The sequence below is a fragment of the Suncus etruscus genome, chromosome 15, assembly GCF_024139225.1.
Source record: "Suncus etruscus isolate mSunEtr1 chromosome 15, mSunEtr1.pri.cur, whole genome shotgun sequence".
In the NCBI taxonomy this organism is placed as follows: Eukaryota; Metazoa; Chordata; class Mammalia; order Eulipotyphla; family Soricidae; genus Suncus; species Suncus etruscus.
Genome location: NC_064862.1, coordinates 66,201,986 through 66,346,164, shown reverse-complemented (window position 1 = coordinate 66,346,164; position 144,179 = coordinate 66,201,986). Strand labels below are relative to the sequence as shown.

The window sequence follows — 144,179 nt, the reverse complement described above, 5'->3', positions numbered from 1 at the left end:
TTGATTTTTTTTTAACCCCTGTAGTGCTCCAACTGCCAGAGCCCATGTTTTGCATTTAGTGATTACGTCTCTGTGGTTTCTTCTGTCATATGAGTATTTCTTGCTTCCATAATCTCATCCCTTTGGGTGGGCACCACATCTCACTTCATCTGGTCTTGTCTAAGGTTTCTTCCCCACTGGACATGTGTAGGGCCAGAAGTCAGCAAGAAGGGAAATTGTGTTCATAATTACTTTCTAACTGGAGGTTTATGATGCTACCAAGTACTAGAGTAACTTTTGTGTGTATTTGTTTTTGAGTCATATTCACTATTGCTTACTCTTGCTCCAAGGTCACTCCTGATAGTGCTCAGGGAGACTCTCTGTGGGTGGTGGGAAGTCAAACTGGAGTTAGCTGTGTACAAGGCAAGTTCTTGCCCACCATGTTTGGGCCCTTCAAATAGCTTCTTTGATAACTCAGTTGAGTATTATGAAGATAAAACCACTTGCTTGATTCCCTCCAGCAGAATAAGGTAGAGCAAGCAGGGCTGCAAGTATCAGAAATGCAGGAATGAAATGTAGGCAAGAGACCAAGGCAGCCCTGCGATTTAGATTGTCACTTGCTTGTAGATGTGAACCGACCTGAAAATTCCACTCCTGCTAGGCACTCAGGGGAAAGTACAGGGCTTTAAGGGTCATCGGTTCAGGAGCATGAGCAACATCCAGAAGCCAATGGGGTTCCCTGCTTCCTGCAGGGGCAGCTCTCTGTGTCCACAGAGGGACTAGGCCCAGTGAGCCAAGGGTCTACATTGCTTAGATCACATACGTGCCCAAGAAGTAGTATTCCCATATATATGTTTTTGCCCTCTGTGGCTATATGAAAACATAAGTGATGTTGAATGCATAAGTTTAAGCTGTCTATCATGTGTTGATGCATTTGCATCAATGTATCAATGATTTGATGCAAAATGTTATGATTTGATACATTGCAAATGGTTAGTCCATGGATCTATCATCTCTGGGACATTGCAATGTTGGTGGGCGATGAGAACATTTATGATCTTTGAGCAATTTGCTGCCACATGGATGGAACTGGACCATGTTGGGCTGAGTGAAGGGAGCCTGAAGGAGGACAGGCATGTTCTCTCTTATATGCTCATTTAAGAGACAGAACAGGAAGGAGATTCACTTATGCCCATTAGAAGTTGTTTATAGAACCGAGCTTGGTGGAACAGAGGGGCAGGGTCATGGGTAGTAGGATGGGCAAAGAGGAAAAGAGAACTGGGGTCATTTCTGGAGAGGCAAGTAGGCACTCTGGGGGGATAGTGTAATAATACTGTAAATCACAGCTCTTGAAAAAACAATAAAGCTCTATCACAGAGACTTGAAAGTATTATTGGAGTTTCTTTGTTCGACACTTTCCTACTTCTACCACTTTTTTGTCTGGCAACTTCCGTTCTATCATTTGGATGAGTTCAGTTTTTCTTTTTAAGATTTTGCATATATATGAGATTTAAAAATATTTGATTTTTTGGAGGGGGGGTTCTGGCTTATTTCCCTTAGTAGAATGCCCTCAAAGTTCATCTAGGTGGTCCCAAAAGGCAGGTTTTCTTTCTCTTTATGGCTGAATTTTATTCTATTGTACCAATAGAGCATATTCTCTTTAGCCATTCATTTGTCTGTGGCCATTTCAGTTATTACCATGAGTTGGCAGCTGTGAATAACCCTGTAAAGAACATGGGCATGCAAATATTTCTTTGAAATAGTGGTTTCATTTCCTTTGGCTACATGCCTAGAAAAAGGATTGCTGGATCAAATGGGAGTTCTATTTTAAATCTTTGGAGGAACCTCCCTCCCATTTCCCATAGCGACTGTATCAATTTGCATTCCCACCAGTAGGGCCCAGGGCTGTTCATTCCTTCCTCCATAACTTTAACTAGGTACTCTCTCCCTCTCCCTCTGCTTTCCTCCTGTTCCCTCCCTCCCTCCCTCCTTCCCTCTCTCTTTCTCTCTCATCCTCTCTTCTTGATATGGTCATTCTCATGGGTCCTAGGAGATGGCTGGTATTAAGTGGTTTTGATTTGCATTTTTCTGATCATTAACATGTGGAGAATCTTTTTGTTTGTTGGTTGGTTGGTTTTATTGGGGCCCACCCTATGGAGCTCAGGGATTACTCTTAGGGAACATATGGGATGCTGGGGATTGAATTTATGTCGGCCACTTGTAAGGCAAGTAAGTACCCTACCTGCTATACTATTGCTCTGACCCCTGGAGAACTTTTTTGAGTATCTTTTGGCCATTTGCATGTCTTTGGGGGGAAAATGATAATAATGATTCGCAATTGTGTTGTTTATATCAATTCTTTCTAGATTTTAGATATTAGCCCCCTTTAGGTAGGTGACTCACAAATATCTTGTCTCATTCTGTAGGTTATCTCTTCATTGTATGTTTCTTCTGCTGCACAGTTTTTGTTGGGTATATATTCTGAAGATAAATAATACTAAAGCAATGAAGGCAATTCAATATAGGTCAACCAAAACACATCTTTCAGCTGAGAGAGACCCACCTCTCATCTCAGTTTTAGAAGACCAGAAAGATGAGAATAATCCTTGAAATGAAGGAAAAAGGAAGAAGTTGACTTCAAGGTTCAGAAGTCTTGGCCAACTGGTTAATAGTGCAGATGGTCACCATTAAAGTCTGTCAAAGAAGAAAAGGGATGATGGCCGATGCTGCAGAAAGGTAAAGAACAGTGTGACAGTACCGCCAGAGGCCTACTCCTTCTCTGAGCAGCAAAATGCTAATATTTAACAGGGCTTTAGAATAAAGACTAGCTCCCATTCTGTCTGGTCGGCAAGTATGTTAGTGTTGTGAAATTATGGTCAATGTAAAAGTATATGTGTATCAAGTATGTATGTTAAGAAGTTTTCTTAAAAGGTAAGGGGCACATCCTTCTCCCCAATTTTCTTCCTCTTGTTGCCTAGAATGTGGATGTAATGACTGAGCACAAGCAGCCATTTGGGATTATGAGGTGGTGGTAGGCTAACAGTCGTGGAAGATAAATATAGGAGATTGGGATCCTGAAAATCATGGAGTTAATAGAATTGGCCTGGACTTCCTATCTGTCAATATTGCTTTTGTTATTATTATTACTTTTTGCAATTTTAAGACTTAACACATGCAAGGTACTTACTGTGCTGTTGAGCTAACTAACATAAACCTCTACCCCTCAAAAGTTTTCCATATATGTATCTATATCTATATGTTAATGTTTGCAGCTAGGTTTCAAGTCTAGGGCTGACTTCCTATATCAAGATGTCTTTGTACTGTGAAAAAAATGTCTGGAGTTCAATTTCTTTGTTATTTTGATGAGTTTTGGATTTGTGCATCTTGAGTAAGGAATGAGGAAAGCGTCGGATGTAGGAAGGACCCAGAGTCCTTTGAGTATTAACCACCTTTAGGTAGATGTATTGCAAATATTTTGTCTCTGTAGATTATCTATTCACTGGATGTTTCTTCTGCTGCACAGAAACTTAGATTCTGGAACTAGTATCATCTGAGCTTAAACCAGTGTTCGTTCATTCATTTGTTCCTCCCTCCTTTCTTTTTCTTTTCTTTCTTTCTTTCTTTCTTTCTTTCTTTCTTTCTTTCTTTCTTTCTTTCTTTCTTTCTTTCTTTCTTTCTTTCTTTCTTTCTTTCTTTCTTTCTTTCTTTCTTTCTTTCTTTCTTTCTTTCTTTCTTTCTTATTTCCTTCCTTCCTTTCTTTCTTTTTTCTTCTTTCTTCTTTCCTTCCTCTTTCTTTTTTCTTCTTTCTTCTTTCCTTCCTTTCTTTTCTTTCTGTCTTTTTCTTTCTTTCTTTCTTTTTCCTTTCTTTCTTTCTTCTTTCTTCCTTCTTCCTCCCTTTCTCCCTCCCTCCCTCCCTCCCTCCTCCCTCCCTCCCTCCCTCCCTCCCTCCCTTCCTTCCTTCCTTCCTTCCTTCCTTCCTTCCTTCCTTCCTTCCTTCCTTCCTTCCTTCCTTTCTTCCTTCCTTCCTTCCTTCCTTCCTTCCTTCCTTCCCTTTTCTTTCTGATTTTGGGCGACACTTGATGGTGCTCAGGGATTACTTCTGTTTCTACACTCAGAAATTACCCCTAGCAGGCTCGGGGACCATATGGGATGCCAGGAATTGAACCAGCTGCAAGATTGCTGCATGCAAGGCAAATGTCCTACCTGTTGTGTTGTCGCTATAGCCCCAAACCAGTTTCTCTTAAAATGCTTCTCCTTGTAGCATGTATCAGAGAAAGCAATGATGACCATGTGGACAAGGGTCAGGAAGGGGCCTGGATACAGCCAATCTCTCAGTCAGTACTACAGAGGAGGAAGTACCCCCAACTATTTGCATTTTTCCTGCTCCGCAGAGGTTTAACACATTAAAGTTTGTGACCTGTGGAAAGGAAGGTGTGTGTGGGGAGGAAGAGAGTCTTAATTACTCACAAGAATCCCATTTGCTGAATCTTCATTTTCTAGAACTGTAGGTAAGTTCCCCCGAGAGTGCTCTCTTTAGGAGTAGTGTACACCCCTGCCTGCAGAGCTCAGAGAAAGCAATGAGTTTGCTCTGGTTCAGCAACGTGAGCAAAAGTGACATGGGACATTCACAGTGCTTGGCTATGGTCTTCCATATTTCAGTAGTAGTCCACTGTAGGCTCTGTCTGGGTCCTGAAATAAAGATGAGACAGATCCGTGCCTCATTCAGCCCACACTGCAAGTATGGAGGGAGCAAGACGTCACTTTTGCCATGTTAAAGCTACTGAAATGTGAGGCTTGTTATGCAGCAAAGCTGAACCCATTTTGGACCAGTAACGCCATCCTGTTGCCTCTTTATATATAGATATAAGAATCTTCCCTTCAATTTCTTGAAGGGAATTTTTGACTTAATTTTTTTTTTATTTCTTTGAAACATTTAACAGAGCACACTTGTAGTTGTCTTTCAGGTCTTGTGTCTGTGGAATACTCTTTCTTTAATGTGTACGTTTCTCCCAATAAATATTTTAAGACCTGCAGCATTTTTGTGCAGGATTTACCTAACTCATTCCTTTTGATTATTTCTGTCTCCTGGATTTTTGGTTTTGTTTTGTTTTGTACCGTGCATGCTTGAGTGTGCTTCCTAAGCTCCACCAAATTAATATGTAGCCAGCGTTCTCTCTGGTTTCACTGGCATTTTGACAGCAAGAATGAAGACACGGGATAGATGGGTACAGAATTGTATTGAATTTCACTCCATTTTATTTTTCAAGATATTTAATTCATAAAGGAATTCTGGGATCATGAGATCCAGTGATACATATAACATTACTAGCAGATGTATTTATTACCAGATTAGACCACTCTCTAGGAAAGGTCTCCTGAGAAGCTAGGAAAGATTTAAAACATTCTTTCCTCTCTCCCTTCTTCCCTCCATCTCTCCCTCCTCTCTCCCTCCTCCCTCCCTCCCTCCCTCCCTTTTTCCCACCCTCCCTCCCTCCTTTCCTTCCTTCCTTCCTTCCTTCCTTCCTTCCTTCCTTCCTTCCTTCCTTCCTTCCTTCCTTCCTTCCTTCCTTCCTTCCTTCCTTCCTTCCTTCCTTCCTTCCTTCCTTCTGTCACTCAGATCTAAGACCACTGACTACATGCCTTGCATGCAACAGACCTCTTTTTTTTTTTTTTTTTGGTTTTTGGGCCACACCCGGCAGTGCTCAGGGGTTACTTCTGGCTGTCTGCACAGAAATAGCTCCTGGCAGGCACAGGGGACCATATGGGACACCGGGATTCGAACCAACCACCTTTGGTCCTGGATCGGCTGCTTGCAAGGCAAACGCTGCTGTGCTATGTCTCCGGGCCCAGACCTCTTTTCAATCTCCTGCACCACATGGTCACCCAAGTACCTCTGTGTTTAGCCATGGAGGCCTCAGAGTAATGCTCATGGGTAGAGCAGGGATTGGGCCCTCATAATGAAACACAGGAAGGATCTTCCTGAACACTGCTCTGGAGAGCATAAGAAAAGAGAGACCGAAGGGGTAGTATATTGAATAAAGCTCAGGCTTTCATGCAGCGGACCCAGGTTTAATCTTCAGCACCCAGGAGTGAACCCTGAGTGCAGAACTAGGAATAAGCCCAAACAATGCAGCTTGTGCCCCCCAACAAACAAACAAGCAAACAAAAAACAAAGAGAAGAAGAAAAGCCTAGATGGCTAGAGGCAGAATTTAGGGCTCATAGAATGACTGGACCATTGACTTCTCTTCCTCAGCCCCCTGCCCCACAGTAAAATAAAATGACTCTAATTTGCAAGGTTATAGGAGAAACGGATGAGCTCACATGAAAAACTAACTCATCAACTGGCAGACAGCAAACGCTCAACAGAGAGAAACTGTGTGGAGAATTAAGTAGGTGCTAGGCTCAGAGGTCACTTTGTTTGGGGGTCACATTCAATGGTGCTCAGGGCTTCCTCCTAGCACTATGCTCAGGGATCAGTCCAAGAAAAGTGTGGGGGCTGATGAAGTGCAGGGGATAGAATGTTGCTCAGACATAGGTAAGGTAAAGTACCTACCCACTGCACTATCTATCTCTTTGACTCCCAAAGAGAAAAAGTCTGAGTGGAGGAAGAAAATGGGCAGCAGGGCCGAGGGGCAGGAACTGCTGTTCAGTTCAGGACACTTGGCTGAGCTTCCAGGCTGAGGGGAAATAGGAGAGAGCAAATAATGGCAGATCTCAGAGCTGAAAAACCCAAGTGTAGAGTCTGGGGCCTAATAGCAATGTTTCACCCAAACAACAGGGATGCTTCTCTTTTTCTCTTCCATGGAGGCAGATTTGAAGAAGGAAATGAGGGTACTCTAGGTCCTGTCTCAGGGCAATCAGCAGCAGATATTCCCACTAGTCCTGCGCTGGGCCTGAGAGCCAGGCACAGAGCAAGAACAGAAGTGGGAAGATTCAGCCTCTCCCTTTTCCACTGTTTCAGCAACTGCTGCCATCCACACATTCCCTAAGACAGGCCCTAATCTGGGAGAAGACCTTGTTTTGACTTCAGGCTATCATTCCGTCCTCAGAAGGGCTGCATGGGCAGCTTGTCCATGTGCTTGTGGAAGAAACATTGGCTTGGGGGAAAATTGAACGAATTAAGAATGAATTTTTTAAAATATATTTTTTATTTAAGTAACATGATCATAGTTGGGTTACAGTCATAAACAGAACACTCCTCTTCACCAGTGTAACATTACCTCTTACCCCTTCCCATGCCCTGCCAGTATTCGAGACAGGCTTTCTACTACAATTATTTGTTTTTAAGTTCAGTAAATTGTATTTTTTCTTAAAGAATAAGAGTAAAAATATATAGTAAAGGTGTGATAATGGCAATCTCTGTTGTTTGCATAGGTCCAGAAAAATGGGGGAAATGGAAAAAAATCCTTGACCTGATTACAAAAAGGCCTCACCCCAGAAGTTTATTGGCATAAGACCGACTCTGGGTTCCAGTCTGTCCAACCCGAGTCATCCTCCGTGGTCCCGGTGAAACTTTTTCACACTTTAGCTATTGTTGGTATCAGATTCTTATACTTAAAGACTCTGGATTCTGTGCATTTCTTTCATCGATGTCAGGCTGATGTGGAGCATCCTCTATTTTCAGCATACTATTAAATGCGGAGCGATCTGCCCTGCATGCAGACTGTTGCTGAGTCGTCTGGGTGTTGGGAGAAGAATGAACTTAATTAAGAATGTCAGCTTGTCCCCTCTCAGCATAAATCCTACAAATTCTTCCTAAATTGAGAGAAGAGAGTAACAGTCAGTAAAAGGAAGAAACTAGGAGTGGAGGGGAAGTGGGCCAGAGGGGTCACTTAAAGTTTGGTGGTGGATGGATTGGAGACTTTGGGTGGAAATTGTGATGTCCAGATAGGTGGGATAGACCTAGAGTAGTGTGACTCATTCAGATCCTTTTACTTGCCTTGTCCACACAGTGAGGCTTGGACACCTGTGTACATTCTAGACCTCAAATCTTTCCCAGACCGTTCAATTTAGTTTAGTTTTTGGTCCATACCTAGTGGTGCTCTTTCTATTCTTGACTCTATGCTCTGGAGTGACTCCTGGCGGTGCTCTGGGACCATATATAGTGCTAGGGATTCCAGAGTTGCTGCAGCCACGTGCAGGTTAAGCCAGTGCCTTAACCTCTGTACCATCTTTCTGGCCCCTTCAATTATTGTTTTTGAAAAAACATTTTCTTTGGTTTCTAAGGTTCCTGAAATTTAGACTCTGCTGCTCACCTGGCCTCAGATCCCTTCCCAGCCACTCCCCAGATGTGCCAGACTTTCTTGCCTGGGACCAGGCACTTATCACAGCAATGTGCTGGTAGGGAACTGGCCTCAGAGCTGTGAGAAACTCAGTTGTCCCATTCACACAGTGGAAACTCAGAGTCCACACAGAGGAGCTTCTCTTGCTTTGTGCCTGCCAGACACACAGTCCTGCTGGCTGCTTTCCTCATTGGGGTCCCATTGTCTGTTTCTGTCCAGCTCACTCCAATCCAGGTTTTTCCTCTCTTGGACTCTGTGTGTGTGTGTGTGTGTGTGTGTGTGTGTGTGTGTGTGTGTGTGTGTGTGTGTGTGTGTGTGTTGGTTCACATCCAGTGGTGCTTAGGGGTTACTCCTGGTTCTGCACTCAGAAATTGCTCCTGGCTCAGGGGACCATTTGGGATGCCATGGATCGAACCCGCATCTGTGCTGGGTCAGATGCATGTAAGACAAAAGCTCTACCACTGTGCTATCACTCAGGCCCAAGCTGGACTCATTTATTGCGTCCAAAGCACTTTGCACTCACCTTTTACAGGATCAGGTAAATGTTCCATCCCTTGGAGTCTCCTCCCTCTGCCTCTTCCCTGTATTCCTTTCGCCTCTTCAAATGTCTCCTCCGATCGATGGTGGCAGCTTGGTGGCCCTCTGCTGCCAACCCAGCTCTGTGCTCAGGGCATAATGTCTGTGGAAATATGCCGGGAATGAACTCATAAACTGAGGAATCAAAGACACCCCCTCCCCAAGAAAGTGAACAGCTTTACCTGTAGGTGGCGGCAGCTGAACGGGCAGACACCAGAGGGAAGGTCATGTGGGAACCAGCAACCTGGAGAGGAAGCCTAGGAGGCGTGTGAATGCGTGTGTGAGAGCTTGTGTGTCCTCATGTGTGTCGAATAAATGTGTATATGTGCGCTTGCCTGCAGGTGTGTGCATTTGCATGTATGCAAGTCTGTGTGCTCACATGTGTATGTCTGCATGGGTGCGTGAGAGCATGTGTATCTCCAACGGGCTGCCTTTAGTCAGTCGTGGTTTTTGTATGCAGTGGACATCTGGGGCTACCAGGGATGCACTTCCAGAATTGTCAGTTCCTGGGGTGCATAGTAAGACCCTTGGCCTTGGAGCGTGCCTCCGGGCTTGGAAAGGCCCCGGCTGTGAAATCCCCAGGTAGTCAATGCATGCCTCGAGTCTTGGGGTTCCCCTCCTGACAAGCGGGGAACATCCCAGGTAGCACGGCGGAGGGTAGTGGGGGCGCCTAGAAATCAGGGTGCGTTTAGGGTGGATCTTAGCAGATTTATTTATCTCCAGGGGTCCTGGGGTCTGTCCCCTCGCTGGCGCTCCATAAAGGAGCTGCTGGATGCCAGGGTGGGGTTGTGGGGAGGGGACAGAGAGGGGGGTGCAGGTAAGAAGCTCCGGGGGTTTGTGGGCTTAGGTTTCCGCTGCTCCCTGGTGAGAGGCTAGCTGTGGCTCACAAAGTGGCCCTTTAAAAGGTTTTTATAGCCGCGTAAAAGCGCCGGCGGGCGCGCTGGGGCCGGCTGTGACCTAGAGCTGGTGGTAAATTGCTTCTTGCGGAGGCGGCTGCGGGGAGCGCTGGGATCAATAGCTCAGCGCGGGGCTGTGAGCTAAGGCTGCTGGGCACTGCCCTGGGCTTGGCTGGAGCATCAGAGCCAGCCAAGATGCACTCTTCTGTTTTGGGGATCACACCCAACAGCCCCCCTGATTGCACTCAGAGATCATTCCTGGCTGGGCTGAGGACTGGAGGGACAGACCATATGGGGCGCCTCTAGGGGCCGGAGAGATAGCAGGAGGTCAGGCGTTTGCCTTGCATGCAAAAGGACGGTGGTTCGAATCCCAGCATCCCATATGGTCCCCCGAGCCTGCCAGGAGCGATTTCTTATCGTAGAGCCAGGAGGAACCTCTGAGCGCTGCTGGGTGTGACCCCAAAACCAAAAAATCCCAAACAAAAAAACATATGGGGTGCCTCTAAATCAAACCTGGGCTTGCCAGGTGCAAGACTCTCCCTGCTTTACTATTGCTCTGGTTCCCCAAAACACTGCGGCAGAGTCTTTTTCCCAGGTAGGCTGGGACCTGAGTAAATAGGAACTCCTGGGACAGAGGCAGTGAAGGATGTTGAGGTGAAAGTGTTACAGAGATCAAACTTTAGTCATGTGTCTGGAAGGAAGTTGCAGAGGTGCCTGAATCTGCTCTGGATTAATCCCTTCTAGTGGGGGACCATTCAGGAAGTGGCATTGGGTTGGACGTGGTCATAGTTATGGGCTAGCCTGGACTCCCCTGGCTGACTCAGCTTTAAGCTTTCCTTCTTCTCCAACCTGCTTCCTCCTCTGTGCAATGGAATGATTCTTGGTGCCTCTTCTGATAAGTGCATCCACACTTTCCCTTCTCTGTTGTGTGCTTCCCCCCAATCTTCTAGTTTATGCTGAGGGATCACTCCTGGCTGGAGTCTGGGGACCCTATGTAGTGCTGGGGATCACCACTTGCAAGATTCTGCCAGCCTTTCTATCTATCTGCATCAGCACTACCTGTGCCCCCCCCCCCCCAGTTCTTGTCTGAATGCATGTGTACTCTCCAAATCCATGTGCTGAGAATTCATGTCCAAGGGGAAGGTATTGGAAGGAGCCTTTTGGGTGGGGATTAGATCCTGAGGGTGGAGTTCTCATGAGTGGGCTCATAAAAGACCAGTTCTCTCTCCCCAGTTTACCCTCCTTCTACCATCTGAGGGTACTGAAAGAGAGTGACTGAATCAGAAAACTGACCCTCCTCAGACATCAAATCCTGGACCACCCACTGCTAATATTGTGAAAAATAATGTTGTTTTTTGTTTGGTTTTTTTTGGGAATCACTTCTATTGGGCTCAGAGGACCCTATGGGATGCTAGAATTTGAACCCAGGTTGGCTGTGTGCAAGGTAAATGTCCCACCCACTTTACTTTTGCTCTGGCCCTGAGAATTAAAGTTTTAAAGTTTAGAAGCCATCATGCTTTAACATATTTTGTATATGGCCAAAAGGACCAAGACCATGCTACAACACTGCAGGCAAAGCTATTCAATCTCACAGGTGTCTTTGTGCAGCCTAAAGAGCCTCCCCATTCTGTCAAGGACTGGTTAATCAATCTAGCCAATCAGGGATGGTGCTCAGGAATATCCTTTCTCATCACCATTGGCCTTAGGCCTTGCCAGTCAGCCATCTTAAAGCTCTTTTGTAAGATAATTGGGGGGGGGTGTTCCCTCTTATGTATGACTAACCTGCAGCTATTATTTTGACTTCCCAAGCAGTGCTCAGGAGACCTGAGATCCCTTTCGGTAGTTATTGGCCAGCACAACTCCTGGAGGATCCAGTACTTCTGGGATCTTGTGGTTGAGGAGATCCAAGTCACATTGGTAGTACTGGAGTCTCCAGAGCTGCTTGAGGGACTAGATGGTGCTGAAAACCAGACTTAGGCCAGGCATCATTACCTCTGTACTATCTCCTCATCCTGCTCTGCAATGTTGTGTATCAGGGTAGCCCCACTTCCATCACAAGAGAAGTTTGCATCAGCCAATATATTTACACCACTGGAGGAACGTGGCAGAACTGGGAGTGTCTCATGGGCAGAGGCTACTACACAGAACTTTCTCAGGTGCTTATTTAGAACAAAGACTCTGTGGTGTGTCACCTACCTGTTGTAAGGGTCTGAGTAAGTGCGGAGTCAGTGACCACCTCTGATAATGCAAGATGCAAAAGGGAGTTTATTCAGCTAGCCAAGGTCCAAGTCTCATCCAACAGTGGAGTTGAGGGCCTCAAGTCAAATATTCAAGCAGTTATATAGGGCTTTATAAGCTTCTACAACTCAAGCATTTCACTCAAGCTGTTCATTCTTCACCATTTACATAATTGGCCCATTTCCATTTGTGCACAAATCACATCATGTCTTAGGATTGATCTCCCAAGCCATTGCTGACTCAACTTTGTGTCAAGGGGTCCTTATCTGGTAGAACATTCAGACCCTCCTAGCTCCTCTATTTCAGCAGAACTGGGGGCAGGGGTTCTTGCCCTTTACAGGGCATATTTTGCGGTTTTATCTTTGAGCTAACACCCTCTGTCTATGGGGAAAGTTATAGAGTGGAAAAATACTTTACAGTGGCTTTACAGGGGACTTGGGACCACTTTGGTCTTAGGGACAGGGAGCTTTGGATCTTACATTTAAAGACTAATCACAATGAGGCAAGAGATACTCAGGTTTTGAGAATGAAGAGAGATCATATATGTCTGGGTCTCTGCACAGGGCTGCTCTGATGCATGCTTTGTACATTGAGGGACAATTGTTTGACACACTGACTGTGACTCACACCAAGATATTGGTATTAATGGTCCAGAGGGCTATGAGCATGTGCCACTGAGTCCAAGGAATAAGGTCATTTTTAGCTCAAGGTCACTTCTGTGCCTTACTTGCCCTTTCCCACCCTGACTTTTCCTGAGTCCTTTGAGGGCTTGTTTTAAGGTCTGCTCCCTGGAAACTCAATCTAGGGCTGGCTAGCTGATGTTCAAACCAGATTCCAGGCCTGCCCAGCTGAGCTCAGAAGTGTTCATCCTCCTCCCTGATGCTCCTGTTTATATCAAATAGTAGCTAATTCTCTCACCAGACACTCCTCCCAATTGCCCAATGTACATGAACAGATCCAAGACTCAAAGTAAGTTTGGGATAGCAGCTTTCATTCGATGTGTTTCTAGATGAAGAAGAGGGGCCAGATGTGACAAATATTTTGCTCTGAATCCCTCAGCTAGCAAGTGGCAGAGACTTGCATTCAGACTTGAGTGCAAAATTCCTACAAAGCACCTTGGAAACCTCAGGAAATGAGGGAGCAGAGCCATGGTTGGAAATAAGATCTGATTCAAAATATAACCGGGAGTGTCAGAGCAAGTAGGTCATTTGCCTTGCATGCGGCCAACCTGGGTTCCAACCCCAGCATACCATATGGTCCCCAAGCCTGCCAGGAGTAATTTCTGAGTGTAGAGCCAGGAAGTAACCACTGAGCACTACTGGATGTGGCCCAAAAACCGAAACCTAAAACAAAACAAAAAATAACTTGGCTGGAAAAATAACCAAAAATTTTATGAGAAGCCATTTTAAATAAGATGAGGCCCAAATAAATCAATTTATTAAAAAGAAAGCCCAATATGAATGCAATTTTTCTAGGATTTTGCCAGTTCTCGACTGGGGTTAGTTGACCACTAGACAACTTGGCTCAGGGATCCTTTAACTCAAACCTGAAATAATTTCTGTGAGGGTTTTCTGTATAAGAAGCTAAGTGGCAGGGACGTAGGCAAGATAGTGCCCATGTTAAACACACACACACACACACACACACACACACACACACACACACATTGAGAAAGTATCATTAGGAAACAGAAGCCTAAGTTGTTCCCATGAGGCCTCTGCAATCTGACTTCCTCCTCCAGGGACAATAGGGACAGTGCGGGTTGCTCTAAGCTTGAGCATCCGTGAGGGAGACAGCCCAGAACATCTGTTAAGATCATTCAAAATGGCTTCTTCACAGTCACGTTGCTGCCGGGCTATGAGCTGGGCTGGTGGACACAGCTGGATAATAAACAGCATCACCCCTCTCCTGCACATCTTCTCCCCATTATGTAACACCTATAAGTGTGGGCTTCCTCACATCACGGACATTTCAGGATGATCTGAACTAGTATGGCCTCACAATTTCTGCTAGTCAAGGCAGGAAAAAGTTTTAAGACAAATTCTAGAGAAGAGGGAGAAAGACCCCACCTTTCCCCCATGGGAGATGCAGTCCACAATGGAAGCAAGACAGAAAATACGACTGGAAACTGAGGAGTGCTGGGCTTTCTGTGGGCCAATGAGGCAGAACTAGTCTGTTTAAACACATGTGAAGGGACTATTGGCTATATCTCTCAAAAGGAAGACCCTTCTGCAAAAGCTATCTAATAAATGAAGCAGACAGAGGAAAGGAAGATGTTACAGCAGTAATATTTGTTTCTTAGAAAGATCTCTGTGGTCTGTGCTTCCACCTCCTATTTTTTTTTTCATGCAGGAAGGGTCTCAGAACTTACTTCTGTGCTCAGAGATCTCTCCTGGAAGTACCCAAGAGACCATATGAGGTACTGGGGATCAAAAGGGATTGACCATGTGCTAAGCAAGTGCCTTAACCTTTGTACTATCTTCCTGGCCCTCAACTCTTTTTGTGGGGGCTGCTAGTTTCAGAGCTTTTGCTTGGCTCTTCACTCAGGAATCACTCCTGGTGGGCTCTGGGATCAAACCCAGTTTAATATGTGTCTTACCCACTATACTATCCCTGATCCTCCCCTCCCAACTCTTAAAAGGAAGAGAAGCTTTATTCACAAGATATATGAACTCTTATATTTGGTTCTTCTAAAATAAGATAAAAAAAAAAACAACAGGAGCCAAAGCAGTGGTGCAAGGGGTTAAGGCATTTACCTTGCCCATGCTAACCTAGGATAGACCACGGTTCGATTCCCCTGCATCCCATATAGTCCCCCAAGCCAGGAGAGATTTCTGAGCACATAGTCAGGAGTAACTACTGAGCATCACTGGGTGTGGCCCCAAAACAAAAACAAAAAACAAACAAAAAATTAAACAACATGGAAATCTCCAAGCAAACAACTTCATTTAAGTCACAATCACAATGTAATCTATCTGGTTTCACGAACATAGCAAACTCAGGTGACTTCCTGTAAATGCATCTAATAGTCATAAAAATCTTAACTCATCCTCCCAAAATGGTACAAAATTAATCCCTGTTTTCTAGTACAGCCAGTGGACATTACCAATCACTGCAAAGGTCCAAAGCCCTTCTCACATCTCCTCTCTCCAACTCCTGCCACATCTTACTTTGCACACAGCTGGAAAGATTCTCAGTTCCTGAGCTGTTCTTCTGTGCACTAGAGACTCTCACTAAATACTGCTTTATGGCTCTGATTTTAGTTTTTACTATTTCTGGATTTCTGTCAGTGGCAAGAAAAGCTTTTATTAGGGAAACCCAGCTAGCAGTCAAAATGATCTATCACCAGACTGGATTGTCTCAGAAGTAACAAGTTTCCTTCCCCTAAGAAGTGATTGAGCTGAGAAACTGGGATGCTGAGGAAGAAGTCAATGAGTATAACCCCCACCCCGAGGGTAGTTAGTTAGTTAGTAGAAAATTCTTTAGCCTCCCAGCACTACTGGGACCACCAGAGTTCCAACCAATGGTGCTAAAGAGACCTTGAGGTCCTGGGGCTTGAATTCAGGGGCTTGAACACAGCTCCCATCACTGAAACTAGTTTTAACTTAAATCTAGTGAAAAGCTCATCTGGTGGGAATCTTTACCCTCTTTGGATCCTCCCTGTTTGGAAATATAACCTCTAGCTCACTCTAAGGTGACAACTAGAGGGTATGTGTGCTGACCTAGTCAGCCAGTGAGAATCGACTTCTATCCTCCCAGTGCGTTCGGGACTAAGTCTGTTCTCCGCCTAGAGATGAGCAGGAAAGAACAAATTCCAGGCTGATAACCAGAGACACTTTATTCCATTCTAACAATGTTTATATAGGACAAGAGTAACTAGGATACATGCAGGGTAGAAGGATCAGGGGCATGACAGAAGCATAGACAGGAGGAGGAGGGAGGGAGGCTCCAGGGAGAAGATAAGCATAATCATTGGGGCTTAAAATGTCTCTGGAGTAACACAGTATGCAATAAAAGTGGTTGATAACTAATCTCTCCTTTAACCAGACTTCTCTGTGAGGGAGGAGGGATGGCCCAGAGTCAAGCCTGAGAGTAACTACTAATTATGGGAAGACAGTGTCCTCTTTTTGCTGTCTTTCCCCATCTCTGGAGGGGTGTCTGAATCTTTTGCCTCAAGAAGATTCCATGAAGAAGTTGCTCTACAGGGCACTGTTGTCACAAACCATCAGCACTCTAACTCAAAAGATGGTGCCTGAGACAGGTGGCATTCAAGGTTGGTATAATACTCCAAAGTCTTAAGTTCTAGTATTTAGATGAGATTATAAGATGACAAACGGTCCAAAATTTTCTATTTTTCTTTCCCTCATGAAGGCATGTGACAGGTTTCGTATTTAGTTGTGTTGAGGAAACAACATGACAGAATGGAAGAATCCCCCCCCCCACTACAGTGCATCTTAATCCCCACCAAAAATTTCTGTCATGGTTGAAAAACTCAAGTATATTGAAGATAGGTTTGGATAAGAGAAAGAATGACTTGAAAGAGTCAGGAATGAGAGAGAGGAACTTCCTCCTTGAATAAAAGAAAGAGATACCCGTGAGCTTAGGGTGGAAGGGAGGCAATGGGTCTCCCTGGAGCACTGAAAAGGCAAGAGGAGTTCAGGAAGCGGTGGAAATTGGGACATCCATAGGCATTAGATCAGAGCAACCAGTGTCTTATGTTTTGGTCCATGCTTATTGGTATGTTATTATTCTTTAGGTGACCTAGTGAAAAATTGCAGGATGGGATCAACTCATGAAGGAATGCCATCTCTGTGTTCCATATTGGACTAGAAGCAGCAGAAGAACCAGACATGATACCACATTCACATGACAGAAAACTGGGGGGTCTGTGTCTGCAATGCCAACCTCTTGATTAGGTAGAGTTGGAGGAAGTTTGGGGTGACCAAGCCTTTCAAATGGAGAAGTTAGTTTGTTTATTAAACCTAGAGAGATGTGACTATCCTCACACCCCTGACTTTTGAAAGTGGGCTAGGGGTGGACAAAGTGAGAAAGTGATTGTCCAGAGTTTTCGGTTCACTAAGGGATGAATCTGTGCTTGGTTTCCAGGGTGCCCTTGAGGAGTTAGAGAAGAGTTGCTTCCCTTGGGCTTCTGTAGTCACAGCTAAGAAATAATCCATGTCTAATGATGCCATAAGCACCATCACTCCTTCTTTTGTGTAAATAATGTCTGATAAAATGAGGTGCGAGCCTGCTGTTGCAAAGAACACTTAGCTGCTAAATGCCTTCCTTTCCAGTCCATTGACTCTCCCTATTTATAGCTCTTCCAACAGAACATTTGTGTCATATTCCTTTACTGCCGGCCGCTGGTTTCCTCATCTTCTTTTCAAAGGGGAATGCCCCTAAGACTCCCCACTGCCCATGATGCTGGGCTTTTCTGAGTGAGAGGGCAATGGAGGAAGAGTAGAGAATGCTTCTTTCCCTCTGTTCCTTGGATTTGGCCAATTAAAACCACAACATAGCAGTTCTCTGGTCTAGGTTTCCCTTCTGGTGTAAAAGAATACCTGCAGAAGTGAGGGGATATCCTGAGAGGATAACATTCCAGAACCTGGGGTAGGAAGAAATCTTGAAAAGGGGTCAAAAGTTAAAAGTCTCTAGTGACACCTTAGGAAGATTTTGACAGATTAATACAAACACTTAGATTCATTCTTATTGTGACACTGTGGGGGGCTGCTTTTATTGAGTTTTTTTTTGTCATGTTCTGAACAAATGATAAGCTTAAGTAGGTATTGGTTGGAGGGGAATCTGTTTATAAAAAGGATAAGCTATGGTGGTTGTTACATAGAAATAAGATGAATTATGTGAGTACATGCAGGAGGAACTTGAGAAGTCAATAAAGTCTTATCTGGAAAAGTAAAATATAAAGCAATGGGGATACAAGGACTCAGGGATGCTTCTGTTCTTGGATGCTAAGAGTGTTTTGACCAAACAGACTATATATAGGCTTTAGTTGGTATTGAATCTACATAGGTGCACCATCTGTAGGCCTGGTAATAGGACTCTCACTTTCAGATGCCAACAACAAAATGCATTTGACAATAAAATGCAAATCAACTAACAGAAATGAATGGACAGAGCTGTGCATGCCCCAGCAAGTGAAGATGGAGTAGAAAGTAGGTGAGAGCAGGGGAAAGTCCTTTGTGTTTATGGGAAAGTTGCCTCAGGAAAGCAAGACCGGGATGTTACCTTTACAGATTTGGGTAAAAATAAAATGAATTTGGTTGTGGTGTATTGTTGGGTTACACCTTATTTTACTCAAAAACAAAGATCATCCCTGGTTTCTTTGTATTTGTTTGTTTACAACTTGGTTTTACCCAAAACAAAGATGTCTTATATGTAAACCTGGGGGGACTCAGGATAGCTACCCCACCTTGGAGTGGTCTCAATAAAAAGGTAGTTCTGGCAAGCAGCAGGGGCTCCATAAGAGGAAGAAGAATGCCAGATTATATGAGTTTCACCCTCAGCCTGGTTTGGATTGTTTCATGCGTGAACCTGATTCAAACTTATTCACTTGGGGTTATCTATATGGTGCCTGGGGTGAATTTACAGTGTATGATGACATAATCCCACCTCTGAAATGTAAACCTTTTCACTCTTGTAAAAAAGTCCATTGATTTTGTATCAATGCATACAATTTAATGCATATACTTCATCCCATCAAATCTATAAGAAATGCCAGAATCCTTCAACCCAATATCCACAGGCTCTTGGAAAGAACTGCCTTAGCATCTTGCAATTAAGATTTGTCCTTAAAGTTCTGCTCCAGATTTTAGGGCCTAAATTAACATAGGATTCACAACAGTGATTGTCAGAAAAATAGTATAGTTTTGGGGAAAGTGGCAAATGGATTAAACACACTTTTTTAGATCTACTTGTGACTAAAGAAAAATGTATGACCCTTCTAATGAGAGTGAGAAAGTCCTCTCAGGAGAGGGATGTCAGGGATTGGTTGAGCGAGAAAAGGGAAGGACAAGTGAGGGAGGATGTTACTCCCTGCTGGTGGCTCTGAAACCAACTGCCTTTTCAACCTCAAATTCTGCATCAGACTAGATCAATGACTAAGCCTAACAAACAACACAACTTCATTAGCCAAGATCAAAACTTAGAAGGACCTATCCAGCAGTTCTGTTTCCACTGTTCCTTTGGGGGCATGCCAAACCCTTTGGTAGTAAAGTTAGGAAGAACCTTCTAAGCAGAAAGTTGTCAAAAAATCATGGCTCTTGGCCAGAGAGATAGTATAGCTTGCCTTGCATGTGGCCAATCCAGGAGACAGTGGTTCGATTCTTGGCATCCCATATATTCCCTTGAGCCTGCCAGGGGCTATTTCTGAGTGCAGAGCCAGGAGTAACCCCTGAGCACAGCTGGGTGTGACCCCAAAACAAACAAACAAAAAATCATGGCTCTTACCTGCCCCATGGAGACAAGAACTCAGCCATCTTAGCCCAACCCCAGTGTACAAAGGTGGGGACTACATCAGGATAGTATTTCACCCTTTCTCAGGAAAATACTTTGACAGACAACTCTGTTAATATTTGATAGCAAAATTAGGCAAATCTGGGAATTTAGGAGACATGTCTGGATGTTTATTGGGGAGAGGAAGAGGGTGCTATCGATCAGAAATGTTAGTAGTTGGCCTTATTTCTGTAGCATCTAAGCCAATGTCCTCATGCTCAGTAACAAGACAGAAAGCAGGAAAAAGATGTGAAAAAGTGAAGGTAGAGATTCTGGACTGGTGAAGATAGCATTGACAGGAACAGGGCCACAGCAGGAGACCACACTGAGACAAGATACAGGAGCAAGGAGAAGGGAAATTTAGTAATCACATTAAAAAATTAAACACCAGGCCCCAGTGGTTGTCGCTTTCCATCCGCTGAGATTCACAACACTTGACATCCAATTATAATTGTGGGTTCCTATAAAACAGCCCATTAACTGCAACTATAAATTATTATTGCTTATGTGGAGTTGGCTGCTGGCTTAGTAGCTGATACTGAGGATTATGAAAATTATTAACAAACAACAATGTCTTTTTGAGTCCTCTTTCTCTGAAAAGATATATGTGCCAGAAGGAATGACGACCACAGAGTTTGGAACTATAGTTTTGTCCCTAACTATAGCAGCCTTTGTATTGGTGGAGGGAGGACTTTTTTCCTCCTGCATCTCCAATTTCCCAGCTGGTCACCTTCCAGAGAAAGAAATTATGGACTATACCCAAGGACCCTGAATATAAATAATGCATGCACATGCCCTTCTACACACCCAACACACAGGTGCACATACAGACATATGCACACACACTCATACATAGTATGTAACTTCTGACCTAATAGTTGTACCACAGAAGGAAAACCCAGCAAATCTGTAGATCCAAGAAAACATTTCAAGCATTCAAGTGCTTATTCTACTCTTGATCAATCTTCCAATCAGCAACTTCCACCTGGCCATTCCTCCTCTTCCTGGAGGAGAGAACCACTATCCAAGGCACCTTGAGCAGTTCAGTTTGACTGAGCTCCGGGCTCTTCCTGTTTTTGCAGATTGAGGACTGCTCAGCCTCTCCAGAATGTTCTGTCAGTCTGCTTATGCTAACGCCCTCTAGAAACTCCCAGAGCTTCTGCCTATTGGTGGTAGCTTTCTTAGTTTTCTGGGGTTGATAGAGATTCTTTTCTTCATTTTAATCATTTCAGAGGAATTTTAGGAAGAAAGAGAGGTAAATATGTAGGTTAAATCCTCTCTCTCTCTCTCTCTCTCTCTCTCTCTCTCTTTCTCTTTCAAAAAATTCCAAATCCAGAAGTTGTACATTATAAACTTTAGTAAGGTGTTTTTTTTCTTTTTCTTTTTTTTAATTTTGGGTCACACCTGGCAGTGCTCAGGAGTTAGTCACTCCTGGCTCTGTGCTCAGAAATCGCTCCTTGCAGGCACGAGGGACCATATGGGTTGCCGGGATTCGAACCACCATCCATCCTGGATTAGCTGCGTGCAAGGCAAATGCCCTACTGCTGTGCTATCTCTCTGGCCTCAAGTAAGTTTGTTTTAAGAGTCAAAAGAGTAGATGATAGGAATGACTGCTTTCAGCTACCTTTGCTGTACAGCATGACTGCCTTCATTTGTATATAATTTTTTAATTGAATCATCATGAGATAGTCACAAAATTGTTCATGATTGACAGTCATATTCCACACACATCTCTTCATCACAATGTCCAGCCACCAATATCCCCAGTTTCTTGTTTCTCCCCATCCCCACCCTGCCTCGATAGCAGCCATTTTCTTCTCTCTCTCTCTCTCTCTCTCTCTCTCTCTCTCTCTCTCTCTCTCTCTCTCTCTCTCTCTCTCTCTCCCCCATTATTCCCTTTATGCACTGTGGTTTGCAATATTGTTACTGAAAGGGTATATCAAGTCTATCACTTGACCTCCTTTTAGCACCCGGTTCTTGTTTAGAATGATCATTTACAATTTACAACTATCACTGTCCTAGTGGTCCCTTTTCTGCCCTGACTGTACTCCCCCAATATTTGTGTTAAACTTCCTACCATCTCATAGTACTATCTCAGAGGACTTCTCAAGACTTCTATGAGATATGACCCTGGCCAGCACTCTTTTCTTTTTAGCCAATGGATAAACTACGACACAGACATCACCCTTAGTATTTAATAGATAGTAGAGGCAAAATTTGAGCTCTGGGTTGTTTAAATCTAAAACCTTTAAACTTCTCTCATGTCTTCTCTTGGCTAGAACTGCGTTTCTTAACAACAATCTTTTTATAAACTGTAATGTCTCTTCATCTCACAAGAAAACATGAAAAAAGGAATAATTACCCCAAAAGTTCTCATTTTTCTTGGCGTACACTAAGGCACAATCTTTATTTAAACTCCCAAATCTTCTCCTTGTCTCCCCCTTCCCCACCCCCACCGCCAAGGAACTTCTCCCACCCCACCTGCACCCCCTGCAATTTCTCTCTTCTTTCCACAGGGTTGGCATCTTGGAATTTGAAAACCCAAGCAGTCTCCAGGGGTTTACAGGTCCTCCCTGGATCCTTTTTGGTCTCAGACCATGGGGAGCTGGGGGGAGTTTGCATTTTAGTGGTTTTCTTGTGTAGTGCAGGAACGAGGCTGTGGTTGTCTGTGATGAGTAGGAAGTGAGTTCCGGAGGAGTCAGCATTACACAGAGAAGTTTCCTGCTGGGCAAAGCAGTTTCCTTTCTGAGTTTATTTTGGCAGTGGGAGTTAGTAGGCCACTGCCCTCACCGATAAGTGCCTTCATTAGAAGCTCATGGCAGAAGTGCCTTTCCATGGCTTGATAAGTGGACCAACTCTATGGACTCCCTGTCCTGGGCTTTGTCCTGCCCCATTGACCTGAGCTGAAGTGGTGATGTCTCTGGCCAGCTGTTGACTTGGCTAGCTTCCCTGTTTGATATATTTTTTTAAATTAAATTAATTTTATGTTTATTGCATTTTGGAATGCATTCATGGTGATTTACACAGTTGTTTACAATAGTATTTCAGATATTCCATGTTCTCATCATCAATCCCACAACCACCTGTGATCCCATTCCCTGCACCTGTGATCCCAACTTCCTTCGTACATTCCAAACTGGCTCTTTGACAGCTAGCTATAAGTATAGTTGTCAGTTTTCATTGGTCTAGTTTGATGCAAAATTTGAGGTTGAAAAGGCAGTTGGTTTCAGGGCCACCAAAGTAGTTACTGTAGTTTGGGGCCCAGGCTAACAGGAGTGCTGGATCTAAGAGATAGATACAGAAATTTAGCCTCTGTACAACAGAAGGACTCAAGAATTTGCCTTTGGTCCTTCTGATACTTCCGAACTACCTTTTTTCTCTCCCCATCCAATGATTACCTTTCTCAGCATTTTATTTCTATAATTTCAAGTCAGCATTTTGTTCACCTTTGATAGATTCCATCCCCTAGATATGTTATTCTATAAACTACAGAGTAGTGAGGACATCTAGGATTTGTCCTTGTCCTTATGATTTACTGCATTTAACATAAGATCCTCCAGTTTTCTCCAGTTATAGCAAATTACAAGGTTCCATCTTTCCATGAGGCTGCAGTGTATTTCATGTGTAGATACACCTCATTATCCGCTCATCTGCTGTTGAATACCAAGGTGTTTTCCATGTCTTGTCTACTGCACCAAGAGCATAGGAATAATATACCTTTTTGAGTGAATGACCTTGTGGGTGTGGATCCCAAACAGTGGAATCCTTGGGTTATATAAAAACTCTAGCTTTAGTGTTTTTTTTTTTTTAAAGGAACCACCATCTTGTTTTCCAGAGGTGCTTAACTAGACAACAGCTCTACATGAGAATTCCTTTTCCACCACATCTCCACCAACAGTCTTTTTATTTATTTATTATTATTACTTTAAGTTTAATTAATTGGTTTTTTTTGGCCACACCCAGTGGTGCTCAGAGATTACTCTTGACTTTGCACTCAGAAATCACTCCTGTAGGCTTGGGGGACCTTATAGGATACTAGGGATAGAACCCAGCTTGGAAGCATGCAAGGCAAATGACCTATCCACTTTGCTATTGTTCTGACCCTGTGGTTCAGTCTTTTTGATATGTGCCATTCTCACTGGTGTGAAATGATATCTGATTGTCATCTTATTTAGAATTTCTGTGATCATAATTGAGGAGGGATAATTTTTCATATGCCTACTGGCCATCGGTCTGTCTTAATCAAAGAAGAAACTATTCATTAATAAATCCAATAGCATTTTTAAAAATAAAATAAAATCACAGAGCATCTGGCTTTGTCATAAGAGTCACCAAATCTTCTGTGTCCCCTCCTCTATATATTGAAGCCCAAGGTCCTAACCCAGCCCTTAGTTTGGACTACACATACAGACACACACAGACACATAAACATCACTAATTTTAAAAATCTACACCCATGTAGATTTTCAATACATAAAAAATGAACTTTGTTCTTTTATTCTCTACTAACCCATCTAATATTAATTTAATTGTCTGATGAACCCAAGCAGGACCCAGAGGGGTTTACTTTCCATGCTTACAAAATGATAAATAACTAAATGTATATCTGGAAAGTAGAATTAGGGTTGATTTTAATTCTTTTCTGTGCAACTTTTCAGATCTCACTTAGGCATCTGTTATTTTTCTTTCTTTCATTTGTTTTTGTTTTTGTTTTTGTTTTTGGGTCACACCCAGTGGTGCTCAGGGATTACTCCTGGCTCTGCACTCAGAAATCGCTCCTGGCAGGCATGGGGGACCATGCAGGATGCTGGAATTTGAACCGCCATCCACCCTGGATCGGTGGCATGCAAGGCAAATGCCCTATCACTGTGCTATCTCTCTGCTCCCTCATCTGGTTTTTTTTAAATCATTTTCTTTAGGGGGCAGAAGTACTCCCAAACAGTGCTCTGGTGGTGGTGGGGGCTACTCATAGCAATACTTCTCCAATAGTGCCAGGCAGATCAATGCTCAGGATCAAGAAAGACATGCTGCTTAGGACTGGTAGAGTTGCGGGCACACCAAAGCCATCCCAGTAATTCTTGGAGATCTTCAGGGTTATAACCGGCAGTGCTCAGAGAACCATACATTGTTGGGGTTTGAACTAGGGCCCACATGTGCCATGCCTGCAGTCCTGGCTTCTGTACTATTTCCTTGGCACCTCCTAATAGTTTTTTATCTTTTAATTTGAGACTCTCAAGCCTATTGAAATTATTCTAACAGACATTCCAACATCCATCACTTACAGAGAAGTTTAACAAAAAGCAGCATCTGCCTCATTTGTGGCAGATAGATTTTAGCAAATCTTTTCTTTCTAGTCAAAGGCTTCAGTACTCAGAGGAAGTTCACTCCCACAGCCTCCTAAAGATCTGCTGGAAAGAACTAATTTATGTCTTGACAGTGGAACTCGCAGCTAACACTGTCCAGAGACCCTAATCAGATTTGGGGATTCAGCTGCAATTACAACAACCCTTGGGAGAGCAGTGGGGGCGCCTTACACACTGATGCCTGAACACTGGCTCCAATTCTAGCATCTAATGGTATCAAGTTACTGCCTTGCAGGACTCTCAGCCTTAGCTCCTGAGAGTGAATGTATGTCAGATGAGCATCCTCAGGCAGCTTTTAAAATAATTTGGTCACTGACCTTCCACAATTGCATTAGGGGACACCAATCTGTCCACACTTCAGGTATCCAGTTTTGGCTCTGATATCACAGGGCTTTCTGGAGTGATTCTGGGCACACCCCCCCCAATATCTTCTTTCTTTCAGGAGGCCTGGCAGCTGAGTGAGTACACGCCCCTAAAAGTCAGAGTATCAGTAATAGTGTTTTGAATCTCTGGACAACTTTATTTGTTTGATGCTGTCATTTCTATAGTTACACACGAATTTAACAGAATGAACAGCTAACAACAAGAGCTTACTAAACCTTCTGCCATTGTATTAATGACTTCACTGGAGATACAATAGTTTTTGCAAATGTGCTTACTACTGTACTTTTAATTTTTTTAACTTTCTTTTCTTCCTTTTTATTTTTTTTAATTTTTCTTTATTTTTTCAATAACTTTGCATTCTTTTATCTGGAAACAAATTTATTATGATCAACTATGTCAACTATATGATGTATTTTCTTTAAATAAATTAAAATAATAAAAAATTATTTGGGCATGGGGTATTCCTTGAGAAATGTAAATTATAAAAGAGCTTCATTGAAATATAATTGTGTGTATATATACCCATATATATGCATACAGGGATCATGATCACACATTTTTACAGGGATCTCTGTTGGCAGCTTGGGGGACTAGATGTGGTACTGGGGCTTGAACCCAGGTTGGCCATGTGCTTTCTGGTTACTAAACCCACACATTTTACATTCAATCTCAAGAGTTTGGGCACACATGCCAAAGGATCAACTTTCTCCAATTTGTCTTATAGGCATATAGATGTCCGGAACAGGCTTTCTCTAACATTTGTCACCTGGACATGTGGCAAGCACTAAGGTTAAGTGAGGATCCAAGGTCTTTAGGGAACTCGTTATCATTGCTTCGAAGAATAAAGAGGTTTCAGATTTAGAGCTCCACATCCAGCTGTGCTAAGGAACTATTCTTGGCTTGTGATTTTGGTGGGGGATTTTAGGGATTCAAACTAGGTTCAACAACATGAGGGCAAGTACTTTATCTAATCTATACTCTCCAGCCCCCAGAAAGAACCTTTTTATTGGAGAATTCTCTCTCAGGGCAGGCAAATATCTCCAGCATGTGGCCTATCACAGGCATCATTCTCTCCATGTCACATGATGCATCAATAGATTTTTATTTCTTTTCTTTTTTTTTTTCTTTCTTTTTGGCCACACTTGATGATACTCAAGGCTTGCTCCTGGTACTGCACTCGGGGAACAATATGAGGTTCCAAGGATTGAACCAGGTCAGCAGCATACAAGGCAAATGCCCTACCTGTTATACTATCACTCTGGATTCTCAATCCCTTCCTTTAGTTCATGAGTAAAAACCCTCAGTGAATTTCATTTTCTTAGAATTTACAGCCACATAAAATTTCCACATATATTCTACTTATATATTTCCTCTAGCTAATCTGATGTTCCTTTCTTATTCAACCAGACCAAGAAGACCCCAGAGGGATATAAGGAAATCTCACCCATTAAGCCTGAATTGCCTGTTTCCAAGAATGCTCTCACCATAATAAAGGGTGTAAATGTGTCCAAGATGCCTACTTTCAGCTTTACAAGTCCTTTTGTGTGCCCTCATATTATTGTTGAAGGAACATTAAATGTCTTCTTAACAAAACTTTTGGGGGCTGGAGAGATTGTACAGTAGGTAAGGCACTTGCTTTGCATGTACCCAATCCTGGATTTATCTCCAGTATCTATGATGGTCTTCCAAGCTCAACCAGGAGTGATTCTTGAGCACAGAGCCATAAGTGAACTCTGAGCACTGCTAGGTGTGGCTCTCAACACACACACACACACACACACACACACACACACACACACACACACACACACACACACTTCACTCTAGCCTGTGCTGTGTGGCAGATCCCCAGAAATGATTTATTTCCCATAACTGAGACTTGACTTTATTTCTCATAACTGATACTTGCCACTTATGGAGCAAAACCTTGATCACTTCCTGTCTTCCAGAAACTTTATAGAAATGCAGGAAAGCACTGTGCTCTTCCTTCCTTTTTTTTTTTTTTTTTTGGTTTTTGGGCCACACCTGGCATTGCTCAGGGGTTACTCCTGGCTGTCTGCTCAGAAATAGCTCCTGGCAGGCACGGGGATCATATGGGACACCAGGATTCGAACCAACTACCTTTGGTCCTGGATTGGCTGCTTGCAAGGCAAACGCCGCTGTGTTATCTCTCCGGGCCCCTGCTCTTCTTTTGTTTGTGGACACAGACATCACCTGGGATCTTGTTCATATGCAATTCTGATAGAGGAAGTATGGGTGGTCCACATTTCTAAGAAGGGTCTTGAGAGAACAGATCTGCAGTAGAGGCAGGTGTGTGTGTGTGTGTGTGTGTGTGTGTGTGTAATGATCTGAGAGGAGTTTGTAAGGATGTGTGTTAAAAGACTCTATCCATCTTCAACCCTACAAAGTCTTCTGAGATCAATGTACATCTTCAGGCTCAATACCAAAGTTATACAGAACTTTAAATCTTTTTATTTATTTATTTTGGCTACATACGGCAGTGCTCAGTGCTCTGAGCTCAGAAATCACTCCTGGCAGACTCAAGTAGCCATATGGAATGTTGGGGATCGAACTCATGTCAGCCACATGCCAGGCAAATGCCTTATCTGCTGTGCTATCACTGCATCCCTGCGAATGCCACAGCTGCAGGGCTGCATGGCTGCAATTAGCTGCAAAGCTGCTTAGCTGCAAGGGCCTATAAACTTTAAATCTTTTGATTATCAACCTGCTCTTAGAGAAAACGTTTAGGTCCAAGAATACTTTAGATCTTTTTTTTTTTTTTTTTGGTTTTTGGGCCACACCCAGCGGTGCTCAGGGGTTACTCCTGGCTGTCTGCTCAGAAATAGCTCCTGGCAGGCACGGGGGACCATATGGGACACCGGGATTCGAACCAACCACCTTTGGAACTGGATCGGCTGCTTGCAAGGCAAACGCTGCTGTGCTATCTCTCCGGGCCCCTACTTTAGATCTTATTCTCAGAATTATTATTTTTTTTTTCAGATCACATCCAGCAGTGCTCAGGAGTAAGCACTGGAGATACTTGGGGGAACAATGTTGTCTGGGGAATTTGAATTGGGGTCTGCCATATACAGGGCAAGTTTCCTTAAGCACTGTCCTATCTTTCCTGTCCTAGGCTCTGTTTGGGTGCTCCAATATTTACAAAAAATTATCACTAATTTTTTGAATAGGGTCCACCAAGATCAATGCAAAGGAGAGTTTATGCTTGTCTGAAAATAAATGAGATAGGCAGGCAGGCAAGTAGTGGGTTTCTGGCAATGAGCTTTGAGAATTAATAAAATAAGAAGCTGCTCCTTGCCCAGCCCTTTTGCCAGTGTCAACATGTGAAGGCCCTTCTCAAGAGAAGCTTCAGTCAGAATTAAAGGCCTAAAAAGGTTGAAGACCACCCAAAGTTTAGAGTTGTCTTTGCTTGACAAAACAAGAGCGGCAGATTCTTACCTACACAGAATTTTCCAGGACAGAAGAACTGGAGGGGGATTAAGGCACTTACTTTGCATATAGCTGAACTCAGTTTGACGCCTGACATTGCATTTGGTCCCAATAATATGATTAGGAATGATTCTTGAGCTCAGAGCTAGGAGTAAACCTTGAGCACAACTGCTGGGTATGGCCCTAAAAATATTCTACCAACACCAATAAAACACATGCACAAAAATTTATGCACACACATACATGTGTGAAACTGTGCAAAAAAAAAAAAAGCCAAACTACCTCCAAATCCAAACAATAATAAAACAAAATGTCTCTAAGCTGAGGTAGTTTGGGGGAAGAATCTAGAAAAACAACTTTGCAAAAGCAAGTAGCTTCCATTCCATTTTGGGACCACACACTCATTAATAAATGTAATTTTATTCCCTTAACATTAGGAGGTTCCCTCCTCTCTCTGGAGAAGTTCTTCTCTCTTGACCACATTTCCTTCTTCCACAGTTTCACTGAATTTTAGTGTTTCATACCATCTCTTTTACAGAGGTTCTTTTGCCATGAGAATAGATTACAGCTCTGAGATACCTTGTTGGAGATTCAGGTGGATTGGCTGTCTTTTTCCTGGAGCAAAAGCCGTGGCTCCCTGAAAACTTGGGTTTGGGTAGAGACAAGTGTGGAAAACATAACTTCTATTAACAGTCCCTGAAACCTAGTGCCATTGTCACATCTTATAGACCATGCTCTCAGATGGCCAAGGGGAGAGACCAACAGCTTTAGTTCAGTTATTTGACATTGTTCATGGTTTCCTTCAGTGTCATTCCACAGAGTGGTGAGAACGAATGAACTAAGACCCTAGGTGTATTTTTGGCTCTGATTTCATATTTATAAATCATTTATGGGTTAAGTCATATGATCTGAAAAATATCGATCTGAAGCTTTTAATTCTCTCTCTCTCTCATTATTTGAAACAGATTGTGAGAATTAAAGTGGGTTGGACAGCAAATTCCGTTTCTTTTAACGAAAAGTGGCATACAATGAGTCTGTGTCCTTGAACAATTTGTTGTCCCAAGGTGACTTGGAGGTCTGTCCTACTGCCATAGCAAAGAGAGAAGCTGGTTTCCTTTCTCTACAGATCTCAAGGTTAGACTCTCAGGTTGCAGGAGACAACATGAGACAGCTAAACCCATTGGATAAATGGTGCCAGGTAGAATTAGTTACAAGAGAATCATGCCAAAAAGAATGAGTGCTTCTTACAAAAATAAATATCTTGGCATTCAAGTGGAAAACATCCCATTTTCCTACTCAAAATTTTATTTGCTTGGTTACCTGGGGGCCATTTGGCTGCCAAATTTTCCCGAAAGGTTAATAGCAATTACGTGTACTCAAGTTGAAGAGTCTCCAAATGTATTTAGATGAAGTATATACACACTGAATATTTTTCTTAGAAACTATGTTATCATTCAATATTTGAGCTTATCATGTCTATTAAGAGACAGTATCTAAATTATTTTGAGCCATGACAGACTGTTTATACACACTGATGTGTGGCTGATTCCAGACTAATTTGAGGTGACTCTAGAGGTCAACGTGGACTCGATCACAGAGGTGGCTACCAAGAGATGGTAGCAGAAATGTTTAGAGATGTAGTCCTTACTCTTTGCTTTGGATGTGTACTCACAGAGCCCAGATAGATGTGAACAAGCCTTTGGAAGTTCACCCTAACAATCAAGAGGCCAAGAGATATTAAGAGGTATTAGTGGGAGTCCAACCCCAACAGACAGGCCAACTGACCTAAAGTCCTGAAAATGGACAGGAAATCAGGGAATGCCACCATATAGGCATTTGAATGAGAGTGGGGGTGTTCCCAGTCACATTAGGAACTTTGCACATTTCCAGTGTTGCACATTTCCAGAGATTAATAAACGTAATATCTTTCTTGAAATAGAAGGTGAAAAACATTATTTCAAGTATATGTATTCAGCCAGATAATGTGAATTTTTGTATATCTGAGTAAAATAAATTGAACATTAAAAGTGTTGTGGGTCCCTTAGTTTCCACAAGTTCACATTAGGTTGAACCATACAAAATCGCTGATTTGCAGGTTAAAACAATGGAATATTGGCTACTTCACATGGTCCACCTTCATAAAACTGGAAGGAAAAAGATCTTGGGGGAAATGATGGATATATCCTAATTATTGTGTGGCCATCATATAGGCAGGCACAGAAACCTTCAAGTGAAAATAGGGCCTTGAAATAGTCTGTCAATATCCTCAAAGTGATAGAATTCACAGAATTTGGAGAAGCAATGGGTGGCATTTGTTGAATCTTTTTATTAACCCAGGACCAGATGGGGATACAGGCTTTCAGTCCATCAGCAATTATTCTTGCAATGCTCATTCTGTTGGGAATAGTCAAGCTTTTCATGGGTTCCGTTATACATGATCCTCCTGTTGATTATCTTCTCTTTTCTCTATTAGCAGGTTTTCTCCCACACAAAGTCATTGATTACTCATATTTCATGTATGTTTACCAGGGTTAACAATGGGGCATTATTTGCTTAGAGCAGAGGACAAAGTCAGAGGTCCATTGTTTTAGGAAGAGAATCATAATTATTCTCTCCTAGATTCTCCAGGTTTTATCCCTCGATCTGCTTGGACCAATACCCCTCATTTACAATTCAGTAGATGTCACTGGGTTCCTTCCTGAAATCTCCACAATAGACCCATTATTCCATATTCTTACTTTTTCATGTTTATCATTATTTCCAGCGAGAAAGACTAGTCTGTGGATTATCCCTGGATTTCCTGTGAAAGTAATTATTGGGGCTCCATGGTGGAGACCATACAAAACCATTCATATAAAACTCCCTCCAGAAATTTCATTTTCTCTCCTCTGAGCTTACATCATTAGATCATTGAAGCCACATTGCCCATTGATTTTTCTCCTTGCCTTGATTCTTAGGAAATGCACAGTGATGTGTGAGCTCAAATAACATGGAGCATTTATCATCGTACATCTCTTGTTATGATTCTGTCTTCCTCTTGATGATTACTTAAAAAAAAATAAGTTCTTACAGCAAAGCTTGGCTGAATCTGACACTGGTGCTGAGAGGGGTCCAGGGTACACTGGTGTCTTGTCCAGCTGTTTTCTAAGACTACTGTGACCACACTTAGTAGTGTTTAGGGACCCTGCTGGTGCCAGAGAATGAGCATAGCACCTTGCACATTTTAGGCCTGAACTTTGCCCCTTGAGCTATCTTCCAGGGCATATGCAATGGCACCTTGGACTAAGTTCATGGCCTCAAGCTTGCCCTGGTGACTTTTTAAAGCCATTGAACTGTCATTTGATCTTTGATCATTTAACTTTATCTGGGATCTTTTTTATTTTGACCTGTGAAGCCCCTTGGCTTTCTGTGTAATTTCAGAAGTCAGACTCGAGTGAAATCACATCCATTGTCCTTGGTTGGTACAAATAAAACACCAGGATTTATGCTCAGTTTTTTATTGTTATCCCCATTTCTTAGACATTGATGTCCTGGACTTTAAAACTTCAAGTTTAGAGCCCTTACGTGGCTGTTTCTCATTCCCTGGGCTCACGACCTCTGCTAAGGTCAGTCTTCCCAAAAGACATGTTAAATTTTAGTGCTATAGCACCAGACTCTGGCCCATCAAGACAAAGAACATGAAGTTAAAAATGAGACATTTAGGGCTGGAGAGATAGCACAGCGGTAGGGCATTTGCCTTGCATGTGGCTGACCTGGGAGGGACCTGGTTCAATTCCCAGCATCCAATACGGTCCCCCAGCCTGCCAGGGGTGATTTCTGAATACAAAGCCACGGGTGACCCTTGAGCACCACTGGGTGTGGCCCAAAAACCAATCAATCAATTAATCAATCAATAAAGTTTAAAAAAGAAATGAGACATTTAACTCTTGATTGTGGTATCCCCTGGGCAACTTGCTTTAGGGGAGAAAAAGTCACTGGGCCTCAATTTCTTCCCTTATAAAATGGGAAGAAAAATCTTTGTTGTTACAAAGAAAAAATGATCTAAAAGTGGTGCAAGCACTTCATCTCCTTGAAGTAATCTCAAAGTCAGGTGACTGGGATATATTATTGCCATTCACCCCACTCCCTGCACCTTGCCTCTGTGGCTTTATTTTAGTATCTCCCAGAGTCTCCAGTTTCTGCCACTTGAGCTCCACTATCCAGAAGTTCCATATGACTGCGACCTCTGGAGAGATGTCCCAGGACTCTAAGATGTCTTTAGAGAATCCTTGAGATGCTGAGCTTGAGCTGCATCTGGATAGGTGGGCAGGTTCAGGGGCGATGGGGCAGCCTCAGTAACAGCTACATATACTTCTCTTTACTCCAACTATACAAGAACTCTGATCCTTGTTTCAGAAGTTTGAGGCTCAGGATAACCAGCCCACTGCAGGTCACAAGAGGCCACCCCAACCCCACCCTCTCCACTACCCCAACGGCAGAGCTGAGTCTGCACTCAGTAGATTTGTTTCCACTGTGGGGTCCCTGGAAAAGCTCCAGGCAGGTTGATGTCCACAAAATACATATCCGTCTTCCATGTATCTGTGAGCCAGAAGGAGTGGATAATAATCTAGTTAGATATGGATCAGGTTGACCCATGTCTGTGATGAAAGCCTCATGTTCCAAGACCAGGACAGTGGAGAGACCTGAGTTTGGAAGCAAATGTCAAAGCAGTGAAAATAATTCACACACAGGTCACTTTGTCCTGGGAACAAAATACCTGTTACTACATACAGGCCATCTGGGTGCATTTCCACTACACAATCTGCTGAACGAGAAGGGCACGAACCGTCAACTTCAGGGGCTCAGGGAAGAGTGAAGCAGTAATGAAGCAGTTGCTGGAAGCCCTTCTGCCCTTGAGAGGAGAAGCCACAATTCTGTGGCAAGAAAGTACTTTCCACGAATCTTCTCCACACAAACTCTAGTCACAGGTCTATTTTATCCACCAATGGACCAACACTAAAATTTACTCAAAGAAGTTAGATAATGGAACCATATCATACAGCTAGGAAAGAACAGGGAAGGATCCTGTATTTGATGCTATATCCTGACTCTTTCCTTTACCTTCCAAAATTCCTTGTCCACAGTCAGAGTGGAAGAAAAAGGGAAAGGCAGGCAGAGCTACCCAGGTCCACACCCCAGAGACATGGAGAAGGATACCCCTACCCCAAAGGACAGTTAGTTATCCCAGATTCCTAACCTCCCCTTTTTGAACTAAGTTTTGTTTCATCTAAATAAAGGGGCACATTTTGCAGATTCCCTAGCACCCAGGACTCAGTAACCATGTTATTTCTGAGGTCATGTGAGCAGATAGGGCCCCACAATTCACAAGGAATGTGGCCCCTCAACTAAGGAGCCTGCTGTACCATGTGAGTCCATGCACTTCCCTCAGAGACCGTATTTGAGCTGATAATGATCAGACTTCACAGAACTCTGACTCTCAATCTTTGCACTAATAGAACCAGAAGAGGCAGAACTTAAGCAATGGCTGCCAGCTTTGCTATGTTTGGGTCCCATTTCCAACTCAGAACCAGAGAAAGTCAGAGATAGTGTCCATTTCTGATTCTGCTGTCCTTATGAAGTGTCAAACTAGAGTCCCCAGAACTGCTTGGACAGCATATATAGTTTTGGTTTTCCAGAAAAAAAAATTGAAATTATTTCCCACCTAGATCACCTGCATGCAGTGATTATTCCACAATGCATGTATACCTGAGCCTTCTCAGAGCAAATTTCCGTGCTGGAGTAACTCTCAGTTAACAGGCTCTGTTTGTTTTCTCTGCACAATCTTCATTTCTCAACTCCCTGGTGAGTGGAATACAGAAAAGGGATAATCCCTCTAGAAAGGTGATTCATGGGAAGAGGAGATGCTCAAGACACCCAATTCTCTAATATTGGGAAATGGCCCACCACTGCCACATGAGAAGCCTTACTAGCCTCAGATGAACAGCTCAGATGCTCTGGGACCAGCCTGTGTTCAGATTAGGAAATTACTCTGGATTAGGAATCATTTATTGACCCAATTCAACACACACTAGATCTTACTCATTTAACCTGGGCTTTTAAAGGCTCTTGAGTGGTTTTTGTTTGCACAAAATGATTGATATGCTCATTGTCACAGGCTAATCTCTTCATTTTTTCATTTATTCTCAGAGGCTACTTCATTTGGGGAATGGTTGGAATGTCAAGAACTAAAGCTTTATCACAGTTTTTATTTTTTCAATTATGACTGGACTCTTCCCCATTAGGATAAACATGTGGAGCTCACTGGGTGCCTCTGGGTGTTTTCTTCAATGTTAATTCATCCTCCCTTTGGCGATCATGCTGGTCACCAAGTTGGCCTAGTGGACACAGGCCACCAAATACTTTGGGAAGAGTAAGTTCCTGAGCAATTTATTATTTATTAATAGATCCCAGCTTTCACTCCTCTCACCCTTCCATGACCATAGGGGCAGCACAGAGGGATCCAGATTTCAGAAAAGGCTACTTGATCATAGGCTCAGTCATTTGATACCCTGGTGCCCAAAGCAAAAATGAATGCTTTAAAGTTTTGTATCTTGTAAGTAAGAGTCTGATTTTTCAGTGACCTTCTAGCATGCCTGTTAGGTCAAAGGCTAGGTGGCTCCTGGAACTTCAACAGTCCTTTTTGGCCATGTGTGTATTTCTGGAGTGATGTGTGAAATGTATCACCATGAGACAACTCTGTACATGTTCCCTGGCCTCAAACTCAACTCATCCTTTCACACCCATCCATAGACTTCTTCATATGTCTACTTCTTTGATCAAGATTATTGATCTTCAGTAAATGAATGGTGGCATTCATGGTCTATGGTGAAAATGGGCATTTCTACAATGAATGAGAATCAAATGTGATACCAGCTATGTGTGTATACAATTGATGTATACATACAACCAAGTGCGTCTAGAGTCAACACAAGTAGATAAAGACATTGGAAAGACTTCATGACTTTCATGCAAATGACAAGTGAGTAAAATTTCATAGGAATATGAGTTCTCAGTAGCCAGAAACTTGCTGGATGTGTGTGGCTGGGAAGTTTCCAGGAAAACACTGCAAACAGAGGAGCTGGAGTTATGAAGTGTCAAACTAGAGTCCCCAGAACTGCTTGGACAGCATATATAGTTTTGGTTTTCCAGAAAAAAAATTGAAATTATTTCCCACCTAGATTGCCTGCATGCAGTGATTATTCCACAGTGCATGTATACCTGAGCCTTCTCAGAGCAAGTTTCCTTGCTGGAGTGACTCTCAGTCAACAAACTCTGTTTGTTTTCTCTGCACAATCTTCATTTCTTAACTCCCTGGTGAGTGGAATACAGAGAAGGAATAATCCCTCTAGAAAGGTGATTGATAGGGTCCTCGCCATGCATGCAGCAGACTGCATGCAGTCCTCGCCTTGCATTCAGGTTCAATTCCCTGCCATCTTGTATAGTTCCTCATGCCAGGAGTGATTCTTGAGCTCAGAGCCAGGAGTAACCCCTGAGCACCTTTGGACATGACTCCAAAACAAACAAAATAAAAAGAAAAGAAAGGGCATAGTTCTTTAAGTTTGGAGGAGAGGAAGTAAAAGCAGATGAGCCAGTAGTTGTCATTAGAACTAACTTGGGCACACTGATAGAGGATTTGGTCACTTCTGAGGTGGTGGGACACACTCGAAGCAGGTTAACAACTAACAAACATGCATGCAGGGGTCAGACAGATGGCAAATCATCAATGGAGGTGCTGACTGTGGACTGGAAACCAGGCAGTACAGATGCTATGGAGAAGAGTATGTTAACTTAACATTGCTGGCATGCAGGTACAGGGGCGCCAGCTCTTTTCAAAAGAATCTGGAGGGTCTGGAGGAACAGCAAAGTGGGTAGGGCCCTGACCTTGCTAGTTGCTGACTCATGTTTGATTCTCTGCCCTATATGGTCCACCAGGTCTTACTGGGAGTATTTCCTGTATGCAGAGCCAGGAGTAAGCTCCAAGCACAGAAATTGTTTTCCAAGCCCAACACCCACAAAGGAGCAGAAAATCCAAGTTTTCACATGAAAATGTCCAAGTTTTAAATGTTGGAAATAATTTCAAAATATTTTTCTGGATAACCAAAACCATATCTGTTGTCCAACCAGTTATGGAGACTTTTGGTTTGCCACATCTAGAAGGAAAGCAGAATCAGAGATGGATACAATTAGACTCAGGTGTCAGAAAGAGAATACCCCTACACACCCCTAATGGCTGTTTCTACCCCAACCTCTGGCAGTAAGAACCTTTACACCCCACTCCACCACAGCCCTGTGATCTTTCTACATCTCACAGTCCATACCCAGCCCTCACTGCCCTTGTCACCCACCCCACCCAGACCACTCCCAAAGCCAATCCAATTTTGTATGAATGAATGAACCACGCCCCAGGCCTGGGTGACAAGAAAGCCCAGCGTTAAGGACACGAGAGCCATATTTATTTCACATGGACAAGCATGAATCTACCGCATGCTCAACATGAAAGCTTGCGTAAGGAAAGTACCCGTAACAGCAGAGTTATGTGCTTCAGTTCACAGGGAGCAGGGAGGGTGACAAAGTGATTTTCCAACACAGTTACCCTTCAAGCAGAATTGAGACCACAGCTCTGACATCTCTGGTCTCGTTCCTCCTCAAAGGATCGTTTGTAGGAGTGGCTGGGTGGGAGCTTTGCTCCCAGCTCTTCAATCTCTCCATTAGCCAAGGGATACTTTCCACTAAGGTCAGAAGGCAAGGATGACACCTATTCCAGCACCCAAGGCAGTTCCAGAGGGTTAAGTTCAGAGAAGAGGTACACGCCACTCAAAAATGAATGAGCCCACTCTCGAGGTGGCCAGTGACAGGGGCAGACCACTGTGTCCCTAGCAAGAAAACCATTACCACTTGTGCTTTTGATTATAACCATCATCAGTGGGAGACCTGCTCTTAAAATAACTTCCTGATGCCTGACAGGGCCCGTGGGAGATCATTTGGAGCTCACTGAACTTGCCCGAAGTAGATCCACTTGCCAGGACAGACTTGGGAGGGCTGGTGGCAGGGCACCCTTGGATCTTCACTGGGTTTCCCCATGCCAGGATAATGGTACCCAAGATGGAAAAAGGGATTTGATTTTCTGGGGAGGGTCAAAAGTGGACCACAAGCTCTAGAGACAAACCCCAGTGAGGGCCAAGCAGAAGAAGCCTTTCTCTCTCAGGGGCTCACTCCCACCGGAAGTCCTGGCCAACTGTCTCATAAAACTTAATATTATAAGGTCTATAAAATTCCCGGAGCTGGTCTATCACTTCAGGATCAATCTGTACATGAGTTCTGCCTTTTGATTTTCCCAGACATCGAGGCAGGAGGCTGGATTCCGGTTTTTTCAAGCAAGGGAAGCCTTTGGTCTTGTTGAAGTAGAAGTGCTTGTCTGTGATGAACCTCTTGATACCCAGAAAGTCCTGAACTCGGCCCATCTCTCCGGCCGGGTCAGTGATGAGTCGCTCGCCACTAACGAAGTGGATCTGGGCCAGTGGGAAGTACTGCAGCCAACTCTCAAGGTGCAGGGCATACATGCCAATGCGGATGGCATTCCAGGACACGTCCACCAGACCCAGCGTGCGGTTGCGGAATGACAGGCCTTCGAAGGTGGGAATGTCGGGTTTCTTGGAGAGTGTCTGCGTGTAATCGGAGATGGCCCGGGTCACGGGGTTCCGCACCACTACGATCAGCTTGGTGTCTCGGGACATGTTGAAGATGCGTCGAGGGGCTTCTTGAGTGACAAAGTAGCTGGGTGTCTTCTCCAGAGTGATCTGGCTCTCCAGGGTTCGAGGCATCAGGCTTCTGTGGGGAAGAAGTGACAGAAGGTGAGACAAGACTCCTCCTGGGAGGGTGTCTCCCTACCTCCAGCATACCTGGGGCATCCTGTGACCTTGAGGCTCCCCTGCCCTCACCTCTTGAGAAATCCATTGTGAGATTTAGTCTCTCAGCCAGTCTGATAGTTAAAAGACTGTCCAGTTGTCTCTAATCACTCTACTGCCAATTAAATCTCCAGCAAAGAACCTACTTTTTTTAACCTGGTGGTTAAAAAAAAAAAGTCTTCAAATCTTCCAACTGAGCTTCTGGGTTTGCTTTAAGGTGGGAGATAATCTAAATGTCTATCGGGTTATTTGCATTACGAACTAGTCGATTAATAGAGTGAGATGGATCTGTGTGTACTGATACGACATGATTGCCAAGATGGAATAAAAAAAGGATAAGATACAGCGTGTTCATCTCAGAAAGGAGATACAAGACGCCCAGAAAAGACATTGCTTCTGGGGAGAGAACTTGAGATGGTGCTGAGTGAGGAGGGCAGGGATAAATGAGAATTACTTTTTATTGCATAACCTTTTGTGCGGCTTGAAAAATTTAATGCATTTATTACATTCAAAAACTACAAAGGAAGCTGCTGAGTATTGTTCTGGCCAAAGATTCCTCCCCAAATACATTACGAAAATCTTCTTTTTTTTTTTCTTTTTTTTTTTTTAATGGGTGGTGTGTATGTGTGGGGAAAAGGTTTAGTTTGTTAGGAACAGCAAGTGTTTTAGAAGTAAATTCTGCTGTCTTTTCCTGCTGCTGAAACACAATTTTGGTTTAAAGCAAAAGGTGCTCAGAATTCCAGGTGCTTAGGACCTTCGTTTGAAGGCAAGAAATGCATCTCTAACATGCTTTTTTTTTTTTTAAATAAAAAAATATATATTGGGGCACATATAGTGGTGTTCAGGGCATACTTCTTTTTATTTTTTTCAGGGCATACTCCTGAATCTGGGTTCAGGGATCATTCCCAGCAGGGCTTGAGGGGACCATATGTGGTGACAGGGATTAAACATAAATCAGCCACTGGCAAAGCAAATGCCCTTATCATTGTACTATTGTTCTGGGCCCAGTCTGACTTGCTTCTTAACTTCTAGACCCTGATAAGAGTTTTCAGGGGTCTGGTGGAAAATCCTGAAGTCTACATCCAGATGTGTCTGTGGTTCTACCTCATACTGGGCTTGCTTAATCCAGGCTACATCCATCCATCATGCACCCATCCATTCATTCAGCCTGATTTCTTTTTCATGTAACTGCAGAAATAACTCACAGAAGAGTCTAAAACTCCATGTGGACAATGGTTCACTCTTTCGCCATTCCTCACTCTCTTCGGTACCAATTCCTCAAGCAAAACTGTTCACTTTCTTCTGGGAAATACACTCACTCCCAGTTTTGGTCTTCATCTTCCCAGCTCCTGAAATGATCTGCTCCATTCTCCACTCCTCAACAACCAGCACAATCATTTCTTGACCAACTATTTCCATTTTCTCTCACCCCCTTTTTTTTTTGCAATGTTTTTCTCATGGCCCTCCTTTGGGTATTTTCATAGGTATTCTAATTATGAGTCTCACTCTTAAATTCCATTCTAGGACTAAATTGGTTAGAATGGTGATCTCCCTCCCTCTACATAGCCATCTAGAACATAAAGATGTCATATTATTGGGGGGAAAGAGGGTCATTAGAGATATAATTCAACAAATAATTTTGAAATAACACTGACTTGGATTAGAGTCCAATGAGAATAGTCTTAGAAAAGAAGAGACACAGCAAAGAGAATTGTGATTACCAGTCAAGAAATGTTCAGGATTACTGGCAGCCAGCAGAAGTTAGAAAAGTATAGAACAGATTTATTTTCAAGAGCCTCCTGAAAGAGCTAACAACCCTGCCCACAAATGGGTTTCCCATTTCCAGAACCCTAAATGGTGAATGAATAGTTTGGGATTCTGTTTTTGTCTTATTTTTGTTTTCTTGGAGTGGGGAGCGGCACACATCTGGTAATGCTCAGGGGCTATTTCTTGTTCTGTGCTCAGGAGTAACTCCTGCAGATGATCAAGGGGTCATTACTGTGCTGGGGACTGAATCATAGTTGGAGGCGGGCAAGGCCAGTGCCTTATATTATGCTATTTCTTCAGCCCCATTTTGGTGGTTTTTAAGTCACTCTGAGGTGATTTGTTATGGCAGACAGAAGAAATGCTTACAGACGACAATCTTATTTCTTTTCACCTTAATCATAGTCTCAAACTCATTATATCTGAACTTTAAATCCATCTATAATCCTGCTGATTTTCCTTTCTTCTATACTTTCTTGGGACCAGTGAACTGTCATTTTGATCACATCATAATCACCATCAATTTTCTTGTACTACTTGATCTCTCAGATACTAATAATGCCTCCTTCCAACCTTTCATCCTTTCTAAATCTGTCTCTGGGTTGCCAAACAGCAGTAGAGAAAATTGTTGACCCTGACAATGGATCTTTTATATATTTATTAATTCAAGCTTCAACTATACCCTCAGTGCCACTCAATTATTTTTTATATGTCTTTATATGCCTTCAGCAGTCTTTCTACTTTGTTTTATTGTACAATGTTCTATTTTCTTACCATAAGTTCCTACCTTAACCTTCTCACTCCACTAAAATGCAACTGGTCTACACCTCAGTTCCCCAATCTTCTTACTTCCCATTTACTTTCTGCACCCTTCCTGGTCACCTTCTACTGATCTCAGAAGACAGGATGAATTAGGGCTCATCTGAGTTCTCAGTCACCGCTCCTGGCTACCTTCACTACAAACCTGTCCATAGTCTCCTTGAAAGTGTCATGTCACTGTGAGCTGATAGACTGATATGACTGATATTTTGCTTCGAGGTCCATGGTCGATAATAGTTGCTTGTGAGTTACAAGTTTTAATGGTACTTATGAATATTGAGTAGGCCATTCGTTTCTTTAATAGGATATTAGCAGACATTCAGAAATGTTCTTGAATAGAATTCTTTTCTTAAAATTATAGCTCTATTTATTGTATTATGACTTTGGAATACATTGTAATTGGGTGTGTAGGTAATTGAGCTATATGACATGAGCAGATGAAATGACAAGAATGTGACAAAGCATTGAAACTCAGCTTAAGGACCTCCCAAACTTCCTTTATATAGGAGTTCTTTATATAGACTCTACCTTAAAATTGTTCACCTGAGAGGGGCTGATGAGATAGTACATTGAGCAGGGCATTTGCCTTATATGTGGCTGACCTGGCAATCCCTGGCATTCTATTGGTCCCCCAAGCCCACAGGAGTGACTCCTGAGAGCAGAGACAGGATTAAGTCCTGTCTTAAACCATATGGGTTTTAGCATATCTTTTTAATATGCTAGAGCATTCCTAAAGAAGATATTGAAGGTGGAACATCTCCCAAGTTTATTTGACCAAAAAATTATGAGTCTTCCAGAAACACCAATGAACACATTTATATTACTGTTATATATATTATTTACTGTTGTAGAAATTTCTGACCAGTACAAAGCCTTTAGAGATTCCATCTATATATCTTTCCATGCATGCATCCTTTTATGCATGCATCCATCCATGCATCCACCCACCCACCCATCCATCCATCCATCCATCCATCCATCCATCCATCCATCCATCCATCCATCCATCCATCCATCCATCCACCCATCCATCCAGCCTGATTTCTTTTTCATTTAACTGCAGAAATAAATAAAAGAAGAGTCTAACACTCCTTGTGGACTTTGGTCACTTCTGATGTGTTAGTTCATCAACAATTTTCTTACAGCTTTTAACAGTTTCCACCACTACCCTGAGTTTTCTTTGAGTAGAGACTACCACTTCTGCTTTTATTTTATAAAATTGTACTACCATGGCCAGATCTGGGGAACACATAACCAAAGTTAGACTAATCGGTGCCAATTGTATCATAAGTACTAAAAATACACTTTAAAAGACTGAAATTCTTCCAGCCAGAAATGGAAGCCTGGAAAAGCCTCTTCATCATTTTCTTGTGCCAGATCCCTCCCACTAGCAAGATTCTTACCATATAGGAGACCTGATTTTCTACCTTTCTGTATTCTGTGGGTTGCAATGCATCTTTCAGATTAACTAATACAAGTCAAGGGTCAGAGAAAAAGTATGGCAGGTAAGGTTCTTGTCATGCACACAGCAACCAACCCAGGTTTAATTCTTGGCAACCCCTCTTGTCCCTCTGGTCCCTTAGCCTTCCAGGAGTGATTCTGGAATGAAGAGCCAGGAGTAATTCCTGAGCATTGCCAGGTGTGTCTCCCACAAAACAAAACGAAACAAAACAAAACAAAAAACTCCCAATTACTACAAGTCAGTCAGAATCAATTTCCATTGCTTGCAACTCAAGAATTCCAACCTAACTTTCATGACCCACATTCTCTTTGGAGCCATCACTAAAATGATGATAAACCCTGTGGAGGCAGGGCAACTAAGGTATCCCTTATTTGCATCTATTTTTCCTGACTCTAACCCCAGTTGATGGCATAAGTCAAGTCTCTGTTAATAATTTTAAGGTACAAGTGACACAACTTGTTTGATCTAGTTCTGGTTTGCAGCTCTCCTCTCTTTTTTCAAACCTTCAACTCTCTTGTGGCTGGCAAGAGAGTACAGTCAGTAACTTACTTGCATGCTACTGACACAAGTTTAATTTTCAGCACTCCATATGGTCTCCTGAGCATTGTTAGGAGTAATCCCTGAGCACCAAGACAGGAGTAAGACCTGAGCATTGCTGGGTGTGGCCTCAAAACAAAAACAAATAAAATGACTCTCAACAAATTCTCAAATCTTTCCAAAGCATTCTCATCTCATCTCCTGGTTCTGAATAATCTTCCCGGACAGCCTTATACCTTCCCAATCTAAAATCCCACTTAGGAGATGTTCCCTCTCATTCTGTAACAACAGTTCCAACTTAAAACCTCCTTTTCAATCTCCTTTTCATGCCCAAAGTCCAAATGTCCATGCAGTAAAAACTTCACCCCAACAATGTTATTTCTCACTTTCATTTCAAAACTCTCTTTTGCCTATTTTTGCAGCTGATGAAACCCTAGAATTGGTTCCAAAAGCAGTTTAATTCCAGAGGCATGCTGAATTTGTCTAACATCATGCAAGCTTACAGATTCCTCAGTTGTCTCTTCCCCTTTCCTGCCCATTCAACTAGACCCAGGTCATATGTCCTCCGTATTTCAGACATTTCTCTCACCACATTCAACTTTTATCCTTGGTCATGCATTCTACATTTTGTGTACTCCAGAAAGCTCTTTAGTAAATCCAATTCTAACAAACTTCAGTTGCCCTTTTGAATAAATATTTCTTGGCTTGGAATTCAAGGCTGCTTCCTCCCTTTCTAGAATTTATCTCTGGCCATGTTCGTGCCAGGCTGAACATGATACCCATTCCCCAAATACATTCTGTCCTTTTGCACTTGCCAGATTGGGGTTTTTATCTTTTCATGCTCTGCATCGTCTTTCTTGCCACTCTCATCCTGGGGAATTTTATTTGTCCTTCTAATCATACCCTCTGCAAATCCCCTAATTCAATACTATGACATTCTGAGCTTCTATTTACTAAGACTCAACACACAGCATGAAACTTCTTCGATAGTCTTTTAGTTATAGCAACAGAAAGTTGGGTCCTGGGCATGTCTTCTTCTTCTCCTTCAGCATAAGAATCCAAACCCGGAATGTCACAGGTGCTCCATGCATTGACAGATGATTCTATGTTCAAAGTAGCTTTATATTGAAAAGTTGCCTTGGGACCCCAGAATTTATCAGTGTTCATTCACTATGTTTGGCCTTACCTTGGCATTTGGTATTGGGCATAGGTTTGAGCAGATAGTCCTGGCTGGGGAGAGCCTTGAGAGATCATTGAGCAGTTTTGAAGATTTCCAAGTGCTCAGACCCTAGAGTTGTATTAGCTTTGCTTCCACCCAAGCCTCCAGATGTAAGAAGGGAAGACAGCTGCAAAGGAGTCAGCTGACCAATTGCACAATGAAGGTCTTAGCCAAAGGCTCTGTCCATCACGGACACATTATAATTATAATTATATAATAATATAATATAAGGTGCATTAACAGTCTATTAACCTTCCAGATGAATCAGAAATTCAGAACAGGTGAGGAGAGGCTAGATTAGCACCATTTTTGGGCCACACCCAGCTCAGGGTTTACTTCTGGCTCAATACTCAGGTATTACTCCTAGTTCTATGATCAGAAATTACTCCCGGTTCTACACTCAGGGATTACTCCTGGCTCTATGATAAGGGCTTACTTTTGGCAAGACTTGGATTTGAACCTAGGTCACCACATTTCAGCACCTTACCCAATACTATGTCTTTGGCCCTAAAGTAATCTTACAGCCCCACTAACTTACAACTTCCCAGAGGATTCCAGTTGGGCTAAGGCCCACAGTTGCAGATGGTGCTTTCCTGAAGTCACAAGCTCACAAGAAGCATCTACCAGGCAGAAGGAATCCAGAGCCCTCCTTGGAGCATTGGGACTCTGTATTGGGTGCACAATACCATCCCTACTGCCCTGTCACCCTCACCCTGACCCCTGCCATTCCACATTTAACCACAGGGAACATCATACATAGCTGATGAGCCAATAGGCTGGGGAGTACCAAGTAAAACCTGCCAGTCTGGATATCCAGCTGAGCATTTATTTCTCTGTCTCTGCCCATCTTCCAACACCCAGTTAGTACATTTAAAGAACACAGTTAGGGTCTGGCTGGCACAGCTGCTTATTTTAAGTAACCTAGAAACAAATGATTCTTAGTTTTTTCGCCTTTTTTTTTTTTGTGTATGTGTGTGTGGGGTGCCACACCAAGCAGTGCTCTGGATTATTCCTGGTTCTGGGATCAGGAATCAGTCTTGGTGGGTCTGGTGGACCATATGGGATGGCAGTGTTGAAACCATGGTTAGCTGAACAAGGTAAGCATCTTCCCTGCTGTACTATTGCTCTGGCCCCCCAAAAATGTATTCTTTGAAGGGAAAAGAGGTGACTTTTTATGTGGGTTGAAAAAATATATGTATGGTGTGTGTGAAGGGTGAGGGGTAAGGAGAGAGGGGTGAGGTGTAAAGAGAGAGGCGTGAGAGGTATTTATTCCATCTTTTCTCTGTGGGAACAACCACAAACCCCATATGCCCTTAACCTTGCAAAAGAGAAAAATTTGAAAATACTAGTTTCAACTCATGGCTCTAGGGAAATGAGAGTTGAACTCATGCTCTGTTCCTGTAGAGGGCAGAGAGATGGCCCTCATGGCACCCACTCTCCACACAGGGTAAAGACAGTGTTTTTTGGGGGGTTAAGCTAAAGGAGGAGGGAGAGCTTGTAGAAGGAGCTCGCAGAATCTCTATACACATTGGATGCTCGGGGAGAGATTTTTTTGTTTATTTTGTTTGGGGCCAGACCCAGAGATACTCAGGGGCTATTCCTGGTTTTGTACTCAGGAATCATTCCTACTGGGTTCAGAAGACCGTAGGAGATGCTGAGGATGGAACCTGGGTTTGCCGCCTCTGAGCTTTACCCTCAGTGCTGTAGTTGGTCCCTCAGGGAGAGTGTTCTGCAAATGCCGAATCTGTGCCCTTTGTATGCAATTGTGGAAAGCCTGACAGGGTGGGGGGCTTTGATGGTTTATTGGCTCCTAACTAGGCAAATGGGCCCTGGAAAAGCACTGAGGTCTCAGGAGGGATAATTAGGAGAGAAAGAGGAGGGGAAAAGCTTTAAGATAAGAAACTGGGTCTCCAAACAGAATTGCCTGTGCTGAGCTTGTGTGAGCACAGTGCCTGTGGCCACTGAAGGAAGAAACAAGCTCCCTCAGCCCCCTTAGCTTCCTCAGGCCCCTTAGGCCCCTCCAGCTCACACTTCCAGAACACAGAAGCCAACCTGCTCTCTTGAGTCTTCATTGCTCACTGGATCAAGTGGATCAAGGCCAGGACAGGATTTATGTGACTGTGTGTGTGTGTGTGTGTGTGTGTGTGTGTGTGTGTGTGTGTGTGTGTGTGTATGTTCTCACACCCAACAATGCTTAGAGCTCACTCCTGGCTCTGTGCTCAGAGCCCCATTCCTGGTGGGCTTGGGAATACCATATGAGATGCCAGGGATCAAATCCAGGTCAGACATCCTCCCTGTCATAACATTGCTCCGGCCACTCTTGTTTTTCAGGCCACATCTCGTGATACTTAAGAGCTTCTCCTGGCATCTTGGTGGGGGGGGGTCCTCTCCTGATGGTAACTGGGGAACCATGAAGAGCCACATTTATATCTGGGCTCTTCCCCTCACCCCTCAATATGCAAAGCCTGCTCTCTGCCTGTTGAGCCATTTATCGCTCCTTGTTCTTGCTACAGCCACAAAAGATTTGTGCTCAGAGGCTCTTCCCTGAGCCACATTGTTCATGGAATGACTTCTTGTGCCCTTTCTCTCTCTCAGCTCCCACCTCCTGTGACCTCCACTAAAAAGCCTTACCTAACTATCATTACTTCCCCCTTTCTAGAAGAGTGAGACATTGATTATCCTCATGATTCTAGGGTACCCAGTACGGAAATATCCTGCTTTTTTACATACTACTGGTGTTTATCATGAGCCGAAGTGGAAGGTCACAGAAAATGTGCATCCCAATTTCACCTCATTTCTCTTTGACAATTCCTATCCTGTGCCTGACTCACATCCTTTGTGGAACAAGCATTTATTGACTACCTATTGTATGCAAAGGACACAAGGTAGTTGAGGTGTAGTCATTGGAGTTGGGGTGTGTGTATGTGTGTGTGTTTGTGTGTGTGTGTGTGTGTGTGTGTTTATGTTCCTTTTTCAGCATCATAGATTGTACCTAAACTCATTGGTTTTCCCACAGAAGCTGAGAGTCACCTCCCTCTGGCAGGAGGGGCACTATAGAAATCCAATTTCTTTTCTTTTTCTTGTTTTGAGGTGGGTGCCACACTCAGTACTGCTCAGGATTTACTCCTGGCTCTGCACTCAGGAATCGTCCTGGTGGGACTAAAGGGACCACATATGTTGAGAGGGATCAAACCTGGGTGAGCCACATTCAAGGCAAGTGTTTTACCCTCTGTACTATTGCTCCAGCTTGGGTAACTAATTTTCTTGGCTCTGTTTGTTCATTGACTTCAGAGGTTGGACAGCTGCTCTCCCTAATAAGGGGAAACAACTGCTGTTCTGGGACCTTGTTTTACCCTTAAGGCATGGGGCCGCTTTCTCTCCTAGTCTGGTAGAGAGGCTGCTGACCAAGAGATGGAGACAAGCGCCCTTCTGAGGGCTGTAAATCTGTTTGCTCATCCCTGACATGTTGCTCAGAGTGAGAGTGAGCAGGTAGGCAGCTTCCTCCTGAGACATTCATCTTGCAGGATCCCCAGCAAAGCCTGCCCTGCCCATAGCTTGTACATTGTGGTCCTGAGTCCTGTTGTGGGACAGTTGGGCACAGTGTCCCACAGAATGAATGAGAGGCAGTGACAATTTTAGCAGCAGATTGACTATGGGACTTGGAATCCAAGTGATTTTAAGGTCTGTGATTGCCTTTCCTAAGAAATGAGGGGACATTGAGTCCCTACGTAGCTCTGTATAAATCCATGTGGTTGCACATGACAGGCTTTCTTCATTAATAAAATAATATCTGCATAAAATAATTCAAAGAGATATACTCTGTGCTGTTCTCTCTCTGTGGAACCTAGATATAAAATATAGAGAAACAGAAAGTAGATGCCCAGGACTTGGGGGTGAGAAATGGTAAGTCACAGATTACCTGGCAGTAAAGCTCTAAAGCTATAAAGTGTTTCAGGTCTAAAAGCAGTTCAAGAGGTTGCCTTATAGGTAACCAACCCTGGCTCAATTCCTGGCACCACATATGATCCCCTGAACACTGCTAGGAGTGGGTCCCGAGGATCCTTTCTCTCCTTCCTCAAAATAAGTGACAGTTACCAATAGTACTTGGGTTGAATACATGCAACTTGCAGGCCATAGGTCATGAATGTTATTTTCCCACATAGCAAATGAAAGTCACATGATTTTGGTCCTCATTTTGCAACCTCTGAATATACCATCATTAACTCAAAGATTCTCAAAATGGCATAGACCAGTCATTCACAGTCTGCTACAGACTGAATATTGGTGACCCCTGTCCCCAAAGTTGTACGTAGAAATCCAATTCTCAGTAAGACTTGTAGGAGATGGGGCCTATGGAGGTAATTAGGTGGTGAGGATGAAGCCCCACGAACAGACTTAGTAAAAAGAAACAAAGTAATGTTCCCTGCCATGTGAGCCGGCAAGGTGCCATCCATCCATCTGCATGCAGGGAAGAGAGTTCATGCCCCCGACTATGTCAGCTGGCTCCTTGACCTTGGTCTTCCAGCATCCAGACAGGGGAAATAAATCCCTGTTGTTTATGCTGCCCAGTCCCTGCTATTTCTGTGCCAGCAGATCCTGCTGATGGAGACTCGGTCATTGACACCTTGGCCATAAACCAGCTCTTGGCTCACATTGTCTGGGGGCCAGAGGAAGGCCTCAGCCCTGCACTGGAAGCCCCTTGCCACTTCCTTGTGTTAACTCAACAAAACAGCACACTCCATCTCCCCGGGCGTGGGACGAAGCAGCTGGGACACCGTGCAATGGAATCAACCGCCAAAGCAACATGCGAAGTTGCAAACTCTGCATTAAAGTGTGACTCTAGCACCAGGAGAAAATGTGCGAATATAAAATTAATCTTGGCATGCAGGCAGCCTTTCTAAGCATGAGGCAAAAATCATGAAGGAAAAGGATGGAGAAGTTAGACTACCAAAAATAAGTAGGGTCTTTAAGACAAAAAAATTCCACAGATAAAAGGAAAATGACTAGCTTCAAAAATATTCACAGCATGTGAGACAGGGAAACCACAGGGTGATTTTCTCTATACACATATGTATGCAAAAAATGCATATATTTATACTTTTTACCCCCAAAGATTTTGCAAACCAGTAAGAAAAAAAAATGCAGCCAGCAGAATAAAAAAGAACACAGACTCAGAGAAGTCTGTTAAAAAAATAACAACAACAACAACAACAACAGAAAACATTGGCAGAAAATAAATATATGAAAGACATTACAGTCTCTCTCAGAATTAACAAAATGTAAATGAAGGCCATTACGAGGTAACATAATTTTGCTATAAGATTGGAAAGATATATTTAAAATACTGAATGATCATTGTTGGCAATAGTTTGTAGACGGTAGTATTCTCTATTGTTGATTGGAGTATAAATCGATGCAATCGTTAAGAGGGCAATTTGGTATTATCTACCTAAATGTTAAATGTGCTCACCCTTTAACTCAGCCACTCCAATGCCAACGATTGATTTTTACAAGTGCAAATGGGCCTATTTGCTGCAGCATTTTTGGCAGAGATGGGGGGAGGTTGGCTAAGGTTACCGGTTCTCCTCCATGGTTTTTCTCCTATAGACTACATTCCCCAGAAGCCCCTGCTTCCAGGAGGGACCCAGGCTTAATTCTTGTCAGGGAAGAGTCCCTTGAAGTGAAGGTTCTCTTAAAGCAGGTTGTTGCTGCTCTTGCTGCCCTTGTTGCTGTCTTATCCATCCACTAGCACAACACAAATAATGCTAAAGTTCTGGAAAAAATCAGGGTCAGAAGGTAGAAGGAAGATCCAAAGTACAGGAACAAAAGCACAGGAAGAAGGGCTCTTACCTTGCATGTAGCTGACCTTGGGTGGATCCTGAACACTGCACATGGCCCTTGAGAACCTCTAGGGGTCACTCCTGAGCACAATACCAGGAATGTAAATGTCATTTGCAGCTGAAATGACAGCTGCAAATTGCAGCTGAAACTTGTTAGCCAGAAAAACACAGTTATCTTGGGTTGGTTTGTTACAGCATTGAGCACAGAAACTTAAGTACTGATGTGATGTTATAGAGACACACAGACCATACATCTGTGCACAAGCAGGAGGTTGAGTACAGTGGGTAGAGTGATAGAGCTATGTGTTAGATTATTATGTGGTAGTTAAAATAAAGGAGGTGGAGCTATTGATACTGATCCAAAAGGAGACCAATATGCAGGATTCAGTGTGGGAAAAACTCCACCAAATGAAGTCTACTAGGCATGGATAAAAGAATGCACAAAGCTTCCAAGGTGAAAACTGTTTCCATAGGATGGGGACCCTTGAGCTAGATTATACTTTAGAATGAGACTTTATGCTTCTTTCTCTCTTGGCCATGAGCAGGTAAACTTAGGAAAAAAAACCCCCAAACCCCCATGCAATCAACCAGCTCAGGTAAAATGAGGCCAGAGTCTCCATTGACATTGTATAGAAAGCAGATGTCCTAGAGGCCACAGCTATGTGGAGTGAGGGGGTGGGAAGGAGTTTGCAGTAGCTGAGGCTTGAGTAGGAGGAAGCAGAAGTGAGGACACAGTTTCTCTCCTTGAAAGTGTGGCTCTGTTGATCCACTTCTATAAGTGTTACTCCGAAGAGTAGAAAGGTGATGGTAGGCACTTAATGGAATGTTTGGGACTCTCAGACTTCTGGGAAGTTCTCTGACACCTGGGCCTCAGTTTCTCAGGGGCTATCAGTGTCTACCCAAGTCTGGCTGTGGCCACACTGTCAGGACAGTGTCCAGAAGATGACCACCCTCTCTCTCTAACTGGGCTTAGCTCTTCCCCTCTGACTCCTTCCAGCTTTTTCCCTGGGGGTGGGAGTTCTTAAATCCTGGCTTCTCATGGTGAAGGTGTGTTTGAATTGCTTGGGGTCTTTTTGTCATGCAGATTCTGATCCCCTAGGTCTAGGAATTGGAACAAATATTCTGCAAATCTTTAGGAGAAGGGTTTGGACCACACCTGGTGGCATTTGGGGCCTTTTCCAGTCATGTGTTTGGGAATTACCACCCATTGTGCGTGGGGATCCAGCCATTGCTTAGGATGGGACCAGGCTCAGCAGTGTTCAAGGCAAGCTCTTGACCCTTCTACTATCTCTCTGGCTTGAAATTCTGCATCTCTGAACATCTCTGTAGTGAGGGTAAGCTGTTGCTTCATGGATCACACTTTGAGTAGCAAGGCTATTGGGCAGTTCACAGCCTGCTGGCAGAAGGTCAGGGAAGTTTCTGTGTCGCATGCAATTGGCTGATTGGTGAGGGAGGAACTGTCGTGAACTGAATTCAGAAAACAGATCTGAGTCATATCCTTTCCATTTCCTGGCCTTATGATAGCCATATTTTATTTCCTTATCAAAATATAAGGATGTGACAATGCAAATATTTGGCTATTGGGGAGCTAGATAAATGAGAGTCCCCTCTACCGGGATTTCTGTGTCCAACCACTGATGACTTCCTCCTTCTTTTCCTTTCCTCCCTCCCTCCCTCCCTCCCTCCCTCCCTCCCTCCCTCCCTCCCTCCTTCCCTCCCTCCCTCCCTCCCTCCCTCCCTCCCTCCTTCCCTCCCTCCCTCCCTCCCTTCCTTCCTTCCTTCCTTCCTTCCTTCCTTCCTTCCTTCCTTCCTTCCTTCCTTCCTTCCTTCCTTCCTTCCTTCCTTCCTTCCTTCCTTCCTTCCTTATTTCCTTCCTTATTTCCTTCCTTCCTCTCATTTTTAGGTCAGTTGACTTCCCTTAAGTACCCCAGTTAGTGTCCCTCTCACCCAACTGGTTGCCTTGAAAACACCCACGTCCCATTTGCAATCAAACCCTCCTGTTAACTCTCAATTACTTCCTCCCTACTCTCTTGGGGTATATTCCAGCCCATTCAGGCCCCAGCAGTGGTTTGCCCTGCAGCACCCATTTGTCAGTCAGCACTGGGGCAAGGGTGGCTTAGGGCACCACCAGTCTCTGACACTCTCCCCAATTCAGTCTAAGTGAAAACTGTGTGCACAGTGTTTCAAAGCAGACTTTCTTGTGTTTCTTTTCTAAAAAATTAGATCAATGGATTGTTGTGGTCTTGGAGGTGTCAGGGATGGAAACCAGGGACTTAGACATGCAATGCAAATGCCTATTGCTGAGCTATGTCCCCTTTAAAAGAGGAAATGGCATCTATTTTCATATGTAGGTCTTTATGTTGTATTTATTTTGGGAAGAGGGAAGCAAACCTAGTGGTGCTCAGGGCTCATCCTGGTACAGCTCAGGGGATTCTATGGGATATCAGGGGTTGATCAGGGGACAGTCACATACCCTTCAAGAGTCTTAATCCACATTCTATCTCTCTGACCCACTTAAAGAATAGTGTTGAATCATTAGAAGGCATGATAAAAGCGAAATCACCAATGCTTCAGTATTAAAAAGTAGCTGGAAGATCATTTGACTCAAAACTCTTCCTCCCCTTTCCTAGACACTGCCACCTCTGCCTCCCAGGGGGCCTTTAGGAGATGCTGGGCAGAAGTAGCCAGCACAGGGCAGGGCCGGTGCTGCCCCTTGTGTGTCCTCACCAAAGGGGAGGGAGACAGACTCTGGGAGTATTCAGATTCTCCACACTTCTCCCCATCCTCTCTGCCAGCTCTATGAGGGCCTTAGCACTGCCAGCAACTCTGTTCCACAGGCTGTAAGCTTCCCCTTTTTGCTTTGTTCTGGATGCTCAAACCTGCTCTGTATGCCCCTGAGCACAGGAACTTACAGCTCATCTCTATGAACAGAGAAACCGCTGGAATGAAGCACCTTCACTCTCCTGCTGCCCAGATACTCCAGCTCCAGACTAGGGATGGAATTGCAGCCCCTTAGATGCTGCTCTCCCAGGCTTGGTACCCCATTTTCTCCTGAGTATGTTTTCTCTTTGCTGGTCCTGCCTTGCCCACTTCCCTTTATTAAGGTCTACTCTACTCCACCCATTCTAAATTTTTTTTTGTGTGTGTGGTTTTTGGGTCACACCCAGCAGTGCTCAGGGGTTACACCTGGCTCCATGCTCAGAAATTGCTCTTGGCAGGCACGGGGGACTATATGGGATGCAGGGATTTGAACCAATGACCTTCTGCATGAAAGGCAAACGCCTTACCTCCATGCTATCTCTCCAGCCCCTCATTCTAAATTCTTATCAGGCGTCTGCCAACTCCCCCATTCAATGACTAGAGGAGTCGGCGGGTTTATTTTTGACCACCAAGCGTTACTCTCTCCCTCGAACTAGGGGAATGCTACTAACTTTGCCCCTGTCCCACAAGCCTGCCTTCACTTCGAGCAGCGACCTCGTGCCCCCTGGTGGAGGCAACCGTCACTGCAGCTATTGCCCTCTGCCCCTCTGCAAATTCGCAGGCGCCATCCTAAGATTAACAATTAGCCCCAGGATACATTCGCCTTTCTATTTCTGTCTGTAGCAGAAAATATTAAGGTTGGTGGAGATAAAGGGTCAGCAGAGATCTGACCCGGCAGAGAGCAAGGAGAACTGGGGGTAGGGCTTCGGGGACAATGCACCGAAGTAAGAGGCTCAAACATCATTCAGGTTTCCTTGTGGCTCACGCTGCAGGCATGCACAGTTATTGAGGCTCCTGCCAGTACCTGTACAGGGTATGCCCTCTGCCTAACTCATCAGAAAGGTCTGTTGTACAGCCAGGCTAGGGTGGAGCGTGGTCCAGAGCTGTTTTTCATTTCCAAGAGCTAGTGAGGCTGCTCAGATGAACTGGCAGACACTGAAAAAAAAATCTCTGTCTGATCCTTACCAGCCTTCAGGTCATTGCTGCCCTTTCTGCTGAAATCTTGTCCCTTGCCTCAGTCTTCCTCAAGCTCAGGTCTCCGCTCAAGTGTCACTGTCTACCTCCCATATTTATTTCCATCACTGTCTATCTAAGGTCAACCTGACCTTATTAATGCAGGATCCTTAATCATGAATGATCCTGCATATCTTTATTTTATTACCTTGCTCCCCAGTTTGTCTATAAATCCCATCAGGAAAGAATGACAGGGGTATGTTCCTTCCCTGTCACTGTGTCATAACCATCTCATAGGTGCCCAAAGACAAACTTCAACAGATCCAGAGAACAGTATGGAAAGAGCCAAAATCAAAGTGAAGATTTGGGGCTCCTTGAAATGCCCCAAGGCCTTTTGAGGGGTTCCCAAAGTGCAGTCACATATAATCTGTGGTGTATGAAGTGACTCTTAGAAGAAATTTACATTTGTTCCAACTATGTACTTATTTCAATTTATTTTTAAAAATCAGATCTGGGACATCACCTTTATGTAACAGGCTTTCTTGCTTCAGATGAGACTTACATATGCCGTGAATATAGAATATGTGAATTGATTTAAAGAACTTATTATGCAAATAGAAGCCTAAATGATACTTGAATAGAGTAAAAGGTGATCCTTCAATGACAAAATTTTGGGAGCTCTGGGTTCAAAACAATATTGGCCTGCCCAAAGGAGATCCCATCCAGAATAGCAAGGACTCTGTATATGCTGGAACAACAAATAATTAGTAGAGATCTATTGGTTGTCAGCTATTGTCTAGTTGCTGAAGTTTTGGCTTGAAAGAAAGTATTTGAATTTCTTGCTCTCATAATCACTGGGCAGAAGAGATAAAAGGTAAACAGACAAATGTTGAATTAAAACTTATGGTAGAAAGGGAACAAGGAGTTGAAATGTTACATCAGCCCTGAAGGGACCATTTGAGCAGAAGATCAAGAGGTGAACATTGGCTTGGAGGAAAGATGAAGTGGATGACATGAGAAAAAAAACAACAACAGGATAAGACAAATCCAGTTATGGGTTAGGTGGGGGGGGGGCAGGAAAAAATTTTAAAATGTATGAGTAAATAACACTTTCCTCAGTAAAAAGTAAATCTAATTATCTAAAAAGACAAATCTCAATGAACAAGCCTTTGCTTCTCAAGTAAAGCCCACATGATGAGACAGAAATGTCATGGATGACAGAGTTGTCTTAAGTAATGTATAGTTGATGATGCTATTGAAAAGGAAAATGAAAAGAAACTGGACAGAGCTATAATCAAAGATTTTTTTTTAAATCAAAGAGATAGTTCTACAGATAAAGGACAAGTATGTGGGAAGATTAAAAAGCCAATTCAGTCTAAACAACATAACCATAATGAAATCCTGTGACCCAAAAGTTAACAACCAAACTGAAAAACATGCCTGCCACACCATAAAGAATGAGAACAAGCAGTGTGGAGAGAAAGGAACTCTTATTCACTGCTGGTGGGAATGCCGTCTAGTCCAACCTTTTTGGAAAGTGATATGGAGATTCCTCCAAAAACTGGAAATTGAGGTCCCATACAATCCAGCTATACCACTCCTAGGAATATATCCTAGGAACACAAAAATACAACACAAAAATCCCTTCCTTACATCTATATTCATTGCAGCACTATTTACTATAGCAAGACTCTGGAAACAAGCAAGATGCTTCTTAACAGATGAATGGCTAAAGAAACTATGGTACATATACACAATGGAATATTTATTATGCAGTCATCAGAAGAGATGAAGTCATGAAATTTTCCTATACATGGATGTACATAGAATCTATTATGCTGAGTGAAATAAATCAGAGAGAGAGAGAGAGAGAGAAACGCAGAATGGTCTCACTCATTTATGGGTTTTAAGAAAAATGAAAGACATTTTTTTTTTTTTTTGGTTTTTGGGCCACACCCAGTGGTGCTCAGGGGTTACTCCTGGCTGTCTGCTCAGAATAGCTCCTGGCAGGCATGGGGACCATATGGGACACCGGGATTCGAACCAACCACCTTTGGTCCTGGATCGGCTGCTTGCAAGGCAAACGCCGCTGTGCTATCTCTCCGGGCCCAATGAAAGACTTTTTTTTTTTTTGGTTTTTGGGCCACACCTGGCGGTGCTCAGGGGTTACTCCTGGCTGTCTGCTCAGAAATAGCTCCTGGCAGGCATGGGGACCATATGGGACACTGGGATTCGAACCAACCACCTTTGGTCCTGGGTCGGCTGCTTGCAAGCCAAACGCTGCTGTGCTATCTCTCTGGGCCCTATGAAAGACATTTTTACAATAATTTTTAGAGACAAAAGAGAGAGGGCTGGAAGTTCCAGCTCACCTCATGAAGCTCATCACAAAGAGCGATGAGCTTAGTTAGAGAAATAACTACATTGAGAACTATCCTAACAATGAGAATGTATGAGAGAAATAGAAAGCCTGTGTAGAGTACAGGCAGGGGCAGGGTGGGGAGGAGAAAGAATTGGGACATTGGTGACGGGAATGCTGCACTGGTGATGGGGGGTGTTCTTTACATGACAGAAACCCAACCACAATCTGTTTGTAATCAAGGTGTTTAAATAAAATATTAAAAAAAATAAAAATTTTATTATGAGAGTGTAAAAAAATGTGCCTGTGATGATTGAGGTTGGAATGGGGGTGTTGATGGGATGGGACAGAGTCAGGGAACATTGGTGGGGGGACTGACATTGGTGGTGGGATTGTATGTCTAAAATTTAACTATGAATAACTTTATAAATCACAATGCTTTAAATAAAACCTTAAAATATCATATACATAAATCTACCTTTGCATGCATTTATCCATCTATCCACTCATCCATCTTTTCATCCATACATCCATTAATCTGTCTGCCCATTCATTTATTTACCCATCCATTGATCAGCCCATTTATTCATCCATCCATCCATCTATCCTTCTATTCATCCATCCATTCACATATCCATCTAGTTGGCTATCCATCCACCCACTCATTATTTATATATATAAATATGTAAATTTGTATATATAAATTAGGTTAACATTTTTCATTGAATATAAATTTAAAAAATCTTTACATTTTGTAGGTATCCAGGACAGAGTAAACAAAGATAGTTTTCTAAAAATTCAAACGAGATAAGATTTTGTAGCTATGGCAAAAAACAGGTGTTTTTTTCTCACTCATCCTTGGGATTTTGCAGAAGTCGTGCAAATCCCAATACACAGCCAATTTGCTTATGAAGGCAAAAGAAAAGCACTACAAGACATGCAGCATCTTGTAAAGTATGTCCTTGACCAAATCTTGCTCTTAATCAAATACTTGGGAAAGAAGGAGCATCTACCTGGGCAATATCCTGCAAGACACAGTGAAGGGAGGACAGAAATTAGAACTGACAAACAACTAAGAAAGTCAGCTTCCAGCAGAAGATTTATCTTTAACAAAGTATATGAAAGTTAATAATTGATACCTCAATAAAGTTGAAAAAATTAATAGTTAGATAAATCAGATCCAATATCCCAGATTCAGCTCACCAAGTGAGATGATGGATAGAAACTAGACTTCAGCCGAGATCAATCTGTCATGTGCAGATGTCTAATGAAAAGGCTACACTTCACAAATGCACATTATAGTATGAGCTGAGGCTATCACAGTAAGTTTATTTTTAAAATAAATGAATATAGACTATGAAGTCGAGGGTAAAAGAAGAGGAAGTGATGGGGCCTGAGAAATAGTACAGGGGATAAGGCGATTACATTGCATGCAGCTAACCCAGGTTCAACCATAAGAATCCCACAGGGTCATCACCAGAAATGATATCTGAGTGCAGAGCCAGGAATAACCCCTTTTACATTTCTGGTTGTGGCCCAAATCCACACCCCTAAAAATAAAAAGAGGAACAGGAAAGGGTATATTTGATTCTTTACCAAAAGGCACCATGACTTACTCTGTTAGATGCAAAGATCTAATGTGCATATATTGAATATGTATCTTCCAAAAACACTGAAAATATTTCACAAAGCTAAGTAAATGTAGCTTATATTGCAAGGTAGACATGAAGGGAAAGAATTGTAGAGCAAGATGACTGAGTCATTGATGTAGGGCTGATTGTGTTTCTATTAAATATTATTGGAACTAGACTAAGCACTGTAATTTAGATAATGACAACCACAGAGATTCCTCACTCCAAAATCAAATCTCATTGTAAATATATTTACCAAACTGACCCCAAATGCACTATACTCTAAAGGTTGAAGAACAAGAGGAAAATGCCAGTCCAATGAGCTAGAATGAGCTAGTAGCAAAGGTAGAATCTAAGATAGAAGGCATTAGCTGAGACAAAGTGGATCAATTAACCATAACAAAGAGCCCAATAAACAGGAGAATTTATAAATGACAAGATGCATCGAGTATGGGGATTCTGCCTGTACCTTCTTGGCTTACCTCGAATCAGGGGTCTCAAACTCAATTTACCTGGGGGCCGCAGGATGCAAAGTCGGGATGATCCTTGAGTGCAAAGTTAGTAGTAAGCTTTGAACATTGTGGGGTGTGACCCAAACAACTAAAACAAAACAAAACAAAAAAGATTCCTCTAGGGCAGGGCCACAAAATTATGTTGTACGAAGGGCCATTTGTGGCCCACGGGCCGTGAGTTTGAGACCCCTGTCTCAAATAATTTGAATCCTAGGAGGATAAAAGAAGTACATCAGACCATGGAAAGCCAGAGAGAAGAGTTGTGGGCAGACTAGATTAGAGATTTTAAAAGAAGGGAGGCTGGTGATAATAATATTCACAAAATAGAAAGGAGGACCAGAAGGACCAGTCCATGGTAGGAAGCTTGCCACAAATAGTGGAGCAGTGAAATTAGGGCAGAAAGAACCATTATGACAATAATAGTTAGAACTGATCACTTGAGAAAATAACTGAGTACTAGATGGAGATAAAGTGATATTCATAATATATGCATGCTATATTCATTAAAAATAGTGCCAAAAACAGTGTCTAAAAAAGATAAAAAAAAAAAGTGAGAAGATAGAGGGAGAGAAAGGAAAAAAAATGCCTGCCTAGAGGCAGGCAAGGGGGAGAGTGGAAGGAAACTGGGGACATTGGTGGTAGGCCCACCACTCAGGCCCCTGAGTGAAAGGAAGAGTACATTTAAAGACCAAAACTCAATTTTGTAGAACTTTGAAATCACGGTGTTTACATTTTTAAAAATGTAAAAAAAAAAAAAATGAAAGGAAAGAAGGGAGGTTGGCCCTGAGAAGCACTGAAGTGAAAAGATGAAACTGAAGTAACAGTGGGAAGAGGGAAAAAGCCACTTCTGAGAAGAAAGACTCTGGTTCCAGATTCTCCCAATAGCATTAGGACTGCAGGTACCAGGGACCCCAGTAGATTGAACAATCAGGAGGAATCAGTGTTAGAAGTGTTAGGAACCACTGGTACAGTAGAACTTCTCCTTACCCAGTCCCACAACTGCAACTGAGCAGCCACTCTAGACCCTTTTTTTCTATGAGTGATGAAAAAGGAAATATTCTCCAGAGTGACTGACCCCAGCAGTTAGGATATCAGTGGGCAGGCTGGTAAACCCTAGGCTGATAGTCCAAGTTCTCTTTCAAGAGACTGGCTAGTCAAGTTAATTCTGATAAATGGGACCACAGAGATAGTATAGAAGTGAAGGTCCTTGTCCGGCATGCAGCTGCTCCTGTTTGATCCCTGGCACCAAAAATGATTACCTGTGCACCACCAAAAATGATCCCTGAGCACAGGGTAGGAGTAAGACTTGAGTACCACTGGCTGTGTGGCCCAAACATCTATAAAGCCCAGTTCATTAGAAGAAAAGTTGCTACATCCCATTGAGATCCAGATCATTACATCTAACACATACCGTATTTAGGTGTATAAGACGACTCTTCAACCCATGAAAAACTTCCTAAAAGTCTTAAAAGTAAGTTACTTCTTAAAAGTAAGGGGGTGCGGATCACTCGTCCCTGAAGCTGGAACAAGTTTCAGCATGCCGTATACCAGCATATAAAATGACTCCTGACTTTTAGGAAGTTTTTCATAGGTTGAAGGGTCGTCTTATACGCCGGTAAATATGGTACTCATAATTCATCATAGGAGGTAGGTAAAAAATAAACAAACAAACTGATCCTCTTAAATGAGAAAGACACATTTAATATCCAATTAAAAAACAACCCGAGAAAACCAGACAGGTTGCATCTTGGACAGGAAAAAGAGCATCTTTTCAAATCCTTGGGAAACAATAGCAGAGCACACTCTCTGATAGCAGGCACAGTTCTAAGCACTTTCATAGATTGGCTTTCATATGAGCCTCATCATAGTATCACCAGGTAGGGACCGAGTGTCCTTATTACTCATGTGAGGGAATCCAGCGCAGACAAGGAAGCTACTCAAAGCCCCCAGGTACAGATGGGCAAAGACAGGATATCAACTCAAGCACTTTGACTCTAGTGTGTGAGCTGGGGACCTGCAGGCTACGCATCTCATTAAAGCGAAGCAAGACAAAGATGCCTGTGAATCCAATTAATATGGATATTGCTCTATAATTTATAGACTGTTCAATTAAAACTTTATGAATGGAAATATAGGAAACAGTAATATTAAAAAGCCATCCATTGTTCTCAAAGTTCTCAATAAATCAAATATAATACCAATCCAGAGACCCAGAAAAGAAAAAAATTGAAATTCAACACTATAATTACAAAGCATATTTTGGATGAACAAATGAAATTGAAGAGGGGCTGGAACAATAGTACAGTGGTTATTGCTGCCAACCTGGGTTAGCATGCTGCTAACCTGGGTTCGATCTCTGGCATCCCATATGGTCTCTCAATACTTACAGGAGCCCCTGCTAGCAGTTGGGTGTGGCCCCAAACAAAAACAAAACAAAAACAAATGAAATAAAAGAGCCAAGGCGCGCGCGCACGCACGCACGCACGCACACACACACACACACACACACACACACAGAGAGAGAGAGAGAGAGAGAGAGAGAGTACAGCATGTAGGGCATTTTCCTTGCATGTGGCCAACTACCACACCTCCACTCCTACTATGAGGGAATTCTTAGCAAAAGAGTCAGAAATAAGTCCTGATCATCACCAGCTGTGGCTGCAAAACAAACAAAAAGCCAAAAAAGAAAAAAACAAGAAGGAAGGAAACTCCATGTCATGTGTTTACAACATCATAGAACACACAAGTAGTGTACATAGTACACACATATCATAAAGCCACAATAATTAAAACAGTGTAGTTCTGGCTCAAGAATAGGTAAGGCATTAGCGAAAATTAATTGGGTATAAAATCAGAAACCAGAAGAGTAATATACAAAGCACATTCATCCCCTGTGAGGGATTGAGTTCAGGGACTCACTCACACATGCAAGGTAGGTGCTCCACTGTTGAGCTTCATATAAAAGCACACCTTAATTCCATGTTAGTTGGGAAATTACAGGTCAGTGGGACAATTAGCTAAGTATTCTGAGGGAGAGGGGAGCTAGGGGTTGTTATTCACACTGACACCAATATTAATTCAAGAGAAAGGAAATAATGTCATAGTAAAATATAATGTAAAAGATGAAAATACCAATAAAGGAAATGGAGAGATAGTTCAGCAGACAGGGACTTGCCTCACATGTGGCTGACTTGGGTTTCAATTCCTGGCACCCCATACAATCCCCTTGAGTTTTACCGGGAGTGATCTTTGAGCACACAGCCCTGAACACTGCTGGCTATTCTTCTCCCCCCCCCCACAAAGAAAATACCATTAAATATGTTCGTATTTTTGAGAATTTGAAAGATGTCCTCTTCTTGGAAATGAAGGAGGGAAGCAAAGAATAACACTTTACTTGTGGTCACAACAATAGTTAACATTTTGGAAAATAAAAACATCCACACATTTGGAAGAAATAACACACAAAAGAACAAACTGTGCTCCATATATATAATAAAAACGATTGCTATTTCTAAGTAGTTCTTCTAAATCAACTTTCAAAGACTCCTCATTAGAAAAATTAGGAAGAGAATATCAATAATCTCCAAAACAGGATAGAAAATCAGCAAAATACTCCAATTGATTAGATAGCAAAGATATACAAACTAAATCCAAATTAAGACGGCATTTCAGCCTATGACAAAAAACAAAAACAAAACAAAAAAGACTCAACAAAGAAATATCTACTACTCTCAGATAATGCTAGAATTATAATTAAGTTTAAATTTGATGATGGATACTCCTTAGAATCTATCGGGTTAAAAGTTAAGGTATTTACAGAAAGATGTATATTACACAGTAGTCTTTATTTAAATTGGTAGAAAATGTGAACAAACCAAATGTACACAGCACTATGCTAATTAAGTTGCCAGCCTATCAGTTGCTTGAAGTGTCATGCTACGAGAAATAACATGCCCGGAAGGTTTAATATGTGGAAAGAAATGATTGTGTTAAATCTGTATAAAACACTACATCCACTGAATAACTTTCTCCATAATATGTTCAATTATATGTGCACTTGAATATCCAAAGGAAGGACAAAAGTGCCCTCATGCTATTCTGATATTCTTTACCTCTTCTGACTATATATCAAAACATATGACTGGCTGTTCTTGATGATCTTTTTTCCCAAAGAGGTGAACAGTCTGTTCTTTGTTTGATATTCATGCAAAACCCTTCAGCACTTTGTTCCCAAAGCATTTATAAATTCAAAATAGAAAACTTCAGTACAGAGCTATAGTTTATCTAGCCAACAACATAAAACAACAACATCAACAAGAAAATAAGTCTTAGATAGGGACTAATACCTAAGAATGTGGTGGGTATGAGAGGGCTCTTGGGGTAAGGAAATGGAGATGTGAGGAATGAAAAGAAATTCATTTTTCATTGCATATCCTTTTTTGCATAGGTTGGCTTTTTTGGTCAAGAGCATTTTTTTTCATAAGAGAAAAATGTGGAAGAAAAATTTAATAACTTGTCAAGTGCATTTTTTTTTTCTGAATGAAGAGTGCAGAAGAGGAAAAGAAACACAGGCTTTGGGGTCAGATATGTCTAAATTTGAATCCCAGTTCAGCCACTTAGTCAGGTGTGGCCTTGGCCATATCCCTAATCTCTCTCTGAGCCTCAGTTTTCCCATAAGAAGAGATAAAATGAATGAACTCTGCCAGGCAGGAATGATGATGATGAACTGTGAAGTTTCCCATACTAGGATTTCCATAGTAGGTGCTCGTTAACCGTAGTTTCTCGGGTGAATCTTGTACCTGCCTGAGACTGGAGGGCGAGCTCAAACCGAATGTAATTATCCAGCCTGGAAGCGGGCCAGGATACCTGAGTCTTGCAAAACACGCTGTTGAATGTTCAATCAAGATATGTAAGTACACACAGTCGCAGAAGAGAACCAGGGCTTTCCCCCAGGGCTTGGAAAGTGAAATGCATTTCACCATGGCACATCTGCTCAGTTTTACAAATTCCACAACTAATTAACCAGAATCCTCATCAGCAGCCACCATGTGAATTAACTAAACATGTCAGCAAACCCTGGACCTTTTCTGTTAAACACAGACTATTTCTTCCACCCACAATCGCCTCCAGCAAGGTGCTGAATGCCCGGGAGTTGAACAGCAGATGGCAACTCAGACTAACCTGCTGAAAAGCACTTTCCAGGATATGGGTCAGGTTAATAACTCTTTAGAGTGAGGAAGGCAACATTAGTGGATGGTTTAGTACAAATACTTTAGAGTGTGGCTGACATGGTTTGTAATTCCAACTTTTGTTTTTGTTGTTGTTTTTTGTTTGTTTGGGGCTACACTCAGTGGTGTGCAGGGCTTATTTCTGGCTCTGTGCTCAAGGGATCACTCCTGGAGTGCTTAGGGGAGATATGGAGTGCTGGGGATAGAATCCATTTAAATTGTATCTAAGGCAAGCTTTATTATCTTGTATTTTACCAGATGTATTATCTTTCTGGCCCTAACCAATCACCTCTGAGAAATCTTGGGTGGCTTTCTCATGTGCTAAGTAGGACTAATGATGGGGCTTTCCTCAAAGGAAATTATTGTCATAATTAAGATGAGAATGAATGAAATGAACACATTGATTCTATGGCTGCAATAATACAACTGATGCTGGGTGCTGTGTTCATTAAATCACCTCCAAATGTGAGTCACTGGTGGTACGCACTGTGTTAATATGATCAATTTGCTTTGCATAGTTTCTGGTCTCTAGGTTTGGTCTTCAGGATTGTTAACTAAACAAAAATGTAGGCTTTTTTGCCATTGGAGCTCCAAAGAGACAATCATGTCCCTTTCAGGCAACAGAGATCACCTCATATATAATTGACTTCAATTAAAGGAGGCTTGTAATTACTAGGGGCAAAAAAAAAGTCATAAAGAAATTCATATTGTTCTCTTGCATTAAGTCTGAAATAAGTTTTTAGAAGAAAAATAGTTATTTTTAGAGATTAGGAATGTGAGAGCGAGAGAGCGAGAGTGCCCAAGAACAAGCTATGAGTACACATCTCAGGTTGAGCGGTGGGCAAATTTCCAAAACAGAAATGTGCCTAAAATATCTTTTACTTAATAACTTTACAAGAAAAATGTGAAGAGAACTTATTTTTTTTTTAAAGATGGCAATGGTGTCAAAGAAAAACAACAATACTCCTTTAAAAAGGCAATCCCTTATGTCTGACTTGCAGTGATCATATGCTGGAATTTCTCCTATGTCAGTGGGGTGGGTAGAGGTATTGCTCTATAACTTTTTTTTTTTTTGGCCACTCCCGGCAGTGGTTACTCCTGGCTATCTGCTCAGAAATAGCTCCTGGCAGGCATGGGGGACTATATTGGACGCCGGGATTCAAACCAACCACCTTAGGTCCTGTGTCGACTGCTTGCAAGGTAAACACCGCTGTGCTATCTCTCCAGCCCCAACTTTTAATGAACTCTAAAAAATAATGTTGAAAATGATTTAATGGTTATTCACAAGTTCAGCTAAGGAGGGATGTTAGAAGCATTCCCCCATTTGTACTGTAGATGATGATGGTGGAAAACACATGGGTTATTTTTTCTTTATTATAACAAAATCTTGACATGGGAGAAGATCACTGCTATTTAATTGCTCTACCTTAAAATCAAAGCTAAAAATAGATTTAATAGAAAAGTCAAAGTTCCAAAGATAGTTCTTTAGTTCATCTTACTTTTGATTGTTTTTGTTTTGGGGTCAGGACTTACACCTAATGCTGTACTCAGGGATCACTCCTGGCTGGGCTTGGGGGGGGGCAATATGTGGATCAAATCTGGGTTGGTACGTGCAAGACAAATGCTCTACCTGCTATATTATCTCCCCACTCCTATCTTTATTTTTATTGGGCTGGAAGGATTGAGTGATTGCATGTGGGAAGCCAGGTTCAATTTCCAGCATTGCTTGGTTCCCTGAGCACTGCCAAGAGCAAGCCCCAAGCAAGAGCCAGCAGAACCAGATATAGTCTCTGAACATGGTCAGATGTGCCCCCCCAAAAACTTATATATATAAATAAAAACTATGCATACAATTAAAGTTTCATTATTTTCCCCAAATCTCTTAGTTGGGGTAAAAAAATCTGCTGAACTCATCAAGCTTAACTTTATAGCAAAAGATATCAGTATAATAGGGGCCTGTGAGGTGGCGCTAGAGGTAAGGTGTCTGCCTTGCAAGCGCTAGCCAAGGAACGGACCTCAGTTTGATCCCCCGACATCCCATATGGTGCCCCCAAGCCAGGGGCGATTTCTGAGCGCTTAGCCAGGGGTAACCCCTGAGCATCAAACGGGTGTGCCCCCCCAAAAAAAGATATCAGTATAATAAAAAACTCAGATCACATTGAGGGTCTGGCCCCTACCTCCTAGAAGTGGAGGCACCTTCAGCAAGTTCCCTCAACTTTTCAAGTTGATCCCCACACATACAAAGTGTCGTAAGGTCTCTATTACCAGAATACGTCACATCATGTGTTCACTTGACCACACTAACGGTGGCTCCAAGAGCTGAGGTGTCTCGGATGGTGATTCTAAAGGTGAACATTTTAGTTTTGTGAATCCAGGAAAGAGACTTAATCTCACTAAAAGTGAACTGACATCACTAATCCTTGGAGGACTTCCAGGGTGGATTCACCTCCTTCCAGAGTTGGGATGCCAGTTTTTTCCTACCTCTGGGCACAAGTTCCCCTGGTCTGGAGATTTGGACTCAGTTACTCTATCCACTCTCCTGGTTCTCCACCTTGCAGGAAGCAGATTGTGGGGTTTCTCAGTCTCCATAATTATGTGTGTCAATCCCTATAATAAATATCATATATGTGTTTATCTTTAAATCTATTTCTATCTATAGCTGGTTGGTTCTGTTTCTCTGGAGCACCTTGACTAATATAATTTCTTACACAGGTTCTGTGAGGAGGAAATAAAATGAAATGTATACAGAGTGTTAGCAGAGTCCCCGGCATGGGAACAGCATCATATTACTCCAGTCAGCCATCCTCTCTACTTATTACCATGGCCACTGGGTTTGATTTTTGAATGTAAATTCATCACCCAGCTCTGGAAGAGCCTGAAGCTTTCATTGTTCTCTGGGCACCCTCCTTTGTGTTTCTAGGACTAGCTTGTCATGTGTGCATGTGTGTGTGCATGTGTGTGTGTGTGTGTATGCACATGGTAGAGGGATGTGTGTGGATTTCTAGGTAGGCACATCTATGTGTTTGGATTTGCACAAAGGCAAATGAGGTGACCTTGATTTTCATTTCACAATGGTTATTTTACAGTTTCATCAATGAGTTCATTCAACATTTATTGAGAAGCAAACTCATTTGTGCCAAGTGTCATCCTTGATCTGAGATAAAATACTTTGCTTTAATAAAGGGGTAATGATAATCAAACTGAGGAGACAGATCAGTGAGAAATACTGGGGGCTGAAGAGATAGTACAGTGGGTAGGACACTTGCTTTGCCTGTAGTCAACCCTGGTTTATTCTCTAGCACCACATATTGTGCCTTAAGCACTGCAGGAATAATATCAACGCAGCAAACCAGAAGTAAGTCCTGAGTACAGTGGGGTGTGGTCTAAAACCAAAGAACAAATACTGAAGGTGTGCTGGGAGTAGTTGAGGAGGCAGTGCTATTCCAGATAACTATTCTAGAGAAGCAAAAGTGAAAAGAGTATAAGCATGTTGGCTTTGATAAGCAAGACTTATTTTTAATGGGCTTGTGGAAGGGAGGAATTAAATTTACACAAGTATGTAGCATTCCAGGGAAATGGCTAGATAGCTTAGAGAAAATGACCAAAGAGAGTCTGACCAAAGTGGCTGAGAATTCAGTTAGGGATCGAATACAGTCTGAACCTACCTAACAAGAGCCATTGTAGCATACAGTCATGATCCAATTTGTGTTGTCCTCCAGGTGCCAAGGTCCTTCACATGCAAGGCACACACTTACCCACTGAGCCACATCCCCGGACCCAAATCCATCTCTCAGAAAAGGAACCACAAACTGAAATGCTGACTGTGACCAGACAGATGCCATGGATGAACGAAGTCCACCTTGGGAAATGAGACAGCATGTGTCCCCTAACTCCTTAGCTCCAGAATTGCTACTCTGCAAGTTTAAATATGAAAATTCAGGTGAATACATCAATTTTCAAATGACATTTCATGGTCTTTAAAACAAAAACAACAACATGTAGATACAATATCATACTTATAGGTAAATATGTCTAAATCCTCCCTAAATGTTATCTCCTTGTAGCAATGGGAGAGGAGAGAAAGACAGAGCCAGAGAGACAGAGAAGATGTGGGAGGAAAAAAGATATGTCTGGAAACTTATTCAATGGAATGGAGATGATGGAGATTTGAAGACACTATGTGGTTGAGAAAAGAGTGAAGCACAAGTGCTATTAGTAATAGCCAGAATCTGGAAACAACCCAGATGCCCTTCAACAGATGGCTAAAGAAACTGTGGTGTATATACACAATGGAATATTATGCAGCTATCAGAAAAGATGAAGTCATGAAATTTTCCTATACATACATGGATGGACATGGAAACTATTATGCTGAGTGAAATAAGTCAGAGGGAGAGAAATAGACACAGAATAGACTCACTCATCTATGGGTTTTAAGAAAAATAAAAGAAATTATTGTAATAATGTTCATAAACAATAGAGATGAGGGCCAGAAGGACTGGCTTGTGATATAAAGCCCACCACAAAGAGTGGTGAATGTAGTTAGACAAATAACTACACTAACAACTATCATGACAATGTTATTGAGTGAGAGAAGTAAAATGCCTGTCTTGAATATAGGCAGGGGGTAGGGGACGAGGGAGATGGTGGGCATTGTTCGTGGGAATGTTGCACTGGTGAAGGGGGCTGTTCTTTATATGACTGAAACCAACTACACTAATATTTGTAATCATGGTGCTTAAATAAAGATATTATTTAAAAAAGAGTGAAGCAGAAATGTTAGTACAGTGGGTAGTGCATTTGCCTTGCACGAGGCTGACCCAGGTTCAGTCCCTGGCATCCTATATGATCCCCTGAGTACCTCCAGAAGTAATTCCTGAATGCAGAGGAAGTAACCTCTGAGATCGCCAGGTATGGCCCCAAAACAAAACAAAAACATGAAAGAAAGAAAGGAAGAAAGAAAGAAAGAAAGAAAGAAAGAGGGGGCCGGAGAGATAGCATAGAGGTAAGGCGTTTGCCTTTCATGCAGGAGGTCATCGGTTCGAATCCCGGCGTCCCATATGGTCCCCCGTGCCTGCCAGGAGCAATTTCTGAGCCTGGAGCCAGGAATAACCCCTGAGCACTGCCGGGTGTGACCCAAAAACCACACAAAAAAATAATAAAAAAAAAAGAAAGAAAGAAAGAAAGAAAGAAAGAGAAAGAAAGAAGAAAGGAAGGAAGGAAGGAAGGAAGGAAAGAAAGAAGGAAGGAAGGAAAGAAAGAAAGAAGAAAGAAAAAGAAAAAAAGAAAGAGAAAGGAAAAAAAGAAAGAAAATCAGTCTACAGTGACTCCAAGGCTTATGGTCCAATTGGCTAAGGGAAGAAGCTTGGTAGTACTCCTCAGGTTAGGAAACATGAAAGAGAAGGAGGGTGAGTTTCAGGAGGAATCATCAACTTAGGTTTTCATGATGACCAAGTATGAGGAGCAGTTGAGATGTGGAAGAAAGGATTCAGAATACACACTAGAAAATCTGTGAAAAGAGACACAAAGATATGGAAGTTTAGATTTGGAGGGGAAATCTGAGGCTATGGACATTGGGAGCTCCTCAGGAATGGGGGTGAATAATCCAAGAACCCATACCTCAAGCATCAAAGCTTAATGAGGAGGCAGAATGAAATTATGAGGAAGAAGCCCTTGAAAAAACAGGATGAGAACTAGGAAGCTTGTGACTACTGAATTGTGACTCCCTCTATCTCTTTACCAATTATTCTATTATACCAGAGCTTCCTATTTCAGTGGGGGCAGATCAAGACTAGGTTTTACTGCTTCCCTTGCAGCTCAGTGTGTCTAAACCAATCAGAGGTGACTGGGGGCTGTGTGCCTTGCCCCACCCATTCCCCTTATTTCCAATAGGCTTCCTGCAAGTTCCTTAGACTGTGAAGTTAAGAACAATACTCCAGAGACACTAGAGCAGCAAGACAGAAAGGGAGTGGGTTTCCAGTTGATGTAGAACAGATTCATCACTGTCCCTATGAAATGCCTCCCTATGCTATTAAATAACAGATACATATATTTATATCTGGGTTCAGCCAGTGCTTATTTGATAAAATCTATGCCCTCATTAACATGAGATGAAAGGGAAGCCAAAGAATAATATAGTTTCCAGAAAAAGTAAATGGTCAGTAGTGACTATTGCTGAAGATCAGCATTCTTGGATCTTTTATACTTGCAGGAAATCACCCGTTATAACAAGTTGGTAGACCTGTAGTTGTCAGCCTTCCTACTGATACTCATCTGAGGGCCAGATGTTGAAGACTATAGTTGTACACAAGCCAATGGAGTTGTTCCAAAGCAGCCATTTGTATTTATGAGAAGCCGGCAACCTTCATCAGCAGAGACTGGGAGAATCTGGGTCAGTTTGTTGACCTCAAAGAAGGATGAAGGACCAGCCATGGGTGTTAGGTTTTGATTGGGTTTGGTTTCTGATCAGAGGCAGACCATGAAATAAGAACATGAAAGCCAGAAATTTATTCAGAAAGTGATTGTCAGAATCACTGAAGAGTGAGTAGGGGGTAGGAACAGGAAGGAAGGTAATAACAGGGTGTACTTTCAAGGTACTCTTGCTATGGTAGGTACCAAGAACATGATTCTGCTTATAATACTGAGGGTACAGCTTATAGGCAACCTAATGCACTGAGGCTGGGTGGGTGAGGGAATACCATAGTAGGATCCTTCAGGCCCTGTATCCAATGGAATGAAGAATACACAGCATTATCTGATGTAGTTCCTTCTGGTCCCATTGGATTCCCAAGAAAGGGATGAGAGAAAGAGAGAGAGGGAGAGAGAGAGAAAGAGAGAGAGAGAGAGAGAGAGAGAGAAAGAGAGAGAGAGAGAGAGAGGAAAGCTATATTTCAGTTTGTTTACTGCTTAAAAGCATCTGTTCCTTTGCTATGTTTCGCAGGGAAACTTGGCACCTAGTATTCATAAACAGGCTGCTTGGGGTTTAATTGTGCAGCTAACTTAGGCTATAAAGCAGCATCTGAGGCGGAGGCTGGGGAAGGGTTTTGAGGGAGAAGCAAATGAGTCTCTAGGGTGACTTTGCCTAGACGATAATCTGTGTGTTAACTGCTCCCCTGTACAGGCTGCATTTGGCTCCAGTCTTGTTGTGGGGTAGAGTGGAGTGAGGGTGCCTGAGCCCCACATCAGCCAGGAGACAAAGTCTAGTTTTTGTCTTAGCCAAAGTTAGAAGGGCCAAGAGAGCCTGAGATGCAGACTTGTAAGCCTGACTCATTGGCCACCAGTATCTTGGCAACCAGGGACAGCCCCTAAATCCCTGTGTGATGCCTAGCACCTCATTTCTTCCTGGCACATTCTGGGGAGTGTATGTGTGGGGGGATCCTCACTTTGTCATAAGACGATAGTGTAGAATGGATGGGGCTCAGCAACATCTGCTTGGTGATGGGGGCCTAGGGATAGGGCCCCAGCTTCAGTGATTTTCCTTTTCTGTATTTCCCCCTCTCCTCTCTATGGGGCAGGGTCAGCTTTGCTTTGGGGACCTCTTGTGAAGTAAACAATGTTGAGGGATTGTGGTAGCCTTTCTTCTCCCATGATACCTCCTCTTACAGACCCTTGTAGTAAAGAGACCAGTGTGGGGGAGCAGTGTTGGATCAGATCACAGAAACCACATGGGTTCAAACTGAGAAGCATGTGTCAAAGGAAAGAGTTGGAGTGAATTCTCACGAGTGTGGAAAGAAAGTGGCTGGACAGAAACTTTATCTCCACTTAATTGAGGTGGGGAAAGTCAGCTTTAAGGTCACTTTGTTGGAGAGAAGGAGGGCTGGAATGACTGTCAGAGCCCTAGTACTGGTCCTGTTGGGTAAGGGCTATCTCCATGCTCCAGGGAAAAGAGGGGCCTGGAGTTTCCTTCTGGCAAATCTCATGCCCACGGCTTTGCAGCCTCCATTCAGAAAGCACAACTTGTGGGAAACTTCCAGGGAGAAGACTTACTTTCTCTGGAACCCTAGTTGGACCCTGATGAAAAGGGGCATGAGGCTGAGCTTGTCCTCTGACTAGGGTGTTAGGCATCCTACTTCTCTCTTCCTTGAATAGAGGCAACACTAGAAACACTTCACTAGATGGTTGCAAGACCAAGATAAGGGAGCAATGTTGGGGTGATCATGTTGACCCTCAGTGTCAGCAGCCCAAGCATTGATGAAATAAGTATTGATGGAAGAGCTTTCCCCATCTACATTGAAAAATATATTTTTAAGTCAGCCCTTTGAATTTTCTTTGCTCTATCCAAAATGGGGCAAGGCAGGCTCAGATCCCATCTGGCTGGCTGGGTAAGTAACCAAACTTCTCTTGCTGGTACCTTAACTTTCCCCCAGAGTTAGATTTCATGGGCAGTGAACATTTACTTTTGGTTTTGGCTTCAGAATGTACTCAAGTCTAACCAGGTATGGAATGAAAGTAGAAATTATTTTTCATTTCCACCTATAGCAACCTTTTGTTGTTGTTTCTTTTGGGGACACACATAGTAGTGTTCAGAGCTTACCCAAACCCCAAACAAAACCCAGGTGAACTGTTAATTCTAGTCACTTGACTTCCTTTCTAGGACAGCTCACTCCATTGTATCTTGATCACTGTGATCCCTGGAACTTCTCCAGTTTCCACAATCCCCAAATAAGTCTCCTATGAAGTAGTTATCTTCCTCTTCCTCCTCCTCCTCTTTCTATTATCCCTTTTCTTCCCCCTTTTATTTCAGCCTTCCATTTTTAGTTTTGGGGCTAAACCCTGTAGTGCTTAGATCTCAATTTAAAGGTCTCTCCCAAGAAGAGAGCCTAGTGCTCTGTGAACCATACAGTGCTAGGGATCAAACCTGGGACTTCCATATACAGTGCATGTGCACTTTGAGCCATCTCCTGGCATTGTTACCTTTATCATTGCATTCTATTGTCCTAGCAAGACTCCTTCAACTCATGCTCACTGGAACAAATTTTTACTTACTTTCAATTCCACTATATCTATCGCATTCTTTTATTTTCCTTTGAGGTTACATTGATTCACATCCCATATGTCACAGGTGTGTTTTTTTTCATGATTCTTCAAAAGCCATTGTCAGACCACAATCCCACCTCCATTTATTGGGCTGCCTTCACTTGATTCACCTGACAACGTTGCTGTGCTCCGAAGTATGCTGAAGTGAACCAACCCAAACCTCTCCTAGATAGGAGAGCTAGGATTTGAACAACCTAGTTTGGGTTGATTTACTCAGTGTACTTCAAACTTTCCACACCTGCAAATCAACACTTGTCTTGCATACTGGTCCAAGGACTGGCAGTGATAACCAAGGTGATAGACCAGTTGTTTTCAACCTTTCTTTACCTATGGACAAACCAACTCTTGTCCTAAGATAGTTAGTGAAGACCATCAGTTTAATATGCTCTCTTGCCCTGGATGAATTATCTTGCAGCTTGGTCAGCATCTCTCTTAAAGGGCAGGAAATGTTCCTGGCTTGCTGGACCAGAGCCTTACTTTTCTGACAGCAGTGTGAGAATTGCTATGTTTTTACTATCACTTTGTTCATCCTGGACTCAGCTAGGGAAGTACAAATGGTCAGCTGTTTAGAAACTGGCATCTGTTTGCCATTTATAATATTCAGCAAGAATTCTAAAGTGATCTGAATTTGCCCCAAATGGAGCATATGGTTAGCAGGAATGTTGCTATGGCCTGGGAATTTTAACGCAGCTAAGTTCACCTCCCTGGCTGATTCCCAAGATTCTCTTCGGAAATCCCACATATGCTATTTTTCTTGAAAGTGAAGTCAGAAATGAAGATTTGCCTGGGAAATTTCTTAATTATGAAATTTTGGCAAGTGTTTTGAAACATCTACAGCTTTGGGGAAAAATGCAAACAGCAAAACATCAGAACAAAACCAAATCTATCCTTTAACATTGTCTACTGGCTTCCAGCCTGCAACCTGGCTGCCTCGGCCACCAATACTAACCTCTTTCTCTTGCCAGATCTTTATTAAGGACCAATTAGATGCCAACAACGTGAGAAGAATCTGGGAGAAGAGAAGAAAGCAGATGATCCAAAGTTCTTACTCTGGTGAATTTTTACCAACAATTGACTCTAAGTCCCTTTGGCATAAACTTCTGAGCTGCTGTGATGTGATTCTTCAGCTTCCCAGGTCACTGGGAAGTGTTATTATTTGGGTGAGAAGTTGGGATGTGAATACAGAAGTCTTGGGGCCCTGGGTTGATCCAGTATTTATTCAATTCGTAAGAAGGATTTCCTCTCTATTCAAATTCCTGTGATTCTTCTGAGTCTGCCTTTTTGTTTTGGTTTACTTTTTGGGTCACACTTATTGGTACTGAGGATTTACTATTGCCTTTGTGCTCAGGTATCACTCCTGGTGAGTCTCAGGGGTCCATATAGGGTGCTGGGAATCAAACCTGAACTAGCCGCATGTAAGGCAAGTGCCTTACCCAGCCCCTGATTCTCTCAACATTCTGGAAAGATTGGGCATGCATTTCATTTTATTTTGTTTTGGGGGCCACACCTGACAGTGCTCAGGAATATTCCTGGGTCCTCACTCAAAAATCATTCCTAACCCACTCAGGAGACCATATGGAATGCCTGGAATTGAACTCAGGTTGACTAAGTGCAAGGCAAATACCCAACTCACTGTGCTATCGCTCCAACCCTTGATCATGCATTTTGGTAGCATCTTTAGAGTAGAGACAGATTGGTGATTGGGAGGAGATGAGAAACAGTGGGAGAGAGTAAAGATAGTGCAAGGGGCAGCCTTAAAGCCTTGGCTTCAAGCCTCAGCCTTGAAGCTTTAACACAGCTAAGTGCAAATTGTCTCTACAGTGTCTGCCTGCACCATCCTCAGGGACAGAAGACTCCCAACTCCTCCTCTTTCTCTTCCTCCTCCTCTCCCCATTTTCCAGCATTCAGGAAGGAGTGGAACCAGCACTACACCAGGCACTTGCTAATGCCAAGAAACTTTCACACCGACCTCTCCCAACATTCCAGAAGGCACATGAGAGTATTATTCCTACTTTTCAGTTGAGCCAAGTAAATTCAATGAGGTAAAGTCTTGGCCCAAATTACAGAATTAGCAGACAGCAGAACTAGGATTTTGAACAGAAGCTGTCCCTTAGGTAGGAGAGATAAACTCATCAAGGGAATTGATCAACCATATGCAGTAGGGAAATCCTCAGGGCCCTCTGGTTTCGGGCCCATCTGGATCTAGGAACACAAAGTTTCATTAGGACTCTTAGTCTTCATTATTTGGTTCTGCTGGGCTTAGTTCATTGAATTTCCATTGTGGAATACTCCCTACCTCTAGCAATGGTCAAGGGCTCATGGGGTGCTAAAATGCATTTGAAAGATTTCTGACAACCCATGATCAGCAATGCAACCCCTTGTTGGAGAGTTGAAGAAATAGGGCTTGATGATAAAGACTCAGTCAAACTGGATGTTTGCTCAGCAAGCAGAGCCCAAAACTGGGACCATGAATACACAGACCTGATTTGTATTGATTGAGGGACAGTCAGGGTCCAAATTCTACTCACAGATGAGACTCAGCTCAGGAAAACACAATGGCTGATGGCACTTTTCACTGTTTTCCCCCTAAAAGAGTGGCAGGAATACACAGATGGGACTTTGGGAATATGCCAGAGATGGTTAATATTGTTCTCTCTTCTACACATTCCTGATGACATCTCCAGGTTCTCTTTATAACTCTCTCTCACCCCCATAATAATCCTCCAGCTTCATTGGTTTCTTTGTCTTGGAACATGCTTTCAGTGCATTTTGACCCTAGGGCTTTTGCATGTGCTGCTCTCTGCCAGGAAAGCTCATCCCTCAGATCCCTCCCTTTGCCTTTTGCAGGCCTGTGCTGAAATGCCCCTCTCTGGAGCAATATTTTTAACCACCCTATTGCGAAGCTTCATCTCTTCCCCAGCATGCCGTGTTTTATCTCTTAAATGTTATTTCTTTGATCATTTTCTGTGTTACTCACACCTTTTCCTGTGTACCATCCTGTGTTTATTTCTGTTATTTGGGTTGTGTTCTGCTCATTCTAAATATCCTTTGGCATTCCCCACAGCTAACTGGTCTTCCTGAGGCTGAGGAGTTTTGACTTTAGAGTTCCTTAGGCCACCATTAATTAATAACACAGTGTTGCTGACCAAAAAGCTTAATGCCTTTCCAAATTCTCTTTCTTCTACAAGGACAGACTCTCTCTTTGGTGGTACTAGTGTTTGTTATTTTCCATTACTTTTTTTGTTTTAGTGATTACTCCTGGCTCTATGATCAGAGATCACTTGTGGTGGTGCTCAAAGGACTTTATGTGGTGTTGAGGATCTAATCTAGGTCGGCTGCATGCTGTGCTATTTCTTTGGACTTTATTTTCCATCTTTAACTGAGAACTGAGCCTTCAAGCAGGCCACAGTATCAAATCAGAATCCAGCTGCTGTGTGTGTGTATGTGTGTGCTTATTTCTTTGACAAAAGATAACTGTTTTCCATTTATCACAGTGATGAAATTTTTACTCTCTAAATAATAGAAGCCCAAGTACCTGACACAAATCAACGTGAAGCAGACTATAAAATGGCAGACGTTTAAGACAATGTGACATATGCAGCGACTTCTAAATAGCTTCCACGTTAGAGTTGGTCTTCTGACACCTGGTCCTTTCTACCATCTCTTGAAGATACTCCCTCATGTCCCCTTGACTCTAGCAAAGAAGCTTCAAAGGCACTTGGTGCATCTCTCCCCGCACATTCTTGCCTAGAATAGGCATCCCAACATTACCTGCTTGCACAAACATCAGAAGTTAGTGTCAATATCACCTCCTCCAAGAAGCCTTTGGCTATACCTCTTGGTGAGCCAGAGTTGATCCCTGCTCTGATTGGCCCCCACTATGTTTTGCTTGCTTCTGGACCACTGCAATAATGATTCAGCACCAACTTAACCATTTGCACGATGGTCCTTTGTGGGTAGAGTCCCAGCTTCTGCGCCCTCTCAACCAATGTCTGGCACACATTGGGTGCTAAGCAGTTGTTAAGTGTGATGTTCTCTGTGAGGTCATCTGGATGAGTGGGTGTATGGGTTCAGTGAGAGATCTGGGATGAAGTTCCAACTGACACTGGTCTGGGACTCTCTAGGACTCTTCCAGTTCAGCACAAAGGGGTATTCAGCACACTCTCCATGCTGGGATCTCCTGGCCAGTTGTGTGTGTAAAAGAAACTAGTTGGCATCTGGAACTGGACTCTGGGCATGAACCCTGAAGCCAGTCATCTAGACAGATGGGGGCCTAGTCATCATTCCTCTTCTCTGGCTGAGTCAGCACCAGTGACCTCACCTCCAATGTCTCAGATTACCTTTTAAAATTTGCAATCATAGAGTTGGTGAGATAATGCAAGAAGAGTAAGGCACATACTTTGCACATGGTCAATTCTGATTTGATTCTTGGTTCTGTGTAAGTTCCCCCAAGCACTGTTGGAACCACTCCTGAGCACAGAATCAGGACAAATAACTTTGTGTGTGTGTGTGTGTGTGTGTGTGTTTGTGTGTGTATATGTCCTGAAAATGAAACTATTTTGTTGTTGGAGTTTGGGCCTCACCCAGCAATGCACAGGAGTTACTGCTGGGCCTGTGCTCAGAAATTATTTCTGGAAGGTTTGGGGTACCATGCAGTATGCCAGGGATCAAACTTGGGACTGTCATGTGCAAGGCAAACTACTTACCTGCTGTGCTATCACTCTGGTCCTGAAAATGAAACTTAACATTGTAACAATAATCCTACTAATAACCATAACACTGACCACGGTGTCTGTGCATTGTAAATGCTCATTAGTGTTGGCTTGTGAGACCCTGGCCCTTTTAGAGAGTGTCTCTGCTCCTTTTCTCTCATTGTGATTTGGTGTTTATTGGCTGTCAGAGTCCTGCTATAGCAAGCAGCTCTCTGCACCCATGTTCACTCCCCATGCAGATTGCCCAGAAGAGTAAGCAAAACCCCAGGTACAAACCTTGGTAGCTCGTCTGAGGCTCTTAGGGACTCAGAAAACCAATTTCTCTAATGGATCCAGAGACCTAAGAACTGGGCAATGTGTTACTAGTTTGTGTCTGTAGGTCCAAGGTACAGTGTGCTTCAGAACTTGCTCTGATAGTGCCAAGTGCCAGCCCCAGCAGACTCTCCTGCTGGTTCTCAGCGTGGACACTCAGTGAATAATGGCCTTTTCTAGACAGCATATGGCCTTAGCTAAGTGTGGCATCTGAGAAGCACCAACATGCAGGCCATTTGCCTCAGTTCCTCTGACCAAGATGGGGCATGCAAGGCAGTGGGGTTGGAGGACTTGCATGTGAAGTCTTCCGGAAATCAGGCTTTAGGAGTGTGGGATGCAGACCCCACATGCTGAGCCACCTGCAAGGATAGCTGGTGCAGATGGCAAGGAAGGGATTGCGACCTAAAACCTAGGGATGGGATATGAAGAGAAACAGACCCTCTGGATTCCCCACGTGAAGAGGTCATTTTCCAGCTTGGAGTCAGCTGGATTGTTTGTGAAAAGGGTGCCATTAGCTCCCTCAATCCTGAATTAACCTTGGGGGTGGAAACCTATAAATGCCCTAAACCTGGCCACATGATTTCAGCAGAGAAGCCATGCGTAGGCCCCTGAAAACTCATGAAGCCTTGTATTTCTGGTGCTCCTGGAGTCCCAAGGATGCCACAGAGCATGCCTAAGCCAGCCTACCTGATGATGGAGTACCAGGTGGAGACCAAGTCCCCATCATCCCAGATCCAGACACTGGCAGGCTTAGGGTGAACCCTAAATAGTCACGGAGGCCTGGGTGAATATAGCTGAGTTCTGGGGAGCCTGGGCTAGACTGAAAGAACTTCTCAGGTGATACCAGACCAAACTGTCAGGTTACAGAGTTGATGAGCTTAATTAATGGCTGTTGGTTTAAATAAGCCCTTGTGTTCTAGAGTGGTTTGCTCTACAACAGAAAGCAAATTAAAACACACACAGCATCAAAAATAGTGCAGTTTAAGGTGCTGGCCTTGCTGGTTTGAACTCTGGTACTCCATGAACCCCTGAAAGCAGAACCAGGAGAGACCCCCCACTAAGCACAGAGCAGGGAGCAGGCACCTCCCTCTGCAACGCTTGGTGTAGACCCAAAAGAAACAGCCTGGACCCATTAAGTTGTCAAATTTCCAGAGTGGATCATGGTGTAATCCATATTGTAATTGGACATCTCTGTCCAGAACATTCCAGAATAGGTAACTGCTACAGTTTGAAGAACAAGGGAATGATTGTATCTTGAAAATGACGTGGCCCAGACACAGTGACACCTCTTTCCTATTCTCCTCTAGGTTGTCACCAAAGGATTTCAGTTCAAGAGGGCTAGAGTGGTAGTACATTGGGTAGGGAACTGGCCTTGCACATAGCCAACCTGAGTTCGATCCTTGGCATCTCATATGGTCTCCTGAGCCAGGAATAATTCCTAAGTGTAACCAGGAGTAACCTTGAGCACTGCTGAGTGTGACCCCCAAACAAAACAAAACAAAAAAGTCTCAGTATGAGTCCAGGGACAATGCCCAGGAGACTTGCTGTTCAAGTGAGAAAAGATTTCACAGCACCAAAACATTTTGGTGTCACATTTTACACTTGGTTTTATTTGTCTCCATTATCTAACAACTTTTCGGAAGGATCCTGCATCTGTGGGTCCCTGTCAAAGGAGAGGAGGAACCAGACTTTGGTTCTGCTCTGCCAGCTCCAAGCTCCATCTATGTGGCCCGTCAGGGCCCTTTTTTGGGGAATAGCTGTCCCAGGACCCACTCGGGTGCCTGCACATACATCCACTGCTTATGTGTCAGGTGCTTTTTGAGGGGAAAGGATTTGGGCTATACCCAGTGTGCTCAGGAGGTGCACCCAGCACAGTCAATTGTGTGTGGGGATAGGATCATACCCAGGCTCCTACATGCCAATCCTGTGCTCATCCTATTGATTTCTCTCTCCTGCCCCTGTGCCAGGTACTGGTAAGGGGGGTTGATGTGAGTCATTTAAGCTCCAAGTCTAACCCAATGGGGTGAGCACTACTTTACACTTTAGTGGACAGTGGTACAGCTACTTTATAGATGAGAAAATGGAGGCACAGAGAGGCTTGTACATAGTCTCATGTCTCATGAGTACGAGGCCCTGATTCAGGGCTTCCACTGTGTAGTTTTCATGGCTGGAAATCTAAGATGAGTATTAATAAATACTTCCCAATTTTTCTTTTCTTTTCTTTTTTGGTTGACAGAGCACAAGCAGTGGTGCTCAGGATAATCCTGGCTCTGCATCCAGGAATTACTCCTGGAGGTGCTTAAGGACCATATGAGATGCTAGGGATTGAACCCAGGCCAGCCATGTGCAAGGCCTTGCCCACTGTATTATGGCTCCAGTCTAAATGTATACAAGGTTCCAGGCAGACAAGTAGATGATCTAATTCACTCATAACTGTAATATTTAGAATAAATGTTGGGTGAAGATTTTGGATTTTGGGGGAGTTAGGGAGCTATGAAGCAGTGTCATGAGACTGGGGACCAGTTCCAGCTAAACTCAGTGGATTGGGAAAACTGGTTTAATCTTGGGACCCATTTATGTGGACCATATGGGCCACCATACCTGGTCATACTTTGGGCTCTCCAGGGGTGTGTCTGTTATTTCTCAGTCAATTGAGTCCAGTTAATTCTCAGTTCTTAGTCAACTACAGTCCCAGATGCAGCACTAGAGATACAACTTGAGTCTCTGAAAATGTAAGATATGTATCCTTACTCTCTGAGCTCCAGCAGAATCTCACACTCTAGGGTCCAGAGACTTCCCCTCCTCCATCCTCAGAATGGGCCCTCATTTTGGAAGGGAGTCTGGAACTGCAGGTCAGATACTTTCATGTGTCTGGCCTTAAGCAAGAAAGAAAAGGGCTAGGGCGGGTTATAAAGGTCCTTTGGCTGAACCCTTCATCTACAGAGAAAACTGCTCTTTCATCTTGGCATGCCCCATTGCTCAATTTCCTGGTCTTTCAACTTAATTTCAATTTAATCTAAAATTCAATTTAGGGGGCTTGTTTTTATTTTTAAGTTGGCAACCAATTAAAAACATATTTTTCCTCTTCCAGACCCTAGTTGTCTGGGTCTAATATTGCCCAAGTGCAAGCTCTGTTGTATTTGGTGCAGAAGATAAAGCTCAGGGTAAATGACAATAAAAATCAGAATGAGTTTAAGGGAGAACTTATCTCCTGGAAAATAAGTCTGGCATAATCATCTTCAGGGTCGATATGAGAAGTGAAGGGTGGATTATTAAATAGTCTTTTGCTTGAGTTTATCTCGAGGGCTGCCATTTGACATTCTAATGCTCTGTTGACAAATCACAAGATGGTCCCATTTCTGAGTAGAGCAGATTTACAAGCCAAGTTTTGAAATGCTCATCTTCGAGAGTCTGCACTGCTCCTGGCTCTTCCGCTCGTTTCCATCAACAATAGCCAGATGGTCTGGGGCAGTGCAGACACCATCTGTAACCAGGCCAATGGCACCCAGCAAGGGTGTAAATGCCTGGTCAGTCCTCCCATGGGTAGTTCAGACCTGTGGGTACCTCCCACTGGAGCCCAATCAGCCCTACAAGTGAATCTGTGAGCCTGCCCAGATCTGACTCTGAATCAGGCAGGGTTCCAGCCCCTGAGTTGTTACCTACCAGCAGAGGCTGCTCCCAAAATAGAAATCTTATTGGCTATCTTTTTGGCCACCAGTAACAAACAGTGTTCATTAATTTACAAAATATTTATTGAGCATTTACTGAGCACAGAGATCCAAAGAAATAAAAGTCTCCACCTTCACTGAGATTGTAGTGATAGGGAATAGGCAAGGTGAAGAAACCAAGTATTTTTGTCTATCAGTTGATTCTAGATGTTAAGGAGAAATGATAAAGCAGGCATTGGGCTGACACAGGACCAGAGAGTCTAAAATGTCCCCAAGGGTTGTCTAGGAAAGACTCCCTTTTGGAAGAGTTGCATGAGAGCTCCTGGGAGCATGAGCTGGAGCAGCTTTTTGGAAAGCTGTGGAAATTCCCCAGAGAACTGAGGCTGGAACTAGCCTTGAACCTACCGCCTCTAGTTCTAGGTATACATCTCAAGGACATGAACCGTGAATTTAAAGAAACATGCATGCCCCCTGCTCACACCTGCATTCTTCCCAACAGTCAGAATTGGAAGCAACCCGTGTCCACAGATGGGTGAGTGGCTAGAGAAGACACGAACTTACAGACTACGGAGAGATTCATACTAAAGGAAATGAAGCAGATGAGGAAGACAAAGGATACATGATACCACTCACAGAAAGATAAACAAACAGAAGCACAAGTCTAAGCTTCCGTGAACAGTATAGTGGCTCCCAAAGACAGGGTGTTATGAATGAGGAAGACTGATCGTGGGTGATGGATAGATGCAAGACTGGCTGCAGGGGTCTCAAACTCGCAGCCCGTGGGCCGCAAACGGCCCTCCATACAACATTTTGTGGCCCTGCCCTAGAGGAATCTTGTTTTGTTTTGTTTTGTTTTAGTTGTTTGGGTCACACACCCCAATGTTCAAGGCTTACTACTGACTTTTCACTCAAGGATCACCTCGACTTTGCGTCCTGCGGTCCCCAGGTAAATTGAGTTTGAGACCCCTGGGAGCAATAGTACAGTGGTAGGGTATTTGCCTTGCATGTAGCCATCCTGGGGTTGATCCCTGGCATCCATCTGATACCATGAGCACCCTTAGAAATGTGCTCTGAGCACATAGCCAGGAGTAAGACCTGTGCACTGCCAGATGTGGCTTCCAAACAAACAAACAAACAAACAAAATAAAAGAAATAAAACTTTGGAACAGGAGAAATAGTATAGTGGGGAAGATGTAGCCTAAAGCCAACCAAGATTTGATTGATCCCTGGAATTTTGCTGGAGTGATCCCTGAGCACTGAGCCAGGAGTAAGCCTAAATCATGGCTGGATATAACCCCCAAAATCAAATCTCCTACCCTAAATGAGAATTTAGGTGAAGATCAGCATATTGTAGACACATATCTAAATGCTGTAAAGCACCTGAAACTTACAAGTTCTTACAATGTTTCTTCCCCCATAGAAATGTCAAGAAGAAGCAGCATATGACCCTCAGCTTAAAGGAAGGTGGGGGGGGGGAGGGATGTCCTGCTAATGACTGGCTGGAGCCAGGGTTGCTGGAGCCGGAAGGGCAGGAGGAGAGGTTGGGCAGGGCAGGTAGAGACAGTAAATGGAGACAGTGGTATGGGAGGCCATAGGAGGTCTTAGATGCTAGCACAATGGAGACAGGAAGCAGCTATCTGAGCAGCTCTCAGGGTGGCAGCACTGGCAACAGATGGAACTGAGGGAAGGGCAGAAGCCAGAATAAGGAGGAAACAACCTATGATGTCTGAGCAGCATCTTGAAACCCAAACCTGACGGCCAAGATCTTCTGCTTGAAAGTTTGGCTGCAGGACTGATGAAGAAGGGACCCATCAGACAGAATCAGCCCCAAAAGGTTAGATTTCCTTATTTCTTTAGTGGCTTTTGGGCTGTGGGTCAGCTGTATGCAAGGTAAATGTTTTATTCATTGTTCAATTCCTTCTATTTTCCTTCCTTCCTTCCTTCCTTCCTTCCTTCTTTCCTTCCTTCCTTCCTTCCTTCCTTCCTTCCTTCCTTCCTTCCTTCCTTCCTTCCTTCCTTCCTTCCTTCCTTCCTTCCTTCCTTCCTTCCTTCCTTCCTTCCTCCCTTCTTCCCTCCCTCCTTCCCTCCCTCCTTCCCTCCTCCCTCCCTCCCTTCCCTCCTTCCCTTCCTTCCCTCCTTCCCTCCCTCCCTCCCTTTCCTCCTTTCCTCCCTCTCTCTCTTTCTTCCCTCCCTCCCTCCCCTCCCTCTCTTCGCTCCCTCCCTTTCCTCCCTCCTCCCCTTTCCCTCCCCCTTCCCCCAGGCTGCAGTGCTCCATGTTTCACAGTCCTCAGGAAAATGCTAATTTCCTTGGAGGTTCCAGTGCTGCTCAGAGCATCATATCTGGGCGCATCAAGAAGCCCTGGGGGACAGCATTTGTAAGTGATTCCCCCCGTAAGTTCTCTCAGCAGAGCCTCCTAAAACTGCTGTTTCATTAATGGGCATCTTCATACTTGTTAATGTCTAATTACTGACACTAATGGGCCCGTGTATTTCAAAAATGAAATTATGGGTTTTATTCAATTAGGGGAAGCGCTAGATAAACTGCAGAATAAATCTAGCGAGGGACACAAAGGACTGCTAGTTAAACAGGCCCCCAGCTCGTGAGGGCCGTGCATGCTGCCGCAGCAAAACGAACTCCAAAGAGAAACAAATCAGTGCTGGGCCGGGCTGAGAGGGCGTCTTGGTGGAGAAATTCATCTTTAGATTAACTACAGTTCTGGGGAGGGCCCAGCGTTGCAACTTCACTGCTGCTGACGCTGAAATATTTCCTGACTTGGCATTCTGTAGCTGATTTACATGGAAATAACACCTCGGATAAGGGGAATAAAGAGGATCCCGGATCATTCTACCCTGCAGAGATAAACACTATTAACAGTTTATTGTATATCCTGTTTGATACTGTGTCTCTGCTTGAGTGGAGAGTTTTGGTGCATGCATAATATTTTAAAATGATAATAAATGGAAGCAGGGCTGGGGAGATAACTCAAGGGGTTGAGCACAAACTTAGCATCTGCGAAGTCCAGAGTTTGATCCCTTGCATGGACAACCCCATTCCTGTGTTCTAGACTCTGCTGGGTTATGTCCCTAAACTCCACCCAACAATAAACTCTTCGGTTCATCACCCAGCAAAGCACCACTAGGAATGATTCTGGAATGCCCCGCGTCCAGGCTTGACATAAAACATAAATATTTTTATTAAATAAATCTAAATGAATAATAAATAACGAGAATCAAACTAAGGGAATGGGTTATTCTATCACTTGATAAAAGCTATTAATGGGGGATGGATAACATTCCAGGTTACTAGTTCCATTCATGTCCTTTGTCTCTTCTAACAGTGGCATGAGATTCAATACCAATCTCCTATCACAGCTCCAGTATTGTTTAAGATTTCCTGACTTTATTTTTCCCAAAAGCAAAGTGTCTGGGAGTGACTAGATCTCAGCTTTGCAACACACAGATGAATATTCTTCAGAACAGTTGCACGTTGACATTTATAATAGCAATGTAAGAGCATCTTCTCACATTTCCAAACTTTATAAGTGAAGAAAAGTGCTACCCTATGTGACTCTGGGTTTCTCATGACCGACTTCAGCATTTTTCTTTCATGGGAGCTTGTCTGATATTTTGCTTTTACAGATTGCTTACTCGTGTTCATTGTCCAAATTGCCATTAGAATGTCAGTCTCATTTTTATTTATATGGGATAAATCTTTCCAAGAGAACTAACCTAGTCTGCATGCCATAACTCATGTTACCTTCTGCTTTACTATTATGAAAGATTTGTTCGGGAGGCTAAATCCAGTGGTGGCGAGGAGCAATTTTGTGCTCAGGCCTCATTCCTGGTAGTTCTGGGGGACCATGACATGAGTGCTGGGATGAAACCCAGACCCCACATGTCAAGCATGTGCTTCTGCTCTTTGAGCCATCCCCTGACTCAGGGGTGGTGAACAAGTTCGACACAAAGAGCCAAAAAAAAAAAATTTTTTTTTTTGTGGTTTTTGGGTCACACCCGGCAGTGCTCAGGGGTTTTTCCTGGCTCCGTGCTCAGAAATTGCTCCTGGCAGGCACGGGAACCATATGGGACGCTGGGATTCGAACTGATGACCTTCTGCATGAAAGGTTATTGCCTTACCTCCATGCTATCTCTCCAGCCCCAAAGAGCCAAAATTTTAAACTGTGAGAGTCAGAGAGCCACACCACGCAGTGACCTGCCAAAACAAACACTCACATAAAAGCATATAATTTTAATAATAATATATTAAACACATATTGCATTTTGCCATTTTGAGTGAGGGTCAAAATCCTGCAGTGATGGTGAGGGTGTGCTGCGTCCTCCACACTAAGAACTAACGGCAAGATGTGACCCAATGTACGGGTCCCCCTCTCGCTGGCCCGTGCAGTTGTTTCCGAGGGATGGGAGACGGGAGGACGCGCTCGGAGATCTCTCCTCGGAGGTCCCTCCTCAGAAGCAGCAGAACAAAATCCAAACTTGGCAAAGAGCCACACTATAAAAATAATGATAAGAGGCAAAGAGCCGCATTCATTTTGGCCGGGAGCCGCAAGTGGTTCTGAGCTGCATGCTCGCCACCCCTGCCCTGACTGCTATTATTAATTATATAAATATATATATATATATATATATATATATATTATTTTTTATTTATTTTTTTATTTTTTTTTGGTTTTTGGGCCACACCTGGTGACGCTCAGGAGCTACTCCTGGCTATGCGCTCAGAAATCGCTCCTGGCTTGGAGGACTGTATGGAATGCCAGGGGATCAAACAGCAGTTTGTCCTAGGCTAGAGCGGGCAAAGCAGACACCTTACTGCTTGTGCCACTGCACCAGACCCATTAATAAGTATTTTTAGTTTTAGGTTTTTTTTTTTTTTTTTTTTTTATGAGGGGCTGGGTTTTGGGCCACACCTGGCAATTCTCAGGACTCACTCCTAGCAATGCTTTGGGGATCATATGGGGATCGAATCCGATAGGCCACATGCAAAGTAAGTGCTGTCTCTGGCCCTTTTTTTGATTTTTAAAGGGTCTCCCACACAGTACATAAGAAGGGGCATGGCTGCTCCTACTGATGTTCAGTTCTTAGGCATAATAGTATAGGGAGCACTAAGGCCACATCTGATATCACTTTTGGCCATATGGTGCCAGGGTTCAAACTTGTGTCCCAGATCATGCCAAGGCATGTGACTTCAACTCTGTGCTATCTCCCTGCCCCCATGATTTTCTTTAATTTAAAATGTTTATACATTTTTATATGATCCAATTTCTTAGTTTTTGTTAAAACTTTCTGTGCTATATTTTGAGCACAATCACTATTCCATAGCACAATGAAGGATATAGTGTATCTTATAATTGCATATAATAACATGTAATTATTAACATTTAAATATATAACCATGTTGATACGCTTTGATATGTGGGAGGAAAGAGATATTTTTCACTGGATAGCCATGTATCTCATGGCATTGATCTGTTGCCTTGCCCACTGATTCCTGTCGTCCATTAGCTTCAGCTATTTTTACAGTTGTCTATCCAGGTCTGTTGATATCCCTCACAGCAGCTTGGCACCTCTCGTTATTCTGAACTTTAGCTTTGTGCACATGTTTCTCTACATGTTCAAGATTTTCCACAAAGTTTCATCCATCTGCGGACAACCTTCAAAGTGGAGAGTTTATTTGCCTCAAAGTCTCTATTTAATTGAATAAAAATTATAATAGGTTGATTCCAGAACAACCGACATTCAGGTTCCTGCTCCACTTTGCTCACATGATCTAATAAAGTTTTGTTCATTTTTTAAAAGCAATTTCTGAGCAATAGTTGAAGTTGCTTACTTAGTATTTCTGTGTCTATTGTAAATAAACTTCTCCCAGCATGCACAATGCTGTTGAGTTGATATGTCTGTGTGTGATTTTTTTTTTCTTTAATCACACTATGTGAAGCCTTCTTCTGAGTTAGAATAGACTGTCAGAGATTCTCTGGAATTTTGTGGACAGATTTTCTTGGGTTCTTTGGGATCATCTGCTAATCATGAAAGAAAGATGTCTTCAGGATTCAGTTATTTTCTTTTTTCTTGTCTTATTGGATTAGCTTTACCTTTCAGAATAATACTTGAAAACTGTAGCAAGCCTACTGTTTCTATTTTATTATTCATTTACATTTATTCATATGATATATTAATATATATTCATTTTATTCTGGTCTTTAAATACTACATAAACAATGTATGAGGTTAGATAAATAGAAGGGGGATATCCTCTAGTTCTAATTTCATAGCATGTGTTAAGGACTGACCATTGAACTCCATTGATTCTTAATTTAGAAGCTGAAAATTGACTAAACATTTTCCTTCTTTGATCCACCATGGTGCTTTAATTGTATTAGTAGACATCCTAATTATAAGCCACTATTAACATTGATAGAAGGGATTCTATTTGGTTACCATGTTCCTTTCCTGTAATTTCTGGTCACAATGTTCCTTTTTGCCAATTTTTGCCAACTGTATCTCTTATATTTGTATCTCTTATGTCATTCAGATTTTTTGCATCTGTAGTCAGTGTTTGGTATCAGGGAAATCCAGGTACTTGCTAGGGGAAAAAAATGAAGCATATTTTTTATGTTTGGAAGACTATAAATAATCTAAAGACTGACTGAATTTATATTTTGAAACTTTTTGGGCTAGCAAATACATATATACACACATATATACGAATATATACATATATATTATATATATATATTCCTTTTTGAACCACACCTGATAGTGCTCAGGTATTACTTCTAACTCTGTACTTAGGGATCACTCTTGGCTATGCTTAGACTTCCATATGGGATGCTGGGGACTGAAGCCAGGCAAGCTCCATGACCACAGTTATATGTCTCCAGTCCCTAGTAGTTTGTTTGTTTTTAGGTTTTTGGGTCGCACCCGGCAGTGCTCAGGGGTTCCTCGTAGCTCTATGCTCAGAAATCGCTCCCGGCAGGCTCAATAACCATATGGGATACCGGAATTCGAACCACCATCCTTCTGCATGCAAGGCAAATGCCTTACCTCCATGCTATTTCTCTGGCCCTAACAGTTATTTTTAAACATGGGCTCTTCATATATTTTCAATTGTTATATTGTTTCTTGAGTTATTGCCCCCCTAGAAAACACATCTACTGCTATGAGGCTTAACCTTTCAATAAATGCAAATTTTACTTAAATTTGCTGTTTGTCTTTCTAATATTGTGCATTTCAGTATACTCTTCCTCCTGTATCTGTCTATTCAGAGATCTCCTTTTCACTTTTTGGGGGGGGGGTTTGGGCCACACCCATTGAAGCGCAGGGGTTACTCCTGACTATGTGCTCAGAAATCGCTCCTGGCTTGGGGGACCATATGGGACACTGGGGATTGAACCCAGGCCCGTCCTGGGTCAGCTATGTGCAAGGCAAACGCTCTATCGCCCCAGCCCCATCTCCCTTTCACTTTTAAAAGTAGCATTTGTGCACTGGCAAAAGTTTTTGTACATTGTATGATTGTAACTCAATCATGAACAACTTTATCTGTGAACAAAAAAAAAAAACTGTGGTATGAACAACCTTGTAACTATTTCAATTTTTTGAATAAAAAAAAAAAGCAGCACTTGGAAGCCAGAACAATAGTAAAATGGATAGAGCATTCACTTTGCACATGGCTGACCAAGCTCATCCTAGCATCCTAAATGTTTCCCTTGAACCTGTCACCAGTAATACTTCCTGAACAGAGCCAGAATAACTCCCTTTGCACTGCTGAGTGTGGCCCTCAAACAACAACAACAATAATATAAAGTATTTGGATATATTTCTCATTTTATTTTGGAGACCTCCCAAGAGCTGCTTAGGAAGTTTAGTGTTCCTCTAGGAGATTCTCAGCCAAGCAGGCAGGTGGTCCAATGCAAAGGACCAAGCATGTGATTCTACTCAGAAATTTTAGTTCTTGGGATTAACCAGATCATCCTGATGGGCTTCCTAAATTGTACCTGGAGATGCTTCAGGGACCATGTGGTATCAGGACTGAACTAGGGTCTGCTGCATGCAAGACATGCATCTTAGGGCCTGTACTATCTTTTGTGGTCTAGAGAGAGAGAGATAGTATACTGTATTATTTATTATTATAACATTCTGAGGACATGACTTCAGAGAAAGGGGTAAGTTTATATGATTTAAACCTCTTAGATATATATATAGATAGATATAGATATCTATATAGATATAGATATTCCAGACTACAGCTCTCTTCCTGAGAGCATCCCTTAACCTACAAAAGAGGACCTCTCCTCATGTTTTAATGGAACAACCCACACTCCAGGCTAAAATTGACCATCTATGGAAACTTGGCTAAAGCTACAGAAGTCAAACAACTTCTGAAAACTTCAAACAGAGAACCAGAGCTGTTGGTTAATATTTGCCATTTGCGCAAATGGGTAATTATCTTAGTGGTTCCTGGCTACAGTTCTCATGAGGTACTGCCATACTTTCTAGACTCGGTTCTTTGAAAATTTCATGTAAATTTATAATAAATTGCTCTGGCTGCTCTATTTAATTTGAATAAATTCTTGCTTTTTATGACTCCAGAAAACTTGATTAAGTCAACTGCTAGGGTCAAACATCCATCACTTCACCATTTCTAGTTGTGGAGAAATGAAATGCTAAATTGTGTTGGTATGGCCTCAAATGGAGGGCCATGATGGAATAAATAACCCAGTGGAGCCTCTAAGAATCCCAGGAGGGCATAGCCTCTCCATACTTTTAGTTTTTAAGCTCTATCTTACTTTGAGATATCAGTGTTTACCTCACTTACTAAGAGAATTCCAATACATGGAAAATATTCATGACAGGAGCACTCAAGAGAGTGAGTGATGCTGCCAAACTCAGCATAGGAAGAAACAGTAAAGCAGGTCATGGGTGTTGGGATCAACAGGAAATGGAAACAAAGGGTGGTGGTACTTGTCACAAATTAAGCCAAGGCCTGAGCAGAGGCTGGAGAAGGTGAATAGAAAACTTTCCTCCAGAGTTTCCAGAGAGGGCACAGCCATGAGTGACACATTGATCTTGAATTTGGTCAAGATTTGGTACTGATTTGGGGATTCTGTCTGGCTTTTATCTACCAATAGGAATAAACTCATATTGCAATTGTGATCACAACACCTAGACCACCTAGATCACAGCATCTATAGGAGCCAAATATACCATGTTTGCAGTTTTGCTGAAAGAACCACATCCAATGTGCCTGTTCACATGTCCTTGAGGGGCTGGTCCAGACACTCTGGCCAAGCCGAGCTTAGTGGATATGTTGGCAAGATAGCAAGGCAGAGAGACACTGTCAGAAGCTGGTGAGCTCATGACCCTAAGCCCATTCTAATCTGCATCTGTAGACAAGTTTAAAAAAACCATGTACTTGCTGAGGGGTAAAAAGGAAGTTGTTCTGAGTCCTGGACAGGAAACACAGACTGTGGTTTATTTAGCCTGGGCTCTGAACTATCACTCAAGGATATGTGAGATTTGGGAAGAGAGAAGGTGTGCACAGAGCATACCTGTGGTCTTCTGCTGGCTCACTGAATTGGAGATTCAGTCATTGAATCTGGGGTTCTGATTGGGAGAGTGAAATCAATACATTGCAGAAGGCAATGTAACCTTTGACATCAAGAATCCAGAATGCCTTTAAGTGGAGTTGCTTCCTGTCAAGTTCCAATTCATGGAATATGAAGCTGGTGCTTGGGAATCCTTAAGATTTATCAGTGTTAGCAGGGATAATGGCAGTTTACCTTTTATCAGGCTGATTGGGCAAAAAGAATCAAACCCAATAATGCTTTCCAATTCAACTTCTGTCACTGAAGCCAGGCCCATTGAGATGCTTTTACTCACCCAGTAATTCCTTAGAGGCCACTGTTTCTCCAAGTTAAGCTCAGTGTTGGGGGAACAAAACAAACCACCTTCTTTTTTTTTTTTTTTTTTTGATTTTTGGGCCACACCCGGTAATGCTCAGGGGTTACTCCTGGCTATGTGCTCAGAAGTTGCTCCTGGCTTGGGGGACCATATGGGAAGCCGGGGGATCGAACCGCGGTCCATCCAAGGCTAGCGCAGGCAAAGGCAGGCACCTTACCTCTAGCGCCACCGCCCGGCCCCAACAAACCACCTTCTAACTCTTGCGAGCTGCCTTCCTATATCCCCAGAGATGTGCCAGACCTTGGTTGTCCAAGATCCTTTCCTTTCAGGACCACAGAAAGTGATTAGTTGTCCCTTGGTACACCCATGACCAGGATGTAGACAAGTGAGAAGACCAGCTCCAGCTTCCCAAAGGAAGATTCGGATCCACAAGAATAGCTAGAGGAGGCACAGAGCTGATGGAGCATTCCAGGACTTAAAGGGTCCCAGGACTTAAAGGGTCCCATAGTAAGGTGGGAAAGGTTTGCAGACTTTGGGAACCAGGCAGGTGGTGAGAATGTGCGAGAGGGGGAGTGCAGTGGATACAGAGTGGCTGGGAGTGAAGCAGAACAGGTGCTTGCTTAGGCTGCCTTGAAAACCCAGTGGGAGGCTAATCAAACCACTTCAACAAATCCACAGGCACCATCCAGCCCACGGTCTTCCCTGTTTGCAACCTTGACTGCTGAGTCTCTTCAAAGAAATAGAGGCACTGCCTGCCTGGTGGATGTGAGACACCCTCGTGCCATCTGCCTATAGAGGCTGGAACAAGAATGCCTGATTGGCCCATTGGTGTGGCCCTTTACTCATTCATGCCTTGAATGGTTATGCAGCACCTGTGAAGTGTAGGGGGCAGTAGAAGACATGAAGATTATGGTGGTAAATGAGTCAGGGGGGACCTCCCCTCTTCAGTACACACAGTTCACAGTCCCAAGGTGGAGGGCAGAAAGATGAGTGGGGAATAACCAACACGGAAGGGAAATTTGTTATAAAGAGTATGAACAGGAGTGGGTGGTTCTCATACACAGGAAAGGGCTTCGGTTATCATTGGGTGGGGCAAAGAGATATAGGGCTCAGGTCTGAATGATGAGTCTAGAGCTAGTAGACTGGGGAGCATGAAAGCTGTTACCAAATGTAGGATTGCATGAGTGCTAAGAGCTGAGTAGAATTCCACTGTGTCTGCCTGCACTATCTCCATCCACTCATCTGTTGATCACTTGGATTGTTTCAAAGCTATAGCAAATAGGGCTGCACTGGATGGATGTTAGGTCAGTACACACCTGTGTTCACTCAAACAGTGATTTACAAGAGCCACACATCAGGAAGGACTGCAGTATTTTAGTATTTTATGTTTTGTTGCCAATGGATCCTGGAAGGAGGCTCCTTTCCCAACTCCTGATTAAGAATGAATTAGCATGGGCCAGAGCAAAAGCAAAGAGGTAGGACTTTTGCCTTGCACGCACTGACCTGGTTTTGATCGCTGGCGTCCTATATGGATGCCTGCCAGAAGTAACTGCTAAGTGCAGAGCCAGGAGTAATGCCTGAGCACCACCAGGTACGGACCAAAAACAAAAACAAAAAACAAAAAAGTGAGTTAATGTTCATGGAGCCAAGAGATAGTCCCGGGGGAAGGTTCTTGTCTTGAATGCAGGCCAGCCCTAGTTCCATCCATCCTTGACAGCATATAGGACTCTCTGTGCTAAATACCTTCAGGAGTTCCTTCAAGTACAGAGCAAGGAGTAAACCCTGAGCACAGCTGAATGTAGTCTCAATGTCCACCTCCCCACCCCCCAAAGAGAACAGATCAGTACTCAAATGTGGCACAGAATCCTCTGTGAGAGGACACTGCAGAGATGGGACTTGGGGACCAGCCACACTTCTCTACTTTCTATATCAGCTCATATGCCTGCAGGCACTCCAGAGCTTGGCACAGTCCCCAGGCAGCCCCAGTAGGGTCAGAGCAACCTGAAGTTGGCAGCAGCAGTCTGGCTGGGAAGACCTGGGGTCAGGTACTGGAATAACTGACCTTAGGCCTGAAGCAGGCACTTGGGTGGTGGTTCTGGGCTTAGAGTCCCTGCTGGACACCCTGAGTTAAGACAAGTCTAAGGCTCTTTCAGAGTCCTCTCCCTGGGAATCTCTCCAAGATGCTGTCTTGTTGGGGATGCTGGGGATTGTGGTACTGAACAAAACTGATGGCAATTCCTGCAAGATGAGAGATAAGTACTGAAGCCAATTAGTATAAAGGTATTGAAGTGGAGAAATACAAAGGAAAGAGGCTCAAAGGGCAAGAGCTCATATGCTATTCACAGGAAAGCTGAGTTGGAGTAGCCAGCTCCACACTGTTCTCAGCATGGAGTTGGGATTAACCCCTGTATGTCCCAGCCCCCAAAGTAGTAGGATGAGAAATATGGTGTGTCCTGAGGGGGCTATAAACTCTCCTCCTCTTTCTCCTGCCTTATTCTCCCCCTACCTCCCTGTCTCTTCCTCTTCTTCCTCCTATTTCTCTTTCCTATCTCCTCCTCCTCCTTCTTTTACATTTTTGGTGTAAACCCTAGTGATCTGGCACTGTGCTCAGGAATCACCTTACGGTGCCAGGGATAGAACAGGGATTAACCAACATTCAAGTCAAGCACCCAAACCCCTAAACTGTCTCTCAGACCATTTCAATTTCTCTTATTTATTTGGGGGACATTCCTGTCAGTGTTGAAAGCTTACTCCTGGCTCTGTGTTCAGGGGTGACTCTCACTGGTACTCCAAGCACCACATGTAGTGCTGGGGATAAAACCATTATACTTCATGCAAGGCAAGTGACAACCTTGGTATTATCTCTCCACTACCAAAGGTGACTGTAATTTTCAAACTGTCTTTATTTTTTTCCCCTGCAGTGCTGGGGCTGGAACTCAGCTCTCAGACATGCATGGCCATGACTTTACTGTGCGCTTTACCATGGACCCACTCCAGAACTGTGCCATTTTAACTGAAGTCATTAGGAAAAGTCTCACATGTGGACCCAGATTTGAGTGAAACAGAGGCCCAGTTATGGGACTCCCCAGGATAGGGGACAGCAGTGATGAGAGCAAGAGTCAAGTTTTTAAGGCAGGGGTGAGGAACATGTTTGGAGAAAATCCCCATGGCGAAGTGGAGAGGAGGCATGTGAATAAGTGTGTGCATGGCTGTCTGTGTATACATTTGTATGTGGGCATGCAGATCAGTGTATTTCTGCATACGTGTATATGTCAGTGTAATGTGCATATCTGTGTATATATCAGTATATTTGTGCATGTCAATGTATATTTGCATGCCTGTGCATAGGTGCATGTATATAAGTGTAATTGTGTGTAAATGTGTAAATGTGCTTAAACTTCAGTCTATATGTGTATATCTATGTAACATGTATATGAAATACATCTGTGTACATGTATATGTGTGCTTGTGTGTCAGTGCATGACTCACATTTCTGTACCTGTGTCTACCTGTCTGCACCTATGTACATGCATGTCTGCGTATAGGTGCATGCATATCAGTGTGTTTGCAACTGCGAACATGACTGTATCTACATGGAATGTGTGTCATTCTGCATGCCTGTGTTTGTGTGTGCATGTTTCTACATGTGCACAAACTCAGACACTTGCTCAGAAAGTTCAGCTTCTGCAGCCTCCTCATTCCTACTTACTCGACACCAGGTGTAAATCTGGCCACTTCACCAGGAGCCAATTCCGTCGCCACTTCCTGCACAAAACCAGGCAGGCCAGACCCCAGGAATGTGGCTCTTTGTCCTTGGAAAGCCTCTGTTTTTTCCCTGCCACCCTCACTTGAGCTTGCTCAGTTGCTGCCAGAGAGGCCAACGGGCAGCTGCTACTCAGCATAAATCACAAGGGGGAGAATGCTAGAATTTCCATCTTTACTGTCAGTGTGGGCATTTGACAACAGAGGTGAGGGAGTTCTTCACGATGGGCTCGAAACTATTCTGACAGGATCAGAGCACTCAGGTCCAAGAAGACATGGAGACAAGAAGGTAGGCATGTGGGATGCTTGGCGCATGCCCAGAATGTTAGGGTGCCTGGCAGCTGTTCCGCCGGAAATAAGTACGGGCAGTAAATTATTGATTTGGTTACATTTCCAGCAAACGAGAACAGAACATTTACTAAATTCAGTTATCAAACCTGGTGCAAGTTTAAGTCCTCAATATTTTTCTCCCTTTGGTGCAAGAAATTCATTGAGGCAGCTTGAATTGTTTATAAATGTGAACGATGACCATAAGTCTTACAAAAAGCAATACACTTCTATTGCAAAGTGTATTGGTTTCAGGAGGAGGAAAGAAAAAGAGGGATTATCCTATTTCTGATCAGAAGAACATTGGGTTTTCTTCATTATCCTGATGTAGCACTTCTCAGCCCAGAAATATGGGTACATTATTCCAAAAGTCTAAAGAGGAAGGCAGTTCTCTCATTCTTCAAGGCAGAACAGGCTCTGAGAGATTAAGGAATTTGTCTGAGAACACACAGCATTAGGCAGGGACTATCTATCTATACCGGTGTTTCCCAATGTGAATGGAACTGAAGTTGGAATGATCCAAAAAGGGTGGGAAGCCTAGTAGCCAAGGGTTGGCTACTACTACTATTTCTGTTTGTTAAAAAAGATATATTTCCAGGGTAACACAAAGTGATTTTATTCATTCCCTGAAAAGAGACCAAATACATTTGGGAACCTCTGCTCTATGCATTTAAAGTTCCTACTACCTTAGCCTCTTTACTAAATTGACTGTCTTCCCAGAATAGCTCACACCCTCTCACACAGGCAAAATGGGCTCCAAAATTGGCCTCCTAAAATTAATTGTATTTGAAATGATATAATAATCTAATTATCCGATACTTCATAATCTGAGAACATAAAACATCTTAGTTGTTTCAGCAGCTGAATTTTCTGCTTGAAAAAAAGAACCAAACCAAACCAAGCTCTATCTACACCATAAACATATGTAGCTTTTGTACCTTTCTCAACAGCTGTTCACAAATACAACAGCACCTCTGCCCAGGCCCTTTTACCCTGAATGTCCAGTGTGGTGCCCAGCATGCAGCAGACATCAAGAGAGGTTTGTAAAATGAATGAATGAACAAGTGAAGAAGAGCGCCTGCTTAAGAATCCCTCACATCTCTCCTTCAGCTCCCCTCCGATGCACCAGCGGCTTATTAATTATGGATGGGAAAGGAAGCTCTGAAACAGAAGCTGATGTGGGTATAATCACACCCTGTGTTTGCATGATCATAAGTAGATTATTAAAAATGGATAAGGCAGCCATAATTGGGCTCCAGCCTACCAGAAATCTTAGAGGGAGCAGATGGAGCATTTGGGCATTTTCTGTGCTTTAATCTAAACCAGCAAGAGAAAAAAATTGATTAGAGATTGTCTCTCATGTTCCATTATTGATGGCTAGGATCTCATTAGCAAATGGGCCGTCTAAGAGGAACCCCCTTTTCCCAACTGTCCCCCACATCATGCACACTCAGAGACATGGGAATTTTCTTTAGAGCGAGTTCAACTTTGTTCCTTTGTCAAGCTCTTTTTGGAGAGTTTGGGTATCTGCCAAAGTTGTAAGTGAATTTTCTCTCCCAAACACATTTCCCTTATTTTAAAATAGGGTTGGAAAGGAAATAATTTCCATACATTTTCCTTTGTTTCTGGTTGAAAGGCATTTCAAATACTCATCAAGAGGCTACACTGATGATAATAAGGAGGATCATTCTCAAAGAAAATTACTTGAAGGCCTCTGACTGAGAGAAGGAAAGGGATGGTTTGAGAACCTCTGGTGGAAAGATACCAGGAAGCATCTTATGATGAAACAAATGGAGAATGTATTTTTATGTCAAAGATGGTAACTTTGGGGATTCAGGGATGAAGATGGTAGATGGTTCAGGGTAGAGAACCTGTCTAGCATTCATACAGTTTCGAGTTCCATGCTTGGTGACACCCACATCATTGAGTGCAAACCCAGGCACTGCTGCTCTGATTCCTGGTAGGCCAACCAATGTGTGGCCCTCGTGAGCACCACAACTAAAAGTGGGACCCCTACACAACATCAAGATTCACAAAGAAGAAGGAGGTGAAGAATGGCAACTGGAAACCCAAGATCAAGAAGCAAAGTAAGAAAGATGATCAAGGAGAAAGGTGAATGGGTGCTTCATTGCCAGTGGCTAAAGTATTTCATCCTCTTGTATAAGCAATGATTATCATACCGTTGTATAAGCAATGATTATTATCTTCAATTTATAGGAAAAAAAGAGAAAAGCGCAAAGTCAAAGGGATCTTAAGCAACAAAGGCAAACTCTAAACTCAGTCCTGTCACAATCTATCCTTACAGTTGCTGCACAAATGAATCATTAGCATTAATATTTATCTAGTCACCATGTCTACCATTAGGAAATCTCACATTAAATATGGGTATGAGATATAACTAAAACCATTATTTTTAAACAAATAGATGCCAGTTAGCCTCTTTGATCCCTATTTCCCTCATTCCTCATACAAAATAGGGTAGTGCTTACCTGAAGAACATAAACAACATGAATTCAAAGATCTAGATACATCCACTAGTTCACAGCAGCCTAAGTGCTCATTGAAGAATGACTTAGTAAAAATGTATGTCTACTTCATTGATATATAAGACAAACTCAGAGAGTATTGGCTTAAGTATTGGCTTAAGTGGCTTAAGATTTCATTCATATGCAAGATGAAGAAAGAAATAATACAAAGCAAAAACAGACCCTTAGACTATAAAAATGAAATTGTGGTTACCAGACAAAAAAGGGAGAATAGGTGGTAGGTAAATCAAGAAAACAGGATCATTTGTATAGTGGACAGAAAGCAGACTTTTATGGGGAATCATGGATTTTTATTTATAAAGTTGTACTCTTGAAATCTATATGGCACTACAACTCTGTACTCTTCAATAAAAATATTCACACCCATTGACATCCCTTCCACATACAATAAAACAAGGTAACAGTAATATATGCCTCTGGGATTGTTGCAAAGATTAAATGACACAACATGTATAAACACCTCATACATTACATTATACATTAGCATTGAATAAAGGGTCCTTACTGAAATATGTAACATCTGTTGACATGCTTTTAATCTTGCAATCATAGATATGCCCTGGCATTGGATCTGAGAGCAAAAGCAAGCAGAAATGACACAGCCCTTCTTCTTCAAGCCCAGATAGGGATGTGGCAGGTCCACTGCAGACAAGAATCAGGTGGCTACTTCCTGGGGAGCTTGGGGTCATGCCCAACTTTGCCACAAATCAGCTACTAGTTGGAAGTAGACATGGAGCACCCCTGCTCTTCCAGATCCGAGCCCACCAAGTTCATAATGAACATCCCTTGCACTCTAGAAGTTTTGGCTTACTCATGAAGACAGCTCACAGCAAGGTCCACTGAGCACTGATGTCTGGAGACAATGCCTGGATATTTGATGCTGCCTTTGGTACCCAGATGCAACTGACAAGAGATGCCCCCATTGATCTTGACATTGGAATATGTTGGATCCTCCCTGTGATACTGTTCCCAAACCACCTGGCAGAAGGAACCCAGTAGAGCAACAGTTCCAAGTGTCCCTGTAGAGCAACTAACTGCTCTGAAGATTTTTTCCTTGAGGTGAAAGTTTTGGGGACACCATTCCAGAGATAGGGAAGGACAGCACAAAGATAAGCACCATTGTTCCATGAACAGTGATTACTCTTGGGTTTGACTCTGGGCTGTACCTCCTTGCTCACAGAGAGCTCTCTGGTTAAGAGCAATTATTTAGGGGCTGGAGTGATAGCACAGTGGGTAAGGCCTTGCACTTGGCTGACCTGGGTTCTATCTCTGGCAACCGATATAGTCCCCAGAGCCTGCCAGGAGTGATTTCTGAGTGCAAAGCCAGGAGTAGCCCCTAAGCACCACTGGGTTTGGCCCTCTGTAGAATTAAAATATAAAATACAAAGAGATCTATGTCTTGGGTGAGACCACCCCAGGCACCATGTTTCTAACCTGTCTGATGGGTTTGATGATGCATGGTAATGATGGAGAAATAATTCACAAGCAGTCAAAGTTCCATTGGAATCAGCTCTCTCTATTCCTCACAGCTTTTTCTAAGCAATACTTGGCCTGTGCTCCCAAGCCATGTCTGTCTTTCTTTCTCTTCCTTCCTTCCTTCCTTCCTTCCTTCCTTCCTTCCTTCCTTCCTTCCTTCCTTCCTTCCTTCCTTCCTTCCTTCCTTCCTTCCTCCCTCCCTCCCTCCCTCCCTCCCTCCCTCCCTCCCCTCCCTCCCTCCCTCCCTTCCTTCCTTCCTTCCTTCCTTCCTTCCTTCCTTTCTTTCTTTTCTCCCTCCCTCCCTCCCTCCCTCCCTCCCTTCCTTCCTTTTCTCCCTCCCTTCCTTCCTTTTCTCCCTCCCTCCCTCCCTCCCTCCCTTCCTTCCTTCCTTCCTTCCTTCCTTCCTTCCTTCCTTCCTTCCTTCCTTCCTTCCTTCCTTCCTTCCTTCCTTCCTTCCTTCCTTCCTTCCTTCCTTCCTTCCTTCTTTTTTCCCCCACATCCTGCTGCATTCAGAAGTTACTCCTGGCTCTGTGTTCAGAAATTGCTCCAAGCTCGGCGAACCATATGGCATGGCAAGGATCAAATCCGTGTCTGTCCTGGGTCGGCTGCATGCAAGGCAGTCTGTGCTACTACTCCAGCTCTTGCCATGTCTTTCTTGCTATTTCTCCTTGCCTCCCCACAACTAGACTTTTGTAATCTTTATTTAAAACACCCTGCCCCACCCCAGGTATGGGTAGGTCTGCTCATCCAAGTGGGATTAACATTTCAAACGAAAGTTTAGGTAAGAGCTCATTGGGGGAAGAGTTCACCTTACAGTCCCCACAAACAAACAAATAAAAAACAAAAAGTGATTATCATTCACTACTATCACCTATTGTGAAGCTCTCTAGACATTCCTAATCCCCAATATTTATGTTTAACTTCTCCCTGGCACCTCACTCCTGGCTGTTCATTTTTGATGACCTGGGTCCTGCCACCCTGCATAAATCCCAGTTCCTTTTGTCCTATATAAGCAATGGAATAGAATGACTCTAATAATCATCTTAGGACTTGTTATTTCTCAGTCATTAACTGGGGTGGACATCATTGGTCCCAAATGCACTGGGAGGATGGAAGTTGAACCTTGTCCACTGACAGGATCGGCTTAGGAAGAGAAACTGATAGTCACATATCTTAGCAGTGTCCATGAGGTAACTAAATGATGTACCTGATTACACAATGCACATTCTGCACATCCTGTACATATCAGATCTGCTGGGCCCATTCACACCTTGCTTCTCTGAGAAAGAAAATTTATGGGGTATCAGGTTTCTTTGTTGGACTTTTGTTGTGTGTGTCACTGGTGTTCATTTACCTGGGTTTTTTTTCTTTGTTTTTTTTCTTTTTGGGCCACACCCAGTAATGCTCAGGGGTTACTCCTAGCTATGTGTTCAGAAATTGTTCCTGGCTTTTGGGAGACCATCTGGGACACTGGGGATCAAACCCAGGCCCGTCCTGGGTCAGCTGTGTGCAAGGCAAATGTCCTATCACTGTACTATTGCTCCGGCCCCTCCATTCACTAGTTTTATGGCACAAGTACACCAGTATTTTGGGGGCATGGTTTGGATGTACAGAAATTCAATTCCTGCTTGGGAATGGACATGAGACCAGGCAGAATTAGCCCCTCTTCTAGATGCAATGAGGTATTTAAAAAAGGCAATGATTCTAAACTAGACTCTGGGAATGCTGGGAAATGTTCTTTCTCTTGGAATTGGAGTTTGAAGGATCTGAGAGTTGAAACTGTAGTAGGTATTGCATACCTCAAGAAGCTTGAGAATAAAGTCAATACAGAAGGAGGGCAGGGAGGGAGGAAAGAGGGGGCTGATGCTTTGCATTATTTATGGTATCCCTGAGCTCAGTCAAATCTGAAGCACAGTGAGATCCAGACTTCTCAGTGAGGTGACAAGAAATTCTCTTTTGCTCTTGTCAGTCTAGGTTTGCATACCCTCATATGAATAAGTCCCAGATTTCTCAGAAATACCCTGATCTTGAGGGATCTAGAGACTTGAGGTATCTGAATCCTGCTTGATGTTCAGGTCCAAGGTGGGAAATTCCCAGCCCAATGCTCAGCATGTCTGTGGCCTCACTTTCTTCTCTGTCACTCAGATGCTCAGTTCCAGGACTTGCAAAATCTTCCAGTTCAATGTGTGTGTGTGTGTGTGTGTGTGTGTGTGTGTGTGTGTGTGTGTGTGTGTGTGTGTGTGTGTTTGAGGTTGGGGGGAAAGGGGTGGCAGAGGGATGGAGTGGGTGGTGGAATAGAGAGTGCAAAAGGAATCCAGAGAAGAATTCATTTTCTTATGCATAGGAGGGAATGTCTGCCCTGGGTAAAACCTTCATCAATGAAGAAAAAAGAAAAACCATGAAACCACCGAAATAAAAAAAATGGGTATAGGAAAATGTGCTTTTGAAAAGGATTTCTTACAGGAAACAAGTAAATTCTGTACATGTTCGCATTGCATCTTCAATAAAATTAAAGAAAATGCAGGCATCCATAAGCAAAACACATTGAAGGGAAGAAAGGGAAAAGAGATGAAAATGATTATGTTTGAGAGGCAGAAATAAATAAAATCATTTTCAAATGTATATACTTGATAGAGTAAACAATGCAACTCAGTAGTGGAGAGGCCAAGCTTAAGAAAATTCCTCAGGATTCAGAGGCAATGGATGGAGGTAGAACTACCAAGACATGGGGGGAGAATACAGACAAGAACTGCCCAAGAACCAAGTAGAGAGAAAATTTATATCTACAATGTACCGGAACAAATGCAACAGAAGCAAGAATCAATACAAGGGGGACATTCTCCTGAATTAAAGGAGAAACTAATCTATTTCGTAAAGGTTGGTTTTGAAATCAGAACAGGAAAAATAAACTTTAAAAGAAACCAATTCCTAGACATATTTCTCAGTAAAGTTCTAACCTCAAGGAAAATAAGTTACTGATACTTGGGGAGGGGGGGGGCGACATGGCAGAGGTGCAGTCTGGCCTCAGCCTCTGCCTTTGTAAGAGGAGACAGCTCTGGGTTTAGAGCCTGAATTCTGCATGTCTGCAGCTCCAGACCACCACAGCCAGCCAAACCTCTGTTCCTATATGCAGCCAAAGAAAGATATTCTTCATTCTCCAGGGGCTGTAAAAGTGAAAAACCCCATGACATTCGAGTCTGTTGAAATCATATTCCCATCAGCCATGAGTGACTTCTGAACACAATGTGGAGACCAGGTGTGTTTGTGCTGAAACCAAGGGGTAACACTGGATGACACAGAGGCTTTCCTAGAGAAAAGACAATTGACTCGAGAAGTGCTAATCCTGCCAGATCATGATGTGGGCCAGGTCTCTTGCTGGACTACTGAGTCTTGGAGAATGTGCACGGCAGTGGAGTTGAGTGTGCAATAACTGCCAGCATTGGGCAGATCACAGGCTGTGTTCTCCTAATACTGCTGCCTTCCAGTCTGGGCGGAGGCTACCAGTGGACTGACTCTGTTTTTAGGATGAGGACTGGTAAAGTGAAGCTGCTCTCCAGGGCTCCAATTCAGCCTCCTCTACTAGAGGCCAACAGATAAGTGGAAGAGCCTGCCTAATCCCTAAAAACTCCAAGGGAGCAAAGAGGTTCATGTGTCTGAGTGGAACACCCCAACTTCTCCCTTATTCCTTTTATCCCTTTCTTTGACTCCTAAAATCACACTGGTAGCAATTATTTTATTTATTATTTATTTATTTAACCACATCTGGTTCTTCTTAAAAAATAGCCTGTGTACAATTCTCTAAATCAGTGGTTTTTAGCCACTGGAACCAAATTTCCTGCTAGTTTGTGAAAAAGTGATTGCTGGTTACCATAGGTTTTCATTTTATGATGTTATATTTCAAAATGAATACAAATATATAACATTTAATTAACATTCATGAATCCATGGAAAATTTCTCCTCTTGTCACCAGCATCAAGGTATTTAAAGTTGAAACTTCTGCTCTAAATGGCAGCATCACCATGTCCCTAAATTTCTAAACATGGGCCAACAGAAGCCGCATATAATGGAATGGTCCTTGATAATACGCTGGCATATGCCATTTGCACAACTGTAACAGAGGCATAATTCATCCTTTGTGATAGAAGCAGAGTCAGAATTAACTCTGGAGACAGCAAGTCCTAGAAAAGGGACATCAGGGGACTTGCTGAGGGATGGAATGTTCTAGATCTTGATCCTTTGGTAGTGGATAAACTAGTTGTACAAACTGATCAAACTATGCCCTTCAGACTCAAACATCTTACAGTAAGATTGTACCTCCATTTTATAGAGAGACACTAAAAATACCTTTTGAGAAATGACAAGAAAGCTGCTATAAAATAGGATTACTTACCCAATTGGTTTTAAAAAATGTCTATAATTTCTTTTGTGCAGATTAGTCAGTAAACCAGTTCTTTTCTCAGACTATGTTAGAAGCTCATAAGTGATGTGGGGTTTGATTGAGGACCAAAAGGAACAAGTTTCATCTTTTCAGAAAAAGTACAGAAGTTCCTGGGAGACCTGGACCACCATTCAGGACATGCTGTGTTGTGGCTGGAGACTCTAGCCAGGAATGAGGAGAGAAAAGGCTGATATTTTCTGCAGGAGAAAAAAAGCATTAATAACCAGCCAGAGAAGAGTCTTCAGATAAATTGAATGTGACAGGGAGGGGAAGGGGCAGGCCTGGTGGGGCAGAGCGTCATTAAGGGTTTCGAGAAGCAAGAAAGAAAGGAGCCAGAACTCAAGGAAGCGTGAGTCTCTGGGGCTGAAGGTGGGACCTGTTTCTGCAGAGTGAAGAGGAATCTAAAAACCAGCAGAAACCTCATCTGATCTACTGGTGCACCCTTGGCCAGAGGGATTAACTGAGGGGGCCAGAACCAGCAAGAAGGGAGTGCAAAGTTTAGCTGGGAGATTTCTTTTACAATTAAGCTTGCCTTGTCAAACATGAGTCTGCTATTTTACCTGCCATCCCCAATAAGGTTACCAGACAACCTTCTCCTCTGATGTAAAGGTTTCTAATAACTGTCATTTCCGCCCCCTTCTATGTCTACATCTTGGTTGGAAGGTTGCTCTGGATTTTCTAACCTCAGCTCTATTGATTTTTGGGAGCTGCATAATTATGGGTGCTATACCCATTTCCCATCCTTTCTGGGCCCATTGGGGTTGCAGAAATAAAAGTGAACAAGACTAATCAGAACAGCCTGTTTCAAACCTCTGCCGGAGCTACATCATCAAACATCTCTTTGACCCTTTTCAGCAAACATCCCTTGACCCTTTGAGCAAAAGAGTGTGGTCAGACCCTACAGGTCATAGAATAGAAGTATTCAGTTTCTGGAGGGCTGACAGAAATAAATATTGAGAAATAAGAATGTAATCTCTCCAAGCCATCAACAGTAGGATTGTTATGTTTTATTCGTCTAAGAAGGCTTTGACTTTTCATTTTAGTTTTTGGGCCACACCCAGCGGTGCTCAGGGGTTACTCCTGGCTGTGTGCTCAGAAATAGCTCCTGGCAGGCACGGGGTACCATATGGGACACCATATGGGATTCAAACCAACCACCTTTGGTCCTGGATCGGCTGCTTGCAAGGCAAACGCCGCTGTGCTATCTCTCCGGACTTTTCATTTTAAACTATCCTAAAGGAAACCCCTCTGGAGGGCTGGAAAACTCCCGTGAATCAGGAGGACATGGATTACAGTTGAAGGATTCCTCCCGCAGGAGGAGGGATTTTCGGCTTGCTTCTTAAATCTGTGTACAATAGAGAAGAGACAGCTGGGCTGGTACCAAGAATAAAGTAGTGGTGACTTAGAATGTGATACTTATGTCCTTGATTTGTCACTTACCAGCCAATTTGGGACAAGTGTCTTGATTCTATCCACTGATGATGTGGATTTCCTTGTCTATAAACCAGCCATAGTAGTTTGCATCACTCAGAAACGACATGAAGGTTCAGTTACAGAAAGCACATAAGATACACTGGGGTCATTCCTAAGAAGATGCTCAAAGGTCCTTCCCTGACTTTGGATGTTTGTAAAAAGTTCAGTTCCCATATGGATGGACCTTTTCTGCCCTGGAATCTTAATCTGACTCAGGGACTCAACTGATTAACGGAAGGCAGAAAAATCCGTTTTATGAGACTTTTACAGCTAACCCAATTGTGGTCCTGGCAGCCTCTGTTTGGGCCCCCCATTAGAAAGCATCCCTTTCTTTCTTTGATGGGTAGGGAGAAAATATATATATGCTCAGGACTTACTCCTGGCTCTGTGCTCAAGCACCATGCTTGTTAGTGTTCTGGGGACCCTACATGGTGCCAAGGATTGAACTAGGTTGGTCATGGGCAAGGCAAGTGCCCTACCCACTGTGTTGCCACTCTGGCCTCTAGAGGTGCTTCTCCCTTTAATACTCAGCAGCTATAGTGAGAGAAGTTAGAGCCACATATGAGGCCATATGTGTAATTGCCAGTTGTTGTGATAGTGGCTGACCTCACAGTTCAGCCAATTGAATTGGCACTAACTGGCATGTACATGAGCCATCCTGGCCATAGCCTGACTTCAGCTGGTTGCCATCCCTAGTGGCATCTGTCTGGTGCTCATGCACACACCACCCAGGAACCTTGGGGAACTAGGAAAGATAATAAAATAGTTGAAATAAAGGGACTGTGCTTGGGGGCTCTTGATTGCACAGCAGTAGGTAACTATGCCAGTGTCATGGCTTGTCCATGTGAGCTATTATTATTAGGGGGTGTCAGGATATCATCATACATGTATACCTAGAGTCACATAACATCCAGTCAGACATCAAACGGAATCCCTGTGGTTTGTGGCACCCAGGGAGCCAATCCTTTCCCCCATTATATAGCATCCAAATTCGAAGTGGGAGAAACATTTGGTTTTGGAATGGGTTTCCATATTAGTGTGCTAGCACAGGCGACCCAGTTACATTTGAACTTCAGGTTGTCAAAAAGAATACTTGTCTCGTTAAGTTGAATTTAATGAATTAATTTTGTTTTGAGAGGCTACACTCAAAGGTACTCAGGGACTATTTCCAGCTCTGTACTCAGCAACGATTCTGGTGGTACTCAGAGGGGCCACACATAGTGCTGGGAGTTGAACCAGGGTTGAAGGGATGCAAAGCATGAGCTTGTACCCCTGTTATTAGCTCTGTGGCCCCACAAACATGTCCTTTCATAGTCTCAGTAGGTACCCTGAGATATTTGGGACACGTATAAAGATCTTTTTTTGTGATTGTTTATTGGAAATGCAAATGTAACTGGGCATCCTGTATCTTATTTAAGGGAATGACGTACTCTGTTTCCTGACTGCAGGAGGAAACAAGATGAACTACCCTAAGTGGATAAAGCATTTCATTGTCCCCAGCATGTTGGAATGACAGAATAACCATATCACTCAAACCAAGTAATTGAGAGAGGGATGTCCAGGATTTGAGAGGAGCCTATGATCTTTGATGATCCAGTACTTAGACAATATAAAACCTGGAATAGAAATGGAGATAACCTAGACAAAAACAGGTACAGTACATGATGCCTAATAGCCTTCGTTGTGCCCGAATCAAGCCATTCCTGAAGCTACATCCCATTTGGAAGGTTAAGAGCCAATGTACTATATGTTCATCCACTTTCACATCTGTTGAGACCAGATCAAGGCGAAGAAAGGTCCCTGAGTGATCTATGACACTTGAAGAAGTTGGAGCCAGAGAAAGAAATATGCCTTTGCTTGAACTATTAATACACTGGGATTGTTTGTTACTGCAACTCAAACTGGCCTATCCCATCCATCTACATCAAGTTAGAATGAGACATAGACAATATGACTGAGGGTGTTCTCATGTGCCATGGATGCAATGTATCATTCCCGCTTTGTAAATACTCCAGCTAGAATAGTTTCCTCCTTAAATTGATATTCCTAGACTCAGAGCACAGGCTAATTTTAAAGAGACGAAGAACCAGATTATTTTTAAAAGAGGTAAGTGTTTATGTCTGTGAGATCTTGCTGGTGGGCAGAGGTGAAATGTCACATGGTTAGCAGGTGGAACTGCCAGAGGGTAGAACAAGTGAGTGAGTGAGCATAATTGGACCTGCTATTTGGGGCGCACTGCCAATCCCGCATCTCTCTGGGTGTTTAAACACGCCAGGCAAAGATCATTCCCGTTTCCTTGATGAGAAAAACAAGGCATAGAGAGGTAAAAACTCTCGCCCAAAGCATAGTGCGTCAGCGGCATTGTCCAAACCTGCTGGATTGAAAACGTTCAAAATGGAAAAGCTTTTAAAGACTCTCGGGTTGAATGCAAGAGTTTTAGAAAGCAGCTGGATAATTTTATAGTGCATGTGACCTGCTGTTTAGATGAATGCAATCAATCTAAAGGCCTCGGAAAATCACCACCGTCCACGCCAGAGTGTCAGGGTTATTTCACTCGACAGCCGGCGTGGGCCAAATCATCTCGCCTCACGGTAAGACGGTCTCTCTAACAGACAGCAGAGAACAAAAGGGAGAGAGAAATCAACTCCAAGTAACAGAGTGCTTCTCCCTCTGAGCAGCAGGGAAGAAGGTGAGTGAGAAGTCAAGAGTCCTCCAGACCGAGCTCAGAGAAAGGAGAGCCGGGATCTGGAAGAGCAGAGGCGTAAGTGAATGTAGAGGATTTCTTGCCAAACGCACACCCAGGGGAATTTTCACAACTGTGTGCAGATACAGTCTCTGGGCTTTCGAAAAGGCTGCACCGAAGTTCTACTTTAGTTAGAACCAGGTTCACCACCTTTTGCCTGGGTCTATGGTGAATAAAAATTCCATTCAAGAAAAGGTTAATAGGTGGGTCCAGACTGTAAAGGGGCTAAGGCACTTATTTGCCTTGCATGTAGTTAACTCCAGTAATTCTCACCAGCACCTCCAGGAATGAGCCCTGAGCACAGAGTTAGGAGTAGCCCTTGATCAGATCCAGATGAAACCTCAAAAAACAAACAGGGGCCTGAGAGATAGCACGGAGGTAAGGCATTTGCCTTGCATGCAGAAGGATGGTGGTTCGAGTCCCAGCATCCCATATGGTCCCCCAAGCCTGCTAGAAGTGATTTCTGAGCGTAGAGTCAGGAGTAACCCCTGAGCACTGTTGGGTGTGACCCCAAAACCAAAACCAAACAAACAAAAAACCAAAAAAAAAAAACACAATCCCACAATGTTTCTTTGCCGGTCTTAGCAGTACAGGCCTGAAAACGCTCAGCCTGGCACTGTTCAAGAGCTTACCAGGCTGAACTTGGCAGTGCTGAGGTTGGCTGTGGAGCATCTGGTGCCCCACATCAAACTCAGGATCTCAAACATGCTGGCCCTGTCCTCTACTCTTGGATCCCTCTTTCCTATATATTCTTTTAGCCTCATGCATTGAAAGCTAATCATGTTACTTGGCACTGTAGCGTATCATTGTTGCTCTGTGTGTGGTGTCTTCTTTCTAAAGTTGTCAATGACTGTTCACTTTTACCCTTCTTACCCTCTCCCCCAGGCAACCCATTTCTCATCAGTGCACATCTTTTTGAGCATCTTTTTGGCTTAAGGCTGTTCTTGTAAGATATATATGGTGGTGTGTGTAGCTGTCAAACTTTTATATGGGTAATGGTGTACCGAATATCTCCATCACTTTCTTGGTGCAGTAGTTAAACAATCTGTTCAGACATGATCTGACTCACCAGTGGAACAGAGAGGAGACAAAACAAGGGGGAAAGAAACATTGACAAGCCTTGGGCTTGGGTTACAAAATGGATAAACAAATAGTTGGGAGGAGATATTGAAGGAGAAAAATAGTCACAGTGGAAGTGACACAGGGACACTAGCTACAATGATGGTGTTGGGGTGCAGGAATTTTATACATCAATTCCATAAACTTGAACACAATAGCAAACCTAAATATAATAATAACAACAAAATCACTTCTTCCTTTCCTTCTATTCTTTCTCCTTCTCTCCATTCTCTTCCTCCATCTTATCTCCAAGAAACTTTGTCTGGCACCCCACCTCACTTCCCACTAGACTCACTGTCTTCTCTCCAAGCAACTCTGTCTGGCACCCCCACTTTACTTCCCACTACCCTCACAGTACCCTGACATTGTGCCCAGCTCACAAACCCATTTTTTGCACATGATTTTGTCATTGTTGATTTTTTTTTGCTGGGGTGGGGGGAATGCAGTGGTGGTCAGCATTTACTCTTAGGTCTGTGCTCAGGAATCACTCCTGGTGACCATATGTGGTGCTAGGGATTAAAGATAAGTATCTTCTCTGCTGTACTCTTTCTCCAGCCCATGCCTTATACCTTGTGCGTGCCTTTATGGAACTTTCTGAGAATATCTTTGAGCTCTCTGCCCAGGAGTGAAAATCTAGCATCTGATACATTTGCCAGTCAAGTCAGAGTCTCTGAGAATACACCCGCCTGCTTTCCCATTGCTGGTGGTGAGAGTTCTTATATTCTCTCACCCCCTCTGACATGCAGCGTTTTTCTAATTTCTGCTAGTCTAATAGGTGTGAAATGACATCTCAAGCTGTTATAATTTAAATTTCACCATTACAAATGAGTTCATCTAAGGCAGATAGATTTTTTTTAACTGCTTACTGGGTGCTTGGCATCCTGGTCTGGGATTTCACTAAGTTTACATGAGAATCCAAAGGAAGAGCAAGTATGTAATGAGAGGTGGGAGGCCAGGAAAGGTTGGCAATGAGAAAGACTGGAGAGTTGTTGTTCAAAGCCAATAATAATAGTACATTAGCAACATTGACTGGCACCAATACAACAGGCAGCCTGAAGGGCCACTCAAGTCTACTGAAAGGATACCAGGCAATAAGAGTTTTTTTATTAAGGAGAAGAAACTCTCAATCAAAAAGACTGGAACTTTACCAACGTTGAATTTGTTCTAAAACAAAAGCATTCTCTTTAGTCTCCTATTAACTTGTTTATCATTTTGGTAAGCAAATGCAGGCATGATTAAAGAGACTCGTGAGGCCCCAGGGCCAAGTAACTGAGCTAAAATGGAATTTTCTATCAATAGAAATGTTAGATAGAATATTATCATCAGAAATACATAGTTAACTTCACAGAAAAAGGAAAGGGAATTTGCAAATGCCAGAAAGTAAAAGAACCTTGGGAGGTGGCCCCAAGAGAAGAGAGAAAAAAAAAAAAAAGATCACATGCGTGGGGGGGGGGCTTGGTTAGGGCTAAGACTACACACAGCAGGGTCACAGCTGCAGGTTCATTTCCTAGCACCACATATGGTTCCCTGAACACCGCCAGGTGTAATCTCTGAGCATAGAGACCAGTGTGGGCCACCCCAGAAATAAAAAGAAAGAAAAGATCAAGGCGTAGTGGAGTTGTACACATTAGGGGGAATGAAGGTGCAAAGAGAAGAGATGGTGTGAGACAGACAGGACTGGTGACCAGAGGTGGCAACAATGGCAGGTGGTTTTTTTGAATCAAAAGAGCCATTTTGAACTCAGATTAGGGCCGCCAGAGAAGATTGCAGTTCTTCTGCTCCACTTCACTCCATGGCTTCACTTTTCTTCTAGTCAAGGAACCCCACCTAATGCATAAGAAACACTACCAACTGATGGGAATGTTGCACTGGTGAAGGGGGGTGTTCTTTACATGACTGAAGCCCAACTACAATCATATTTGTAATCAAAGTGTTTAAATAAAGGTATTAATAAAAAAAGAAAAGAAACACTACCAACTGGAAAGGCCACAATGGCAAAGCAATTCAGAAGCCCACCACATTTAGTGAATGAAGATGGTAGTTCTGAAGACCCAACTATTATCAGACACCTACTATATAGCCTCTCTGGTAAGGACATTAGAAAGGAAATGTAGAGCCTGTTCAAAGAAATCATAGAATAAGCCAATAAGACTCAAGAGGATATGAGAGTAGAAATGAGAGAAATGAAGATGAGATTCTGTCTCGGGGATAGTGGAGACCCCTGCATGGAGCAGGGAACTAGATAAGTGCTGTGATCTTTGTGTGGAAGATAAGAGAAACTGCCCACTAACCTCATGGATTTATAGGGAATTTTGTATTGTTTTTCTTTTTTGGGTCACACCCGGTGATGCTCAGGAGTTACTCCTGGCTATGTGCTCAGAAATTGCTTCTGGCTTGGGGGACCATATGGGATGCTGGGGGATCGAACCGTGGTCCGTCCTAGGTTAGCGTGTGCAAGGCAAACACCCTACCACTTGCACCATAGCTCCAGCCCTGAGAATTCTGTCTATTCAAGGGTTCTTAGAGGAAGAATAACATTTTGAAAAACTGAAACCCTGAACTTGCTTCTTGCCTCGGAAAGAAATCTCAAAGCAAGAAATGAAAGAGTAGTTTGCCTTAGTTTAGTGAAGCCCTCAAAGGAGATTAAATTCTGAACAGAACATAAGGTCAAAAACCACCCCAGCAAAGATGAGCTAGGAATGAAAAAAATGTGCATAACACACCTGGAAGTGAGTCATTCTAATGGAGAGAAAAAAAACACGATACCCCTTCATTAACAATATTGCAAACAACAGTCTCTGAGATATATATATATATATATATATATATATATATATATATATATATATATATATATATATATATATATATATATATAAAATGTCTGCCCCAGAGGCAGGCAGAGGCAGGGCAAGAGGGAAACTGGGGATATTGGTGGCAGAAAATGTGCACTGGTGAAGGGTGGTGTATATTGTATGATGAAAATTCAATCATAATAGCTTGGTAACCATAGTGTAAAAAGTAATTGATAAAAAGAACAACTAGAAGGGAAGGAATCTTTTCCAATAACTGGAGAAAATTAAATCATTTCAAAGATATACAATATAAGTAACTTTAACATGATTGAAGAATGCCAAAGAAAATAACAGGCATGCTTAATGAAAGAAAGGTGCATTTTTGGGTGGGGAAAACCCAGGCAAATTTGGACAGAAGTTTGGACAGAAATTCTTTGGCAAAAATCTTTCCTAACTGACAAGAAAATATGAACTCATATGACAAATACAAACAAAACAGGGAGTAAAGGGAGGGCAGCTGGGAAAAATGTTAAGATATAGGAGAAAGTGTGTATGTGTATCTAACAGGAGGCAAAAGTCAAGAGGATAAAAAATAGTCAGATGAGAATGTTCCAGAGTTGACAACAGGCAAGAATCCTTATATATAGGAAGCAAATGTCTTCCAGTCAAAGTAAAATAATACAGGGGTTGGAGTGATAGTACAGTGGGTAAGGCACTTACCTTGCACATGACTGACTCAGATTCGATCTCTGGTATATGATTCCCCAATCTCACCAGGAATAATTCCTGATTGCAGAACTAGGAATAATCCCTGAGCACCACCAAGTGTGGTCCTCTCTCCAAAAGAAAAAGAAAAATGAAACAAATAAGTCCTTCACTACACTACAGAGAAATGACAAAATACTAAAGAGGGAGTTCAAAGCTACCAGAAACAAAATAGATACTACCTGTACAAGAATAACAACTTGATTCTGTTCAGGTTTCTCAACAAGTCTAAAACATTTCTGAAGAAGCTAGAATTCTATCTTTCAGTATCTGAGAGAGAAGAACTAACTGCCATCCTAGAATTCTGCACCAAGCTATCAAGGGTTGAGGCAAAATAGAAACATTTTCAGCAAGGAAAAAAATAACCCCAACATATTGACAAAATTTGCCAGTGAATAAAGCACGAAAGGGCAAACTTAAGTAGAAAACAATAGAACTGAGAAGGTGGAATTTGGTGATTTCAGCACTGATGAAAAAAGGCATTAGGTTTCTTCTGAATAAATCGGCATTGATTAGACTGATTTTTAAAAAAAGGAGGTGATAATGATTAAAATGATTTGGGAATGTCAAACAAGGTCGACCGGAAAGTCCTAGGCAGCTACCTGGTAGATGAGAACGTTGGAAGGAATTGATATGTGAAGGTTCTTGTAGTTTCCCAGGAAGGTAAAATTCTAGATGGAGGATTAAAATAGTAAAGACAGTCACCAGAAGAATACAAGTAGAACAAGTGATTTCCTCACATCAATGTGGCTACTAAGCCAGCTTTGGGCTTGGAGCAAAGGACAAGATGCACAGAGAATGTCTGGAAGTCCACATCCATGCCAGGGCTGCAGATACTGACTAGAGGCTGGGCCTGAAGGAGCTGTAAAACTCGACATTCTCCCAACACAGCTGGGGAACAAAATCACTGCTTTCCCTCTTTCAGCTTTCCTCTGTTCTCTGACACCATCACAGAATTCCCATAGTCCACTCTTCTCTTGATAATTGACAAAGTAGGCCCCCTCTCTAAAATAATGAAGTTTCTTTGCCAAGTGTGCAGTCTGGGCCGGAGGTGACCTCCCTGATGCAGGTACAAAGGGAATGAGGTGGCATGAATTCAACCAAAAACTTCTGGGGAAAATCTTGGGTGATTTGACACCTGCTTTGGGCCAAGCCATTCCCTGGAATCTCTGATTTGATTTGCTTCTACTTAACCTTGGCAAGTCAGGTGCCTGTCGCCATCAAAACCAGAAGTCACAATCGATTTGATGTCACTGATAACTCACAGGACACCACCCTGTCAGTTTGCCAGCTTCCAAGATATTGCCAAGCATGATCATCAAATCTTCCTTTGGAGGGCAGTTCGAGGAGGCTATTGCTTGCCTTATTTTGCACAACTTGGATTTGCTTTTGTTTGGATAAAAAAAAAAATTGACCAGTTACATGGCATTAAAAAGCCGAGATCAGAAGACAGAGCTCTTTACCAAGAGCATGCTTTGAAGGCCATTGCACACATTGCAAGGAGATTATTTCTTTGCAAAACGTTGCATTCAAGGAGGGCAGGAGTCTAGCTTTCCACCTTGGATCAGAGAAATGTGCAAGTGAAATGAATTAAACTTAAAAGCCAATTCTAACTAGCAGGCATGGGGCATATCAGAATCTTTGTGCGAGAGGCGGTGGGGGGTGGCTGTGATTCATCTAAAACAAGCCTATAATGTGCTGCCTTGCCAACATTGAAGAAAGAGAATGAAATTGCTGCTGCCCAGCCAAGACCGTTAGATGAAAACTTGTAGAAGGTACCTATGCAGCAGGTTTGGTGTCAAGAAAACAGCACTGAGCAATGCTGCCCTAAGATCTGATTTAATTTCTGTGCTGTGATGGACAGGCCATTCACTAGGACCACCAATTTGAAGTTCTAGGCAGAAGAGAATATGGTGATACTCCTTCACTCCTTATGCTTTTATTCTTTCAAAAAGCTCCTTCCAAAATTTCCCAGGAGCTTTTATTCCTTCACGTATTTCGTGTATTTGCAGTGGCAATTCAATTGCACAACTTGCTTCCAGTGGGTGTCTGTGAGCTCAGCTGAGACCTGCCCTGTCCGTGTCAGACATAAGCTTGCTGAATCACTCAACCACCAGTGAGTGATCCATGTCATCCTTGACTTATTCGTTCAACAAATAGCCATCAATGTTCTTTGATAGCAGACTCAAGGAGCAGAAGAACTAGGCTAAGCCTTAGTGGCTGGGATACAGAGGTGTGTGGAGTAGAGTAGAGCTCAGTTGAGCAGGGAGTGCATTCTGTGAGGTTATAGAGGCCAAGGCAAGATATGCTGGAACCATGAGAGTTTAAGAGCAACTCGTGGCTAGGGTAAGAGTGTTGGCTATGTGATGCTGGGAGCTCCAAACTGGCCAGTAAAGCACAGTGGTAGGCTGGGCTGGGCTAGGCTGGGACTGTGGTAGAAACTGAGCTAGGGTACCAAGCCCAAATATTAAGCAAATAAGACCTAGGCAGGGTTTTCTAGGAAGTAATCTGGTCTCCCATCACCTTCCCAGGTTCCAAACAGCAGTAAAAGGCCTCTGAGTAGTTGTTATCTCCCACCTTCCCCTATGCACCCAAACTGCCTGTCTTCACACACTGTTGCCCTTTCTACAAATTGGCTGTCTCTCTCCATCTCAGCCTTGCCCTCCTCTCCGACCCCTGCCCTTTCATAAACGCAGCACCCGGAGCTGCGGCAGCTATGGTGTTTCTGTAGCTGTGGACACCTAATCAATAGCTTTTCATGATTTTCTCCCTAGCCAGGGCTCTGGCTGACTCTCCAGCGACAACACACCTGGATCGAACTCAAAAAGGATGTCAAAGCTACCCAGGGACAATTTGGTTTAGAATTTTTCTTAAGGATTCATCCTGCAGCAGTGACAGAAGAGGAAGGTAGTACCATTCTTTAAAAAAAATCTTTAAACCCAAGATTCTTGAATTCAACACTGTCTCTGAAGGAGGCTGATTAGGGGTATATCCCAAAGGAATCCAAAATGATCATTGGAAACCTCCAGGACTGCATGGTTACTTTCAGAGTCTCTACTACACAATAGGGTTGTTTGGTTTGGGGGCCAGGCTTGGCAATGCTTAGGGTTTACTCCTGCCTCTGCACTCAGGAATCACTCCTGGCAGCACTTGGGAAAGCAAATGGGGTACCATGGATCAAACCTTGGCCAGCTGTGTGCAAGAACCTATCCTGCTGTGCTATCTCTCTGGACCCCACAACTACCCAGAGGATTTTGCTTAGAGATTCTAGAGGTAGATAAAGGGCCTTATTTTGCTCCAAATTCAGTCCATCATAAAACAGCCACTGTCATTCAGACTATATTCTTGCTGTTGTCTATGTTCTTCTTTAACCTCATTTGACTGGGGTATGTGGAGCTAGCAACAGAGTACACGCCTAGCTGTCTAGTAAGTGTGCGGCTCTGAGTTCAGTTGTCGGCACTGCTTGGCTTCCCAGCACCCTGAACCCCAGAAGCCCCACATTAAAAAACGAGGCTGGAACACAGAACCTTCAGGTATGTACTGCCAGACTGTATCTCATTAACAATGGCCTGTGTTAAAATGATTCCTAAAAATAAAGTTAAGCAATTTTTGTTGACTTATCTATAAAACTCTAATAGAGTTTTTCCCCAAACCTGTGAGAACTGCCAACAGCTAGTTCTTGGGGGTTCTGGGAAAGCTCAGTGGTAGGGCACCTGCCTTGCAGACATGAGGCCCCAAAGTGAATCCTTGGCACAACTCTCCATGCTGAGTATGACCCTGGTAGCACTGTAATTGGTCATTCTTGGTCTCACAATGAAGTCATGATATCTGGCAAACTGCAACCAAGCATGGGTGACCCCCATTCACGGCGACAAAAGTAACAACAAATAGCTTGGCAGGGAAGGACACAAAAAAGAGACATCATCTCTTGTCGGAAGATGCAGGTACTCATACAAATGCAGACGGGAGTGGGGGCAAGATGACCTCTGACAGGGTGCTGGAGACTAAGGACATTACATTGAGACTATCTTCTTGACTCTGCTGGAATGAGGGAATAGGGAAGGAGTGGAAATGCCATTTTACAGTGTCTTGAAGTAGGTAACATGACTACAATCCACCCCAAGCCATTTTAGATGTATCACCTGAAACCCCTTCTCTTAAAGACACAAATATACACTAAATCACTGATTCTATAAATACTGAGACTAATCCTAGAAGAGCACAGCATCTCTCCTAGAGTTGAGGGTAAGATGGTGTATTTATTGGAATTAGAATAGAGGGTTTCTTGATCCCAGGACAGAGCTGTTTGGACACCAGTATTGAATCAAGATTTCTTTCCCTCCTGGTAAAGGGCTCTTGAGCATCTTTCATGCCCAGGGGGAATCAAGGCTGATCCATGCCACTCCACTATCTTCCAGCCACTAAAGGTCTGGGCTTATTAAACAGTAGAGTGACAGCTTGGAGAAATAGCTCTATCCAGTATGTCGCAAGGGGCTTCCTCCTGGAGGGGACAACCGGAAGCTCTGAGAACTTAGAACCCATTATATTCACATAGGTTCCACTTAGCAAGAGAGTGGATGGGCCCGACAACCTGCTGCTCTGTTCAGATCATTCCTAACCTAAGAAAGTGAGTACCTTCAGGCCATTGTTAAGTTATCCCTGGTGAACAGTGCTGCTTACAATGAAATACCCTGGTGGTCAGCTTAGTTCCTGGCCATGGGATTGTCCCTCCCAAATTTGGACAGAAAACAGCTAAAGTGCTTGACTTCTTTTTAAGCCCATCAGCAGGTATATATTGTGATGCTATTTTCCTTAGGCTCTGCCCTGAGTTTCAAGGCAGTTGTGGAAGCCAGTTCTCCTAGCACAACGTCTTAGAAGTCTTCACATGTGGTGCCCTGAGCTTCACCAGGAATGAACACAGAGCCAGGAGTAAGCCCTGAGCACTGCTGGGTATAGCCCCCCAAATCAATTAAAAGAAACATATGAAAATAACTGAAGGTAGATCAAATCAGGCACTGATTTTGCAGCACTTGCTGTAATAGCTCACCTCCATTAAACATGAAAGCTTCCAAACTCAAAAGAGACTGGAGGGCACAGCTCCCAGAGACCAAAGGAATCAAGGTTCACTCAGAACTTCTCTACAGTAAATTCAGGCTAGTTGATATTTCCAGAGACAGAGAATGCCTTTCACATGGATCCTCAGACTAAGAGAAAGTAAATCTGTCAGATGATAAAGATATAGGAGGTCCAGGGTTTAGAAAAATACCTATTTATTTATTTAGTACTTGTGAGGACTCACCTGGTGATGCTCAGGGAGTACTCTTGGCTCTGCCTGCACTCAGGGATTACTCCTGACAGTGCTAAGGGTGTTCCATAGGGGGCGGGTGATAGAACCCAGGTTGGCTGTGTGCAAGGCAAATACTCTAAGCACTGTGTGATAGTACAGTGGCTTTCTATTCCTGACTATAGATTATGGGGAAATGAATCAGTGTGATGAAATCTATAATAGGCAATTGATGAGTGCTTGTAATGGAACTGGTGTCAAGTGAAATCAATAGCAAAAAAAACCCTGTTTAACAACAATAATAATGTTAAAATGGAAGACAGCTTTAAAGAACTTGCTATGAGTGGGTCTCCTTCTGAGCATTGCCTTACCTCTGAGTAGAAAGTAGTTCTTACATGGCTTGGTGAATGGGAGAAATGAGGTGCAGAGAAATGAAACAGCTTGCACAAAGGACATGAGAGTCGAGCCTGTGTCCAGAGCCCCTACTTAGGACCACTCTGTTCAATTTCTCAGTGTTCTCTTCCATGAAATGACTTGCTTCTCAGTGAGAGAGTTACATAACTGTAAAGCCCTCTTTAAAGCTCTACTTGAGTGAAAAGGAAACATGCTAATTTGCCTTTTTGATATATATGGTAGTATGAAAATTAGGAAAAATGAGTGTCACAGTTAAGCTTTTAAAACATTTGCAATTGGTTGTCAGAATGATTCACAAGTTCCATCTCCAGTAAAACAAAGGGTTTTCTGGATAGTCTCTTCAATTAATGATGCCAGGAACTGAAGAGCCACACACAGGAAAATGAAATTGAGCTCTGGTCTTACCCCTTCACAAAAATTAACCTGAACTAGATGAAAGGCTTAGATGGAAGTCACGAAATCATAAGACACCTAGGTGAAAAACATGGGGGTGGGAGAACTCCTTGACATGGATCTTGCTTGGCAACACTTTTTTTGTATATGAAACCAAAAGCACAAGTAAGGAAAGCAAAAACAAGGAAGTGGCACTACATGAAACTCTAAGGCTTCTGATGGTGAGAGAAATAGCCATCCAAATAAGAAACTAGTCTAACGGAATAGGAGAAAATATTTTCAAATCACGTAATTTGGAAGAAGCTAATATTCAGATAGGATTAGAGAGATAGGACAGGGATTAAGGGACTTGCTAAATCCTTGTCCCATTTCTCTGATCCTCTGTCTTGGCGGATCTTGGTTTGTTCACTCTATATGGTTCCTCACATACACATGTGAGTTTTGTGCTCGGGGGAATAAGTCCTAAGGACCACCAGATATACCCCCAAAACTCTCTCTATATTGTATTTATTCAGGAGAGATTAAGAATCAATACAAATCAATGACCAAAAATAAAATACAACTCAAAGTGGGCAAAAGTGTGGAAAGACGTTTTTCCAAAGAAGCCATAGAAATGGCTATACAAATGGAACTTTTAAGGGTGCTCAATATCATTAATGCTCACAGACATGCAAATCAAAACCACCATCTCAGCACTTCACAGTCACTAGAAAAGACCCGAGAGAACAAGTGTTGGTGAAGAAGAGGGGGAAGAGAATCCTGAGGCTTTATGGTGGCATGTGAATTGGTACCGCCATCAAGAAGGACAGTGGGGAGGTTCTTCAGAAAGTTCAGCAACTGTCACATAATCCAAAAGAATCAACTCAGGATACAGACCCAAAGGCAATGAAAACAGGATGTCTAAGAGATTTGTATCTTGGGGGGGGGCGTAACAAAGGCGATAAGAGTCCTAGAAAACATTGCAGGAAAATCTAGTAAGAATTTAATAGAAAATCCAGATGAGCAGACAGGCTGAATGCTACAGATTAGTGCTAAATACTTGTTAGATGTATTCATGAACCGCATATCCTAATGGGCTGTTTTAAACCAAAGGAAAAACTTTCTCAGCATCCAGGAAGGGGGAATAAAACAATATCATTTGCAAAAAAAAAAAAAAAAAAGTGAATCCAGTTCACATCAAAATAACACAAACACACACACAGTTTATCAGAGATATGTTTTTGTCATTGCTTTTATTTTGTTGGGGATGGGGCTCTTAAGCACTGTTCAATGACCACTTTCTGAGCTTCCTGGTAAACCAGTCGGACCATTCAATGCTCTGAATATCCATGTGCCATGTGTTGCTGTTCAGAACAGTGATGCTCAGGAGTCATCCACACTTCTCAAAGGGGTCTCAGAGAGCCAGGCTGTGCTGGGAAGCCAATGTGAGACCCTGTATTTGTACCCTTTATCCTTGAGCTATCACTCCCAGTCCTGGTGGTTTTTAATTTTTTGTTGTTGGTTTTCTTTAAAGATTTTCCCCTAAAATTTTTGTTTGTTTGTCTTTGGGCCACACCCTGCAGTGACCCGCTGTTATTCCTGACTCTGCATTCAGAAATCACTCCTGGCAGTACTAGGGGGGATATGTGGGGTGCTGGAGGTGGAACCTGGGTTGGCTGCAAGCAAGGCATGCCCAATCCATTGTACTATCTAGCTTCTCTCTAAAACTTTTTTTTTGGTCCCCCAATTTACAATACAGACCAGGCAAAGGGCCTGGGTTGAGGTGTATATGGGGTGCATTTACTGTACCTCCTCTTTCTATATGGTCAGTGTAAAGAACATAGCCTGTGGTAAGAATTGGGAGGCCTTGTCTTTTCTTTTTTCTTTTCTTTTCTTTTCTTTTCTTTTCTTTTCTTTTCTTTTTTGATTTTTTTGTTTTGTTTTGTTTTGTTTTGGGGTCACACCTGGCAGCGCTCTGGGGTTACTCCTGGCTATCTGCTCAGAAATAACTCTTGGCATGCACGGGGGACCATATGGGACACCGGGATTCAAGCCAACCATCTTAGGTCCTGGATCAGCTGCTTGCAAGGCAAACATCACTGTGCTATCTCTCTGGCCCCTTTTTTGATTTTTTAATATGTACATATATAAAATATATATTAAAGTAAAAATATTATAATATTATAATAAAAATATATTATATATAAAAATCCTTCAGCAGTGCAACATTCCCATGACCAATATCCCAAGTGTCCTTCCTCCCCACCCCACACGGGCCTGTACTCTAGACAGGCTTTCTACTTCCCTCATTCAGTCACATTTTGTTATGATAGTTCTCGGTGTAATTATTTCTGTGACTGCACTAAACAATCCCGGTGGTGAGCTTCATGTCAGGAGCTGGACCCTCCAGTCCTCCTCTATTTTGTCTTTGAGAATCATATCACAATTGTTTTTCATTTTTCTCAAAACCCTTAGATGAGGGAGACTATTCTGTGTTTATCTCTCTCCCTCTGACTTATTTCACTCAGCATAATAGATTCCATGTACATCCACGTATAGGAAAATTTCATGACTTCATCTCTTCTGATGGCTGCATAATATTCCATTGAGTATCTGTACCATAGTTTCTTTAGCCATTCATTTATAGAGGGGCATCTAGGCTGTTTCCAGAGTCTGGCTATTGTAAACAATTCTGCAATGAATATAGGTGCGAGAAAAGGATTTTTGTATTGTATTTTTGTATTTCTAGGATATATCCCTAGGAGTGGTATAGCTGGATCTTATGGGAGCTCAACTTCCAGCTTCTGAAGAAATCTCCATATCGCTTTCCACAAAGGTTGGACCAGACGGCATTCCCACCAGCAGTGAATAAGAGTTCCTTTCTCTCCACATCGCCACCAGCACTGCTTGTTCTCATTCTTTCTGATGTGTGCCAATCTCTGTGGCATGAGATGGTACCTCACAGTTGTTTTGATTTGCATTTTCCTGATGATTAGTGATGTGGAGCATTTTTTCATGTGCCTTTTAGCCATTTGTATTTCTTTTTTGTCAAAGTGTCTGTTCATTTCTTCTCCCCAGTTTTTGATGAGGTTAGATGTTTTTTTTCTTGTAAAGTTCTGTCAGTGCCTTATATATTTTGGATAATAACCCCTTACCTGATGGATATCTAAAACTTTTAATTCAGTTATTTCTCAGGTATGAGGTGTGTGTGTGTGTGTGTGTGTGTGTGTGTGTGTGTGTGTGTTTAAATGAGGCCATTTGTGGTAGAAATCTGGCTAGTGGTGCTCAGGCAGGTGATACTTGGAAGCTATCAAGGCTACATACAGGGATGCTTGGGTACCTTCCAGATGGTTCCTGGAAACCTCTGTAGTGCTGGTGACTAAATTCAAGGTCTTGCCCATGCATGTGATCTACCATATGGAGCTATTTTCCTGGTCCTAGAAATATACTATAAGATCTGCAGAGAGCTCCAGTTAAAATAGTGAGAAAAAATCATTCATAAAATTGAGCGAGAAATGAAAATAAACAACTAAAGAAAGTTTTAAATAAACACAGAAAGGAAATTAAGGACCAGAACCCAATAAACAAATACTTCCATTGTTAGTGTGGTAATGCATTTTAAGGAGACTGTCAAGTGTAAAACTTAAAGTAGAAGAGACATTATATATGATTACTTCATCATTACCTAGAAGCAAAGTTCTCATCAACTGTCACTTTTTATTTTCATCCTCCATGTCCCTTTGGGGTATCCTTTTTCTTAATTCAAGGTTAAGATATTTTTTCAGTGGTTGCATTTAACTGTTGTATTTATTATGCACACTTTCTCTAATTTTTCTTGTGAAATGCCAGGTTAAAAATTAGTTTGAAATTTATTCTTAAAAATCAAGTGAGGATTTATACAGTATTGTAAACCAATGGTAAATCAATAAACTTTTATTAAAAATAAAATCAAATCATGCTTGGAAAATAACTGTAAGATGTCTTGTGTGTTTTATGAGGATGAGATATTAGATTTGATCTAGGGCTTTTTTTTTCAGCATCATAAAGACACCCTTTGGAGAGTTAAAAAAATCCTTGTGATTATATATCCTTTTTCTCATTCTGCATTCTGCCTATTTGGGTAATCTATTTGTTCTTGATGAGATTCGACAGATGTTTGCCTGTTTTGTTGATTTTTTTTTCAAAGAATAGTTCTTGGATTGATGGCTTAAGTCAATGTTGCTGTTTTCCTCAATTCCTTGTCTGTGTTTACTTTCCAAATCATGTGTTCTTCTTTCCTCTTGTTTGTTTTCTCATTATTCTCACTTGGGAGTTTGCTCCTTGGTCAATTCAATTGTGTTATTTAACAAAGTGGTGGCGGATTGTGATTCTGCCTCCTCTGACTCATTTCCATGAGGGCTGTGTGCCTGATGTCGTCTACACACTGCTTGTTTGAGGTTTGGGAATGCTTCTTTTGCTGGGCCAATAAAAGGATGGGAACTTAACTCCCATAGTTATCCTTCCTTTATATTTATATACATACTCAGCACTGTGCATACTTTATTTAGTAAAACAGAGGAACCAAAATACCAATACCAAAATTGGTTGACTTCCTTCAGGGAAGGAGGGAACTCAGTGACTTTCTGTGTCTGATCAGCTTGAAGATAGTGTTTAACTGTCTGAACTATAGACATATTATTTTGATTAACATCAGATTCACAAGAGCATGCAACAGAAAATAATGGGCAATCTTTAGATAGACAGTGTTGGGGCAGGAGAGGGTTGGAACCATGGCATTACCTTACTCTTTGTCAAGGATTTGTTTAGTCTATGCTAACTAATATATACTCAGAACCAACAGGGCAGAGAATTTTATAGTGAACAGACCATTGACTTGCATCCACCAGACTTAAGTTTGATCCCCAGCAAACTGTATGTCCCCAAGCACTACCAGAAATGATCCCTGATGCAGTCAAGAGTAAACCCTGAGTTGGGCAGCCTGGTATGCCTGGAGCCCAGAGTCAGTCTTATGCCAGAAAACTTCAGGGGTGAGGCCTCTTTGTAATTAGGCCAAAGCTTTTTTTTTTCCTTTTTCCTCATATTTTGCTGAGCCTATGCAAACAATGGCAATTGCCACTCTCACACCGTTACTACTGTATTTTTTTAACACTTATCATTTAAGAAAGAAAGAAACAGAAACATCTTACTAAACTTAAAAAATATATATAACTGTAGTAAAATGCCTGTCTCAAATTCAGAGGATGGGAAGGAGGGAGGGGGGCATTGGTGGTGGGAATGTAGCACTGGTGAAGGGCGTGTTCTGTTAACGACTGAAACCCAACTACATTCATGTTTGTAATCATGGTGCTTAAATAAAGAATTTATATTAAAAAAATAGAGTAAACCCTGAGCATAGCTAAGAGTGGCCCAAAAACCAAAAGCAAAACCAAGCCCAAACTCCTCAGAAATAGATTGCATAACTTCACTGTAGCAGAAAGAAAGAAAAGTTGCTTCAAAAACACTCCACCAATCAAATAGAGAGTTAGAAGAGAAAAAAAAAGCCAATAGAAATTAATAAAATAAATTATAGGAAAAAGTTTAAGTATGTTGGTAATCAGAACAGTTAAAAGTTTAAATGATTGGTTGCAAAATATTCATCAGCTTAAATAAAAGTCAGCTAAAGCCTATTCACTAACTGAAACATATCTGAAATAATATACCGTATTTGCCGGCGTATAAGATGACTGGGCGAATAAGACGACCCCCTAATTTTGCAGTTAAAACATAGGTTTAGGCCTATATTCGCTGTGTCAGACAGAACGTTCCTGTGCTGCAACTGTATGTACCACAGTGAGCCAATCACAACAAGCAAAGGTTCAAAGGTTATACTGTAATAGACTTCCTCTCTGACTCTGGCCAATCTGAGCAGGCTTTTGACAGTGTAGATTCGGGTCCAGAACATTGTCTAATTTGCATGCATAAAAAGCCTGCTTGGATTGGCTGAGTTAGAGAGGAGGTCCGAGCAGCCTGGCAGTGATTGGTACAGGATCCAGTTGGAAAATTCGTTTTGTGGCAATATTCAGACAATTTTCGTTTAGTGGCATATTGAAACATTTTTCGGGATATACTCGGTGTATAAGACGACCCCTGATTTTTGGTCGACTTTTTTTTTGTTTCAAAAGTCGTCTTATACGCCAGAAAATACGGTAATGCTAAAAATAGAAAATCAACCTCTTACAACCAGAGTGAGACTCTTTGATAATGAAGCATCATCTTGAGAAGAGGAAAGAAAAATATCTAATAGGAAGTTAATGACATGAATCAACAGCAAAGCACATCTGTGAGGCCCAGGTTCAAAACCTGATACTGCAAAATAAAATGCATATGTAATATATATGGTAAAATGAGAGGCAACAAGAAGACAATTAGCCAACAGTTTCAGGAAGGAGAGACAAGTGGGAAATAACCACTTTTTAAAGCTATCAAAATTCTTCCAATCATAAAGAGATCATTTCAAGCATTAGTTCAGAAAAGACAAAGTAGAGCATTTGAGTCCAGCATTGATAAAACTTTGTTCAAGTTGTAGTAGCTCCACTAAGGGACGAAAATTTAAATGCTTCCGCTCTTGTCATAGGGGTATAAAAGAGCTGATAATGTATATCAAAACCTTCTTTATGTGGTGCGGGTATCCCAAGCAGTGCTCAGGAAGTCTGCAGGCCTGACCAATGATTCTCAGTCAATCAGGCCAGGGCTTAATGCCAGGACACAAGGATAGTTTGTGGCTCAGGTCATCAGCAGGATCTTGGGGAGAATTATCAGGTTGTTCTGGCACTGCTTAATGCTATGTCTGGGGAACTTGGGGTACTGGGGAGTGAACTGGTTATGTCTCATGCAAGTCATGCGCCTAACTTAATCCCTGTGCTATCTCTCTGTTCTTCTTCTTAACTAGCATATTTTATTCATTCTTTCTTTTTTCTCCTCAAAGATGCTTAAACCCAAAAATTCTCCTGCAAGAGACCTAGCTTGAGGAGGGAATATGAACAAATGCTGTGACTGTCATTTTTACCTTTAAATAATAAAATGGGTGTACAATGAGAATGCCCATAAAATAGGAGGGTAAATAGATCATAAATAGTAATAGTGGGTTTGTACAACTAAATGCTAAGTGATTCTGCAGATAGCTTGGAATATATCTGCAATAGCTTGGAAGATATCAGTCTCATGTTGTTAGATGAAGCTACAAGTTAGAAAATAAAATGATATGATAATATATGTTATATATAAAATGGTACATAAAGTACACACATGCTTTGTCTAGCTTGGTAAAAGCAAAATTCTTAACAGTGGTTAAAAACCCAAGGTACAATTTAGTTCACATTATACTTCTTTGGTTGGTTCCACGTATTTTTTTTAACAGTGAGCAATTTCCATTTTAATTTTTCAAAGAAAATACTCACATAACTTCAAAAGTACCTAAAGACTACTCCCCCATTCTCATCCGTGCACTTTCATGATCAGAAAACTTATTCATTTCTTGTGTTCCCTTCCAGGATATATTCACGTATATGTAATTTCTTTCCTCTCATTTTATACAAAAGATAATATAGACTTTTCACCTTGCTATTTTTAACTGAACAATAAATCTTGAGAACTTTTTCATATCAGCCCTATTTTCCTTGTCTTTTTTTAAGCTATGCTGAATTCCACCCTGTGGATATAACTTGATTTGTTCAGGTGCTTATTTATTTACTCAAAGATGAATTATCATTAGATAAAGTAAAAGTATTGATATGTTGGGGCAGAGAACAGATGTCAGACATGATTTGCTACGTGATCACCAGGGTCTTTGAAGGAGGTGAATATGAATCAACAAGACTGATTTGGGGGAATCCAAAGAGGCCAATAATCATGGCAGATGGCAAAGTGAGCAAAAAGAAACCATCTTTCCTGGTTTCCTAGGGCCAGAGAGATAGAACAGAGGGGAAGACACTTTCTTTGTATTCTGCTGGTCCTGATCAATCTTCAGCACCACCCTGGCCACTCCTCACGGTGATTCTAGAGGTCACCCTAAGTACAGAGTGAAGAATAGGCCCGGAGCACCACCGGATGTGTCCCAAACTCTCTGGCCTATGCCCCACTTTCAAGAAAGAAACCATCTTTCCTCCAGGGATGATTCTGAGTATGAAAGGTCAGAGAGGTAGACACTACCCTACACCCTCTGGGGTATAGGACCTAACTTCCTTCACCTTTTCCCTTCTTTGTCTTTGTGTTGATTTGTTTCTGGGTCACTCTCCTGCTGTGACCTCCCACTTCAGCCCTTTAGGTTCCTAAATGTAGGCAGCCATATCCATGAACACTTTTCACTCACTGGTTGGCAACTCTCACAGGAATCTACTTCCCAGTGCAGATGAATATGAATCAACAAGGCTGATTACATATCAACATGGGTTATGAGCTACTGGAAGACAATGCACCCATGGAATGCAAGTAGGGATAGTGAAAGCAGGCAGGACAATAGGGCTTGGAGTTATGCCTGGGTTATACGTTATTGTTCATAGGATCCTGGCTTCCTAGGTTTTGCAGAGATGCGGAATGAAGCCTTATGGCTGGAGGGATCCAGGAAGCAGAAATTCTTTACCAAGTCCTGTAAAAAGGGACACCCCTTGGTTGGGGCATGTTTTGCCCCAACTGAACTGCCTTACAGTAAAGGGTAGGAGTATGGTTGTCAAAGCATATTTCTACTCTGTGGAGGCCAAGAGGTTAGGCAGGCTGTTGGTAGATGATTTTGATTGGAGAAAAGAAATTCTTAAAGGCCTCTTTTTGGTAGGCTAAAGAAGTCTGTGAACCTCCATTTCTCTTTAGAGTTTGGGGGGAGCCAGTTAGATTTACTAATTTGGAATTGAATCATATTCTCTAGAGAAGGGAAAATATCTTTAGAAATTGAGCTCTAGATTCATAGATCTTTTCAATATTATGCCTTCTAATTTTATCGTTTAAAGTATTAAACAGTAGACTTTGGGTAGATGACTATAAATTTTAACACGTGTGGATCCTGGGGACTGCCACCAAAGCCAGGATGTAAAACAGTTCCTTCACTCCCCAAATCCTCTTGTCTGCTTTGTTAGAGTCATGCCCTCCCTTTGCCCTAAATCCTGGCAACCACTAATTAGTTCTCTAACCCTTCCGTTTTGTCTGTATGAGAGCATCATGTAAATGGAATCATAACCTTTCTTTCTCTCGGCACAATGCCTTGGAGATTCATTCAAGTCACATTTTAAAAGAAACAATAAATAAAGGTTTTACATGGGTCATTTAAATTAGAATTGTAAAGCTACTTGGGGATTATTCTAGAGGCAATATACAAGAGAAAAAGATATTGAAATGCAGGATGCCCAAAGTCCAGATATGACACAGAGCGGATCCAGAGAGAAAAATCAGAAATACCGCATAGCTGGAGTTCTTCCTCCAGTGTTTCATGGCTGCATTTGCTTTTCCCATGATGCCCTATCCATTTGCAATTTAAATTGGAATCACAGCTTTTTTAACCACCCAGATTTTGTAATGTCAGCCAGTCCCTCCCAAGCTGTTGATGGACCACGACAACCAAGTATGATTTAAAAAAAAAAAAAAATCACACAATGACATCCAAGCAGAAGGGGCTGGGAGTGTAGGTTGAGAGATCCCAAAGTGGGATATGAACCACAAATGGTATTAAAAAAAAGCCATTAGTTAATTTTAAAAATAAAAATTTAAAGTCAGGGTGAAGACTTTGGTGACATCTGATCCTATCATTAGAAAATAATTATTGTTCCTTTTGCATTCAATGGAAATAATCTGATTACATCATGGAGCTAAAAATCTCAATTAGGTGCTAAAAAGTTAACACCTCTCTAAACTGTTTTGATCTCTCTCTTTAACAGAAAGAAGTGGCTGCCTCAGGCCGAACATGGTCCAGGCACAAGTATCAGGCTGAAATTTTAATTGCATTGTTTAGTTTTCTCTGCATTTGTTTTGATGACTACTTTCTATTTCTGGCAAGTGATGATTCCCCTGTAGAGTGGTGAGACAAAATTTCATGTTTAAATAAATATGTTAAAGTAAAACTTAGGAATGGATTTTAATACTATGTAAATAAACAGTGCAGATGGACTCCAAATGACCAAAAGCCAGAAAACAACACATCAGACTTTGGGTGGGACTTTGTTATGGAGTGACTCCTACACGGACAGTCCAGGAGATAACAGCAAATATGGAGTCTCTCCCAGTTTTCACCAATGGCTCTCAAAATTTCATCCAGGCTCTCAAAATTCTCAATGATCTACCCTTGTTTCAAAGCACACATACATCTGAGGGGTGGCTGCTTTCTTAAAACTCTTTCTCCAACCTCCTCTATCCCAATTTTGTATGTTGTTCTGTCTTTCTTCAGTTGCCAAGTACTGTTCAAGGCCACAGACAAATGCTTACAGGTGGACCTTTAGTCTGCCCCTACCTATCCCTTAGCCCCTTTGTTAGTCCCTTCTCTGGGTTGAATTGAAAGTAGATTCAATTTTTGTGGAGCAAAAAATTTATTTTTCAAATATGAACCCCTAAACTTCTCCAGGTGCCTAAAGCCAAAGGACATGCAGAGAAGGATGCAGAGCGCCAAACTGTACTGAATATGGTACCTGAGCTGGGATAACAGCTGAGCTGCAGAGAACTCCTGTCTCTTGGGGACACAGTTTGGAACAATGAAAACATCATAAACTCAAAGGATTGGATAGCTCAGAATCGACAATTGGGAATGGTGATCAAAGAGATGATCCTTCCTTTGACACTAGTTCTACAACCAGATTTCTCCAACTATGGGTTATTTTAGCACTGTACTTCTCCCCTTTGTTCCAACAGATGGAACTCTCTGCTTTTCTCACAATGGACAAAAGACCACACTACCCCTCTCAGTTTGCAGGCATGCTCACCATCTTAGGCATAGTTGAGCCTCCTCCAAGCATAGTTCAGGAAAATGGATTCCAAGAAGATTGGGAAAACCTAGCCCATACTTAAGATACAGAATCATTGCCATTCAATAAACCTATGAAGTGGTGGTGCTTAATAGCCTCATTTTAGAGAGGAAAAGTAAAGCTTAATAAAGATGGAAAGTGACCCTCCCATAGTTCATAATGTTAGTACATTGGAAGGGGAGAACAGAAATAGCAGTGACTGTTTCTAAGACCCACCAGTGTGAATATCAGTTGACAGGTAATACGCAACCCACAAAGAATGTTCTATTTGTTCCTAAGCATTCTACAAAAGCTGAAAATCAGTAAGACATGATTATAGATTAGAATTTCTAGTTCTGAAAAACCGTATTTCAAGTATTTTTCTTAAAAAAAAAAAACTAAAAATATCTGAATGAAATAATGAGCTGGGATCAGAGAGTGATTGTCCCCTTCCAAGGATATAAATCCTCACATCTTCTTTGACTCTCATGATCAGTCATTCATTCATGTTTGTGCCCACTGAGCTCTCAGATTTGAATTTGTGACTCTCCCAGCTGCCTCCCCCAGGGAAGGAAGCTCCCTGACACTGGATCATGGTTCTTGGCTCAAAGTGGAAATCTAGCCCAGCACCAAGCTCCATCTCTCCACCTTCTTCCCTTGGAAATGGCCATCTGGACCATTCAGAGTTTCATGTTTTAGAGAGAACCTTGCTTGCTCCATTGTCATTTGAATGATGCCAAAATTTGAGTACTTATAAAAATGGCTCTTACCTAGTACCACCCAGAGTCATTTATACCTATTTCTTCATCTTCATCCTTGGCAGGAAAGAACAAGTACATTAAGTCAAGTTCTTTCCTTCAGAAAAAAATGATGGACAGATATTTGGCCAAGTTGTCCCAGAATTCCTGGCAAAAGATGTCTATGTTAGAAAAGAATATGAGAAAGGAAACTTAAAGCAGGGGCTTGACCACCACCCGAGCTTTGCAGTGACTTCACTCATTTTTTTCATGTAATTAATAATTCAGCTTCCATATGGTTTTTGGCCAGAGGTGGTCGGACATTGCAGAGCTTAACCAACCACTGCTGAAAAATGGGGATTGATCCTGGGAAATGTTACCTGCACTTTACGTCTCTCACTTGAGCAAAATGAAAGCTGTTAGATGATTTCATCTCTTCATTAAAACCATCAAAGCAGAAGCCTGCTGCAAAGAGACTGCCAAAGCACAGGCCATTGCCCTCATGCCCCAGTAGCTTTGGGGACCCCAGTGGGATTCACATCCTAATAATCACACAGAAAGGCATTATGGTGTATGATGTATAATATTGTGGAAGGATCCCAGCCACATAAAACCCCTAAATCTAGCAATGTCATAAAGGGAGTTACTTTGCCATGCATGCTGATGAGGCCAGGTAAAGAATGTGATCTGTGTAGCATGGAACTTGTACTGGGTGGGAGCAAAGGTAGCCCTACCGTCAAAAAATCTACATTCTCTCACCCAATCTCTGTAGACTCTAAAATAATAATCCCTGGAGCAAGTCAGAGTGTGGCCTTGAAAGAGATGCACCAATTCCTCAAACCTCAAGCACAGCCACTCGATGTTCTTTGATGAGCCCCTTCATATACCCAGCGCTGAGCTGTGCTCTGAGCATCCAGTCGTGAACAGAGCAGATGAGATCCCTGTTTGCAGGGAGCTGTGTGTCCAGTGAGAGAAACTGGCACAGGATGGGTTTAGATTGTGCTAAAAAGTATGAAGCAAGATCCAGATAGAGAGCTGCAGGGTTTTTCAGGCAGATGACCCAAGTTTGATGCTTGGTACTACATCATCCCTTAAACACAGAGTCCAGAGTAACTCCTGAGCTAAATCACAAAATAATATTAAAAATTAAGAAGCGTGATAATGACCAGACAATAATCAAATGAGGTGTAATAAAAAATAGAGGGAGGTGGGGCCGGTGAGACAACTTAGATTGAGAGGACCACGGAAGGAGCTTTTTCAGAAAGTGTTATTGGTATTTGGAACTGTAAAATAAGAAGCAGGCAATTTTAGTCTTTCCCAAACTGAGAGACATTGCTGGCCTGTGTGAGCGGGTATCATGGGGGTAGGGTTGGAGTGGGGAGGAGCAGCAAATGACAATGCATTTAACTGCAATTTCATCAAAAAAGGCTTCCAGTTCTGGATGGCCCATCAGGATGCAACATCACAAGAAGTAAAGGAAGAATCTGGATGAACAAAGTAGCCTCATTGTCTTTTCCATTTCCTCCAGAGATATTCAGCTGGGAAAGCACTAGCAAAGCCCTGCTCCACCACCATGTTGAAGCTTCATGCCAGGCAGCAGAGGGTGGAGGGAAAGGAACAGTGCACCTTGAGATTTGAAAAACTTATATACATCTCAGAATAAAATGCAAGGAAATGTCATTGAATAAAAGAAAAGAATGCAATAAACAATTCATGTAAGAGCAGTCAAGAGATAAAATGGTAAAAATAAAACGAAGTAAAAATAAAATGAATGAAAGAAATACAAACAGGCAATAAAATAAAGAAATAAAATAAAAATAAATATTAATGATTTAAAAGCATTGAGTCCCCTTTCCCGAGCTGCTGAGTTCTAGATAAAAAAACTTTGCAGCAACTTTCACATACTTGACAGCAGCCAGACCAAGGGTGATAACCTCCAGATTTTGGCTTGTTGTGTGTGTGTGTGTTGGGGGGGCAGATCAGTGAGAATTTTTTGCAGGTGACAATAGTGAGAATGATCATAGCCCTACAGGACTGATTTTCTTCCTGTGTTCTAAGATCTCTGTTCCTCTTAAGGCTACATTACCCAGTTAACACTGTAAGTCAACAGATGTTGTTTGGTTTTGGTTTGGGTCCCACACCTGGCTGTGTTCAGGAATTACTCCTGGTTCTGCACTAAGGGATCACTTCTAGAGACTTTGGAGAACCTGTTTTCAGGAATTAAACCTGTCTAAGATGCTGCAAGGTAAGTGTGTTCCCTGCTGTCTCTCTTTCAGGCCCCTACAGATACTCCTTAATGCTCCTATCTGTTCTCGGTTTTGCTTTAGTTTGCTTCTTCCAATCATTAGCACGTTAAAGGATGTCAGAAATATCACTGGATGTATCAAAACTGGGTTTTCTGCAAACTCCTATGAAATCTTGGTTATTTTATTTTGAAGGAGGACTCACACACGGAGACTATATGAAATGGAATCAAACCAGATTGGCCTTGTACCTGCTATCCTATCTCTCCAGTCCTGGCCATTCTAAAGTACTACTAAAACCTACTAAATATCACTGTAGTGAAAATGATGCTGGTTTTCTATTTAGAGAGATTTTTAAATATAGTTATTTTAAAAATGTATCTCAGAGGCTGGAGATCTGGTATAGCAGGTAAGGTGCCTAGGCACTTTGTATGTGATCAACTCTGATTCAATCCCTAAAACCATATATAAATACCACGATGGATGGCTCCAAGGCCTCCCAAAATATATCTTAACTATATTTGCACAATGCATGCTAGGTTCACAAACAACTCAGCAGGTCTCTCGAAGGATCCATAATGATAGAGATCAGGGATTGTTCACAAAAAGAGAACCTGGTGAAGGGGCGAGGGGGTGCATAGAGGAGTCAACTTCCGCTGATTAGCCATAGCCACTTTTGAAGATTATGCATGTACCTACAAAGATTATGCCAAATAATATAGACAAAGGGATAATTCAACTTCTTATGGAAAATTATAAAGTGAGATAATTCAGAAGACCAGCACACAGACTTTACATGCTGGAGGCCCAAGTTTGATCTCTAGCACTAAGGCAGGTGTCACTCCTGAGCACTATGACCTAGAACAGGGTGGCGAACAAGTTCGACACAAAGAGCCAAAATTTTAAACTGTGAGAGTCAGAGAGCCACAACACGTAGTGACCTGCCAAAACAGACAAACACTCACACAAAAGCATATCATTTTAACAAGAATCTATTAAACACATATTGCATTTTGCCATTTTGAGTGAAGGTAAAAATCCTGCAGTGATGGTGAGGGTGTGCTGCGTCCTCCACACTAAGAACTAATGGCAAGATGTGACCCAACATGTGACACATGGGTTCCCCCACTTGCTGGCCTGTGCAGTTGTCTCCAAGGGATGGGAGACAGGATGACACAGCCTGGGGGTGGAACTCCGTGCTCAGAGACCTCTGCTCAGAGGTCCCTCCTCAGAAGCAGCATAACAAAATCCAAACTTGGCAAAGAGCCACAGGATACAAAAGAATGATAAGAGGCAAAGAGCCGCCTTCATTTTGGCCGGAAGCCGCATGCGGCTCCAGAGCCGCGTGTTTGCCACCCCTGACCTCCAAATTACAATGCTGCAATGCATTCCCTACCACTAAACTTAGAGGAAAATAATGGTAAAGGTGCTGCCAGCTGCAGTTATCTCTACCACCTTCAGGATCTTGTATGCACACAATGAAACTAAGTCTTATGGGAAGACTTCCCAAAGTCTTATGGGAAGATCAGAAAATACTACCTCAGAGAATGTGGGATCAATGCCACATCTGGGGTAGCAGTGAGTTCTTACATGGCCCATATAGACTCCTAGTTTTCTGTAACCCCATCCCCCATTCTTTCTGTGTAACCTTACCCACAAGAAAGACCTGCCCATTTCTGGGTGGGGTCTTTGGTAGGTAAGGAAAAGGTTTGGCCTCAGGGGCAAAAGGGAATTTGGGAGGAGGATGGTTGGAGAGGAGATGGCAGAGAGAAGCTAAGATGCAGGGCTAGCTGAAGAGAACATGCTTTAATGGTTAGCCTAGTGGATAGGACCATGAATAAAGATGATATCTCCAGAAGCCTGTCTGCCTGCCTATGAGTTTTCTACCCGCTGCTATCCTGAACTTGCAGACCTGCAGGTTGAAGGGGGTTGGAAACACATAGTCCTGGGCTGGAGGAGAAAGACCTCTCATCCCTCCATCACCATCTACCACCATCCAAACCCATCCAAAGGGCTATATTCTACAGCTGGCGCCCTGAACATGGATTTGAACCCTAGACCCAAAAGGACAGCGATCATGGTGAGATTTCTGTTCTTGAGTTTGATTTTGGTTCTTTTCAGCTGGAGTGAGCCCAAAACCTGGGGCCACCACATGGAGCCATTTTCAAAGATGGCAGAGACCTCTTCTGAGGGCAGAGGGATCAGTGCCCAAGGGGAAGTGGAAGCTTGGATCACCCCCATCCAAGGCCCAGGACTGAGACTTTTTTGCAAAATGTCCATTTTCCAAAGACCTCAGCCTCCTCAGAGATTGATGGAGGGCCTTGATTGGAAATGGACCAGGAAGAAAAAGTTTATCTAAATGGACTGATTTTCTGAATTATGACCTCCAGACCGAACTTGAATTTTGACTTTTGAAACTTCGGACTTTGGCTTAGATGTCCTGAGCTTTGAACTTGGGGAGCACCCGGAGGAACTAGTGAATGAGCCCTTGGACGAACTCACTGAAAGCATTTCTGATTCCAAAGCTGGGAAGACACCCTGAATGGATGTGCACACAGGAACTCAAATATGAGGCTTGAGCCCCAGATAACATGACTGGTGTCCCAGGTCCACGAGAATCAGACTCATATCAGCAGAGGCCCTAAGTGGCTCCCCTGCCCAGGAGGTCTGTCAATCAATTGTAGCATTGGCCAATAGCCTGTGGGCTTGACAGGCCACAATCACTTCTAAACTAAGTTAATTCCACTCGCTGGTGTCTTTTACCCATCTTTCCAGGCTGTCCATGGACTACAAAGCACTTCATGCTATCACTGCAGCCCATTCGGAGAACAAAGTGGCAGCAGAATCAGCCTCCAGCAACCTGGCACAGAACCTGGCAAATGGTAGGCGTTTGACAACAAAGTGGATTATTCCTACTTGGAGTTAGATCTGGAGGAGATAAGAAGGCTTACAGGTGTGGGGTGGTGGAACCTTCCAGATTGACTCAGAACCACAGTATGCTGGGGTTTATCTAGTCCATGACCCCACAGCAGAGTCCTTGCCTAGAGAGAAACACCTCAATCCTCAAGTGGACCCCGTGGACTCCAGTGGACTCCAGTGGACTCCATTGGCATTTCCACCTCCACTCCCTAACCCTACTCTGTCACTCGATCGCTTAGGAATGAGTCAAAGACATTGAGCCTCAGGGAAGAGTTCTAAACTCTATTCTTCCAGCTCTGCTTGCTGGAAGCAAGTCAGAAAGGACACTGGCCAGCCAGCGATTCTACCTCCATCCTGTTATGGGCTCTTGGGGTGTGCCTGAAATTGGCCACTCCGGGTTGCAGCCCCAGGAAGAGCTTGCTCTGTGGCTCATTTTAGGAGAGACATTTTGAGGGCAGTGGAAGGGATGACCACAAGGGCTTGAAAGTGATTTGTGCTCCTCCTTGGCCCATCTGAAGAAGGAGGACAGCAGAGATGTGCAGACATTCTGGGTGCCCCAATGAGCCAGGGACTCCTCAGTCAGAAGGACAGATGGGGTGGGGGCAGTGTCCACACAATGTGACACTGCTCAAGTTCTAAGATCAGCCCTCATCAGACACATACTCCTTTTGGAGATGTGAGAAAAAAAGTATTTCCTGCAATCAACAATAAGGGATGTTTCCAAATGTGACCATCGCCCCCAAAACTTTCTCCATATGTGTCCACTGGAAAAGCCTGGGACTATTGGGGTCTTTCCTCTACCTATATGCACCCTCATATTAAAGGTTTTTGGAGCAAGGGCCAGCTCTTTCACGGTCTCCCTAAGTTCCAAAGTGAGATTCAGGAAAGAAGGCTGTTTTTTTAAAAAAAAAAAAAAAAAAAAAGCTTCCTGAGCCCTGACAGTTGTGTTTGCATGTTCTGGATCGTTCACCGGTGCTGACAAATTCATGCCGCAGCTGGAATGAACGATTGTCTCACTGGTGCGCTGCTGCGTGGCTGACAAAGTGGAAGATGGATGGGGATATGCAGACTTGATGGTTTCATTTCATCCACATGTGAGAAGCAGGAAGAGGGTGAGTGAAGATTTGCACATGTGCGAGCCTTGGAACCACGCATGGGATGCACACACAGGCATATATTCCCTCTGCCCATGCATAGGACTGTGCTTCACACTGGCCAGTTTAAGACAGATAAAGTCTTCTGCCATCCTAAGACCCCTCACCTTCCACTTTGGTTCTATTTTTCCCTAAAAGTTTGCCTTGCTATCTTTCAGCTCTGTCATTGGGATGTGTGTTTTCTGCTGAAATGAGCTGCACTCGGTGCTAGACCTTGATCTGTGCTTTTAATTCTCTTTCCTTCTCAGACTGTTGCCTCCCAGGCAAGTAACTGTTGTCTTTGCCTTATAACCGCCCAAGAACACCACTGAGGCTGAACAAATAAATAAGCTGAGTTGCGAAGTGGCATCTACAGCGCACAAAACAGGCTCATCTATCAAAGTCTCGACATCCAAACACGGAGGCAATTATCACGTATTAACTCCCTCTCGTTGGCATCTCGGTGTACTTGGAGAAGATTCACTCCCTCTTTGCACCCCTCCACATGCCTTTTGCCATCTCAGAAACTTCCAAAATCAAGAGCATTGGAGACAAAACTCAGCTTTCCCCTGAGACTCCCAAACCACCAGGTTAATGTGCTCATAACTCCCGCAGACAGTTAGTATGGAATAGTCTGTTTTATACCAGACCCTTGGTAAATGTCTCCGAGATAGGGCAGTCACTGGGGGAGGAGCCTTTACATATCTATCTCCTTACTTGATTTTCAAAGCACTGTGGAAAGTTGAACCACTCCCTGCAGTGTGCAGAGCTTCTTGGTGCTGTGTTTTGGCATCATACCTAGCTCTGTGCTCAGGGATCACTCCTGGGTCCTGTGCTCATGGCTCACTCCTGGCTCTGTATTCAAGGATCACCCCTGGCTCTGTGCTCAGGGCTCACCTTTGGCTCTGTGCTCAAGGATCATTCCTGGAAATTTCCAGAAACCATATGCAGTGCTGGGGAACAAACCAGAGTCAGCCATCTGCAAGGCAAGTGCCTAAACCCTTGTACTATCTCTAGACCAGTGGTCCTCAAACTATGGCCCTCGGGCCACATATTGTAGTTGTATCTGTTTTGTTTCTTCATTGCAAAATAAGATATATGCAGTGTGCATAAGAATTCGTTCATAAGTTTTGTTTTTACTATAGTCAGACCCTCCAATGGTCTGAGGGACAGTGAACTGGCCCCCTGTTTAAAAAGTTTGAGGACCCCTGCTCTAGACCATTGGGCTGAGAGTAAAGGTCAGATACCTGACTCCCATTGTCAAGGTGAGAAAATGGCCACCCAGAAATTGAACTGGCCTTTGACTCAATAGAAGGAAGAAGGGAAGAAAGACAGGTGGGAGAAAGAGAAGAAAAAAAAGAAAAGAAAATTAAAAAAAAATTCAAGTGGCAAGGAAAGAAGGAAGTTCAGGGTCACAAGTCTTTCTACTCTAGCCTGAACCAGCTTTCCAACAACGAATCACTCCTCTGCCTCACTGAATGACAACAGCTGGGGCATGTTCTCTATGAAAATGGCAGAGATGAGCACGGGACTGAGCAGTGGAAAAAATCAGATTTCTCCAGGGCACTGTCCTGCCTTAGAGCCACCCTGTTCAGTCACTACACGAGTTGCTTCTATGGCGACCACCAGACCTACTCCAGCTGGGAACATACCATATATCTGTTTGCATCTCAGTGACTACTTCTGAGTCATCTGAAAGCAGGTCCTGGGTCCCTCATGTCAGCCTCAGTGTTAACCTTGCTGATTTGCCAAAGAACAAGGTGCCTTTGACTGCTGGTCCAGAGGGAACCTGGGAGGAAACAGGCAGCACTAAGCCAGGTACATGGACAAGGCTCTCAGAAAAATGCAAGTGGGAGAGACTCGCTGAAGAAAAGCTGGGTTTGCCTAAGGGGTCCCCACTAGTGGATTCAGGTTTGATACAAGGAAAGTGCCATTTGCCTCTGGGTCTCCCAGGCCCAAGGTTCTCTGGCTCTGTCACTGTCTCCTGCTTTAGCCCCACCAGCTGGAAGGATCCCTTCTTGAGGCTTCGGGCAAAGCTGTTCACTTGCATTTGTCCTCCTGGCCTGGAGCTTCTGAAACCAAGAAGTTCTGTGGGGGCTTGTGCGTGGGCAGCTCAGACTGCCACTGCTTTCTGTGTGCCACCATGGGCATGCAGCCCTCAAAGTGGGTGTCAGGGCTCTGTGGTCACGTCTGCATGGGAGACAGTCATTGCAGTGGCCAGCAGCGGTGTGGAGCACTGGGAAGGAAATGCACCTACTGTTGGGTTGTACCCTTATGGGATGGTGAATGCCAGGCAATGATAGTCTTCAGTGCCATCCACTCTCTCTTTTTTAGAGGGAGGATATGTGAAGTTTTCACATCTCTGAAATCAAAAGGGTGCTGGGCAGAGAAAGACAAACTCTCCAAGTATGACAATCTCTGTCCAGGACTCAGAGTCCAGGAACACAATAAGGAAGTGGGTTTGAAAGAATCTCAGAGATTCACATCATTTCTGCAATTAATGCATAATGCATATTACTGGGAAGATAATAAGGGATAAAGCATACAGAGAAGAGTTCTGGAAATGATGGCAATAGCATCCAAATTGTGCAGCATTACGTTATGCACCAAAGGCAAATCTCCGACCAAAGCCCCGGACACTGGGGAGGTGGCTTTGCATGGAAAGAAGCAGAGACCACAGAACGCTGTCTTGGCTCTGGGCTCCCAGGCCTCTTCCTTCCAAAAGGCTGGGAATGGGGCCACAAGAGCTGGACCCTAAGGAGACTAATCTGCTTTAGAAACCTAAACGGGGGGTGGGGTAATCCTGACCCTGAGATGGGGAGTAGGGGGAGAGAAACAAGAGTTGTCAGAGTGCTTGATGTTAAATAAAACCTCGCAAGACTTAGCTGAGAATTTTAGCAGAATCCAAATGTGCTATAAAGAAAAAAAAAAAAAAAAAAGGCACGCTCCCATCTCGAAGGTTCACAGCTAAGCTGGCTAGAATCACACATGGCAAAGTTAAAAATAAGAAGCAGCCATCCCTGAATGACACGGGCTCCAGGAAGGAAGCTGGAGGTAGCTGTGTGGTGGGGAAGTGAGAGGTGGGGAAGGGGATACAACGTCTGGGTCAGAGCCCAGGTACTGAACAGAGGCCACACTGCCCGTAGCTAGATGCTCGGGATCCTGCTGCTTTGTAGTGAGATGGCACTTCACATTGGCAATGAATTCTAGAATGTTCTCTGGATTTTCCATAGAGCTAACCTGCAGTGCATGAGGGTGTGACTGCTGCAGGGTTTACTGTTGGCCTCTTTCACGCTAAGTCTGGCTCTGAAGTGGTCCTTGCCCACAAAGAGGGTCACCAGACCCACCACTCTGTGCCACAACATCCCTGCACTGAATGGGGCAACCAGCTGTATGTTTGTATCCAGCACTCGGTGCTGCCCCCCTTGACCCTTGCCACATGCACTCCTGGGGCGGAGGCAGGTCTACCAGCAAGGTGGTCAAACGCACTCAACTATCCCCTTGCATTTGAAAGAGCCCCTAGTGTGAGCCCAGTGGGGTCACCTGAATGAACTTGTCTTTTGTCCAATATGCTGACAACACTGGACTTCTTGAAGGGTTTACTTTGAGAATAACCTTTAGTAAAATTTTTGTTTTGATTTTGGACCACACCCAGCTGTGCTCAGGGCTGACTCCTGACTCTCCACTTGGGGATCACTCCTGGTGGGGCTCCCGGCACCAGGATTAAACTGCCACATCCAAGGCCAGTGCCCTCCTGCTGTACTATCTCTTCAGTTCCCTTTTAAAAGCAATGTTTTAACAACCAGCCTCAGCTGCTGGGCCAATTCCTGTGTTCTCCAACCCCAGGTCCATCAGTATGCAGACATTTTTTTTACAAAGTCTTTAAGACTTAAGGAGAATGGAGACAATCCTGCAACCCACAAGTTCTGGAGCCCAGCACCCCAGGAAAGCCCTGACTTAGCCCACACGTGGGTCACTCTGCCAGGCAACCTTCTGATAGCTGTGGAGAATAGAGCAAAGCAGGATGAGTCCTTCTAGAAGCTATGCCCTCGTTCCCCCACCTCCCACAGACCCCCAACAGTCCAACCGCAGTGACTCATCCCCAAACAACAGCAGCTGCCTCCAGGACCCTTTAGACCACTGAGGTGTCACGGGAATCGAGGCTGCAGGATGAGAATCTTAGGTAGGACTGAGTCTTTGTCACACCTTTAAAGCACACCCCACTCTGCAAGTGGGAGAACAGGGCAGGGCCCCGACTCAGACCCGCTGCTTCAAGGAGCAGACATACCAGGTTCTAGGGGATTGGCTCAAGCTAATAGGGCCAGGACTTCATGCCAGGGTTCACAATCCAAGACCACTGACTCAGGCTGAGTCTCGAAGGTGGGGTGTCAGTCCAAACATGGTCCCAAGTACCAGGAGCACAGCCAGGCCGGTCCATGTTTGAGGGGACCCTCCCCAGGTCCCTGAGGTGCCACGAGGGACCTGCCAAGATCCAGCTGAAGAAGCGCGTTGTGCCCGAGGTTCTCTTCCCTGGACACCCACTGCACCCCACCCCACAAGCGCACGCGAGCTGCCCACGATCCGGCGGAGACTTGGCACCCTTCTCTTTCCTTCCCTGACCCTGAGACCGTGCAGCCTTCCAAGTCCGCCCGCGCGCGCCCTTCTGCAAGTTCTGGCTGACGCCTTCTGGCGGTCTGAACCCCACGTGCCAGCCCGAAGCCACCCCAAGAGAAAGAAAAAGCCGAAGGAAGGAAGAAAGGGAAAAGGCAGGCGGAGAGGAACTCCTCGAAGGAGCCGAGGGGTCGCGGAGAGGGGCTCGGGGTCCTTACCTGTACCAGTCGAGCCCCCGGCCATAGTTGCGGTCGAAAAAGTGGGGCTCGGTGCCCAAGGCCCGCACGTCCGGGTGCACACGGATAAACTCCAGCACGGCGCGGGTGCCCCCTTTCTTCACGCCCACGATCAGGGCTTGGGGCAGCCGCTTGGTGCCCAGTTTCGGGGAGCCCGAGTGGTTGGCGGCGGGAGCCGGCAGGCGCGGGACGGGCGCGGCGGCAGCGGCAGCGGCAGCGGCAGCGGGCGCGCTGGGCGGCGGCCCCGGGGGATCGCAGGGGCGGGACTTGGGGAGAAGTTTCTGGCCCCCCGAGCCGGGGCCGCGGAGGCAGCGGGGCGCGCCCAGGAGACGGCTCCGGCCCAGGTGGTCGCAGCAGCACAGGAGGCTGTAACACAGGTAAGTGCAGGAGAGCGAGAGCGTGAAGGCGAACAGCAGCCTGCGCGCCCGCCGCGGCTGAGGTGGCCCCGCGCGGCCCAGGACCCTATAGGCCATGGCTCCATGGGCCCGAGCCGGGGGGCATGGTTTCCGAGGGGGGCACCAGCGGGCCAGCTGCCGCCTAGAGGGCTGGCGCGGCGCGGCCGAGGCCACGCGGCTCGTGCCTACGGGGCGCCTTTCTCCTCCGGGCGCGGCCGGCCGGGGCGCACACCATGCCCGGGCTTCCCGGGGGCGGCGGCGGCGGCACCTCCGCGGGGCCCCGGCGGCCGCGCTCCCCACATCTCCCGGGGCGGGAGCTCCCCCGAGGCTCTCACGCGCGCCGGGCTCGGAGCGCACCCAGCGCCCGAAGCCCCATGCCCGCCCGCTGCTCGGCGCGCGGCGCCCCGGTCACCCGGCGGCTAGCGGCAGCGCTGCTTTGCTCGCGGGGTGCGGACCGGACCGGACCGGACGGGGGCGCTGGCCCGGTGCCGGCTCCTCGAGAAATGCCGAGCCCAGCGCGCTGCCGGCTCTATTTAAGGAGTCGCCTGACGTCAGCCGCGCGGGTCCCCCGAGCCCGCGCCCCGCCCGGGACCTGCCTGGCCCGCCCCTTGCACCCCGTCTCGCTTACCCCTCCCGGGGAGGGACACCGCGCCCCGCGCCTGGCCCACGCCGGCCGCTTCCCCAGGAGCGCCTGACCAGCCGGGGCGGGGTGCGAGGGGAGACGTGGCTGGGGGTATGTAGACTCCGCCTGGGAGCTGGACACCCCGGTCACGCGGGTTTCTCTCGACACCCAGGGGTGGGAACCCAGACGAGATTGCGCCAACACCGAGACGCAAACAGAGACCCGGGCGCGGACGCCAGCGCCCTTAGACACACCAACACACGCACCCCACACACAGACACGCACACGCATGCATGCATAAATACGCACACACGCGAGCGCGCAGACACACACACTTGGCCACATGGAGTGGGGGACCGAGAATCTTCTCATCTGCATAGAGAAACCCTCTCCTGGACACTCCCCTCTCCCCATCCCACCCCCCTACTTGTCCCCAACTAATACACACAGTGCGGGGGACCCGGACCCCAGACAGGAAGGGCGGTGTGGAGAATCCGTGACTGTTCGCCTAGCGCCGAGCCCCCCGCGCGCTGACTCACACGCAGGCGGAGAGCGCTGTCTCACACCCGGGAAACACACACACACACACACACACACACACACACGTCACTCCCCCTCTCCTTAGGGTGCTGGGGTAGCTCGAAGCCCTAGGACTGGGTGTTGCGCTGAGAGGGCGCCTCTCTGAGCGACGCCCCCTAATGGTGGGCTCTCCCCTGGGGAACTGTCCAGGGCCCCGAGGTTCCCCTAAGATTAGGGCGCTGGGACTTAAAGGAGGAGGACTTTTTTTTTTTTTTTAGAGCAGCTCTACTCCGGATCATTCCTCGGTGACCAACCCGGGACTCAGCGACCTAGCACTCAGCGACCAACCCTGGGACTGCCCTGAGTGATCAGCTCCATTACTGTGCTGAGTGACCCGCTAGTGAATGAGAATTATTCCATCAGATAGGGACTTAAAGACCTTCATACAAGCACCGCTGAATTGCCACTTAACAGTCATGTCAAGTTATGGTTCCCAGGTGGATGCAACCATCAAATATTAAATGACCACCATAGCTTGGTTTTGCATCCTAGCCACCCCAACCCAAGCCTGCCATCATGACGTGGGTCCTGTTTCAGGGACTAAACTGATCAGGCCCTGTGGACCTTATTTAATCCAGGGAACACTTTATCTCTACTCCTAAAACCTTAGGCCAATCCCTCTGCAACCAAAATAACTCTTCACGTTGGATTGTACCGATCATTTCATAATG

The 144,179-nt window shown here is 43.4% G+C and overlaps 1 protein-coding gene and 1 non-coding gene across 2 annotated transcripts; both read right to left on the bottom strand.

Annotated features, from left to right (window-relative positions):
• Positions 1-37,145: 37,145 nt before the first annotated feature.
• HS3ST2 (heparan sulfate-glucosamine 3-sulfotransferase 2) lies at positions 37,146-142,554 on the bottom strand. The gene is made up of 2 exons (XM_049789533.1): positions 141,895-142,554; positions 37,146-38,542 (listed from the first exon to the last, which is right to left on the bottom strand). Exons 1-2 carry the CDS (start codon positions 142,383-142,385, stop codon positions 37,924-37,926), a joined length of 1,110 nt encoding a protein of 369 aa, XP_049645490.1. The 5' UTR covers positions 142,386-142,554; the 3' UTR covers positions 37,146-37,923.
• On the bottom strand, positions 120,813-120,945 carry LOC126031960 (small nucleolar RNA SNORA51). Its single transcript, XR_007503763.1, has one exon. It is a non-coding gene; the product is annotated as a small nucleolar RNA SNORA51 (small nucleolar RNA).
• Positions 142,555-144,179: the final 1,625 nt, after the last annotated feature.

Excerpts from the sequence above, each read along its gene's own strand:
- HS3ST2 (XM_049789533.1), bottom strand. The coding sequence starts at position 142,385 with ATGGCCTATAGGGTCCTGGGCCGCGCGGGGCCACCTCAGCCGCGGCGG. Across the intron at positions 38,543-141,894 it reads CGGGGGCTCGACTGGTACAG|AAGCCTGATGCCTCGAACCC; the intron begins GTAAGGACCCCG and ends TCTTCCCCACAG.